This window comes from Heptranchias perlo, chromosome 10, assembly GCF_035084215.1.
Source record: "Heptranchias perlo isolate sHepPer1 chromosome 10, sHepPer1.hap1, whole genome shotgun sequence".
Classification (NCBI taxonomy): Eukaryota; Metazoa; Chordata; class Chondrichthyes; order Hexanchiformes; family Hexanchidae; genus Heptranchias; species Heptranchias perlo.
Genome location: NC_090334.1, coordinates 66075304 through 66219482, shown reverse-complemented (window position 1 = coordinate 66219482; position 144179 = coordinate 66075304). Strand labels below are relative to the sequence as shown.

Below are 144179 nucleotides of genomic sequence, written 5' to 3'. Positions count from 1 at the left end.
TCAGGAGTCTATTTGACCATGAAAGGCATCATAGTTCCCACATGACGATCACTGCAGGAGTCACTGGAGCGGGTACCCTCTCATTAGCCCAAGAATAGTGGGGCCGGTCGCAGGGGCCAGTTAGTGCTATGACTGAGGTCAGCACAAAGCTGAGATGGAATGTCAGGCCGTTCTGTCTGTGTAGCTCAGTATGACACACGACAGTGCTTAGAAACTGAAAATGAAAAGAATCACTGTATCATGGAGAATCCAGCAGCAGTCAAGCGACTCACAATACATTTACAATTGATTCGACAAGACCACATGATCCAGTCATTTCAGCGGGCCGATCATCTATATTTTCTATGGCCCTTGAAACCCTTTTCCACTGAATTTCAAAATAATTCTCAGTTCTGAGAAGAACTCTGTGTGTGTGAAGTTTGTAGAATTTGGGGAGGTTCACAATGACAGCTTAAAGTGCATTCACACCACAACTGTAGCAAGGCTGTGAAGCCATTTTGCTTGACACCTATGCTACAATTATAGTGTAAATGCAGGCTGAATCTGGTGTCAGGATCCAACGTGAAACAGGGAGTTTCACTCCATTTGCTTTGGAATCAGTCTGGCCCTCATTCTCCACAATTAGCGAAGCAGTTTTGACTTCACACTGACACTAAACCTGTGGAGTGTGAATGCACTGTTAGTTTTTAAAAAATCTTTAACTTTGCACCCAGAGCGAAGTATAGCTTTTGTGCTGGTTTTATGTGACAGAGAGGGTTGATGCAAAGGTATTTCTAATAAGATGTTTCTCATTGAGTGCTGTAGACTTTTTTCTTCCATTGCTTTCTTTAGTCTTTCTAAACTGAGGAAAACTGTCACATGCAATATTTAAAAAAAAAATGAAAAGAAAATAATTTTAAAATAAATATTACAGGTGGTATCAGTGTGGGATGGGTCTCAATGGGAATACATTTCCATCCATAACCAGAGATTATTAGAATTTCGAAGTTGCTGGGTCAAAATCCTGGAACTCCCTACTTAACAGTATTGTGGGAGCACCTTCACCGCATAGACTGCAGTGGTTCAAGAAGAAGGCCCACTGCCACCTTCTCGAGGGCAACTAGGGATGGGCAATAAACGCTGGCCTTGCTAGCGATGCCCATATCCTCGGAATGAATTAAAAATTTCCCTGGTACTGGGAATAATATGAGCAACATGCTGATGCAATTTGCATAATTCCCACTTCATTAAGAGTTTTATTATTGCAGTGACGCTGTAACTAATAAAGTTGAACGGTTGTTCAAAAAAAGGCAAGCTGTGTGCAGAGTAACTATTAAAAGTGAACTCCAAAGTCTTTTGTTTTGTAATCCTTAAAAGGCTGTGCTGCTTATACATTTCTACAATTGCCCGTGGTTGAATCCCTCATGACATCCCAGCTTCATTGCCACATCGTGAGAGTTTCAATCCAGTCTCAGTTGTATTTAAGCCAACTCAAGCCAATTGTATTCGCGCCAGACAAGTGCCAGGCAATGACTATCTCCAACAAGAGAGAATCTAACCATCTCCCTTTGACATTCAACGACATTACCATTGCGAATCCCCCACCATCAACATCCATTGATCAGAAACTTAACTGGACCAGCCACATAAATATTCTGGCTACAAGAGCAGGTCAGAGGCTGGGTATTCTGCGGTGAGTGACTCACCTCCTGACTCCCCAAAGCCTTTCCACCATCTACAAGGCACAAGTCAGGAGTGTGATGGAATACTCTCCACTTGCCTGCATGAGTGCAGCTCCAACAACACTCATGAAGCTCAACACCATCCAGGCCAAAGCAGCCCACTTGATTGGCACCCCATCCACCACCATAAACATTCGTTCCCTCTACCACCGGCGCACCGTGGCTGCAGTGCGTACCATCTACAAGATGCACTGCAGCAACTCACCAAGGCTTCTTTGACAGCAACTCCCAAACCCAAGACCTCTACCATCTAGAAGGACAAGGGCAGCAGGCGCATGGGAACACCACCACCTGCACATTCCCCTCCAAGTCACACACCATCCTGACTTGGAAATATATTGCTGTTCCTACCTAACAGCACATTGGGAGAATTTTCACCACACGGACTGCAGCGGTTCAAGAAGGTGGCTCACCACCACCTTCTCAAGGGCAATTAGGAATGGGCAAAAAATGCTGGCCTTGCCAGCGACGCCCACATCCCATGAATGAATAAAAAAAAATTGGAAATGTTGTTTACCTAATTTGTTTTTAGCCATTTATTCAATTATAATTAAATAAACTATAAATTTTGTGCTGAAACCCAAACTTAACTCCAACTTTACTATTAGGTTCAACCGTGGGAGGATTGCAACAGGTAATAGCTCTTTACTAACCTCACTTGATTGTTGTCCGTGGCTTCTGTAAACCAAGCTTCCCCTTGTAGTTGCCTTGTGCCAGGCCTTTTTATTGCCATCTGGAATCACCGCAATGACTTCTATCCAACATCTGCCCTTTGCATTCCCAATAGCCTCAGTTGGTACTTTCCCTGGAGCAGGCCTTGATGACAACTTCCCTTAAGAGGTCCCTCACCAATTTCCTCCCTATGACATTGTCAAAGTACAAGATTTCCTCCTAACAGCTTTCCTGGGACCAAGTTTCTTTTCTTGACCGCTGTTCTCCAACCAAACCTTCTTATTTAACCATGGTTTTCAATCAATACAAACCTCTTGTTAGCCAACATGAGTTCAGATTGCTTGTACTCCCTGAGCCCTGAGTAGTAAGGATATGACACAATGATTTCTTTTTTAACAATATAGCAAACATTTTCTAAAAAAATTGAAATGTCAATGACAATAATATTTCAACTGCTGTAATTTTTTTCTGGAAACTTAACTGTACTTCTAGAAACAAATGGTACAGTTCTGGCCACCAGAATCAAATTTCTGTATCTGAATTAAATCTTTTTTTTTTATTTTTCCCAATAGTAGAAAAGAACAGACAATATGAAATAGGTTTTTACATCTTGTCATAACTGATTTGTTACCAGCCATGAGATTCCTACTGAGTAGGCAATAGTACAAGTGTCAATGATCCCTGGAAGTCTTGAAATACAAGAGTCTTGGATTTTACATCATAACCAATCTTGTTACTTCATCTACAATGTGTATTGTGAAATATTACTTGTCTCATGATGGCACCTCACAACACACAAGGCAGCAATTGGAAATGACTTTGTTAGATGTTACGTTTCTGCTTTTATCAAAGGTTTAGAGTACTTGTAAAATGATTTGTTTTGTCGATCTCCCATAAATTTGTGGACATTCTTGTAAGATAGTCACTGAATCCAAGTAGTATACTTAGCGCAAAGCTCTCAAAATGTAACAATCTAGTGGTGTGAGACCACTTGGAGGGGCCCCATACTTCATTTCTGATAAAAGTCAGGGGTCAACATGATTGTATAACATCAAAGAAAATATGAAATGTAGAGCCATTTGTTCTAGGATACAAGTAGCACTGAGCTAGTAAATTGCAATCCCACTTATTAAGACATTCTTGTGTATAATCCACTCTGCACAATATTGTATGAGCTCTTCCTTTTAACTGTTGCCAATGGAAATCTTAGTGGTTTGCTCCCTGGCCTCATCTGCAGACTAAAGGCGACTTACATATTTCTCTGCGGGGCATCTGGAATTCTTAGTAGAGCTACTGAACCCTATCTTCAGAACCCTAAATTGGTCAGCCCAGTAATAACATTTCTAATTGGAACAAGGCATTGACAATTTTCAGTACAAAGAGCTGAAACATTGGAAGCAATATCTACCCACCCCTAGGAATTTAAATCTTCTGATGAGTAGCACTTTTTTCAAAAATATGTAGGGAACTAAGCAATTTTGAAAAATTACCTTAAATTACTTCTAATTTATTTTGTTTCTTTTAAAGCAAGCTCTGTTTCAAGGATTCGCTACGTATCCCACCAATTATATTTTGCTTGAGAGCAGCTTGATTGCAAAAGAGTCAAATCATTGCAGAAAATGCACATGGGGGAGCTTTTTTTGCAGTCAAGAAAACAAATATTTTTTGCACATTTAAAGACTGCAAAAAAAATCTGTCAATATATATATTCAAAATAATATTCAAATTAGATGATGCACAGCACCAGCTGTTTCTTAGACTAACACTTGCCCACAGACTTTCTATGAGCTTTTGCATGGCAAAATTACATGGTAAATTAGAGATCCAAAAAGCTCAGCGCCCTCTCCCGGGCATCTGGGACCTGTGTGAACAGGGCAAGCAGATTGAAGCATCATTAATAACAGCGCAGTCAGAACCAGGAAGTGTAAGTCGGAATAGTGAATTCAATGTCAAATCAGGTACAGCAAGCAAAATAAAGAGAGGGGAAGAAAGATTGAATTAAGAGACAGAGATAATAGAGACAGAAAGAAAAAGTAGGAAAAAAATGTATTTGCATGTTTTTTAACGCCAACAATAATTAAAATCTGAAAGAATGAAATTCCACACTTGCAAAAGTAAATTTTCAGTTCCCGAGAGGTTGTTTGGCAGTAATTAAGACTTACCGTGCTGTTAAAAGACTTAGACTTGAAATGACTTGACTTAACTTGTTTTGGCAAGTTTAGTTTGCATCTATCAGGTAAGTACAGGAACTTCACGCCATTGGGAGACAGACAGCGAGATCTCGTTTTCGCTCAGCTTTTGGAGGAGCATCGCATCTCGTACAGCAACTTCTGGATTTAACTGCCCATGTGTGGGCGCCAGAAGTTGCTGCCTGATTTGCACATGAATAACGGTGAGCACTGTTAGTCTCACCATTAAAGGCAAACCAAGCCAAGTCAACACCGCAAATTCTTCCTCAGGTATTGTTCTGTGATTTATAAATGCGAAGGGTTCGAGGATTTCATTTCCACATTCACCTGAGGAAGGAGGAAGCTTGTGAATTTCAAATAAAATTGTTGGACGATAACTTGGTGTTGTAAAATTGTTTACAACCGTGCTAAATGGGATAGATTCAGAACAGATGTCGCAGCTCAAAACTGGGCATCCATGAGGCGCTGTGGGCCATCAGCAGCAACAGAATTGTATTCCAGCACAATCTGTAACCTCATGGCCCGACATATTCCTCACTCTACCATTAACAACAAGCCAGGGGATCAACCCTGGTTCAATGAAGAGTGTAGAAGAGCATGCCAGGAGCAGCACTAGGAGTACAGAAAAATGAGGTGCCAATCTGGTGAAGCTACAACTCAGGACTACATGCATGCTAAACAGCGGAAGCTACAAGCTATAGACAGAGCTAAGGGATTCCACAACCAACGGATCAGATCAAAGCTCTGCAGTCCTGCCACATCCAGTCGTGAATGGTGGTGGACAATTAAACAACTAACGGGAGGAGGAGGCTCTGCAAACATCCCCATCCTCAATGATGGCGGAGTCCAGCACGTGAGTGCAAAAGACAAGGCTGAAGCATTTGCAACCATCTTCAGCCAGAAGTGCCGAGTGGATGATCCATCTCGGCCTCCTCACGATATCCCCACCATCACAGAAGCCAGTCTTCAGCCAATTCGATTCACTCCACGTGATATCAAGAAACGGCTAAGTGCACTGGATACAGCAAAGGCTATGGGCCCCGACAACATCCTGGCTGTAGTGCTGAAGTCTTGTGCTCCAGAACTAGCCGTGCCTCTAGCCAAGCTGTTCCAGTACAGCTACAACACTGGCATCTACCCGACAATGTGGAAAATTGCCCAGGAATGTCCTGTCCACAAAAGCAGGACAAATCCAATCCAGCCAATTACCGCCCAATCAGTCCACTCACCGGAAGGTGACGTCGACAGTGCTATCAGGCGGCACTTACTCACCAATAACCTGCTCACCGATGCTCAGTTTGGGTTCTGCCAGGACCACTCGGCTCCAGACCTCATTACAGCCTTGGTCCAAACATGGACAAAAGAGCTGAATTCAAGAGGTGAGGTGAGAGTGACTGCCCTTGACATCAACGCAGCATTTGACCAGGTGTGGTACCAAGGAGTCCTTGTTAAATTGAAGTCAATGGGAATCAGGGGGAAAACTCTCCAATGGCTGGAGTCATACCTAGCACAAAGGAAGATGGTAGTGGTTGTTGGAGGCCAATCATCTCAGCCCCAGGACATTGCTGCAGGAGTTCCTCAGGGCAGTGTCCTAGGCCCAACCATCTTCAGCTGCTTCATCAATGACCTTCCCTCCATCATAAGGTCAGAAATGGGGATGTTCACTGATGATTGCACAGTGTTCAGTTCCATTCGCAACTCCTCAGATAATGAAGCAGTCCGTGCCCACATGCAGCAAGACCTGGACAACATCCAGGCTTGGGCTCATAAGTGGCAAGTAACATTCGAGCCAGACAAGTGCCAGGCAATGACCATCTCCAACAAGAGAGTGTATAACCACGTCCCCTTGACATTCAACGGCATTACCATCACTAAATCCCCTACCATCAACATCCTGGGGGTCACCATTGACCAGAAACTTAACTGGACCAGCCATATAAATACTGTGGCTACAAGAGCAGGTCAGAGACTGGGTATTCTGTGGCGAGTGACTCACCTCCTGACTCCCCAAAGCCTTTCCACCATCTACAAGGCACAAGTCAGGAGTGTGATGGAATACTCTCCAATTGTCTGGATGAGTGCAGCTCCAACAATACTCAAGAAGCTCAACACCATCCAGGACAAAGCAGCCCGCTTGATTGGCACCCCATCCACCACCCTGAACATTCACTCCCTTCACCACCGGCACACTGTGGCTGCAGTGTGTACCATCCACAGGATGCACTGCAGCAACTCGCCAAGGCTTCTTCAACAGCACCTCCCAAACCCGCGACCTCTACCACCTAGAAGGACAAGAGCAGCAGGTACATGGGAACAACACCACCTGCACGTTCCCCTCCAAGTCACACACCATCCTGACTTGGAAATATATCGCCGTTCCTTCATCGTCGCTGGGTCAAAATCCTGGAACTCCCTACCTAACAGCACTGTGGGAGAACCTTCACCACACGGACTGCAGCGGTTCAAGGCGGCTCACCACCACCTTCTCAAGGGCAATTAGGGATGGGCAATAAATGCCGGCATCACCAGCGTCGCCCACAGCCCATGAATGAATAAAAAAAATATTTATCAGTCTTTATTTAAAGACAACTTTCCTGATATATCTATTCTAAGTTTATTTTTCACTCATTTCTATGTGTGTTTTCTGATTCTATTTTTTGGCTTACTTTGAATAATTTTCGTTTACTTTATCTATACCATTTAATATTTTATATGCTTTAAAATTCCCCTGCTTTCTTTCTATACCATGAAGCTTAATTTCTGTAATCTTTCTCAGAGCTCTTCCACTTGGGTTCAGACTTGTTGCTGTTATCTGTTCCTTTTCAGATGCAACTAAAAATAATGTTGGGATCTGAGGAGCAAAACTTAACATTGTATTCAAGATGTGGACTGGAGAGTTGATTTTCAATAAAGCCTTAGCATTAACATTTGTACACTTATATTCTACTGTTCTGATTCTAGACCCTAGCACACTATTAACGTCTTTAACTGTATTCATCTTTAAGGTGTTTTATGCCCTTCTGATATCCCTTTTAACCTGTTTTAGTAAAGGCTTATTTCCGCTCAAAGGTTTCTCTCTCAATTTTTTCGCTAGGGGATGTATTGGAACCCTTTGATGGTTGTAGTTGTGCAATCACTCACTCGATATCACATCAACCATGTTAATCACTACCCTTTTGTTGAAAATCGCTACTAATGTCTTGTGCAAGGAGCATTGTCAGGATGATAGCATATAGCTTTGCGTCTACAATTGTCCAGATGGTGAGCTTCTACTTTCAACTATGCTACTGTGGGAAATTGCCAAGTCCATAAACCAGGAACCTCCCAGGAAGAAGAGATAAAACACAATAGAACTCATAGTTCCCTTAAGTAGTCCTATTTTAATAGGGCCCTTTCATTTGACATAACTCTGCCTCTTAATGGCATTACCTTGTATGCTTTCATTGGAGAGCAAGAAAAAGAAGAACAACAACTTGCATTTATATAGTGCCTTTAATGTAATAAAACGTCCCAAGGCACTTCACAGGAGTGTTAGCAAACAAAATTTGACACCAAGCCACATAAGGAGATATTAGGACAGGTAACCAAAAGTTTGGTCAAAGAGGTAGGTTTCAAGGAGCATCTTGAAGGAGGAGAGAGAGGTAGAGAGGCGGAGAGATTTAGGGAGGGAATTTCAGAGCTTAGGGCCGAGGCAGCATAAGGCACAGCCGCCAATGGTGGAGCAATTAAAATTGGGGACGCGCAAGGAGCCAGAATTGGAGGAGCACAGAGATCTTGGAGGGTTGTAGGGCTGGAGGAGGCTACAGAGATAGAACATAAGAACATAAGAAATAGAAGCAGAAGTAGGCAATCGGCCCCTCGAGCCTGCTCCGCCATTCAATAAGATCATGGCTGATCTGATCCTAACCTCAAATCTAAAGAACACAAGAAGTAGGAGCAGGACCCGGCCACTCAGCCCCTGGGCCCTCTCCGCCACCCACAGGGCCTTGACCGATCCGAACTCAGCTGCATGTCCAATTTCCTGCTCGCTCCTCGTAACCCCTAATTCCCTTTACTTCTAGGAAACTGTCTATATCTGTTTTAAATTTATTTAATGATGTAGCTTCCACAGCTTCCTGGGGCAGCAAATTCCACAGACATACTACCCTCTGAGTGAAGAAGTTTCTCCTCATCTCAGTTTTGAAAGAGCAGCCCCTTATTCTAAGATTATGCCCCCTAGTTCTAGTTTCACCCATCCTTGGGAACATCCTTACCGCATCCACCCGATCAAGCCCCTTCACAATCTTATATGTTTCAATAAGATCGCCTCTCATTCTTCTGAACTCAAATGAGTAGAGTCCCAATCTACTCAACCTCTCCTCATATGTCCACCCCCTCATCCCCGGGATTAGCCGAGTGAACCTTCTTTGTACTGCCTCGAGAGCAGGTATGTCTTTTCTTAAGTATGGACACCAAAACTGTATGCAGTATTCCAGATGCGGTCTCACCAATACCTTATATAACTGCAGCAATACCTCCCTGTTTTTATATTCTATCCCCCTAGCAATAAAAGCCAACATTCCGTTGGCCTTCTTGATCACCTGCTGCACCTGCATACTAACTTTTTGATTTTCTTGCACTAGGACCCCCCAGATCCCTTTGTACTGCAGTACTTTCCCGTTTCTCGCCATTAAGATAATAACTTGCTCTCTGATTTTTCCTGCCAAAGTGCATAACCTCACATTTTCCAATATTGTATTGCATCTGCCAAATCTCCGCCCACTCACCCAGCCTGTCTATATCTCCTTGTAGGTTTTTTATGTCCTCCTCACTCCCTACTTTCCCTCCCATCTATGTATCATCTGCAAACTTTGATATGTTACACTCGGTCCCCTCCTCCAAATCGTTAATATAGATTGTAAAGAGTTGGGGACCCAGCACCGACCCCTGCGGAACACCACTGGCTACTGGTTGCCAGTCCGAGAATGAACCGTTTATCCCAACTCTCTGCTTCCTGTTAGATAACCAATCCTCCACCCATGCCAGAATATTACCCCCAATCCAGTGATTCTTTATCTTGAGCAATAATCTTTTATGTGGCACCTTATCGAATGCCTTCTGGAAGTCTAAATACACTACATCCACTGGTTCCCCTTTATCCACCCTGTACGTTATGTCCTCCCTATGTCCTATAGGGAGGGGCGATGCAATGGAGGGATTTGAAAACAAGGATGAGAATTTTAATACTGAGGCATTGCCGGACCCGGAGCCAATGTAGGTCTGAATCACAATCAATCAACATCCTAAAGCAGTGCATACCGTTAATTGAGGTTCAAAGTCACATGGAACAGCAAGTCTGCTGAGGACTGCAGGTGAAAAAGAGTTAAATGCAAATCACCCTCAGGCTGTATTACAAGTATCACTGACACAACTGTACCAACTTATTTCTCTCATTGTGTGAAATCCTTGTGCATCATTAATCTTAAAATTATCACAATGCCAAATACCTTTGCAGGAAACATAATGCTGAAGGAGACTGAAGGCAACTTCAATTTACCACCAGTTAGACATACCTGTGTCACACAATTTGATAAAAATTGACAATTAAAGGTCAGTGGCTCAAAGCCACCTAGTGACATAATAGTTAACCTTTTACTTGTCAAGAACTTCACTGAGGTGTTATGCACTTTCTCCATTTGTTTTCGCAGCAACTCTACTGGCAACTTCATTTTTGGATATTAACATTTTGTGCTGTTTCCATATTTAAAGCAGGTTTTCCCAGAGTAACAACATTTTGGTGTAATATTCAACTTTCCACATAGTACATTTCAGAAACAATATACTTCAATTACTATTCTGTAGAAACCAAAGTTACTTTGATTGATAAATCCAATTGCTTAGATTGGAAATGTTAAATAAAACAAAACACAAAAACAATTCTGTGAGTATAAATTTATTAACAAAACAATGAGCAAAAAGAAATTTCAATTATAGTATCATGTAGATGTAGTTATAGATAAGTGACTTTATTACCCTGTCCACAGCACTCTTGGGTACGAATTTTAAATGTAAATTACAGCTCCCAACCTTTTCTCGGAATCTGAGAACTGACAAATAAGCACTTTCCAGTTTTATCGCGCACTTGTTATCCATAAATGCATTTACTGCCTTTTTTTTGATAACACTGGAATTCTGGCAACAATTTTGGCAACAAAAGCAGTACAATTTCCATTACCACTGTCCATGGAGGCTGGCATTAAAAGGGGCATCAAACCAGCAATCAATAATGGTGACAACTTTCAGCTTTAGTACTATTCTGTCAAAACAAAATGTTATGGCAGTAATGTTAGTTGAGTCAGTTTAGTGTCCATTGTTCTCCGTTGACAGTGAGAGAGTTTGCTGATGTTCTCTGTACATCAAATTGTACTATTTCTCACTCAATTAAGTTCTCCTGTGGTGCTTACAATTCCAGGGCAGAGTTGCATTTATTTTATCACCACAGAGGATAAAATTTGACAGGGTCTCTTGCTGCAGCAAATACTGGCCTACTGCAAGACTGTAGAAAGGGAAAAAGGCTCTATGGAAGAGTAACTGCCACCCAAACAAACCACCCCTGGAGCTATATGTACAGGCCTCGGACAAGTTACTTGCCCAGACAATGGCTTCCATCTGGGCATCATTGGTGCTTTTGGAGAATTATTGTTGTGGTTTTTTTTTTTCACTAGCTAACTGACCATACACTAGAATAAATTGACCCTCTGTAACAACAGCCATGACTGCTGTAATAAAGAGAGGTTCCTTGTTAATTAAATGGCATAAAAAACTTATAGGATCCCATTCATTTATGTTTAATAATAATGAGGTGAGCCTTTTCTAGGAATACCGCATTGGCCTTGAACTTTTAAAGGGCATTTAGAAATGTTTTCCTTTTTTAAAAGCAACCAGAGTTCCTAGTCTCAACTGCTATTCCGTGACCTCTAGCCATTGGTGGGCATTAAGTGAGGACAAGACTGGGATGAGCAGTGCTGCCCTGTTGAGTGAACAGCCTGCCAACACTCACTATCTGGGCTCATACCGTGAGGAATGACCACTTAGGTAAGTGTAGAACTGTAAGTAGCCAATGCTTGCAGAAGGAGAAGAGAAAAGGCAAGGCAAAATTTGCAACAAAAAAAAATGATCAGATTAAATCACCTCCAGGTTCCCCTCCAAGTCACACACCATCCAGACATACAGCACCCTTCCTTCATCGATGCTGGGTCAAAATTCTGGAACTCCCTACTTAACAGCATTGTGGGAGTACCTTCACCATATAGACTGCAGCAGTTCAAGAAGAAGGCCCATCACCACCTTCTCAAGGGAAACTAGGTATGGGCAATAAATGCCAGCCTTGCCAGTGATGCCCACAACCCGAGTATGAATAACACATTTTCAAAAAAAAACTACTATGGCCTGACTCTAATGTAATCAGGAAACAACATAAAGCACATAAAAAAATAGCAACTCCATATAAATTATGTAACCTGTTTGTACGGCTCAGAGAAATTCCCGGTGCCTGCACTGCATATTAGTTTGCATTATGCACAATTAGCACCGGTAAAGAGAATGAGACTGAGTAAAGAGCAAAAACAATTAGAGATATCAGAATCCTCATTCGACCCTCTTGAGAGCAATTACTCCATCTTTTCCGGAGAGCGTCTGTACCGCCGAGGATAAACCGGCTGAATTGACAGATCAAAGTTATTAAATCCTCTGAACACGTTGCCAAAGGCACGGGCACCTGTAATGAACAACTCAAGGCTTTGTGGAAAAAGATTATTCTTTAGCATTTTTAAAGCGAGGTATCTACAGTACACAGGAATACAGCAGGTATACACGTTGGCCGCACGCTTACAAACCAGGCAGCAAAAATTTATAAAAGGTTTTAAACAATCTCATTGCTAGTCACTCAACAGGAGAAAACCGCAGCGGTGCTTCCAATGATTCTTTCATAGTACAGGCAGACTGGCTGTCTGCAAGATGCAGAGGAAATTTATGTATGTAGAATGATGCATAAGTCAACATACAGAACTGTAAGCAGAATGGGTTTTATGAAGGGAACAGCATCCAGAATATAAGTACGGTAAATAAACCTATTACATAACTGGGATTGAGCTGAATAATCAGTTGCCAAAACTGTCTATTTTGTTAATTTTTCTAGTTGACATAATGCTGTGAGACCTAACTCAATATTGTATTCATTAGGTAGAAATATTCAATTATGAACAAAAGAGAAAAAGAAAGAACTTGCATTTACATAGTGCCTTTCATGACCTCAGGACATCCCAAAGCACTTTACAGCCAATGAAGTGTAGTCACTGTTGTAATGTTGGAACAGCAAGTGTTAAAGGCCTTTTAGTGAATCCCATCAACATACACATTGTACTGAATAATTTGTATACATAATTTGAAAACTAGGATTTCTTGGAATGGATTGTTTTCTTGAGAATTCTGTCGTAGCCATTTGCCTTCCAAGTGTAGGGAATGATGAAGCCAAGGACAAATGCAAACAACTGAGCAGGAAGTACAGTTTGAATAACATTTTATTAACTAAACTTTGTTCTGAGCAGTCTCCCCAAAGTTAAATTCAGAGGCTTCAGTTTTGAATGTTTTTTTCCAGTTTGCAGACCCTTTCTCAGCTTACAGTTCATGACTGCCGGCCTTACACTTTGTGAGACCCAATCTGGCAGCCATCTTGGGGTGCCTCCGATGGTGATCTGTAAATTGCCAACATTTTCCGTATAACTTATTGAGCTGTAAAAGCCCAATACTGGAGGATTATTCCAAATGTTCTGCCAAAGCTTTCTGTATCAGTTATTTAGCTGTAAAATTGCTGAGAAAATACCTATTTTTTAAAAAGTCTGAAAGGTCTGCTGGCTCAATATTGCCCCATTGGGCTGGCCCTTGGTGAGACCATGCTGCATAAAAGTTGTTTGCATAGAATTTCTGTGGGGGTTCTTCTGATTTACCACCGTCACTTTGGAAGAGAGTTTCCACCGTTTCTCCATTTATGGCGGAAGATCGGGAAACCTCCCTCCACGACACTTCTACCTCCTTGTTTTAGTTCCACCCGACTGACTCCTGTGTCTAATTCAAAGAGAGAACTTGTCTCGGTAATAAGGCAAAATAATAATAAGGAAGATGCCGAATCACAACACAGTGTATTTGTGCAGAAACCAAACCATATAAGGAGATATTAGGATAGGTGACCAAAAGCTTGGTCAAAGAGGTAGGTTATAAAAAGTGTCTTAAAGGAGGAATGAGAGGTAGTGAGGTGGAGAGGTTTATGAAGGCAATTCCAGAGCTTAGGGCCAAGGCAGCTGAAGGCATGACCGCCAATGGTGGAGCGATTAAAATCGGGGATGCGCAAGAGGCAAGAATTGAAGGAGCGCAGAAATCTCGGAGGGTTGTAGGGCTGGAGGAGGTAACAGAGTTAGCGAGGGGCGAGACCATTGAGAGATTTGAAAATAAGGATGAGAATTTTAAAATCGAAGCATTCCCGGACCGGGAGCCAATGTAGGTCAGCGAGCTCAAGGGTGATGGGTGAACGGGACTTGGTGCGAGTAAGGATACAGGCAGCAGAGTTTTGGATGAGCTCAAGTTTATGGAGGGTGGAAGATGGGAGGCCAGCCAGGAGAGCATTGGAATAGTCTAGTCTAAAGTTAACAAAGGCGTGGATGAGGGTTTCAGCAGCAGATGAACTGAGGCAGGGCGGAGACAGGCGATATTATGGAAGTAGAAGACGGCGGTCTTGGTGATGGAGCGGATATATGGTTGGAAGCTCATCTCAGGGTCAAATAGGACGTCAAGGTTGCAAACAGTCTGGTTCTGCCTCAGACAGTGGCCAGGGAGGAGGCGGATGGAGTCGGTAGCTAGGGAACGGAGTTTGCGGCAGGGACCAAAGACAATGGCCTACCATCTCATTCTTAAGTCCCAGATGGACACTGATATCTTACATTGATCACTTGACTTGTCTAAATCACATTGGAGCCTCTTTGCATCCTCCTCACAGCTCACATTCCACCCCAGCTTTGAGACTGCTAACTTGGAAATGTTACATTTAGTTCCCTCATCCAAATCTTTGATATATATTGTGAATAGCTGGGGCCCAAGCACTGATCCCTGCGGTACCCCACTAGTCACTGCCCGACACCCGGAAAAAGACCCGTTTATTCCTACTCTCTGTTTCCTGTCTGTCAACCAATTCTCAATCCATGCCGGTATATTCCCCCCAATCCCATGTGCTTTAATTTTGCACACTGACCGCTTGTGTGGGACCTTATCAAAAGCCTTCTGAAAATCCAAGTACACCACATCCACTGGTTCTCCCCTATCTATTCTACTAGTTACATCCTCAAAAAACTCCAGTAGATTTGTTAAACATGATTTCCCTTTCATAAACCCATGCTGACTTTGTCCAATCCCGTTAATGCCCTCCAAGTGTTCTGTTATCACATCTTTTAAACTACACTCTAGCATTTTCCCCACTACTGATGTTAGGCTAACTGGTCTGTAATTCCCTGTTTTTTCTCTCCCTCCTTTTTTGAATAGTGGGGTTATATATGCCACCCTCCAATCTGTAGGAACTGTTCCAGAGTCTGTAGAATTTTGGAAGATGATCACCAATGCATCCACTATTTCCAGGGCCACTTCCTTTTGTACTCTGGGATGTAGATTATCAGGCCCTGGGGATTTGTCAGCCTTTAGCCCCATTAATTTCCCTAGCACTATTTTTTTACTAATACTGGTTTCCTTCAGTTCCTCCCTCTCACTAGACCCTTGGTTCCCTAACATTTTTGGGAGGTTATTTGTGTCCTCCTTTGTGAAGACAGAACCAAAGAGGGGCGGGTTAAAATTTCAAAAATTGGAAACTCAACCTGAACCTGCCTCCAACTTACGGTTTTAACAGAGGCGCGTTGGGGGGGGGGAGGGGGTTGGGCGTGAGCCGGGAGCGGGCGACTAACCTGCTGTCCAGAGGTGGGTCCGTACTTTTAATATTTTAATGAGGTGACGTGTCTCAAATTTTACCACAGTTTTAAATTTAATTACTGCGGGCCTGGTTCCCCGGGACTCAGGAAACCCAGCAGCTGAAGGGAGGTGAGAACGGCCGGATCCAGCAAGTAAATGCTTTTCCAGCACTGCTTGTGGGCTAGGAGGAGCAGGAGTGCTTCACCCCCAGCCCCTCAAACTAAACTGCTGCGATCTGCCTTCCTCCCCATGATCCGACACCCCCCACCCCCCCCGATCTTCCCCCAGAACCACGATCTCTTCCGACCTTCCATCCACTATCTCATCCCCGGACTTCCCACTCTCCCCCCCACCCCGGCTTTTCCGATCCCTCCCCCGGCCTTTCCAATCTCCCCCCGAGCTTTCTGATCTTCCCAACCTTTCCGATCTCCCACCCGACCTTTCCGATCTCACCCCAGCCTTTCCGATTTCGCCCCACCCCCCACCCCCGACGTTCTGGTCTCCCCCAGACCTTTGATCCCCCCCTGACCTTTCCGATCTATCAAAGGCTTTTCCGATCTCCCCCTGACCTCCGAACTGTCCCTGGCCTTTCTGATCTCCCCCAGCCTTTCCAATCTCCCCTGGCCTTTCCATCTCCCCCAAACCTCTGATCTCCCCTCAACATTTCCGTTCTCCCCCGACCTTTACGATCTCCCCCGGACCTTTACAATCTCCCAAAGGCTTTTCTGATCTCCCCCTGACCTTTCCAATCTTCTCCCCGGCCTTTTTGATCTCCCCCTGACCTTTGACCTCCCCTGACCTTTCCGATCTTGCCCCCGGCCTTTCCGATCTCCCCCTGGCCTTCACAATCTCCGCCTGGCCTTTATGATTTCCTCTTTGACCTCCAATCTCCCCCCACCCCAGCCTCTACAATCTCTCCCTCCCCCCCTCCCTCCTCTCCGCCCCCTGGCTGCAGCTTACCAGGCCTTCCCGCAGGGCAGCCAGCCAGCCTCTCAATCCGGCTGGCTGCCGGCCGGGAAACGAAAACAAAAAATTCAATGAGGTCCTGCCCTTAAATTCAACAGGACCTCCGGAATACCCGCATTTCCAGGTTTCTCGGCCGCTCTAATCCCTCCCCCAGTATTCTCTCCCCACCTCCCCATAAATATTGGGGCCTGTATCTCTCTTATCCTTCCTCTCCCTCTCCAGCTCAAATAAAGATATATCACAAAATGCATTTGAAATTATAAGTCTCCTAATTAAGGCATAAAATTGTTAATTACACTCTTGGATTTGGTATTAGATATGAGTTATTTTGCAGTTATTTCCATTCAAGTGAAAATTTCAGTTCAATAAATCAAAAAAAACACATTTGTAATGAGTTCATGTAAGTGAATATTTCAGTTAACTGCAGAAAAAAATCCATCTGGGAGCTGGTGCTTTTATTTAACCAAGAGAGTCATTGCTAAAGAATAAAAGAATGATTCAACATTTTCCTTGGGGGTTGGAGGGTGGGGGGTTAATGTAATACATATGACGACCATAAATGTGGCACTATTATGAGTGGTGCTTCTGCCGTGTGCCCATTCATCTCTCAGTGTCGATTCATTCCCCTTTGTGTGTTGTTTGATCAGGAGCTTAAGATGTGCCAATGCGATAGACAGTTTTTAACTTGGATCCGTTTCACATTATATTTCAGCTGGAAGATTCAAAGATGTCAGTACAGCAATCAAATGCCCATGAATCCACCATAGAAACACTGCGTTTCACAGTTATTCCGCACTACATAGGTCGATCAAAACACAGAAGAAACAACACGACCTGGCATTGATAGAAAAGGTTCAATCTTCTGTCGTTGTTACAGGGGTTAAAGGTCTATGAGACTGAAATTGCAATATGTTTTTTGCATTTCGCAACCTAAAACCCTAAGAGCCATTTAGGAAATAGTCACATTCTCGATGGAACTGCAAAGCAGCAACAACCCTGGTTGTGGATAGAAAAGAAATCAAAATATAATGTGGTGTTGTTGCAATCTTACCGTGCTGGTTTGAGGTGGATAGTTCGTAAAGTAATCATCTCCACTACTGGACTTAAAGAGAGTATTTTAGTTCTGCAATTAATAATAGACAACTATTAAACAAAATGGGGATGGAATATAATGTTGGTTTTATGTCCTATTTAAAAGTATATAGTATCTATATTGATTTTATATAATTACAATCATACTGTACTTCAGCTATCTTGGACGCTTTCGGTTGTTCTCTGTACGTATATATTGTACAAAATTCAATATATGCTACAGTGCTGACAATTTATCAAGCACGCCTCTCTCCACCACTCAAAAAAGGAGCAATAGATGTGTCATTATTGAGAGCTAATTTGTGTTCCACTACTGCATTGTCCTTGGCTGTCTATGTAGGTTGACACACTGAGGGACTGCTGCACTGTTAGAGGTATCGTTCTTTGGATAAGGCATTGGGATAGATTTTAACATGAGCCGCCCAGTGTAAATAGGATGGTAGCGGTGTTAAAATGGCTGTACTGCACTTACCACCCCATTTAAGCCAGTTCTGGCCGCTGCCATCCTGATAGAGGCTTACCTCTGGGTGGCCAGAGTGACCGCCTGTTTCAAATGTTAGGCCCTTTTAATTTGTAACCCAGGATGGTCGCGGCCTAGATTATTTTTGTGCTCCTCCGGGCCTCACAACAATAATCTGGGCGACTGCCACCCCGGACTCCCCCCTCTACCCCTTGCAATTGTGAATTCACCCCCACCCCACCCAACCAGCACTTACCTGACTGCTACCCAGGTAGCCTCTGGGCTGCCTGATATTGTGCCGGTCCAAATCTGGCGATCTGCATCGGGATACCTGTTTGGGACAGGCATTTTGCTGCGTCTACTTAAATGAGGCCTGGGTCCCGAAATGGCTCCAGCCCAGTCGTTCCTGGTTCAGATGTTAAAGCTCTTGCACCACTTTTCTCCTCCAACAACAACAACAACTTGCATTTATATAGCGCCTTTAACGTAGTAAAATGTCCCCCGGAGCTTCACGGGAGCATAATCAAACAAAATTTGACACCGAGCCACATAAGGAGATAAAAGGACAGGTGACCAAAACCTTGGTCAAAAAGGTAGGTTTTAAGGTGCTTCTTAAAGGAGGAGAGAGAGGTGGAGAGGTTCAGGGAGGGAATTCCAGAGCTTGGGGCTTAGGCAGCTGAAGGCACGGCCACCAATGGTGGAGCGATTAAAATCGGGGATGCGCAAGGGGTCAGAATTGGAGGAACGCAGAGATCTTGGAGGGTTGTAGGACTGGAGGAGGTTACAGGGATAGGGAGGGGCGAGTCCATGGAGGGATTTGGAAACAAGGATGATAATTTTAAAATTGAGGCATTCCCGGACCGGGAGCCAATGTAGGTCAGCGAGCACAGAGGTGATGGGTGAACGGGACTTGATGCGAGTTAGGATAAGGACAGCAGAGTTTTGGATGAGCTCAAGTTTATGGAGGGTGGATGATGTCTTAGCCAACATTCTTCCCTCAAGCAACAACATCAAAACGAGATCTTTTAGTCATTTACATCATTTAAAATGTGTCTTTTTTGTTCCTCTACAGCTGTACCACCAGTAAAACTGGGAAGAGCATGCACGGTGCACGGTGCACGTTCCGCCCAATTGTCTCACAATATGGCAGTCGGGGTCCTATTAAAAGGACCTACTGCCTATAGTGAGTTTGCTTGTATACATACAGCAGTGACTGACTTCAAAGTAATACTTTGCATGAGAAGTGCTTTGGGATGTTTCTGAGAAAGGTGATAAATTAAACTTCTTATCCTTATGTTGCCATGAATACTTTGTAAAGAGAACTTTTCTTTCGGTATCCAAAACACATTTAACCAAAGAAATCTCTCACCTTGACAGTGTCAGTTCCCTGTAGAATACTGGGCAGAAAATCAGACTGGAAAGAATGAATCATGACATTTCTTAGAAGCAATTTATGTAAAAACTTTGGGTTGAATTGAGCTGTTTTTTTCTGGACACATTTCAACCTTTTAAGGCTTTATTATTTGCAGACTCTGACTTTTGCTTAACCCTACATAGAGTTTCATATAGCACGATGGAACATGGATTGTAAATTAATTGATTTTGCTGCAAGTCTCAATTAATTGAAACTTAATAATTTTGAATCTATGTAATATATTTCTTACAGCATATTCATAAATTATAGCATATAATACAATAAGATATCATGATTATCATATAATTTGGTCATAATTGTTGTATCATGAAATATAATAGTTATATTAGAACCAAACTAAATTCAGACCAAGCTACATTCAGACCAAAGAACTGATCCAATCCAAATTTGACCATTTCAGTCAGTCTGGACAAAAACATGTCAAAGTGATCCCATCAAAACAAAATGGTATATCAGAAGTGTGGCAGTTTTGTCAGGGCTAAGAGACAGTCTAAGTGAAGAGTAAGTTTTCACAAAGGCCAAGCCCATTAGGAGAAAATTCATTGTTATCTATTTCTGGACCACCTATCAGCAGAAGCTGTCGTTATTTCTCAAGTCCTGACGTGTCAGTCAGAAGCATTCAGTCTTTTCTGGGACCTGAAGTGTACTTCAGATAATTTGTCAACATCTTCCAGGATCCAAAACATTTACTGGGGCATTTTCTTCCCCTCATATGGACCTATGTAAATCTGGAATAGACATAGAACACTGTGTATGAACATAGGGACAGGAATAGGCCATTCAGCCCCTCGGGCCTGCTCTGCCATTCAATTAGATCATGGCTGATCTGTACCTCAACTCCATTTACCCATCTTTGCACCATATCCCTTGATACCTTTACCTAACAAAAATCTACCTATCTCAGTCTTGAAGGCTCCAATTGTCCCAGCATCCATAGATTTTTGGGGGAGAGAGTTCCAGATTTCTACCACTCTTTGTATGAAAAAGAGATCACACAGTAAATGGAAGCTCTCAGTGAATGGACTACCTGTCAGGTTAAGATTACAATATAGATCTCAAGGCCTGATCTGTTGAACCTGGAACATCTTGCAGTAAAAGCTGAATTATTCATTTGGGAAGCCAGGAGCATTTGTCAAAGTAAGACTGGAACCTGATGCAAAGCATTATGGAAGAAGGCCAATACTGAGTGGTCTACATCTTCAGTAATGAGCTTAATGAATTCAATGTTCAGGGGAATTTGTGTTATGAAGGACGAGAGGACTGCTAGTGTTTGTAGTGTAGCTTTAAATTTTTGGCAAAAATGTGACAGCAGAAAGTAAGGCCTTGTGAACTGGAAGTGTGAGCTGAATTAAGACTTTTGATATATTATAGATGTAATCTGATATTTTCTTTTAAAATTATCTGAAGGATTCAAATGGAGTCAACCCTTTGTTACACAACCAGTCTATCTACGTATATTTGAAATAGTACAATGTGCTTAGGAGGTTGCAGTGATGTGACTAGTACATTTATTGAAGAATCGTATTTGTATTGTTTCTGAATTCTCAAATAAAAGAGATAATTAAAGTAAAAAAAAACATTTTTGCCATGGGTGTTTAGAGTCTCACTTTTAAAATCACTTCAGGTATTTCCATGTTCCATCAGCATTTAAAAAACCCATCTTAACGGGGCATTTTTAAGTAATTTTGAATAGACATCAACTAAACTTGAAGGGAACATATAACATCTGTCATGTGTGATCAGCAATTTAATTAATCTTTTCTTTACCTTTGCTTACTCAAGAATGTTTAAGGTTTCTACTATTGTATTTCAAGTTTAATATTGGCTAAGCAACTTGGTGCCACAAGTCAGGTTGTGGTGAGCTGTAAAAGTGTAAGCCATTACATACTACATTGTTCATAGAATCATAGAATCTTACAGCACAGAAGAAGGCCTTTCAGCCCATCGTGCCTGTGCTGGATCTTTGGAAGAGCTATCCAATTAGTCCCACTACCGCGCGCGTCCTTTCCCCATAGCCCTGCAAATGCTTCATTTTCAACTATATATCCAATTCCCTTTTGAAAGTCACTATCAAATCTGCTTCCACCACCCTTTCAGGCAGTGCATTCCAGATTGTAACAACTTGTTGCGTAACAAAAAATTCTCCTCATCTCACCACTGGTTCTTTTGCCAATTATCTTAAATCTGTGTCCTCTGAACCTTCTGTCATTATAAACAGTTTCTCCTTATTTACTCTATTAAAACCCCTCATAATGTTGAACACCTCTTTTAAATTTCCCCTTAATCTTCTCTGCACTGAGGAGAACAGCCCCAGCTTCTCCAGTCTCTCCACATATATGAAGTCTCTCATCTCTGGTATCATTATATTAAATCTACTCTGCATCCTCTCCAAGGCCTTGAAATCCTTTAAAGTGTGATGCCCAGAATTGGACACAATATTCCAGCTGAGGCTTTACCAATGATTTGTAAAGGTTTAGCATAACTTCCTTGTTGTTGTGGGCTATGAAATTAGATTTTAGCAATGCAGAGTTTAAGATTTCTACCTCAACATGAATAGGAAAGGGTAGACTATCAACCTTTTCTTCTTTTTTGCACATGATATAAGGAAGCATATCTCCCTTGTTTGTGAATAATTTCCACAGCCAACATACAAAAAATGATGATCTATATATTCATGCTTGTCAATTCATAAATTAGAGTTATAGAGTTATAGAGTTATACAGCACGGATAGAGGCCCTTCGGCCCATCGTGTCCGCGCCGGCCATCAGCCCTGTCTACTCTAATCCCATATTCCAGCATTTGGTCCGTAGCCTTGTATGCTATGGCATTTCAAGTGCTCATCCAAATGCTTCTTGAATGTTGTGAGGGTTCCTGCCTCCACAACCCTTTCAGACAGTGAGTTCCAGACTCCAACCACCCTCTGGGTGAAAAAGTTATTTCTCAAATCCCCTCTGAACCTCCCGCCTTTTACCTTGAATCTATGTCCCCTTGTTATAGAACCCTCAACGAAGGGAAAAAGCTCCTTAGTATCCATCCTATCTGTGCCCCTCATAATTTTGTACACCTCAATCATGTCCCCCCTCAGCCTCCTCTGCTCCAAGGAAAACAAACCCAATCTTCCCAGTCTCCAAATTGAGCTGCAATGCAACACTTTAACAAAAGATCATTGATTGTCCTGGCCAAATTTTATCTCCAATAACTAACATCCCTAAAAATCAGATTACCTGGTCATTTATTTCATTGCTGTTTGTGGAATTCTGCTGTGTGCAAATATTTTCTTTTTTTATTAATTCTCAGGATGGTATGCGACTTGAAGGAGAACTTGGAGGTGATGCTGTTTCCATACACCTGGTGCCCTTGTCCTGCTAGGTTGTGGAGGTCGCAGAATTGGGAGGTACTGCTGCGTTTCCCTACATGGCAACAGTGATTACACTTAAAAGCACTTCATTGACTGTGAAACACTTTGAGATGTCCTGAGGTTGTGAAAGATGATATCTAAAGCAAATTCTTTTTTTATTCTTTAAAGCATCTGTCAATATATAAGTGAAGTTAAATGAAGTTAAATGGAGTTAAATCCGTTGGGTAGAATGATAGGCAGACTCGGGCCTTGTTTCTTGTCTTGCCTTTATTTCATTGTTACAGTGCGATAAGTAGGATACTGTCAAGCCTAGGTACAAACTCTTCAGATAGTACCCCACTACACAGCCAAAGTGTGGTCCCTTTATGCTACCTTATCCTCATACTCTGGATACGCCTACCGAAACTTATTTAATACACACAGATTGATTCGTTTCTGCCCATTCAAACCCCAATTAAAGACAACTAGCTTTGAAACAGCCATTTCCTTACAAAGATTTGTGTCTTTGTTCACCTCAATTAGGTGTGAGTTTTCTCCTATCAAATTCGATCCCGCACAGATCACTGCGTCCTGTTTAGAGTGATGTGTGACTTTCCTGTATTTGACTGATCCTTGTTTCCTTGACTGGCTGTCTTCATTTGTTGTTCACCAATTCAAAGCTAATTATCATATGTATATTTTTCCTGTGCTTTGAGGAATATCCAATTTGCATCTGTACAGTAGGAAGTTAATTGCTAGCAAGGACATGTCTTGACTTGTCTTTAATTGGGTGGCTGTTCAACCAAATCAGTCTTCAGTTACTCTTTCCCTCATTCATGTCTCAACATACCTGTCTTTTAAAAAATTTAATTGCACCGTCTCTTTCCTGAAATACTTAATAGAACATAAGGCAACAAACAAAATCATTAAAACAATTAATACCATTATTTAAAACTCAAGAAAACGTGTGGAATTGGACGGGCAAGACCCACAACTGCTTATAAAGCTTCTGTCTGAAGGTTTCTTTTTTTTGTAACATTGTGGGATCTAACAGGCACCAATAATTTATCCCCAATTTTGGTCATCTCCGGTTGGTGTGAGGCAAAATGTCATGTTGATTGACAAACCAGCTATATGGTGTAATGCAATATCTTCCTCTCTTTAAATATGCTATGTCTGTTCTCCGAGTTCCATCGATCAACCTGTAGAGAGCAGTTAAGGGATTCTTCATCCAGGGTGAAGCCACCTGCTAGTGATGAGCTCGACAGCACATCACAGTGAAATAACCACTCCTGGAACAGCAAAAGGTATCTGGGGCTTTCTAGACTCCCTCATTCCCGCTAACCAATGTCCTTGTGTAGTTCACAAACTTGTAACATTGTATATCCTCTTCCAAGAAGTCTATCAAGTTCACTTTGAATATTTTCATCAGTCTTTCATCAACAGATAGCGATAGCATTGCTACTGTTACAGAAATCATCCTTGAAATAATATCATTCCACTTGTGTCTTCCCGGCATTACACACCTATTGGAGTCTTCGCACCTTACACCAACCATATTCCCATCTAATTCCCAAATTTATTTTAATAAAATTCGGGATCCAATTGTTTACTAATACCATTTAACTCCTTTTTGAATCGGATTTAAATAAACAGAAAACCTTCATACACAATAGCCATTGAGAATAGTTGATCCTTTCTAAAAAGCGTTTAACAATTACAGACAGCATCTGTTGGTAGAACAAAATCGTTGGGTAAATGTTTGGGTAAAACTAAATTAATTCCTGGGATGAGAGGGTTGTCCTATGAGGAGAGGTTAAGTAGAATGGGTCTATTCTCTCTGGACTTTAGAAGAATGAGAGATGATCTCATTAAAACATAATAAGATTATTAGGGGGCTTGACAGGGTAGATTCTGAGAGATTCTTTCCCCTGGCTAGAGAGTCTAGAACTAGGGGGCATAGTCGCAGGATAAGGAGTCGGCCATTTAAGACTGAGATGAGGAGGAATTTCTTCACACAGAGGGTTGTGAATCTTTGCAATTCTCTACCCCAGATGGCTGTGGATACTGAGTCATTGACTATATTCAAGGCTGAGACAGATAGATTTTTGGACTCTTGGGGAATCAAGGGATATGGAGATCGGGCAGGAAAGTGGAGTTGAGGTAGAAGATCAGCCATGATCTGATTGAATGGCACAGCAGGCTCGAGGGGCTGTATGGCCTACTCCTGCTCCTATTTCTTATGTACTTATGTTCTTATGTAAAGTTCAAGAATATAATAAATCATTATACAATATAGCACCTGACTTAATGACATCCAGTCCATTTTTACTCTCTGTTCCTGGGCAGGTCATCCCCATATCCCAGTCAGTCATATTCTGTTCAGCCTCATCTTTTTCTTTAATTGAAATTCTGAGATGTTGCACTTTTGCTGTTGTCCGACAGCCTTGTCCTTCCTCATTACGGTCCACGTTGCATTGCCAAGATGAGGATGACAACAGCCTCCATAGTGTACATGTAACAAAGAAAGACCAAATATTATATCTGTCTTTAAGCAGCAACCCCGCCCTTTTTGTAGGGCTTGCACTGGTCTCCGTGATACCAGCTGTTTCCTTCCCTCTTTTTGCATGGCCAATTTCAAATTGGTTTCTCCCAATTTATCCATAACATCACATGGACCTTCCTAATTGGCTTCCTAGCCACCCGCTTTTAAAAATAATTTCAGCATAAACTAATCCTCTGCAGAATAGCAGACCCTTCGTTCTACCTTAAAGAAAACAGTAAAATATCAAAGCAGTGTCAATTTGAACTGATAACCCTTTTTTTTAGCTTCTGGTTGTGCCCAAATTATACTATTTGCTGGTAGCCAACATAGGCATTTAGCAAAAAACTTCAAATGCAACTTGTTTGCGTTTAGGGATGTACAGATTGGCAAGCCGCCTACAATATTTTTGCCTTTCGAGAGCTGATGGATCAGGGATTTTAGTAACTGCTGCTGTTGAATTATATCCTGATTGCGATCCACTGATACTTTCTCCTTGATACCTAACTGTTTCTTCACTTCTGGAACTTTACTATTTTCTATGACATTGCCATCTCTTGCGGTTCTTGTTATTTCTTCCTGAATATTATTCAAAGATTCTTGATCCTCGTATAGATTGGAAGTTACTTCCTGTGCCTCATTCTGTTCAGTCTTCAGTTGTGTTAATGTTTCATTTAACTGAGTTTTAAGTTCTCTGACTTCAGTTACACAAGTGGCTCTCTCTGACTCCACCTTTTCCAACTCAGATGCAAGATGATTGCTCCGCTTTCTAGCTTCTGTGTTTTGACGATGAAGATCCTGCAATGTCATCATATAGCTCTCAACTGTCTGCCAGTGTAGCCTTCAAGTTATTAATTTCTTATTCTTTTGTTTCAAGTATAACTTGGAATTCTTCTTTCACATGTTTTAGTGGAAACCTGCTCAGCTTTTTGAAGCCGGACATTTTCTATTTGCTTTCATGGTCTTCTTGCAACTCCTGAATTCTTTGCTCATTGTTTTCTAATTTAAGCAACTCCTTTTCCAACTGGTCTTCAACTTCCTTGATCGTTCTATCTGTCGCAACAAGAGTTTCCTGTAGTTTTGCCACCATGGACACCAAAACAGCTTGCTTAGTGATTTCATAATGTAATTGATGAAGCTGCAATTTCAATGCTTCATTTCCCTGCAGAACATCCTGAATTCTAGTCATCTTACTGATAGCTGTTTCTGTGCTGTCTGCCAATGCAACATTCAAAGAGTTAATTTCTTGTTCTTGCATTCTAATTATTTTCCTAAGATCTTCCAGTTTTAACGTTGTGGAAACCTCTTGGGTATTTTGTACTTAGTTTCTGAGCATCTCATTTTCCTCTTGCAAAGCCTGAATTGTTTTCTCTGATTGTTAGTTTATAGAACTCTGACTCCAACCGACCTTCAGTGGAGTCGATCTTTTCATTCTTCTCATTAATGGTTTTCTGAAGTTCTGCTACCATGGATGCAGAAGAAACCTGCTCAGCCTTTTTCATTTCAATTGTAAACAATTTTACAACACCAAGTTATAGTCCAGCAATTTTATTTTAAATTCACAAGCTTTCGGAGGCTACCTCCTTCCTCAGGTGCACGATGTCGAAATGAAATCCTCGAAATGAAGTCGCATTTATAATTCACAGAACAATGCTTGGTGAGTACAGACAGTTTTTTCAACTGCCCGTTGCCAAGGCAATCAGTGTGCAGACAGACAGGTGTTACCTGCCAGGTCTCACAGAATATACAAATCACCAAAAAAACAACAAACAAAAAAAAAACAGAGATAGAGAGGTAGAAACATAGAAAAGACAGCAACTGACCCGTTATATTAAAAACAGATAACATTTGTTCGCTGGTGGGGTAACGTGTAGCGTGACATGAACCCAAGATCCCGGTTGAGGCCGTCCTCATGGGTGCGGAACTTGGCAATCAATTTCTGCTCGACGATTTTGCGTTGTCGTGTGTCTCGAAGGCCGCCTTGGAGTATGCTTACCCGAAGGTCGGTGGCTGAATGTCCTTGACTGCTGAAGTGTTCCCCGACTGGGAGGGAACCCTCCTGTTTGGCGATTGTTGCGCGGTGTCCGTTCATCCGTTGTCGCAGTGTCTGCATGGTCTCGCCAATTTACCATGCTCTGGGGCATCCTTTCCTGCAACGTATGAGGTAGACAACGTTGGCCGAGTCACAGGAGTATGAACCATGCACCTGGTGGGTGGTGTCCTCTCGTGTGATGGTGGTATCTGTGTCGATGATCTGGCATGTCTTGCAGAGGTTACCGCGGCAGGGTTGTGTGGTGTCGTGGACGCTGTTCTCTTGAAAGCTAGGTAATTTGCTGCGAACGATGGTCTGTTTGAGGTTGGGTGGCTGTTTAAAGGCGAGTAGTGGAGGTGTGGGGATGGCCATAGCGAGGTGTTCGTCGTCATTGATGACATGTTGAAGGCTGCGGAGAACATGGCGTAGTTTCTCCGCTCCGGGGAAGTACTGGACGACAAAGGGTACTCTGTTGGTTGCGTCCCGTGTTAGTCTCCTGAGGAGGTCTATGCGATTTTTTGCTGTGGCCCGTCGGAACTGTCGATCGATGAGTCGAGCGTCATATCCCGTTCTTACTAGGGCGTCTTTCAGCGTCTGTAGGTGTCCATCGCGTTCCTCCTCGTCTGAGCAGACCCTGTGTATTCGCAGGGCCTGTCCATATGGGATGGCCTCTTTGACGTGGTTAGGGTGGAAGCTGGAAAAGTGGAGCATCATGAGGTTGTCCGTGGGCTTGCGGTAGAGTGAGGTGCTGAGGTGCCCGTCTTTGATGGAGATTCGTGTGTCCAAGAAAGAAACTGATTCTGAGGAGTAGTCCATGGTGAGCTTGATGGTGGGATGGAACTTGTTGATGTTATCGTGTAGTCTCTTCAGTGATTCTTCGCCGTGGGTCCATAGAAAGAAAATGTCGTCGATGTATCTGGTGTATAGTGTTGGTTGGAGGTCTTGTGCAGTGAAGAAGTCCTGCTCGAACTTGTGCATGAAAATGTTGGCGTATTGGGGTGCGAATTTGGTCCCCATGGCTGTTCCGTGTGTTTGGGTAAAGAACTGGTTATTAAAGGTGAAGACATTGTGATCCAGGATGAAGCGGATGAGTTGTAGGATGGCGTCCGGAGATTGGCTGTTGTTGGTGTTGAGTATTGATGCTGTCGCAGCGATGCCGTCATCGTGGGGGATACTGGTGTAGAGTGCCGAGACGTCCATCGTGGTGAGAAGTGTTCCTGGTTCAACAGGTCCGTGGGTACTGAGTTTTTGTAGGAAGTCTGTAGTGTCGCGACAGAAGCTGGGGGTTCCCTGTACGATGGGTTTCAGGATGCCCTCGATGTATCCAGAGAGGTTCTCACACAGGGTTCCATTGCCTGATACGATAGGACGTCCGGGTGTGTTGGCTTTGTGTATCTTTGGGAGGCAGTAGAAGTCTCCCACGCGGGGAGTACGTGGGATGAGAGTGCTCTTGAATCTTTCGTTTTAAAGTTCTATTTTCATCACTCAAGTCCTCAATTTCTTCCCTTTTGTTTGCCACTTGAGTAAGTCTAGTTTCTAACAGCTCTTCAATAGTTTTTATTTTTCATCCCGTTCTTGAAGACCCTTTTGCATCTGTTCCATTAAACATAAAGCTGAAGCCTGCTCGGCTTCATGAAGAAGCTTGTCTTCTAAAGATTCCTCCATCAACTTTATTTGTTTCTCTTTCTCTGTGATTGTTTTCTGCAACTTGTCCATTACTCATGTTGCAGAAGCCTGTGATGCCAATCGGGCATGAAGATTTTGTATCTGAGCACTCGTGGTTTCTTTCTGTTCCAAAAGATCCTGCACTTGCAGTGGCAGAGCATCATCGCTATTAGTTCGCTTTTGTTCTGCAGTTGCCAGCTGCACAATCTTTTGTTTCTGTTGCTGTTTGTATACCATGGTATGAGTGAGTTTGCTGTGCAAGTTCTGCACCTCCTTGTTTTTAAAGCCAATTTCCTTTTCGGTAACCAGAAGTTTACTTTTGTAGTCTGAACTTCTGTTAACCTTTTCTTTTGCTCTGTAGTTATGTTCTTGAGATATTTCTGCAAACCCTCTCAACTTCCTCCTGCAGCTGAGTCTTGAGTTGTTTAACGATCTGTTCATAGGAAACCTCCAGGTTCTTTTGCCATGCCTCTTGCTGCTGAAATCGGTTTATTTCCTCTGTAAGTTCATTCATTAACCTGGCATAGTCCTGTCACAGTTTGTTCAGTTCAGTTGACTGTTTGGGTGGGGCCCTTGCTCACATCATCTCTCAGGATCCTGTTTTCTTGTTTCAATGCTTCTATTTGATCTTGACGTGGGTGAAACTGCATCTGGGTTTCATTCATGTGATCTGGTGTCATGCAGCTTGTTCTGCAGAGCTCCTAGTTCTTCATAGAATCGTAGAAAGTTATGGAATAGAAGGAGGCCATTCAGCCCATCGTGTCCATGCCGGCCGAAAAAGAGCTATCCAGCTTAATCCCACTTTCCAGCACTTGGTCCGTAGCCCTGTAGGTTACATTTCAAGTGCTCATCCAAGAACTTTTTAAATGAGTTGAGGGTTTCTGTCTCTACCACTCTTTCAGGCAGTGAGTTCCAGACCCCCACCACCCTCCGGGTGAAAAAATTTCTCCTCAGCTCCCCTCTAATCCTTCTACCAATTATTTTAAATCAATGCCCCCTGGTCACTGACCCCTCTGCTAAGGGAAATAGGTCCTCCCTATCCATTCTATCTAGTCCTGTCATAATTTTATATACCTCAATTAAATCTCCCCTCAGCCTCCTTTGTTCCAAAGAGAACAACCCCAGCCTATCCAATCTATTCTCATAGCTAAATTTCTCCAGCCCTGGTAACATCCTCATAAATCTCCACTGTACGCTTTCTAGTGCAATCGCATCTTTCCTGTAATGTGGTGACCAGAACTGTACGCAGTACTCAAGCTGTGGCCTAACCAATGCTTTATACCATTATAGCATAACCTCCCTGCTCTTATATTCTATGCTTCGGGCTAATAAAGGAAAGTATCCCGTATGCCTTCTTAACCACCTTATCTACCTGTCCTGCTACCTTCAGGGATCTGTGGACATGCACTCCAAGGTCCCTTTGTTCCTCTACACCTCTCAGTATCCTCCCATTTATTGTGTATTCCCTTGCCTTGTTTGCCCTCCCCAAATGCATTACCCCACACTTCTCTGGATTGAATTCCATTTGCCACTTTTCTGCCCACCTGACCAGTCCATTGGTATCTTCCTGCAGTCTACAGCTTTCCTCCTCACTATCAACCCACAGCCACTTTTTGTATCATCTGCAAACTTCTTGATCAAGCCCCCTACATTCAAGTCCAAATCATTAATATATATCACAAAAAGCAAGGGACTTAGTACTGAGCTTTGTGGAACCCCACTGGAAACAGCCTTCCAGTCACAAAAACACCTGTCGACCATTACCCTGTGCTTCCTGCCTCTGAGTCAATTTTGGATCCAACTAGCCACTTTCCCTTGGATCCCATGGGCTTTTACTTTTTTGACCAGTCTGCCATGTGGGACCTTGTCAAAAGCCTTGCTAAAATCCATGTGCACTATATCAAATGCATTACCTTCATCGACCCTCCTTGTTACCTGCTCAAAAAATGTAATCAAGTTAGTCAGGCACGACCTTCCCATAACAAATCCATGCTGATTGTCCTTGATTAACCTGTGCCTTTCTAAATGACGATTTATGCTGTCCCTCAGAATCAATTCCAATAATTTGCCCACCACTGATGTTAGACTAACTAGCCTATAATTATTCGGTCTATCTCTTTCTATAAACCTCTAAGCTTTCTGCAGTATTGAGCTCTTGGTGCCTGACATAAGCTTCCCTTTTTTGCCTTATCTTACCCTGTATGCTCCTTGTCATCCAAGAGGCTCTAGATTCGGCAGTCCCAGTTTCGGCAGTTTCTTTGTGGGAATATATTTACTCTGAACCCCTTGAATCTCCCCCTTGAATGCCTCCCACTGCTCTGACACTGATTTACCTTCAAGTAGCTGTTTCCAGTCCACTTTTGCTAAATCACTTCTCAGCTTAATAAAATTGGCCTTGCCCCAATTTAGAACTTTTACTCATGTTCTGTATTTGTCCTTTTCCATAACTATGCTAAATCTAACTGAATTATGATAATTACCAGCAAAATGCTCTCCCACTAATACTCCTTCCACCTGCCAAGCTTCATTCTCTAAAACTAAATCGAGAACTGACCCCCCCCCACCCCACCACCATGTTGGGCTTGCTACGTATTGGCTAAAAAAGTGCTCCTGAATGTAACTAAGAATTCTGTGCCCTTTATACCTTTTGCACTGATTGTATCCCAGTTAATATTAGGGTAGTTGAAATCCCTTACTGTTACTGCCCTATTGATTTTGCACTTCTCAGAAATTTGCCTACATATTTGCTCTTCTATCTCCCTCTGATTGTTTGGGGGTCTACAATACACTCCCAGTAGTCTTTAACTCAACTCATATGGCCTCATTTGATGATCCTTCTAACATATCATCCCTCCTCACAGCTGTAATTGTTTCTTTAACCAATATTGCCAAACCCCCCTCCTTTTTTATCCCCTTCTCTCATGTGAAAACCCTGTAACCAGGAACGTTGAGCTGCCATTCCTGCCCCTGTTTAAGCCATGTTTCTGTAATAGCTAAGATATCGTACTTCTACGTGTCCATTTATGCTCTTATCTCATCTGCCTTATTCACTATACTCCCTGCATTGAGGTATATACCATTGTATATACCATTAAGCACTGCCAAATTCCTTTGTTGTCTTGTTTCCTCTGCCTTCCAAATTTCTGCCTTCCATTTCTAGCTCTGCTCCTCTCCCTTCTGAATCTACCCTCAGGTTCCCACTCCCCTGCCGAGCTAGTTTAAACCCTCCCCAACAGCACTAGTAAACCTCCATGCGAGGATATTGGTCCCGGCCCTGTTGTCCGGCTTGCACAGGTCCCACCTCCCCAAAAACCAGTCCCAATGCCCCAGGAATCTAAAGCCCTCCCTCCTGCACCATCTCTCCAGCCACGCAATCATCTTCTCTATCCTCCTATTTCTATAATCGCTAGCGCGTGGCACTGGGAGTAATCCGGAGATTACTACTATTGAGGTGCTGCTTATTAATCTCTTTCCTAAATCCTTAAAATCTGCCTGCAGGACCTTATCCCTCTTTCTACCTATGTCGTTGGTACCAATATGGATCACGACCTCTGGCCGTTCACCCTCCCCACCCCCCACCCCCCAGAATGTTCTGCAGCCACTCAGTGACATCCTTTTTCAAATGCAAGGAATCTTACAACACCAGGTTATAGTCCAACTGTTTTATTTGAAAATCACAAGCTTTCGGAGGCTTTCTCCTTCGTACAGCTTGTGATCTTCAAATAAAACAGTTGGACTATAACCTGGTGTTGTAAGATTCCTTGCATTTGCCAACCCCAGTCCATCACCGGCATCTCCACATCATCCTTTTTCAAGGGCACTGCACTGTTCCCTTAGTTTGGTCTCAACTACATTGGCTTTCTGCTTTTTAGTCACAAACTCCTGGTTCAACTGTTTACACTAGTCATTTGAGAGAGTAAGCTCATCTTGAAAAGTTCGAAGCAACTTTTCTTTTTCTTGTAAATGCTGCTGCGACACAGGAACTGGATCACATTTCACTCCAAGGGGCCGATTTTCGGATGGCCGAGTGGGTGCGTTGGGGGCTCCTAAAATGGCGGAATTCCGGAGCGGGTTCGGAGCTCTGTACCAACCCGCTAACTTCTGGGCTCCCCAATGATGCGTTCGGATGCGCACAGAGCTCCCGAATGCGGGACTCCCACCGGCAATTAAAGCCAGCGGGATGCTGCTTTAGATAGCTAGTCAGATAGTTGAGGTACTTGACATACCTCATTGAGTGGAGATTTTGACAGGGGTGCAATTTTGAAGGATTCTAAGCGTGTTTCCCGTTCGGTGGGAAACACTCCTGTGTTTCAGCCAGCAGCCAGTGGGAGATGCAAAGGATTATTTGACAATTGCGGGGAGGTAAGCCTCATTTATTGCAGCAGGGCACTCTGTCACTTCAGACAAAGTTTTGGCTGCAACACCTTTGTCTTTCCACTCAAAATTCTTAATTTATACCCTAAACTCTGCTGTGCAAACACTTTGCGGACCCCCTCAAACTCACACCGTCAGGATGGGGGGCGCCATATCTGTATTCATCACTTCATCCGAGGAAGAGCAACGTCACCAGCCTCGCCAGGCACGCCGTCCACGTGGAGCTCCACAACACAGTGCTGCGCCACAGGCACCTGCACAAAATGGTCGTGCAATTACTCATACACCCACTGTAGGGTGACCCAATGGGTGGCATCAAGTGTGGGTGCTCATGTTGAACTTCATGAAAAGGACTTATTACACAAGCCAGTCAAGAATGGCCAAGACGTGGCAGTAGTGGTGACAATAATAATATTTAATGTGCCATTAACAAAAATCAAATATAAATAAAAAACATGACAAACCGACAAACATCCTTGTGCATCCCTTTTGTGCTCACAAAACCTTTGCCTTACGCGGATGAGTACTCCTACGTGGTGCCTCCCCTGTGGCTGCAGCATAGGTAGTGGCAGGTTGCTCTTGTTCATGCCCTGACCGATTAGATGCTTTGGGCCTACGCCCTCTGGGTTTCGGTGCCCATGAGGGCCCCTCCAAAGACTGCTCCACCTGCACCTGTGCAGGGGCAGACTCAGCCACCTGGAGAGGAGGCTGCATTGCGGGTACTGGTTGAGATGGGGGCAACGGATGAGACGTGGGGGCACTTTGAGTGGCGTCCCTATTTCCATGTCCACTTTCGCCATCATCCCTTGCCTGGGCTAGGCCCACATCACTCCTACCACCCTGCTGGACGACAGTTTGGAGGACATGTGTGAAGCCTTGTAAAGCCAGTGCCAGAGTATTTGCCTACCTGTTTAAGGTGGCAGAATGTTGCTCACCCTGAGTCCGAAGGGCCATTGTCAGGGCCTCAAAGGACTCATTGGTGAGCCATGCTTGAAGCTCCAGGGAGGCTAGCCTTCCCTCCATCGCAGACATTCCCGCACTTACCTGCAACACTATCTCAGAGATACCCTCACGTCCCTGTGACAGTATCTCAAAGATTCACTCCCGTACCTGTGCCACCATTCCACTCCTGCAGGAGTTGGCCTCCTCCAACCTCTGCATGATTATGGAGAGTGCGCAGTGGCACTTGTTCCAGCACCTCGCAAATGCGCTGCTGCCCCTCGATCATTCCCCTTTTCATGGATGGCCCCCAGGGTTCAGCATCTGTGTCCACCTGAGCAGAGCCTGGAGAGGAGTGCTCCCACTGACACGGACACTCCACAGCTGCCCCTGCCACCAGTGTCTGCTCGTGCTCACATGTGTGTGGTGACTCACCACGTGCTCACGTGTGTGTGGTGACTCACTAACTAAGTGAGGACGGGGACCACCGAGGTGTGTGTATCTGCGCTGGTGGATGGCTCGCTCAGATGTGATGATGCCCCTCAGAGGCCGGCAGGTCCTCTGAGGAATCGCCCTCCACCGTCACGGCGGTCGCTGAAGGCCCTGTAAGAGAACAGAAGGCAATATTAAGCATGATGACAGATGTTGAGGTGCTGAAGATGGCAAGGCATGTTAACATCATTCGCTATTGTGAGTGCTGAATGTTAAAGTTCTGTCGCCAGCCTTTTGTCGGGTGGCAGTCTTGGCGTCCCCAAAGGATAGGCACTCGAGGGTGCAGCTTTTTCCAGAGCCTCCTGCTCCGCATCTGTGAGGATGACCAGATGTTGGGGCCCCCCACCAGTCTTCACCCTCTCCCGTGCATTCTGCGCTCTCCTCCTATAAGGGGAGAAAGTAGAGAGGCATGAGTGAGGGATGGTGACGTGGCCAACCGCTGAATGCATTGGTTTGCTTGAGGCTGACCGTGAAAGAGATGCATCAGAGGGTGAGTATGTGACAGAGCCATGACATTGTACGAGGATTGGGTTGAGTGGTAGTGGTGGTATGTGTACTGGGGAGGTGAGTAAGTGCATGTAAGTTGAGGATGAGCTTTGAGTGGGTGTGAGGAGTGATGTGATAGAGTAGTGTTGGTAGTTCCGAAGGAGTTGTGGGGTGGGGGCGGTGATGTGGAAGACGGAGTTTAGGAGAATGAGTAAGTGTACTCACTTTGGCTGACCTACTTAGATCATTGAAGTGCTTCCTGAACTGGATCCAGGTGCGGGAGACGTTGTTGCTTCTGGTGACCTCCTCTGCCACCTCGAGCCAGGCTTTCTTGGTGGCAGAGGCAGGCCACTTCCTCCCGTCCACCGGGTAGAAAATATCCCTCCTCCTCCTAGCCCCATCCAGTAGGACCTGGAGTGAGGCATCAGTAAATCTGGGAGCAGCCTTACCCCTGGTCTGCTCCGTAGTATAATTTTCTTTGGTTGCTGCAGGAGCAGCATTGGAGGACTGCCCCTTTAAATAGGGCTCCTCCAGCTAACAGCCTGTGATGCGGGTGCGCAGTCCACCTGCTGTGCAGGTTGACGATGGGAAATCCGGAAGCCACGGTAAGTGGCTTCAGTTTACCGCGATTGTGTGGGGAATGGATGGATTTTATGGGCGGGTTACCCACGCGCCCAGTCCCCCCCCCTCCCCCCGCTGCCATCCCACCTCCCTGATAATATCAGGGACCAAGTTTCTGCTAAATATCTTGGGCCACCACAGCCTTCTCTTTCAGAATCTTAGTAACAAAGATAGTCTGCTCATCAGTGAATGACATAATTTGCAAAGAAGAGAGAACATTTTAAAATTTTATACCAGCATTGTCTTTACCATATTAATTCCTTTGTTTTGTGGCAATGGTTTTCTACGTACCAATACTGATCACTTGGCTTTTGTCATCAATCACAATATCCCACTTTTCAGCATGATCACCAGCCTCAGCATTATCCAAAGGAATGTTGACTGTGGGCTTCAGTGGGAGATTCTCCGCTGAAGCTGAAACTGGCTGTATTCTTTGCCTTTTTGGCACAGTTATTCTTTTCATAAGTCCACTTTCATGTGGTTTAGTTTCCATTGATAGAAGCACTGGTTCTTGCTTTCTGATTGCCATGGGAACTGATTCAGTGTGCTCTTTGATATGAGCACTGCGAAACCGGCATGCACCCTTATTGGTCAAGGCATGGGACCGCTGCAGTGCCCGGACCTTCCTTAGCATTTGGATGGGGTCCCCTATCCTGTCATACTGGGGTATCTGTTCTCTAAGCACACATTGCTCTGTGAGAGTCAGGTCTGTTTTCTATTGTTTTCTTGCTCGCTTTTCCTGGGCCTCCTTTCCTCCCTCAATTTGCGCATAACTGCCCTTAATTTGCACATTACTTCCCTGTCCTTTTTATCGGGGTGGGTAGCCCACAACTCTTTATCGGCTGTTTTAGTATTACCAACAACACAAACGACCCTCCTTACGAAATTACAGAAAAATGCTAGGAAAGAAATAAAACAGAAAAGCCAATCTCGTCACAATGCTTCTGAGCCCATTCCATTGCCCATAGCATCCAGCCAACACAACAATAGCCTGTTCCTTCTTGGATTTGGCTTTAGCCTGTTCCTTCTTGGGATTGGCTCATTTGGAGATGATTAGTCTCCTTTTTAATTATCCCTTACAACAACCTCCCCTTTCGGTGGTACCTATAGAGGTTGAGGTTTGTGTAACTGATACAGTGGTTTCCCAATCACTGTCACTTTATAGCACTATACAACTTTCTAAATAATAACTACTTATCCATCACTCCCAGATTATACTCACAAATGTATGTTGTTCACTGCTGTGCCTTGTTGGTCGTCTGAATGTGGGTTGGTTGATGGGTTCGAAGAAGTCTATGTCCGGAATCAATCCACGACAGCAGGCAGGTCCGCTGATTCAGGCTTCACTTCAGTCCGGTCTCAATCGTCCCCGGTTTTGTGTTTTTGGCACAACTCTTCAAATGCAGTCTGTACTGGCTCACCGATGAAATTAAATGCAGTTAAATGCAATTAAATCCATCGGGTAAAATGATATGATGTGGCGATGCCGGTGATGGACTGGGGTGGACAAATGTAAGGAATCTGACAACACCAGGTTATAGTCCAACAGTTTTATTTGAAAATCACAAGCTTTCGGAGTCTTTCTCCTTCGTCAGGTGAGTGTGGGATTCCTTGAAGGTTACCGCATATATAGTCAGAGAACAATGCCTGGTGATTACAGATAATCTTTCCAACTGCCCGTTGTCAAGGGAATCAGACAGAGAGACAGTACATACAGGACTACTGAATATACAAACGGTCCGAACCCAAAGACAGAGAGAGAGAGAGAGAAACATCTGAAAGGAAGAGAAAGAGAGAGAATGACCAGTTGTATAGGCAGACTCGGGCCTTGTTTCATGTCTTGCCTTTATTTCATTGTTATAATGGAATAAGTAGGATACAGTCAAGCCTAGGCACAAACTCTTCAGACAGTACCCCACTACACAGCCAAAGGGGGTCCCAATCAGCCATCTTTTTCTCATATCCTGGACAAGCCTACTGAAACTTATTTAATGCACATAGATTGATTCGTCTCTGCCCATTCAAACACCACTTAAAAACAACTAGCTTTGAAACAGTCATTTCCTTATAAAGATTTTGTGTCTTTGTTCACCTCAATTAGGTGTGAGTTTTCTCCCATCAATCTTGATCCCACACAGATCACTGCATCCTGTTTGGGGTGATGTGTGACTTTCTTGTCTTTGACTGATTCTTGCTTCCTAGATTGGCTGTCTCCATTTGTCATTCATCAATTCAAAGCCAATTATTTTATGTATATTTTTCCCATGCTTTGAGTAATACCCAATTTGCATCTGTACAATAGGAAGTCAATTGCTAGCAAGGACATGTCTTGACTTGTCTTTAGTTGGGTGGCTGCTCAACTCTATCAGTCTTCACTGTTTCTCTTTCCCTCATTCATGTCTCAACAATATGTACATAGGCTTAATCCTCATTGATTAAATTCTTTATTTATATGTAAAATATATCCCCATGAATCTATTAGTTTACTTACATAAACACCAAATGCTCCTAGTATTATTTAAATATACTTGTATAAAACCATTATCCTCTGAAATTTCCTCCCTTGTTCCTTCCAAGCTGCAAACACACCATGCTATTCATTGCATCCTAACCATGCTGAAATCATAACACATGGATGGTTTCCGACTCTAACTCATTCTTTCCTAGGGTATCAGAATTGTGGAAACCTCTTACTTCTGTCAGGCTTTTCTTCCTACTAAAATCTTCAGATTTTTAAATCTCAAGCAGGTGTCAACCTCTTGATTTATCCAAATTTTGTTTTCTCCTGCCTTCAACATTACAGATGTCCTGCACTATGTCTCTGCACCTTCAGTTCTCAAAAAATACTAATCTGTTACTGAAGTCAAAATCTGTGGACATGACATAAGGGACAGGGACAATACAGTGGAAGTTGTATACGAGAGAAGCAAAGCTTGTTTTGCTTCAAACAATGACATTTTTACATTATTCTTGCTCATACAAATTTCTAGCAAGGTCACAGATTGTGAATTTAAAATGGAACACTGTTACTACACTGTGAAAAGAACTCTTTTGTCTTCGGGGGAGTTGAGCAGTACACTACAATGTCTGGAGTTAGCAATTAGTTTCAAGGGAAGGTTACCCACCTCTACTGCTCGCATTGTCTATAAACAGAAACTGGTTAGATCAAGCTTATTTGTTTAATGTCTCAGGTTTTTTCAAATTGCGATGTATGTACTTTTGTCACTATGCTAAGAAATGCAACTGGTTGTCAGTGATTGCCTTAACCAATAAAGGGAGTGCCGTACCAGGTAAAAGTTCCAAAGGATTTGTTTCAGGTATAACAAAGTAAACATCTCTCCAGACAGCAATAAAGTTGCTATCCCCACCTCTATTGATTTGGGTGACAGAAATAATAAATGCTATAATTACCAGTTTGCCGAGAGAAAACTGGGATGTCTTTAAAGAAACTGAGTACGAGAGATGTCCTTTAATCAGGCTTCATTACAGATCTATGCTCGGAAGCCTTTCAGACGAGGATATATTCTTCAAGCTGTTGGCCATTATTTCTGTTCAGTTTTGGTTTTGTTGAACACATCGCTGGACTCCATGGAGAAAGCAGGAATACCACTGCTCCCATGAATAAACATTATATCAGGAAGTCTTGCAGTTTATTGGACTATGTTAAGAAACTCCTAAAAGAAATACTTTCAAATTCTTCTGGAGTGATCGTTGTTTTTTTTAAAAAAAAATATTAGTGCAGCAAGTTTCTTACTGTTTTCTTTTGATGTGTATATTCAATTGTTGTAATAAATTAAACTTGTATATTTAGCCTGAATGATATGCTCTGACACCACAGTGCTCTTCTGACCATCATAGAGGACAGGAATGTATGGTGGGAATGGCGTGCAACGTTTGGTGTAAAATATCTTGCCAAAAGAATCATTGGTATCCCTGAGGCAGGCTAAATCCATTGGGGGTAATTTTAACTTTGTGCGATAGTGTAAAACAGGCACTAGCAAATTGGCAGTCTGGTTAACATCTCTCCTGATTCTTATTTCCGTAGAAGTCAGTGGAAATAAAAATCAGGAGCGAAGTACAATGAGCTGCCCATTCGTTATCGCCCATTTTACACTATCGCACAAAATCAAAATTATCCCCATTCACTCCATACATAAGGTTATACGTTTCAGATAAAGTTACATCTAGACGTTTAATAGTGTTAAATGAATGTTTAATAAAGTCTGGTGTACTTTCTGCAATTTCTGGTCACATTCATTGTTCCAGTTGTTTTCAGCTCTCTCCTACCTTATAGACAGAAAAAAGGTCCTGTTCTTTGTTTCACGGTCAACTGCTGTTTGACATTTCATTGTTCAAGCACAGGGACCCAAGTTTAAGGTTGTAGAAATTTGGGGCTCGATTTTACCAGGCCTGCGGGTTTCCGGCGGGTTGGGTTTCGGGAGCGTGGTCAACACGCTCGGCGAAATTAGTGGGTTGCCCGCGCGATCGTAGCAGGCAACACACTAATAGGAATCAATTACCTGCTCCTCCGGGGTCCGCGGCGCTGGCCTGCGCGTCGGGCGGGCCGCGCATGTGCAGTACGATCTGTCAGCTGGAGGCTCTCTAGTTAAAGGGGCAGTCCTCCACTGACAGATGCTGCAACCAATGGAACAAATTGCAGCATGGAGCAGCCCAGGGGGAAGGCTGCTCCCAGTTTAATGATGCCTCACCCCAGGTATCATCAGATGGGGTGAGGAGGAGGGGGAGGACACAGATCTTCCCCCCGGCGGGCGGGAGGAAGCGGCCTGCCTCTGCCACCAAGAAGGCCTGGCTCGAGGTGGCAGAGGGGGTCACCTGCGCCACCAACATATCGCCCACCTGCATACAGTGCAGGAGGCGCTGCAATGACCGCAGTAGGTCAGCCACAGTGAGAACACGAAGTCTTTCCCCTACACTCCGTCTGCCACAACACTGCCCCCACCCCACATCTCCTTCGGCACCGCCAACACCACTCTGTCACATCACCCTTCATACCCACTCAAACCCCATCGTCATCTTACCTCCACCTACTCACCTCGCCAGTACTCATCCTGCCACTAACACGCAACCCAATCCTCATACAATCTCATTGCTCCATCCCATACTCACCCTCTCGTGCATCTCCCTCATGGCCAGCCTCACTCAACCTGCCACCACCTGTGCTGCAGCCACAGGGCATGCATCACATATGTGCAGTAGGCAGCGTAAGGCAAACGTGTCGTGAGCATGAAGGGGGTGCACAAGGGTGTCTGAGGGTTTGTCCTGGGTGTTACCTATATTGAATTTCAGAGCAACAAACAGCACACATTATATTGACAACACCACTGCCATGTCTCCGCGAATCCTGTCCGTTGTGTCCAATAATGCCCGCTCCTGGGTATCACTATGAGGACCCACCACTGTTGCCACCCATCGTGTTACTGCAGAGTAGGTGCAGGTGTATTTGCAGGGCTCTTCCGCGCAGACGACTGAGAGACATCGGCGGTGTAGCCGGCTGCACCCTGGAAGGATGCGGAGGAGAAGTTGTGGAGGGCAGTGGTGACTTTGACAGCGACAGGTAAGCAGTTGGTGCTGGGGCCAGCCAGGAGCAGCTCGGCATGAAAGAGCCTGCAGATCTCCACGACTACATGTCGAGCGAATCTGCGCCTCCCTGTGCACTGCTGCTCGGAGAGGTCCGGGGAGCTGCGCCTCGGTCTGTGGACCATGTGGCGAGGGTAGTGCCCTCTGTGATGCGTCTCTCCCTGCGGTAGCCCTCCCTCCTGCTGTGCAGGTGGATGTGCAACAACACCGTGTTGGGGGGCTCCACGTCTCTGCGGCGGACGGCGTGGACTGCAAGGCTGCTGGGGCTGGTCATGCTGTTCGTCCTCCGAGGGTGTCCACGCACCACCCATCTGGCAGGTGTTGGTCTGAGGGGTTGTGCAGGGTAGGTGGGTGGTTCCTCGGACTGGGGCTGCGATTTCGTGTCGGTCTGTCCTCTGGCTTGGCGGGGGGTGGTGGAGGGCAGGGGTTGCCCTATGTGACGCGGTGGCCTCCTGCGTGGGTGAGGGCTCTCCCCCGTGGAGCGCACCTTGGCACCTGCCACAGGCTGCTGGCTGCAACACGCCTGGTTGGAGAGAGACTGTTTCCCCCAGTGTGTGAAACTCACTGCCTTGAACCTAAAATCCCACACTTCCTCTTTTGACAGCTGCTTCAGCTCATTAAATGACCTCAACAAGCAAGGTAAGTACACTCAAGTGGAACCCCGCTGGCTTTAATTGCCTGCGGGATTCCCACCAGCGGGGCTTGCGCGCGCAGCCCCGCACGTCAGCGCGGTACCCGGAAGTGGCCGAGATTTCGGCGCCATCCGGTCACGTGACCGGATATCGGGATTTTCGGGGGCCCCCCCGCTGGAAACCCGCAGGAAACCCGACGCGAAAATCGAGCCCTTGAAATCAACAGGTTATTATAAAATCCTAATGTTCTGTAGACTGTCGGATCCAGCAAAATGGCACCTGAGCAAAAAAGTTGACTGACCAGGAAGGATCTTGCGGAGATGTGATTCTTCTAGTTTCAGCAATCTCCAAAACATTATTCTTTTATTTAATTGTAACCTGCTGATTTTAAATTTCTATAAACTTAAACCTGCATCTCAATAACAACTGTAACTCAGCTTTTGTGGAATGTGGTGGGAGTTGGAGTCAGGAGCTGTTGGTTGAGATCCTCAACAAAGCAGCTGCTCAGCCAGTCCCATAGGTATCCATAATAAATCGGCCAAAATGATGTAATTCTGTATGACCCACAAATTGATTAAACCTGGTATCACGTTAATGATTTGGGTATATTGATCCCCTAAGTTTTCTACATCTCTTAAATTGTATTTGTTATTTATTCAGTAGGAGCAATTGATGAATGTATAACTAGTTATAGATTGTATTGAATTTGCAGCATTACACTCCTAACTGTACTTGAATTCCCAGACATGAATATTTAGACTTCCGCTACAAATGTGCCAACCATTACAATGGGTAATATTGTTGATTGGCATAACCTCCGAGAAAGAAACTGGAATCTTAGTAGATTTGTGGAGAAGAGAAGGGATTGTTCGATACAGTGAGATGTTGATGGGTAGATGGGATTAATCTATGAAAAAGTACAGGCTTGTTAGGCATAATGGCCTTTTCCTGCTCCTAACTTGTGAAGTACTTTAATAAGATAAAGGTATAATTATGTTAAGTAGTTTTATCAGTTCAGTCTGTGCATCCTTTTAAAAGGCTGCTTAGATGCAGCAAAGACATTTTTGTTGATCCACAAACAGCAGAAAAAGTTAATTATTCAGCACCATATTCTTCAATAATAACAATAATGGCCACATTTGGAGGGAGAAGAATATTTTTTTAATGTATTTCCATGCATACTTGAAGTATAAAGTGACTCTGAGGAGCAGCCTTGGTCCGATAAAATACTGGTTGTTTTATTCTGTCTCCTCTGAAGGAACTGACCTTAAACAAAGCTGTATTGAAATATTCTGTCCCTGAGCCAAAGAGATTGATGGCTATGGTGGTTGCTTCTGAATCTTATCATCAGCAGTGTATCATGTATTTTAGCGGCACAACAGGTTTCATTTGCACACTGGCGACTTCAATATTCGCCAAACTCAGTGTAGCTGCAATCTGACAGGGTATGACATGGTAACATCAGGCAAGCATGACCTACTTCATGAGAGGGCAATAGGAAAGGGAACAGCGGTTTAACAGGCTTTGAAGTAGACGCGCGTGCTTCGATGCCTATGCAGGCAATGCTCACTTTTAACATCCTTGGAGAATTAATGCAAAACACTTCAAAATGTGAACTGACAACTAGCATTCGTTGATTTGAACTCAAAGCCCAATGAAGCTCTTTTTCTATTAGGCACAACTAGGTTTCTATTTCTGAGAATTTACATTCAGTTTGAACATGTAATCATTTTACAAACGAAGTGCGTTCTTAGCTGGTCAGAATTAGGAGCTGCGGATCCACCTTTATGATAGAGTACAGCTGCTAATCAATCGTAGCTTTCTTTTGAAGTTACAGTGTGCGTACAGAAACAATATGACATATTTCAATTTATTGCGGAGTCCAGAGTGAAGCGCTCTTGACATTGGCTGATCTCACAGGGTTTGCCATAGTCACTGATTAAATTCATGCAGTTGAGCTCCTAATCAATAATCAACTGCCAGATTGCCAAAGCAATGATGGACCGAAGCCATTGTTTTTGGGCCACAAGCTCCATACCCTCGCCACGGACTCCATTCACCCCTTCCTGGCCACTATCTCAGATTGAACCTATTTGTAACCTCAGTGTCCTATTCAGCACTGTGCTGAGTTTCCAAACTCATATACTTTCCACCACAAAGTCCATTTAATTCCACCTTTACATCATCACCTGCCTCTGATCCTGCCTTAGCTCATCGGCTGCTGAAACCCTCATCCATGTGTATGTCACCTCCATTTCTATTCTAGTACTCTCCTGACCGACATTCCATCCTCCACCCTCCATAAACTTCAGCTCATCCAAAACTCTGTTGTCCATTTCCTATACTGCACCAAATCCCGCTCACGCTTAATGCTAAAGAGATCAAGGGATATGGGGAAAAAGCGGGAACAGGGTACTGAGTTCGACGATCAGCCATGATCATTTTGAATGGCGGAGCAGGCCCGAAGGGCCGAATGGCCTACTCTTGCTCCTATTTTCTATGATTCTATGATCACCCATCACTCCTGTCCTGGCTGACCTACATTGGCTCTCGGTCTTCCAATGCCTCCAATTTAAAATTCTAATGTCTATGTTTAAATCCCTTCATTACCTTGTCCCTACTATCTCTGTAACCTCATTCAGACCTACAACCCCCCCTCAAAATTCTGTTCCTCCGACTCTGGCGTTTATGTATCCTCCCTCCCTTCACTCTACCATTGACATCTGAGCCTTCAGTCCTCCAGGCCCCATGTTCTGGAATTACCTCCCTAAACCTCTCTGCCTCCCCAGCTCTCTCGCCTCCCTTAAGACCCTCCTTAAAACCACCTCTTTGACCAAGAGCTTGATCACACCTCCTACTATCTCCCTCTTTGACTTGGTGTCCATTTTTGTCTGATTGTGCCTCTGTGAAGCACCTTGGGATGTATTTCTACGTTAAAGGTGCTATATAAATGCAATTGGTGTTGTTTTCAGCCTTTTATGCTGATTCTCTGGGGTTATTGCTGGCTCTCTCTGCCTTCCGGATGTTTCTGCCTCTCTCTGTGTTTTTTTTTTCTCTGTTTTTTTTCCCTGTTTGTTTTTTTGTTGAATGTGTATTCGGGGGTTCTGCAGGTGACACCTCTCTGTCTGAACACGGTGATTGCCTTGGCAACGGGCAGTTGCAGGGGCAGTCTGTAAACACCATGTATTGTTCAATATGTATAAATGCGTAGGCTTCAAGGAGCTCTTGAAACATTTGCCTGAGGAAGGAGAAAATCTCCGAAAGCTTGTGAATTTAAAATAAAATTGCTGGACTATAACTTGGTGTTGTAAAATTGTTTACAATTGTCAACCCCAGTCCATCACCGGCATCTCCACATCATAATGGATGATGGCAGTCTTCCTCTGGTATTTAAAAAGAAACAATGCAGTCTTATAAAATTGAGATTTCCACCTGCTTCTTGTGCACTGAAGTTACCCTGGGTGGGACCTCTGTCTAAATTATAGGAACACGACCTGGCCTGCTAAAGGTTCTAATATCAATGCTCTATGCATATTTATTTAGACTCCTGCTCAAAATGAATGGGCATGAATTACATGGAAGTACAGCCTAAATGGAATCCTAGTCAGGATATGTTTACAGGGGGGACCGAGTATAGGTTCTGGAACCCCAATTTCCTGGTCCCTGTTCACCCAAATTCCACCGGTGGTACTGATCCGCTGGTTATAAAATCCCTTTCAGGCAGAGAGTTCCAGACCTCCCACCACCCTCTGGGTGAAAACATTTCTCCTCAACTCGCCTCTGGTCCTTCTACAAATTACTTTAAATCTATGCCCCCTGGTTATTGACCTCTCTGCCAAGGGAAACAGATCCTTCCTATCCACTCTCTCTACGCCCCTCAAAATTTTATACACCTCAATTAAATCTCCCCCCAGCCTCCTCTGTTCCAATGAGAACAACCCCAGCCTATCCAACCTTTCCTCATAGCTAAAATTCTCCAGTCCTGGCAACATCCTCATAAATCTCCTTTGCAATCACATCTTTCCTGTAATGTGGTGACCAGATCTGTACGCAATATTCTAGCTGTGGCCTAACCAGTGTTTTATACAGTTCCAAGCCAATTTTTGTATCATCTGCAAACTTCTTAATCATGCCCCCTACATTTAAGTCTAAATCATTAATATGTACCACAAAAAACAAGAAACCTCGTACTGATCCCTGCAGAACCCCACTGGAAACAGTCTTCTACTGAGCCAATTTTGGATCCAACTTGCCATTTTCCCTTGGATTCCATGGACTTTTACTTTTCTGACCAGTCTGCCGTGTGGGACCTTGTCAAAAGTCTTGCTAAAATCCATGTAGACAACATCAAACGCGCTACCCTCATTGATCTTCCTTGTTACCACCTCAAAAAATTCAATTAAGTTTGTCAGACACGACCTTGCCTTAACAAATCCTTGCTGACTGTCCCTGATTAATCTGTGCCTTTCTAAGTGACAATTAATACTGTCCCTCAGAATTTTTTCTAATAATTTGCCCACCACCAAGGTTAGGCTGACAGGCCTGTAATTATTCAGTCTTTTCCTTTCTCCCTTTTCAAACAACAGTACAATGTTAGCAGTTCTCCAGTCTTCCAGCACCACGCCTGTAGCCAGAGATGATTGGAAAATGATGGCCAGAACCTCCGTTATTTCCTCCCTTGCTCCTCTTAACAGCCTGGGATACATTTCATCCAGGCCTGGCGAGTTATCTACTTTCAAAGATGCTAATCCTCTTAATATTTCCTCTCTCACTTTGTTTATCCCATCCAATATTTCACTCTCCTCCTCCTTAACTACAATGTCTGCATCGTCCCCCTCTTTTGTGAAGACAGACGCAAAATATTCATTAAGAACCGTACCCACATCTTCCGCCTCCACACACAGGTTACCTTTTTGGACTCTAATAAGCCCTACTCTTTCCTTAGTTATCCTCTTGCTCTTTATGTATTTATAAAACATTTTTGTGTTTTCCTTGATTTTACTTGCCAATATTTTTTCATGACCTCTCTCTGCTTTCCTAATTTCCTTTTTAATTTCACCCCTGCACTTTCTATACTCCTCTAGGCTTTCTGCAGTATTGAGCTCTCGGTATCAGATATAAGCTTCCCATTTTTGCCCTATCCTACCTTGTATGCTCCCGGACATCCAGAGGGCTCTAGATTTGGGAGTCCCACCCTTTTTCTTTGTGGCAACATTTGCTCTGAACCCTCAATATCTCGTTCTTGAATGCCTCCCACTGCTCTGACGCTGATTTACCTTCAAGTAGCTGTTTCCAGTCCACTTTTGCTAAATCACATCTCAGCTTAGTAAAATTTCCCCAGTTGAGAACTTTTACTCTTGGTCTATCTTTGACCTTTAAAGGAAAAAAAGAACGACTTCCATTTATATAATGCTTTTCACGATCTCAATGTCCCAAAGCGCTTTACAGCCAATTAAGTTTTTTTTGAAGTGTAGTCACTGTTGTAATGAAGGAAACTTTTCCATTACTGCACTAAACCTAACTGAATTATGATCAATACCATCACAATGCTCTCCCACTGATACTCCTTCCACCTGACAGCTTCATTCCCTAAAACTAAGTCCAGAACTGCCCCCTCTCTTGTTGGGCTTGCTACGTACTGGCTAAAAAAATTCTCCTGAATGCAATTTAAGAGTTTTGTGCCCTCTATACCTTGGATGGCGGGATTGTCGTATGAGGACAGATTGAGTAGACTAGGCCTGTATTCTCTAGAGTTTAGAAGAATGAGAGGTGATCTCATTGAAACATATAAAATTCTTACAGGGCTCGACAGGGTAGATGCAGGGAGGATGTTTCCCCTGGCTGGGGAATCTAGAACTAGGGGTCACAGTCTCAGAATAAGGGGTAGGCCATTTAGCACCTGAGATAAGGAGAAACTTCTTCACTCAGAGGGTGGTGAATCTTTGGAATTCTCTATCCAAGAGGGCTGTGGCGGCTCAGTTATTGAGTACAATCAAAACAGAGATCGATAGATTGCTAGATATTAAAGGCATCAAGGTATATGGGGATAGTGCAGGAAAATGGCGTTGAGGTAGAAGATCAGCCGTGATCTTGTTGAATGGCGGAGCAGGCTCGAGGGGCCAGATGGCCTACTCCTGCTCCTATTTCTTATGTTCTTATGTTCTTTTACATTGATTCTATCCCAGTTAATATTAGGGTAGTTGAAATCCCCTACTATTACTGCCCTATTGTTGTTGCACTTCTCAGAAATTTGCCTATATATTTGTTCTTCTATCTCCCTCTGACTGTTTTGGGGTCTATAGTACATTCCCAGCAGTGTGATAACCCCTTTTTTTTGTCCCTCTTCCTAATTCAAGGGTGCTGAGACCGGGGCGGGGAAGACCATAACTAAGGGCCATAAATATAAGTTAGCTACTAATACATCCAATAGGGAATTCAGGAGAAACTTCTTTACCCAGAGAGTGGTTGGAATGTGGTTAGAATTGCTACCATCCGGAGTTGTTTATGCGACTAGCATAGATGCATTTAAGGGGATGCTAGATAAACACATTAGGGAGAAAGGAATGGAAGGATATGCTGATATGGTGAGATGAAGCAGGGTGGGAGGAGGCTTGTGTGGAACATTAACACCAGCATAGACCAGTTGGGCCAAATGGCCTGTTTCTGTGCTGTACATTCTATGTAATGTAATTCCATGTAATTGTATCGGCACCGTTACCAAAGTAACAGTGCCTTGTGATTGTAATTGTGGCCATTTTAAGTTGCTTTAATGTCATTTTTGTCTGATTAGAATCCACAAATTTCAAACATCTACTATCAACTGGAGAATTTGTCTGTGCAGATAAACACATTAAAATGGACAGCTTCGCATTTCCCACGATAGACTTGTATTTCACAGTTGAGTGCTGCCTAAAGCTTACTGTCTCCATTTGATGTCATTGCTGAGAGAATTCTGCAGAAGGCTGCCTCTGACTACAGTTTTAAAGGATAACATACAAAGGATAACAGAAGGGTAGTGATTGAGAAATACCAGTTTGTGAACAGATATAGTGAGATTCATTTACAAGATTTAGGATTGTGTGACAATTGAGGTGATTATTATTTGCTGTTACAAACCTGATTTCTGGGTAAAATTTCTATTCTTCTACAAAGACTCAAATGTTTTTGATAGTTGCATTATAAGCATAACATTTTTACACATTTTGTCACATGATTTATCATTTATTTTATGCTGTCATGTCTAAATTACATTATACATCCACGCAACTCAACATGGCAACTGAGGCGGTCAAATGTGGGTGTCTGATCCCAGCCATGAGACTAAAATTTACTGAAGAAGTTTCTTCATACTAATGGCTTCTAAACTGCTTCTTCAGTTTCTCACAGCAGTCTTGTCAGAAATGTTTAATCAAAAAGGAGCAGACTATATTTTGCTCTTGTGAGGAATGTGTGGGACAGCACGTGGATTAACAAAATCTAGGCTGACACTTCAGTGCTGTACTGAGGGAGCACTGCACTGTTGGAGGTGCCATTTTTTTGAATGAGACGTTAAACCAAGGCCCTGTCTGCCTCTCAGTTGGACGTAAAAGATCCCACAGCACGATTTTGAACAAAAGCAGGGGAGCTATCCCCTGTGTCCTGGTTAATGTTTATCCATCAACCAACATCACTGAAAAACAGATTATCTTGTCATTATCTCATTGCTGTTTGTGGGACCTTGCTGTGTGCAAATTGGCTGCCACATTTCCTACATTACAACAGTGATTACACTTCAAAAAATAACTTAGTTGTCTATAAAGTGCTTTTGGACATCCTGAGGTTGTGAAAGGTGCTATACAAATGCAAGTCTTTCTTTCTTTTGACCACGGAACCTCCAATACTTGCCCCTTGTGCATCCCCGATAAAATTGAAGTCAATGGGAATCAGGGGGAAAACTCTCCAGTGGCTGGAGTCATACCTAGCACAAAGGAAGATGGTAGTGGTTGTTCGAGGCCAATCATCTCAGCCCCAGGACATTGCTGCAGGAGTTCCTCAGGGCAGTGTCTTAGGCCCAACCATCTTCAGCTGTTTCATCAATGACCTTCCCTCCATCATAAGGTCAGAAATGGAGATGTTCGCTGATGACTGCACAGTGTTCAGTTCCATTCGCAACCCCTCAAATAATGAAGCAGTCCGAGCCCGCATGCAGCAAGACCTGGACAACATCCAGGCTTGGGCTGAAAAGTGGCAAGTAACATTCGTGCCAGATAAGTGCCAGGCAATGACCATCTCCAACAAGAGAGAGTCTAACCATCTCCCCTTGACATTCAACGGCATTACCATCGCCAAATCCCCCACCATCAACATCCTGGGGGTCACCATTGACCAGAAACTTAACTGGACCAGCCATATAAATACTGTGGCTACAAGAGCAGGTCAGAGGCTGGGTATTCTGCGGCAAGTGACTCACCTCCTGACTCCCCCAATCCTTTCCACCATCTGCAAGGCACAAGTCAGGAGTGTGATGGAATACTCTCCACTTGCTTGGATGAGTGCAGCTCTAACAACACTCAAGAAGCTCGACACCATCCAAGATAAAGCAGCCCGCTTGATTGGCACCCCATCCACCACCCTAAACATTCACTCCCTTCACCACTGGTGCACTGTGGCTGCAGTGTGTACCATCCACAGGATGCACTGCAGCAACTCACCAAGGCTTCTTCGACAGCACCTCCCAAACCCGCGACCATCTAGAAGGACAAGAGCAGCAGGCACATGGGAACAACACCACCTGCACGTTCCCCTCCAAGTTACACACCATCCCGACTTGGAAATATATCGTCATTCCTTCATTGTCGCTGGGTCAAAATCCTGGAACTCCCTTCCTAACAGCACTGTGGGAGAACCGTCACCACACGGACTGCAGCGGTTCAAGAAGGCAGCTCACCACCACCTTCTCGAGGGCAATTAGGGATGGGCAATAAATGCTGGCCTTGCCAGCGCCGCCCACATCCCGCAAACGAATTTAAAAAAAATCACTCCACTTTTGGCGTCCGTGCCTTCAGCTGCCTAGGCCCTAAGTTTTGGAATTCCCTCCCTAAACCTCTCTGCCTCTCTACCTCTTTCTCCTCCTTTAAGACGCTCCTTTAAACCTACCTCTTTGACCAAGCTTTTGGTCACCTCTCCTAATATCTCCTTATGTGGCTCAGTGTCAAATTTTGTTTGCAAATTGCTCCTGTGAAGTGCATTGGGACGTTTTACTACATTAAAGGTGCCATATATGTACAGGTTGTTGTCGTTGAACTTTGTGAGACTCGGGAAACTCAGTTATGTTGCTTTCATAAGGTTTTTAACCTGGTGTTTTATTTGATCCTCATGAAGAAGCTGGAAGCACAGGATTACACAGCAGAATCTTGGATTTTATACAGATTGTGCACTTCACTCCAAGCTCCATTTAGGTGCTGATAGAAGACTCATTGAGTCCATCTCTCTCAAGTAAAGGATGAGGCAAGATTGTCCATTGTCATCCATCCTGTTCAATGTCTTTGTCTGTTCCTGACATTTCTGAAAGGACTGTGGTACTTTTCTCAGATGATGTTTTATTGACAGATTCACCTGGGGAACTGCAGTCACTATCTTGAAAAATGGGCAAGCCCAAATCGAGTAGTGTGACTCAAGTGAGCATCTTAATGCTATTGATTGAAAGATACAAGTAACATCTGTCTCTATTGTTGATTCATATCAGAACCTGGGGAATGTCAAATTTAGCTTGAAAGCAATTCTTTAGGATCGCGATGAGAATGGATGAAATGAACTCTGGTCTTTTTTGTCTCATGCCAATAGCAGGACAGTCCCAGGATAAGTATATGCTTGAGCATATTAGATGCTTGTCCATACAGTTCTTCATGGTTCAATGTTCTTAGACATGCAATAGAAAGGCTTCTTTTGTCCTATCTGTGATATACAAGTTCAAGTTGTGTCCAAACAGTGAAACAATTGGAAAGAGGGATGATCTCTCATCAACAATGATGGTTTCAAAGGTGTATTTTTCAGGCGTGTGAAAAACCAAATCTCACACATCAGTGCTTTTCATAAATTAAAAAAATCAAAAGAAACATTCTGTTAGTAGTAATTTTTATGTTTTGAGATGAGAAATTTAGAAGTCCTGATACTAGGGAGAAAGTATACTGCTGTAATCAAATCCTTCTGTTACCTATTGGTTGGTTGAGGGCTGGGTTCAGGATTCAACGGGCCAATATCATCACATGCATTTTTTGGGGAGGAAGAGGATATTGGGCGAAAGAACAGAATGCAGACCGAGGTAACTATAACAAGGACAGATAACTCAAAGAGCTGAGAGAGCTCGAAAAGACTGACCCTGGTGGTTGTTGGAACACAGAAAATCTTGAAGAATTTGCTCTAGAGTCCCACTGGTGGGGGTAGGTTTTTAACTTGCCGCCCGGGTGTAAAACTGGTGATGTGGATTGACCACCCATTGTAGAAGCTGCCTGATTTTCATTTCTACTGGAAATAACTGTATTTCTGGACTTCTACTCCAGAATGAGATGCGTCTTTGTACTGGTTCCTTATGTTGTCTCAGGATACACTTGACGTATAGACCAAAAGCAAACGATTCATCAAAGTCAGATGCAGGAGATATCCTGTACTGTGCTGAATGTGAAAGAATATATGTATCCATCCAAAGGCTGGCTATTTTCATGTGCAACTGGCTGTGATTTATGTGCCACAGCACCACGAGGGTTGGTACTTTCACCATAGGGACTCAAAATTTTGTGTAGAGTTGCTCACAGGCATTTGTACAGGTTAAGACGCTGGTATCAAGTTCCACTGACCTCACTATTGCTTGAAAGCTTTTATGCTTCTCTATGCATGCTCTTGCTGGAGACCATAACCTCACGCTATTCTGTGTCCCACTGCGAACTACTCCGTTCAGTGCGCTCCCTTGAAAAAAAGTAAGCAAGATATTTTTGGCACCGAAGCGCACTAATTCATTTGCCAATTATTTTTAATGTACATGACTTATAAATCATTTCTGCACAATCAGAGTGTGTGGAGCGCCTGCTGCAACATATGGTACACCGGACAGAATGTATTTATCATATGGCAGTCTGTCATGATTCACAACACCTCTGGAGAAATGCCTTCCAGGGGTTTATGTCAATTTTAAAAAAATATTTGTTCCTGAGATGTGGGTGACACTGACAAAGCCGCCTTTATTGCCGATTCCTTGTTGTGCTAAGAAGATGGCGGTGGAACTTCCCCTTGAAACTTGTGCTGACGGTGTTCCCACATTGGTGTTACGGAGCGAGTTCTAGGATCTTGACTCAGTGAAATTGAAGGATATTCAGGTCAGAATGGTGTGTGAGTTGGAGGAGAACTTGCAGGTGATAGTGTACTCTTGACATTGCTGGTTCTTGTCCTTCTTAATGTTAGAGGTCACGGGACTAGGAGGTATCGCTGAGATATGCTTGCCAAGTTGCAGCAGGGCATCCTGTGAATTATAGAAACGGCAGCCGCAGTGTGCCAGAGGTGGGGGAGGGGGTGTGGATAGTGTTCTGAATTGGTTCAAGCTTCTTGAGTTTTGTTGAGGCTGCACCCATCCAGGTGATTAGTGAGTATTCCCACACAGTCGTGGCATAAGTCTTGTAGATAATGGAGAGCTATAGAGGAATCAGGAGGTGAGCCACTTGTTACAGAGTACCTAGCCTCCATCTTGCTCTTGTAACCACAGTGTTGATATGACTGGCCTAGTTAAGCTTCTGGTCAATGGTGACCCTCAGGATGTTGATTCTGGGGGATTCAGTAATTGTAGTGCTGTTTAAGGTCGGGAGGGTGGTTGGATCTGTCTTGTTGTCATTGCCTGGGATTTAAGTGGTGTGAGTGTTACCTGCCAATTGTCAACTTAAAAACAGGTTCCTTTAGATTGGAAAATTGCACGTGACTCCGCTATTTAAGAAAGGTGAGAGAGGGAAACCAGGGAATTATAGTCCAGTTGGCCTAACATCTGTTGTCGGGAAATTATTAGAATCTATAATTAAGGATAGTGTGACTGAACACCTTGGAAATTTTCAGCTGATCATAGAGAGCCAGCATGGATTTCTAAAGTGTAGGTCATGCCTGATGAACCTGATTGAAATTTTTGAAGAGGTGACTAAAGTAGTGGACAGGGGAATGTCTATGGATGTTGCTTATATGGACGCTAGAAGGCATTTGATAATTTTTTTTTTATATTCGTTCATGGGATGTGGGCGTCGCTGGCAAGGCCAGCATTTATTGCCCATCCCGAATTGCCCTCGAGAAGGTGGTGGTGAGCCGCCTTCTTGAACCGCTGCAGTCCGTGTGGTGAAGGTTCTCCCACAGTGCTATTAGGAAGGGAGTTCCAGGATTTTGACCCAGTGACGATGAAGGAACGGCGATATATTTCTCCAAGTCGGGATGGTGTGTGACTTGGAGGGGAACGTGCATGTGGTGTTGTTCCCATGTACCTGCTGCTCTTGCCCTTCTAAGTGCTGGAGGTCGAGGGTTTGGGAGGTGCTGTCGAAAAAGCCTTGGCGAGTTGCTGCGGTGCATCCTGTGGATGGTACACACTGCAGCCACGGTGCACCGGTGGTGGAGGGAGTGAATGTTTAGGGTGGTGGATGGGGTGCCAATCAAGCGGGCTGCTTTGTCCTGGATGGTGTCGAGCTTCTTGAGTGTTGTTGGAGCTGCACTCATCCAGGCATGTGGAGAGTATTCCATCACACTCCTGACTTGTGCCTTGTAGATGGTGGAAAGGCTTTGGGGAGTCAGGAGGTGAGTCACTCACCACAGAATACCCAGCCTCTGACCTGCTCTTGTAGCCACAGTATTTATATGGCTGGTCCAGTTAAGTTTCTAGTCAATGGTGACCCCCAGGATGTTGATAGTGGGGGATTCGGCGATGGTAATGCCGTTGAATGTCAAGGGGAGGTGGTTAGACTCTCTCTTGTTGGAGATGGTAATTGTCTGGCACTTGTCTGGCGCGAATGTTACTTGCCACTTATCAGCCCAAGCCTGGATGTTATCCAGGTCTTGCTGCATGCGGGCTCGGACTGCTTCATTATTTGAGAGGTTGCGAATGGAACTGAACACTGTGCAATCATCAGCGAGTATCCCCATTTCTGACCTTATGGTGGAGGGAAGGTCATTGATGAAACAGCTGAAGATGGTTGGGCCTACGACACTGCCCTGAGGAACTCCTGCAGCAATGCCCTGGGGCTAAGATGATTGGCCTCCAACAACCACTACCATCTTCCTTTGTGCTAGGTATGACTCCAGTCACTGGAGAGTTTTCCCCCTGATTCCCATTGACTTCCCTCATAAGAGACTGTTAGCTCAAGTTGAAGCTCATAGAATTGAGGGCAAATTATTGACCTGGTTAGGAAATTGGCTGAGCGGCAAGAGACAGAGAGTAGGGATAATGGGCAGGCACTCAAATTAGCAGGATGTGACTAGTGGCGTACCATAGGGATCTGTGTTGGAGCCTCAACTATTTACTGTATTTAATAACGTAGATGACGTTAGATGATGGGATAGAGAGCCACATATCCAAGTTTGCTGATAACACAAAGATGGATGACATTGTAAGCAGTGTAGATGGAAGCATAGAATTAGAGAGAGATATTAATAGATTAAGTGAATGGGCAAAACTTTGGCAAATGGATTTCAATGTGGGCAAGTGTGAGGTCATCCGCTTTGGACCTAAAAAGGATAGATCACAGTACTTTCTAAATGGTGAACAGCTCAAAACAGTGGAGGTCCAAAGAGACTTAGAGATCCATGCACGTAGATCATTAAAATGTCATGGACAGGTACAGAAAATAATCAAAAAGGCTAACGGAATGCTGGCCATTATATCTAGAGAATTACAATACAAGGTGGTAGAAGTCATGCTACAGCTATACAAAGCCCTGGTTAGACCACACCTGGAGTACTGTGTTCAGTTCTGGACACTGCACCATAGGAAGGATATATTGGCCTTGGAGGGAGTGCAGCATAGATTTACCAGAATGATACCTGGACTCCAAAGGTTAAATTACAAGGAGAGATTACACAAACTGGGGTTGTATTCCCTGGAATTTAGAAGATTACGGAGTGATTTGATCGAAGTTTTCAAGATATTAAAGGGAACTGATAGGATAGCTAGAAAGAAACTATTTTCTCTGGCTGGGGAGTCTAGGACTGGGGGACATAACCTAAAAATTAGAGCAAAGACTTTCAGTGCAAGGTGCATGTTTGTCTACATTACATTTTGCTGAAGATAATATGACATAACTTCCTTCCTGAGATTCCCCCACATAGATTTCCTGATGTGATGCTGAGTACAAACCAGGACTCGGAAAATTACTATCCATCTGCACTACTCTTGTATATCTACTAGTATTAGGGTATACAAAGAGTAGATTGGGTGAAATGATTAAGATCAATGGTACTATTACAAACAATGACTCCTTAATTTCATTCACATCTTGGGTTGGAGGCAGGGCTGAAGACTTTAGAAAGAAGCTAGATCCTGGGTGAAGAGCTGATCAATAAGAAGACTGAAAGTTATAACGAGAAGTATGGCATAGATGATCAAATACTTTATGGAACATTGTCCTGACAGGGCAAGAGAATTTCATACGTAGGACACAACTGGTCTGGGTTAACAAATGGCATACGTTGAAATGATGCATCTCTTGGCACATAATTTTAAATAATGAGGCTTTGTCAAATAGATAAAACAACATTTCTTTGAAAGCTGTAGGAAATACCTCAATTATGTCCGGATATGATACATGCACCTGGAGCAAAATGCATCATTTTAAAATTTTACTGGCAATGCAATCTCAAAATGGATATTTAAAATACCAATAATACCAAAGATTACAAAAGATTAAAAGGGTCCCCGAATAAAATAATCACCTGGAAAAACAGACTGAAATTAAGTTTAAACCGGAGAGTACAGATACAAGTTCAAGTTTGCTAGCCTCTACAATGATAATTAAAAATAATAGTCTTAGCCCATGCTTTTTATTTTTTATTTTTCTATTGCATAAACTGTAGCCACAAAAAACAGTGTGGTCCTCGTCCCCTTCCAATTTTCTTCCATCTTCTCGTGAAAAGGCTGGCTTTCTGTGGGGAATGCTTCCACTGTGCTTGTTGATCTCTTGTACATTTTCCAATTAGATCCCAGACAGTGAGGGCGAAACACCAATGGAGTCCTGCATGGGCCTGGCAGCTTATCCTAAAATCGTGGGCGCTTTGGCATTAATGTCGATGGACTCTCACTAATTGTGGGCAAGGCACCTGCGACTTTCTGATGAGTCACCTGCAGTGTGCAAGACCCCATCAGTGGCACGGGGACCCGCCATGTCAGCACTGGTATTCAACAGTGAGGGCATCACTAACAAATCTGTTCGAACGTATCTACTTTCCTTCGAGATAGTGATCTGCAGCAGGAACTCTGCCTGATTTTTCCCTCTGCATTCAACCAGAGATGCTGGAGCCAATCGTAGCAACCCAGCTGAGACCAGCTGACTCAACGTGGATTGTGCAACCACCTTGGCATATTCCTGGTCTGTGTGGCTCATTCCCAGCAGGGAGTTTACCAAATGAGCCATCGGGGAAGGGCTGAATGAACTAAGATGCGGTAAGATGGCCTGAATGGCCAACCTCGTTTGTAGAAACATAGGAACAGGAGAAGGCCATTCAGTCCCTCGAGCCTGTTCCGCCATTCAATTAGTTCACGGCTGATCTGGTTCTTAAACAGGAGCTTTTTTTTTGAGACTCTGTCATCTCAAACATCAAATTTTATTTTATCAAAATCAGCATGCAGCAAACAAACCAAAAAGGATTCTGTTTGACATTTTAAAAGGATTAAGAGGCTGAAGGTTATCCTGAAAAATTTGACCTGCTGTGAGTTTTCTCCCACTACAACAAGCTAATTCTAGCGGAAAATACTAATTAGTTGTTCAATTATTTTTCTTTGTAGAAACTGCCATCGTTAAAGCTGAAATAATAATTACAGTAAAATTTTAGGACAAAAGGAAATCTACATCATTTAGATAGGAATTAATTACTTCAAAGTCCAGAACCATGGTACTTAATCCCTATCATTCGTTGGGGGGAGGGGCGGCACGCACAGCCCCAGTTAAATTTTTAACTTCCCTTTATAATGTTTTGGACTCTAAGTTTTATGTCGTTGGGTGAGGCTTCACCCACAACATGAACTTCACCCATAAAACCTGGGGTCATGGGAGGTGGGATCTGGCCAGTTGAATCAGACTGCTTAAAGGGAGATAGTGCATTGTTGAGGAATTATTTTCTGGTTTTATTTTTTCTGTTTTCCTGTACTCTTGGCTTGCATTTTGCTCTATGCATTAGCTGGGTAGTCCTTTATTTCTGCATTTTGCGTTCCTCACCTCAGTCAATCCTTTGCTTCATTTTATCTTGGATTCTGCGGACTTTGATGTTGCATCACATAAAGGGGTGAGGATGACCGTTCCTTCGGGCTGTTTTCTTACGTTAAAGGAATGCAAGTTTTTGTTGTTGCTGTACTGAATGCATTGCATAAGTGAGATGAGGAAGAGACGTTTGTAATCGTACCTCCCAGAAAGAATGAATTCCCAGCTTAGGTTTGTGCTATGTTTGAAGGACCCTACAAGAAATGTGTGCTAAGATGAGGACCACACTCAACTTCACCTTACTCCTGATATCAGCGCAAGGGACCTGGGTGACTGAACTGACTTGACCAGTGACCTCCCTCCATGCAGCTGGCATGTGCCATTATGCTGCTGGATAGCCGTTGGCTCCAAATAAGTCCACCCTCCTATCGTGCACCTGCAGCAGCACCTCCAACTGTACAGCGTCAAAGGAAATAGTATTGCCCATATGCCTCCACCGTGCCATTGTGTCTATGGGTTTAAAATTAAATAAGGCCCGAATCTGGGCGCGGGCATCGCGTTGCACGATTAACCCGTGCCCGATGGTTCCGATGTAGGCAGCGTACTGGTACGGTAGCATAGTAGTTATGTTACTGGACTAGTAATCCAGAGGACCGGACGAATAACCTAGAGTCATGAGTTCAAATCTCGCCACGGCAGCTGGGGAATTTACATTCAATTAATTAAATAAAATCTGGAATTAAAATACAAGTATCAGTAATGGTGGCCATAAAACTACCGGATTGTGGCAAAAACCCATCTGGTTCACTAATGCCCTTTAGGGTAGGAAACCTGCTATCCTTACCTGGTCTGGCCTATATGTGACTCCAGACCCACAGCAATGTGGTTGATACTTAATTGCCCTCTGAAATGGTCTTAGCAAGCCACTCAGTTGTACAATCTCGCTTAAAAAAAGTCATAATAAGAATAAAACCGGATGGACCACTAGGCACCGGACATGACAAAGGCAAACCAAGCCCAGTTGACACTGCAAAGTCCTCCTCACTAACATCTGGGGACTTATGCCAAAATTGGGAGAGCTGTCCCACAGACCAGTCAAGCAACAGCCTGACATAGCCATACTCACAGGATCATATCTTTTAGCCAACGTCCCAGAATCTTCCATCACCATCCCTGGGTACGTCCTGTCCCACCAGCAGGACAGACCGACCAGAGGTGGCGGTACAGTGATATACAGTGAGCAGGGAGTGGCCCTGGGAATCCTCAACATTGACTCTGGACCCCATGAAATCTCATGGCATCAGGTCAAACATGGGCAAGGAAACCTCCTGCTGATTACCACCTACCGCCCTCGCTAAGCTGATGAATCAGTCCTCCTGCATGTGGAACACCACTTGGAGGAAGCACTGATGGTAGCAAGGGCACAGAATGTGCTCTGGGTAGGGGACTTCAATGTCCATCACCATGAGTGGCTCGGTAGCACCACTACTGACCGAGCTCGCCGAGTCCTGAAGGACATAACGGTCAGACTGGGCCTGCGGCAGGTGGTGAGCGAACCATCACGAGGGAAAATCTTACTTGACCTCATCCTCATTAATCTACCTGTCGCAAATGCATCTGTCCATGACAGTATTGGGAGGAATGACCACTGCACAGTGCTCGTGGAGACGAAGTCTCGTCTTCGCACTGAGGACACCGTCCAACGTGTTGTGTGGCACTATCACCGTGCTAAATGGGATAGATTCAGAACAGATCTAGCAGCTCAAAACTGGGCATCCGTGAGGCACTGTGGGCCATCAGCAGCAGCAGAATTGTATTCCAGCACAATCTGTAACCTCATAGTCTGGGATATTCCTCACTCTACCATTACCAACAAGCCAGGGGATCAACCCTGGTTCAATGAGGAGTGTAGAAGAGCATGCTAGGAGTAACACCAGGCATACCTAAAAATTAGGTGGCAATCTGGTGAAGCTACAACACAGGACTACATGCATGCTAAACAGCGGAAGCAACATGCTATAGACAGAGCTAAGCGATTCCACAACCAACGGATCAGAACAAAGCTCTGCAGTACTGCCACATCCAATCGTGAATGGTGGTGGACAATAAAACAACTAACGGAAGGCGGAGGCTCTGTAAACATCCCTATCCTCAATGATGGCGGAATCCAGCACATCAGTGTAAAAGACAAGGCTGAAGCATTTGCAACCATCTTCAGCCAGAAGTGCCGAGTGGATGATCCATCTTGGTCTCCTTCCGATATCCCCACCATCACAGAAGCCAGTCTTCAGCCAATTCGATTCACTCCACAGGATATTAAGAAAAGGCTCAGTGCTCTGGACACAGCAAAGGCTATGGGCCCCGACAACATCCCGGCTGTAGCGCTGAAGACTTGTGCTCCAGAACTAGCTGTGCCTCTAGCCAAGCTGTTCCAGTACAGCTACAACACCGGCATCTACCCGACAATGTGGAAAATTGCCCAGGTATACAAAAAAAAACTCGCCAGTGGCTGGAGTCATACCTAGCACAAAGGAAGATGGTAGTGGTTGTTGGAGGCCAATCATCTCAGTCCCAGGACTTTGCTGCAGGAGTTCCTCAGGACAGTGTCCTAGGCCCAACCATCTTCAGCTGCTTCATCAATGACCTTCCCTCCATCATAAGATCAGAAATGGGGATGTTCGCTAATAATTGCACAGTGTTCAACATTCGCAACCCCTCAGATAATGAAGCAGTCCATGCCCGCATGCAGCAAGACCTGGACAACATCCAGGCTTGGGCTCATAAGTGGCAAGTAACATTCGCACCAGACAAGTGCCAGGCAATGACCATCTCCAACAAGAGAGAGTCTAACCACCTCTCCTTGACATTCAACGGCATTACCATCGCCAAATCCTCCACGCTTAACATCCTGGCGGTCACCTTTGACCAGAAACTTAACTGGACTAGCCACATAAATACTGTGGCTACAAGAGCAGGTCAGAGGCTGGGTATTCTGCGACGAATGACTCACCTCCTGACTCCCCAAAGCCTTTCCACCATCTACAAGGCACAAGTCAGGAGTGTGATGGAATACTCTCCACTTGCTTGGATGAGTGCAGCTCCAACAACACGCAAGAAGCTCGACACCATCCAGGACAAAGCAGCCCACTTGATTGGCACCCCATCCACCACCCTAAACATTCACTCCCTTCACCACCGGCGCACTGTGGCTGCAGTGTGCACCATCCACAGGATGCACTGCAGCAACTTGCCAAGGCTTGTTCGACAGCACCTCCCAAACCCGCGACCTCTACCACCTAGAAGGACAAGAGCAGCAGGCACATGGGAACAACACCACCTGCACGTTCCCCTCTAAGTCACACACCATCCCGACTTGGAAATATATCACCATTCCTTCATCGTCGCTGGGTCAAAATCCTGGAACTCCCTTCCTAACAGCACTGTGGGAGAACCTTCACCACACGGACTGCAGTAGTTCAAGAAGGCTGCTCACCACCACCTTCCCAAGGGCAATTAGGGATGGGCAATAAATGCTGGCCTCACCAGCGACGCCCAAATCCCACGAAAGAATTTTTAAAAAATCATGAGACTTTCATGCTGTCTGGTCACTTACCTCATCGAAGCACAGCATGAAGGCTTAGCCATGATGTTTGCACCAGGTTTGCACTTCTCACCATCAGGGGGGGGCCCAAATATCGTGTGATTTGCTCGCACCTCTTAAAGGCAGCCTGCACCTCTTATTTGCAAAAAATAAGATATGGAACAGAATTGGAATTCAGACATCGCCCACGTAAAACATAGATGCAGATCCCGTCCCTCTGTTTACAAACTGTTGAGTTATGTTAAAATATTGAATAAAGGTTGCATATTACTAAATCCCACATCCTCCAATCTGCATGCCAGATCTCACCAATCTGAGTTTGTACCAGGCCTGTGCGAATGCGTGCACTAAGGTTCTCAGCTGATGCACTAGAGGCGTTGATGCAAGAGGTGGACAGAAGGAGGGGCATCCTATATCCACAGGGGGTGCAAAAGACCCTCCAGACATATGCTTAAGAGGCAGTGGGAGGTAGTAGGGGACAAAGACAATGCCAGGTGCATAGTACCACGAACATGGATGCAGTGCAGGAAGAAGTTCAATGCTTTGACACAAGTGGTCAAGGTGAGTGAGGTCGACTGTCAAATGGCATCACCTACCATCTGCACCATTAGCTGCATCCACTGCTCCACGCATTACAACCCCCATCACCCACATACCAACAAACTCTTTCAATCAGTACTCAACTCTTCCGTTCAAATGCTTCCTCTCACCTTCACTCTGGTACCACAGTTGCAAGCCGCACACCGACAACTCAGAGGTCACACACACTGGCAGCTATTCAACCATGACAGGCACATCACCCAGACATCCTGCAGGACACTCATGGGCACACTTCTCGGTTTCTCGCAGGAGAAGGTGGTGCATAACAGGAGGCAGCAAGCGGCAGTGGCCTTTAGCCCCTCAAGCCTGTTCCGCCATTCAATGAGATCATGGTTGATCTGTGACCAAATTCCATATATCCGCCTTGGCCCCGTAATCCTTAATACCGTTGGTTCACAGAAAACTATCAATCTCAGATTTAAAATTAACAATTGAGCTAGCATCAATTGCCATTTGCAGAAGAGAGTTCCAAACTTCGACCACCCTTTGCGTGTAGAAGCATTTCCTAACTTCACTCCTGCAAGTCCTGGCTCTAATTTGTAGGCTATGTCCCCGCGTCCTAATATTCAAGTACAGGAGACCTCCAAAAACAGGTACGAATGCATCAGCAGCCAAAAGCAATAACCTATCACTAACCTGTAAATCCTGCATGGTCCCTTTAAATAGAGCTGGTGGGGGGGTCCTTCAGGCTGTCCAAGACATGTTCAGATGCTTGTGGTTAATACTTTGGGCCTGATTTTAGCAGGCCTGCGGGTTTCCGGCGGGTTGGGTTTCGGGTGCGTGGCCTCCGCGCCCGGTGAAATTAGTGGGTTGCACGCGCGATCGTAGCAGGCAATCCACTAATTGGAATCATTTACCTGCTCCTCCGGGGTCCGCGCTGCTGGTCTGCGCGTCGGGCGGGCTGCGCATGCGCAGTACGATCTGTCAGCTGGAGGCTCTCTAGTTAAAGGGGCAGTCCTCCACTGACAGATGCTGCAACCAATGGAACAAATTACAGCATGGAGCAGCCCAGGGGGAAGGCTGCTCCCAGTTTAATGATGCCTCATCCCAGGTATCATCAGATGGGGTGAGGAGGAGAGGGAGGACAGAGATCTTCCACCCGGCGGGCGGGAGGAAGCGGCCTGCCTCTGCCACCAAGAAGGCCTGGCTCGAGGTGGCAGAGGGGGTCACCTGCACCACCAACATATCGCCCACCTGCATACAGTGCAGGAGGCGCTCCAATGACCGCAGTAGGTCAGCCACAGTGAGAACACTTACTCTTTCCCCGACACTGCGTCTGCCACATCACTGCCCCCACCCCACATCTCCTTCGGCACCGCCAACACTACTCTGTCACATCACCCCTTATACCCACTCAAACCCCATCCTCGTCTTACCTGGACCTACTCACCTCGCCAGTACTCACCCCGCCACTAACACGCAACCCAATCCTCATACAATCTCATGGCTCTATCCCATACTCACCCTCTCGTGCATCTCCCTCACGGCCAGCCTCACTCAACCTGCCACCACCTGTGCTGCAGCCACAGGGCATGCATCACATATGTGCAGTAGGCAGCGTAAGGCAAACGTGTCGTGAACATGAAGGGGATGCACAAGGGTGTCTGAGGGTTTGCCATGGGTGTTACCTATATTGAATTTCAGAGCAACAAACATCACACATTAGATTGGCACCACCACTGCCATGTCTCCGCGAATCCTGTCCGGTTTGTGCAATAATGCCCGCTCCTGGGTATCACTATGAGGACCCACCACTGATGCCACCCATTGTGTTACTGCAGAGTAGGTGCAGGTGTATTTGCAGGGCTCTTCCGCGCAGACAACTGAGAGACATCGGCGGTGTACCCGGCTGCACCCTGGAAGGATGCGGTGGAGAAGTTGTGGAGGGCAGTGGTGACTTTGGCAGCGACAGGTAAGCAGATGGTGCTGGGGCCAGCCAGGAGCAGCTCGGCATGAAAGAGCCTGCAGATCTCCACGACTACATGTCGGGTGACTCTGAGCCTCCGTGTGCACTGCTGCTCGGAGAGGTCCGGGGAGCTGCGCCTCGGTCTGTGGACCCTGTGGCGAGGGTAGTGCCCTCTGCGACGCGTCTCTCTCTGCGGTAGCCCTCCCTCCTGCTGTACAGGTGGATGTGTCACAGCACTCTGTTGTGGAGCTCCACGTGTCAGAGGTGGACGGCGTGGATGGCGAGGCTGGTGATGCTGTTCGCCCTCCGAGGAGGTCATGCCTGCAGCTACGGCGGCCCCCATCCGCAATATGTACATCTGAGGGGGTCCGCAAGGTAGGCACATGTCTCCGGACCCCGGGGTGAGTGTGCAGGTTGGTGACTTTGACCGTCCGGAGCGGGGTGGTGGAGGCCACACTTTGTCCTAAGTGACAGAGCGGCCTCCTGCAATGGGTGAGGGTCTCCCCCCCGCCACCTGTCAAATGGACCTTTGCAGCTGCCACAGGCTGACGGCTGCAACACGTCCAGTTCAACTGGGACTGTTTCCCCCAGTGTGTGAAACAGTCCCATGTTTCCCCAAAATCACACAAAGTCCCTTAATCAGGTCAGTTAATGACCTGAACAAGCAAAATAAATACACTCAAGTGGCATCCCGCTGGCTTTAATTGCCTGCGGGATTCCCACCAGCGGGGGCCACGCACGCAGCCCCGCACATCATCGGGGAACCCGGAAGTGGGCGGGATCGTGGCGCGATCCGGTCACGTGACTGGATATCGGGATTTTCGGGGCCCCCCCGCTGGAAACCCACAGGAAACCCGACGGTAAAATCGAGCCCAATGTGTTGAGTGGAGCGTTAAGTGCCAAAGGACTTTATCACTTTAAATCAGCGTTGCACACTGATCGAACGTATATTCTCCCTATATTACATGCTGCCGGCATTCATTATCTGTGCGTGCGCGATATCCTTTACCAAGGTGGCGTCCAGCACACGTAATGTTAGAAGTCAATGGGGATCAGGGGGAAAACTCTCCAGTGGCTGGAGTCATACTTAGCACAAAGGAAGCTGGTAGTGGTTGTTGGAGGCCAATCATCTCAGCCCCAGGGCATTGCTGCAGGAGTTCCTCAGGGCAGTGTCCTAGGCCTAACCATCTTCAGCTGCTTCATCAATGACCTTCCTTCCATCATAAGGTCAGAAATAGGGATGTTCGCTGATGATTGCACAGTGTTCAGTTCCATTCGCAACCCCTCAGATGATGAAGCAGTCCGAGCCCGCATGCAGCAAGACCTGGACAACATCCAGGCTTGGGCTCATAAGTGGCAAGTAACATTCGTGCCAGAGAAGTGCCAGGCAATGACCATCTCCAACAAGAGAGAGTCTAACCACCTCCCCATGACATTCAACGGCATTACCATCGCTGAATTCCCCACCATCAACATCCTGGGGGTCACCATTGACCAGAAACTGAACTGGACCAGCCATATAAATACTGTGGCTACAAGAGCAGGTCAGAGGCTGGGTATTCTGCGGCGAGTGACTCACCTCCTGACTCCCCAAAGCCTTTCCACCATCTACAAGGCACAAGTCAGGAGTGTGATGGAATGCTCTCCATTTGCCTGGATGAGTGCAGCTCCAACAACACTCAAGAAGCTCGACACCATCCAGGGCAAAGCAGCCCGCTTGATTGGCACCCCATCCACCACCCTAAACATTCACTCCCTTCACCACCGGTGCACAGTGGCTGCAGTGTGTACCATCCACAGGATGCACTGCAGCAACTCGCCAAGGCTTCTTCGACAGCACCTCCCAAACCCGCGACCTCTACCACCTAGAAGGACAAGGGCAGCAGGCACATGGGAACAACACCACCGGCACGTTCCCCTCCAAGTCACACACCATCCTGACTTGGAAATATATCGCCGTTCCTTCATCGTCGCTTGGTCAAAATCCTGGAACTCCCTTCCTAACAGCACTGTGGGACAACCTTCACCACACGGACTGCAGCGGCTCAAGAAGGCGGCTCACCACCACCTTCTCAAGGGCAATTAGGGATGGGCAATAAAAATGCCGGCCTCGCCTGCAACGCCCACATCCCATGAACCAACAAAAAAAAGCGTGCGCGAGCATCCTAGACGCCATTTTGGAACTTCGGGAGGTCTCGTAGCGTCAAAGCAACAGACGCTGAATTTCTAGTCCTATATTTCTATCACTACCACAATTTGTCCTTTTATGGGAATTTTTATGGCATAGGCAAGCAATAAATGTGGAAAAGGCTGACTGGCAATATTTTATGGAATCCACATGTTACATAGCACTGTTGGGTAGACTTACCTTAAAGTGTGCTGTCTTCTCCCCTAATCGTTCTTGGGTCCTGCAGGTATTGTACATTACAGGATCAAGGCCAGTGCCTCCTCCCAGGCTAATGAACTATTTTCTTGTGTAAAGGGTGGCTCAAAGGACAATCTTCCTCACATCTAACACCTCCAGCATCACATTCATTTTGCCAGCCAATAAACAGAGTGTCAGATGCTACGACACTTACAGACTCTGCTTTGCGCTGTTACATTGGGGTCTGTCAATTCTTCCCCCTCCCTGTACAGCCTTGGAAAGGCTGATAAATATTTATTTTGAGCCTTTCTAAATGCTCAGTGAATTTTTACAACCGTTAAATTTTCCCAACAGTCCTTGGCACTAGTGATGTTGTATCAGATGTTCCGCCACAGAACACCCCCCATCGGCCCCCCATCTGCGTATTCCCTGAAGCTCTGCCAATGTACATAGAGGGCTTCATCTAGTCATTTATATGAAATGACTTTACAAATTCAGATGGGGTTAGGTTACTACAGCACCAGCATTCTGTGTGTACAAAGAGCAGAGATCCCATCAGCACTGCGATGGGATTGTACATTCGCCTCCACGAGTAAATGCTAATCTTCGAGCTTTGTATATTTGAATCCAATAAACTAATAATGCTTTGATGTGTAGCTTCAGAGTTTTACCATGTGAATTGTCCAAGCTACTGCACCAATTAATCACTATGTTTGGAATTAACCACACAGTCCCCCCAGAATGTTTAACAAACTATATTTATTCCTTCTAATGCAACCCTGGTAGCTTGTGCTGGGCATTAATCCTCCAATCAGATGAATGGACTATGCATGACACTTCCTTGGTCTCTCCAGGGGCATGGTGAGCACTCCCTTAAGACTGCAATAATGAAGCAGCACATTGTCTCAATGTCGTCATTCTGTTTGCAGGTTAATATTGATGCCATATTTCTTGTTTAATATTCTGAAAATTGTATTCTGCACAAGAGTTGTTATCTATTTTCTATGTATTAACATGACTGGTGCTAATAGGATCCCTCCACCCTGCCTTTTCCTGATGACATTTTTCAAATAATGCAGAGAGATTTAGTCAGAAGAATACATTACTTATCTCCACCTACAACTAGTTCTTTGACTGCCTATTGCACTGTGGTTGAAAGCAAGCCTCAAGGTTCTCCTCCAGATAAGAGGCATTGGGAGAGAAATTTGACTTGAGCCCAAGAAGGCTGCAAAGTTGGCAGAGTGACTGCTCTGCGTGCCGGTCCGTGCCAAGTTTGCCTTTGGGCCTCAGTTAAATGCCGCCAGAAGCTGCAGGCACCAAATGGGCACCATGCTGTAGCTCGCCAGTCAGAGAGGGTGGGAAATTGGCTTGCTTCTACACTGAGCAGGCCGGAAGGTTGGGTCTGGGAGAGGGCAGAGGGTGGGGGTGGAGGCAATCCCTCGAACAGTCCCAGTGGTCGGCCGGAGATTTTTTCTGGTCTCAAGTGGTGCACTCCTGAAAATTTCCTGGGCCTTTTATGCGCGGCCTCCAGCAATCCCTTTAAGGACTCTTTACACCTCTGAAGTACCAGGAGTACAGCAATCACCTCTCAATGGGAACTTTGATAATAAGGTTGCTCATTTACTCTGGTTTATTAAAAGTTATTAGCATTATTTACTCATAAAAGCACAATTTTTTCCCTTATCAAAGAAATCACAAATATTTTAAAATTTTCACTTAGGATCTAATAATATTAGGTTCCAAATGGTAAACGCATCGGCCTAGAATTTCCTGGAAACTTGCACCACAGTAATGGTGGACACTGCAGATTATTTCCTGGAACTTCTATGCTGCAATAATGGTGTAGACTATTGTATAATGCTGTGAGTGAGTTATACCATTGTTTACGCTGCACCATCATTTCCTGGAACTTTTGTGTCGAGATACCCTCTCCGCAACCGAGAAAAGTTCATTATCATAGGTCCACACACCATTGCAGTTTATGGCGATCGCAAATTTTCTGGATTTACGCCCATTTTCTCACTGCAGCCACTTAGGCTGAAAAATAATGCCGCAGGTGACCTGGTATTGACTTGATTTATGGTTAACACATGACTCTCTGCCTGGGAGGCCAACAAAGGAACCATTAAAGCTGTGGAACCTCATCCCTGCAGTCTGAAAATTGTTCTCAGATTTTCTTTTCTAATTCTCTCAGTTTTGGCAGTCTTGCTAGTTTTGCCATCCCAAGACCCGTGAGTGTCTGAAGGCATTATTTTTAGGCGCTCCACCTCTTTCTATGAATGTGCCCCTTCACCTGTTAAATAAGTGAAAGGATTGCAATGGCCTGTTCTTGATTATCGTGGATGACCTGGAGAGGAGCAGACACATTACATGAGGCACCATGGCCAGAGACTGAACTGAAGTATCTGATTGTCAAAAAAGTGGGAGTGAAGGCAAGGTTCCTTCAGAATTCAGAGATAATGTCAAGAAACGGCAGGAGAATTACAACCATACCAACTAATGGACTGTACTATTAGTGAAAAAATAACAAGTTGTCCAGCAACAGGATCAATTATCTGACCAGTGAGTCTAACCATTTAGTAATTATCCATCATAAGTATTGAAAGTACCCATAAAAAATGCTGCAATATAATTTACTGGCTATCGAGTATATCTAAATCTCTATACCCCGTGTCTACATTTCCCGTTGTCATGTGAATATCATGTTACAATGACAGACTCTGACCATTAAGTGCTCCCAGATAAAATTTCTGAACTGTTTCTTGCAACTCCATCTCCATCTTGTTTTCTGTGCAGGTAAGTTTTATACTTTTCTTTCATTGTATATTTTGATTTTGTATTTTTATATTATTTTGTGTTTTTAATATTACTTTAATTTCACACATTTATTTGCTCTGCACCTTTTCTCCACTTGCCTCTGGCTCCACCACTATCTTCTTCCTTCCACGCCAACCTATCAATTCTCCAGTGCTCTCCACTTGTGGTAACCTGCTTTACCCTCATCATCCTCCGAGCTGCCCTGAGACCTTAACACGTCTCACATGGGCAACTTTCAACTTCAATCGCGTTTCATATTAACAGGTGCGGGGGCACATATCAGAGACGAAGAGGGAGAGGAATGTTAGGGAGCGAGGGGAATGGACATGTTAAGAAATCAATACAAACAGGAACATCAGTGCTACAACCACAAAAATCAAACACAGCAAAAACACCCACACAAATTTGTTAAAACAATAATTGCGCATGTTACACATCTCAGTATAGAAAACAATTAACAGTGAGCAATGCCATGGAATATCTACTAGCCATTCATAAAAATGAATAACTATGATTCCTTCCAGATTCCAGGGATGTGTCTGTTTCTTTTCAGACCCTTGAGTGTTTTCTCTTCAACCACCTGTGCTTTGCAGTTTGTTCCACATGTTGATCACATTTTTGCTAAAGAAATGTCTAAATTGCCTATTTACTTCAGTTTTCATTATCTTGAATCTCTGTCTTTTGGTTCCAGAATTCTGCATACAACCTATTGAACTCCTTCATAATCTAAAAACATCCATCAAATCTTCCCTAAGTCTTCCCTTCTCAAGAGAGAAAAGCCCCCCTCTGCATAATTGCAGCTCTTGGCTCAGTCTTCTACATTCCGGTAAATCTATTAGTCCTTCACTGAACCCTGTCCAGTTATTTATTTCTGAAGTAGGGGATCAAATCTGGACACAGTATCTCAGATGTGGTCTCACCAAAGCCACGTACAATTTTAAAATCTCCTCTTTCAATTTCTATACTATCCATTTTTTTTAAGGAATCCAACATTTTTAACAATCTAAACGCTGGCGGTGTTAATAACCTGCTCATATTCTCCCTCCTGCTTGCACTAAGAATACATTATATGATACCTTTTCTTCTGCCAAATCTCGTCATTTTACACTTGGTTTAAAGTTGCCTAGGCCCCAAGCTCTGGAATTCCCAAAAACCTCTCTGCCTCTCTACCTCTCTCTCCTCCTTTAAGATGCTCCTTAAAATCTACCTCTTCGACCAAACTTTTGGTCACCTGTCATAATATCTCCTAATGTGGCTCAGTGTCAAATTTTGATTGATAACGCTCCTGTGAAACACCTTGGGACATTTTACTAAAGGCGCTATATAAATGCAAGTTCTTCTGGTTGTTATGTTGTTGCACCTATCACGTTTCGGCCCACAAACTCAACATCTCCAATTATTTCTGAATTCGTGCACATTGGATCTCATCATTTGCCAATGTTATATCATGTTTAAGTTTAGACACCTGTGATGTGAATTGAGTTCAGTCTCTAAATCATTTAATATGGCAATGGTACAGCTGTATATTAAGCCTACCAATTTGATAGATCACTAAAAGATTTTTAAGGAGCTATATTATCTTGCCAAAAACATCACCCTAGGTCAAAGCTTTTTATGAAATAATTAATGCAACATGTTGGCAATTATGGAGTTCAATGAACATAGGGAACAATAGTGATTTAAAACAATTATCTAAGTGATTTGCTCATTACAAATACAACAGTGGGCTTTGTGATTTCCACTATGCTGGATATTACTAAAATTGGACTAATTCACTTTCTATCTTCTACATTTTTTATAATATAATCGTATTAATAAGAAAGAGCTTGCATTTATATAATGCTTTTCACATTCTGAGGATGCTCAAAGCTCTTCACAACCAAAATGCACGTATCCAAATTAAATAGCAACATTTCAACAGAATTGGATTTAGTTAGGCATCAATTAGGCATTACCTTGTTAACGGACATCTCTGACAGCCATAATCTGGAGACGGGTTGCACAATGATATGATTTATTTAATTACAGGTACTGCAAACTACAGCACTTAGAATTATGGTTAAGTGTGATCCGAGAAGTTACAAAAAGCATATTTTCCCATGGTTAAGCAGAGAAGCAAAAGTGCAATTTCAAAATTTGTTGCCGACGCCAAATTAGATGGATTATTTAATACTGAGGAGGACTGCGACAAAATATAGGAAGACATTAATAAACTTGCAGAATGGGTGTATAATTGGCAAATGAATTTCAATATAGACAAATGTGAGTTGATACATTTCGGTCGGAAGAATAAGGAGGCCACATACGGCTTGGATAATGAGAGTCTAAATGGGGTAGAGGAGCAGAGGGATTTGGGGGTACAGATACACAAATCACTAAAAGTAGCGACGCAGGTTAATAAGGCCATAAAAAAAAGCACTGGGGTTCATTTCTAGAAGGATAGAATTGAAAAGCAGAGAAGTTATGTTAAACTTGTACAGAAAAGTTATGTTAAACTTGTATAGAACCTTGGTCAGACCACACTTGGAGTACTGTGACCAGCTCTGGTCTCTATATTATAAAAAGGATATAGCGACACTGGAGAAGGTGCAAAGAAGATTTACTAAGATGATACCAGAACTGAGATGTTATACCTATCAGGAAAGATTGAACAGGCTGGGACTCTTTTCTCTAGAAAAGAGAAGACTGAGGGGTGACCTGATAGAGGTCTTTAAGATTATGAAAGTGTTTGACAGCGTAGACGTAAAGAAGATGTTTCCACTTGCGGGGGAGACCAGAACTAAGGGCCATAAATGTAAGATAGTCACTAATAAATTCAGGAGAACCTTCTTTACCCAGAAAGTGGTTAGAATGTGGAACTTGCTACCACAAGGAATAGTTGAGGCATAGATGCATTTAAGGGGAAGCTAGATAAACACATGAGGGAGAAAGGAATAGATGAATATGTTGCTAGATTTAGATGACGTGGGGAGGGAGGAGTGGAGTATAAACACAGGTATGTTTGGCCGAATGGCCTGTTTCTGTGTTGTACATTGAATGTAAATCTAAGTAATTCTATGTAAATGTTTGAAGAGACAAAAAATGCATTTAGCTCCAGTCATGCACCAACTTTCGCCACAAAACGTTGACAGGAAAATCCTAACTACTGCCAAATGCTCACACTCATCAAACTAGAGGCAGCAGCAGCAAGTATGTCCTGATGTATAAAACTGATTAAGGTAATTGACAAAAGGCCCAGAGGTGAGATGAGGAGAATTTTGTTTACACAGTGAGTTATTTGTGATCTGGAATGCGCTGGCTGAAAGTGTGGAATGGTCGCAGATTCAATACTAACTTTCAAAAGGGAATTGGATAAATACTTGATGGGGAGAAAATTGCAGGGCTATGGGGAAAGAGCAGGGGCATGGGACTAATTGGATAGGTCTTTCAAAGAGCCGGCACAGGCATGATGGGCTAAATGGCCTCCTTCTGTCCTGTCCTTCTGGTGGCATTGTAAGCAGTGTAGATGAAAACATAAAATTACAAAGCGATATTGATAGATTAGGTGAATGGGCAAAACTGTGGCAAATGGAATTCAATGTAAACAAATGTGAGGTCAAAAAAGGATAGAACAGGGTACTTTCTAAATGGTAAAAAGTTAAAATCAGTGGATGTCCAAAGGGACTTAGGGGTTCAGATACATAGATCATTGAAGTGTCATGAACAGATGCAGAAAATAATCAATAAGGCAAATGGAATGTTGGCCTTTATATCTAGAGGACTAGAGTACAAGGGGGCAGAAGTTATGCTGCAGCTATACAAAACCCTGGTTAGACCGCACCTGGAGTACTGTGAGCAGTTCTGGGCACCGCACCTACGGAAGGACATATTGGCCTTGGAGGGAGTGCAGCATAGGTTTACTAGAATGATACCCGGACTTCAAGGGTTAAGTTACGAGGAGAGATTACAGAAATTGGGGTTGTATTCTCTAGAGTTTCAAAGGTTAAGGGTTGATCTGATCGAAGTTTATAAGATATTAAGGGGAACAGATAGGGTGGATAGAGAGAAACTATTTCCGCTGGTTGGGGATTTTAGGAGTAGGGGGCACAGTCTAAAAATTAGAGCCAGACCTTTCAGAAGCGAGATTAGAAAACATTTCTACACACAAAGGGTTGTAGAAGTTTGGAACTCTCTTCCGCAAACGGCAATTGATACTAGCTCAATTGCTAAATTTAAATCTGAGATAGATAGCTTTTTGGCAACCAAAGGTATTAAGGGATATGGGCCAAAGGCAGGTATATGGGGCCCGATTTTACCAGGGGTGCGGGTTCCCGGCGGGTAGGCCTGCGGGCACGTACCAAACGCACCCGGTGAAATTAGTGGGTTGCCCGCGCTGCTGATCTGCGCGTCGGGCGGGCTGCGCATGCGCAGTAAGATCTGTCAGCTGGAGGCGATCTATTTAAAGGGGCAGTCCTCCACTGACAGATGCTGCCACAAAAAGTAAAAATTACAGCATGGAGCAGCCCAGGAGGAAGGCTGCTCCCAGTTTAATGATGCCTCACCCCAGGTATCATTAGATGGGGTGAGGAGGAGGGGGAGGACAGAGATCTTCCCCCCAGCGGCCAGGAGGAAGCGGCCTGCCTCTGCCACCAAGAAGGCCTGGCCCGAGGTGGCAGAGGGGGTCAGCTACGCCACCAACATATCGCCCACCTGCATACAGTGCAGGTGGCGCACCAATGACCTCAGTAGGTCAGCCACAGTGAGAACACGTAGTCTTTCCCCTACACTCCGCCTGCCACAACACTGCCCCCACCCCACATCTCCTTCGGCACTGCCAACACTACTCTGTCACATCACCCCTCATACCCACTCAAACCTCATCCTCATCCTACCTGCACCTACTCACCTCGCCAGTACTCACCCCGCCACTACCACGCAACCCAATCCTCATACAATGTCACCCTCTCGTGCATCTCTCTCACGGCCAGCCTCACTCAACCTGCCACCACCTGTGCTGCAGTCACAGGGCATGCATCACATATGTGCAGTAGGCAGCGTAAGGCAAACGTGCCGTGAGCATGAAGGGGGTGCACAAGGGTGTTTGAGGGTCTGTCATGGTTCGTACTGCTATTGAATTAAATAACAACTCACATCACACATTATATTGGCTCCACTAGTGCCATGTCTTCGCGAATCCTGTCCGGTTTGTGCAATAAAGCCCGCTCCTGGGTATCCCTATGAGGACCTACCACTGATGCCACCCAGTGTGTCACTGCAGAGTTGGTGTAGATGTATTTGCAGGGCTCATCTGCGCAGACGACTGAGAGACACCGGGGATGTCCCCGGTTGCAGCCTGGAAGGCTGTGGAGGTGCCCTCACGGGCACCGAAACACAGGGGGTGTCGGCCCAAAGCATCTACCAGGTCAGGGCATGAACAGGAGCAACCTGCCACCACCTCTGCTGGAGCCACAGGGGTAGCACCACGTCGGGGTACAAGGAAACGAGAACCCAAACTTCCGTGAGCACACAGGGATTGCACCAGGGTGTTTGTCTATTTGTTATCTTTTTATTTCCAGTCTTTGAATGGCAACACGAAATAAAGTCACTTTTTCGCACCAATGCTGCCACCTCTTGCCCATAATTCTGCGGCTTGTGCAATATGTCCCTTCCGTGCGCCTTATCATCACGACGACCACCCCGTCCCACCCATTGGGCATAATACAGTGGGTGCAGGTGTACAGGCACCACTCTTCTGTGGAGGGAGCCTGTATGGACCCTCGTCTGTGCACATTATGACATGTGAACGCCTCACACAGTGTGATGTTAGAACCGTTGGCATATGAGTGCCTCCCTGGCCTGACGAGCACGCAGGTGAGCCGGTGTTCAGGCCATGGGTCGTTCCTCCTCCTCTCGCTCGTACCCCTCCTCTTCCTCCTCCTCCTCCTCCTCATTGTCGTCCTCAATGTGGGTGGCGGGTATGCATGGGGCCTCCTCCAGTGGCACCCCTCTCTGTAGTGTCATGTTGTGCAGGGCACAGCAGACAACTATAATTCGTCCCACTCTGAATGGCGTGTATTGGAGCGCTCCCCCGGAACGATCAAGGCACCTGAAGCGGATCTTGAGCAGCCCTATGGCCTGCTCAATTGTAGACCTGGTAGCAATGTGGCTGTCATTATATCGACGATGCGGCTCGGTAATGGGGTTCCTCAGAGGTGTCATAAGCCACGCGTGCAGGGGATATCCCTTGTCGCCGAGGAGCCAGCCGTTGCCGGTGTTGGGTGCGTGGAAGAGGGGCGGGACGGTGGACTCCCTGAGGACGAAGGCATCGTGGCAGCTGCCAGGGTATCTGGCGCACACGTGTAGGAATCTCTGGCGGTGGCCACAAATGCGCTGGGCGTTCATGGAGTGATACCCTTTCCTGTTGATGAACAGCCCTGGCTCATGTGGAGGTGCCCGTATTGCTATGTAGGTGCAATCGATTACAACCTGTACCCGTGGGAAGCCAGCCACAGCATGGAATCCAACCGCCCTCTCCGTCTGGCTGCGCTCATCCATGGCGAAGTTGATGTAGGTCGAGGCCCTGCGGAACAGCCCATCGGTGACCTGCCTTATGCACTTGTGTGCAGACGACTGAGAGACCCCGGTGATGTCCCCCGTGGCACCCTGGAAGGATCCGGAGGCGAAGAAGTTGAGGGCAGTGGTGACTTTGACAGCGACGGGTAAGAAGATGCTGCTTGGTCCATCCGGGAGCAGCTCGTCGTTAAGGAGGCTGCAGATGTCGGCGACTACCTGGCAATTGACTCTGAGCCGCCGTATGCACTGCTCCTCGGAGAGGTCCATGAAGCTGAGCCTCGGTCTGTAGACCCTGTGCGGAGGGAGGCTAGTGCCTCCTGCGATGCATCTCTCTCTGCGGTTGCCCTCCCTCCTGCTTTGCAGGTGGGTGTGCCGCAGCACCGTGTTGGGGGGCCCCACCTCTCCGAGGCAGACGGCGTGGACTGCGAGGCTGCTGGGGCTGGTCATGCTGTTCGTCCTCCGAGGATGTCAACGCACCACCCATCTGGCAGGTGTTGGTCTGAGGGGTTGTGCAGGGTAGGTAGGTGTTTCCTCGCACTGGGGCTGCGATTTCACGTCGGGGTTCCCTCTGGCTTGGAGGGGGGTGGTGGAGGGCAGGCGTTGCCCTATGTGATGGAGTGGCCTCCTGCGTGGGTGAGGGGTCTCCCCCCCACTGTGGAGTGCACCTTGGCAACTGCCACAGGCTGCTGGCTGCAACAGGCTGCTGGCTGCAACACGTCCGGTTGGAGTGAGACTGTTTCCCCCAGTGTGTGAAACAGTCTGAGTTGAAGGTAAAATCCCACACTTCCTATTACGACAGCTGAATCAGGTCATTTAATGACCTCAACGAGCAAGGTAAATACACTCATGTGGCATTCCGCTGGCTTTAATTGCCTGCGGGATTCCCACCAGCGAGGCCTGCGCACGCAGCCTCGCACGTCAGCGTGGAACCCTGAAGTGGCCGGGATCGAGGCGCGATCCAGTGACGCACCTGGATATCACGATTTTCGACGCCCCCCCACCGGGAACGCACCCGGAACCCGCTGGTAAAATCGAGCCCATGGAGTTAGATCACAGATCAGCCATGATCTTATCAAATGGTGGAGGAGGCACGAGGGGCTGAATGGCCTACTCCTGTTCCTATGTTCCTATGTAAGATTCTCTGATTCTAAAGCATCATTTACCAGTACGGTCTTGTGCAACTCACTTGCTAGTAATGTTCAAACTGCTCTATCTGGACAACAATTAAATGAATGGTCCTACAACATTTGGAAGTTACAGAAGCACTAATAATTTTTGCAAGCTACCAATCTTGATTAATTCCTGTGGTAAGTGTAACTGCATTTATTATTTGCTGCCTGTGAAGGGCTCGTAACCCACTTTGCACTGGAACCTATTTTATATCCCACTTTCTCAGACCTACATTTGGGACTCAATGATTTTTGATCTATCTGCAGAAGCATGTAGAATGGATTGTACCATAGTGACATGACTTCCTTGTGTCTGCATTCCTTGGAGAGAAATGACACAGATGAAAGATGGGCTGTGTCATGCTTGGCTCCAGTTCATATTTCATTAACACCTGTGTGATACCAGTGTAAAAGTCTGAGCATGAAAGGCCTTTTAATTTGCCAGTATGTGTGGTTTATCATACAAATGTACTTTTGCACTGAATCTACACCCTCTTAACTCCTTAATAGACCCTATGTCGATGGGTTTCCATTTCCTCTTGACTGTATAGGGTAGAAATTGTTGTTGTCAATATTATTGTCCAAATCTATACATACAAAGTTTCTCTCTCTGCTATTTTAATGGAGACATTCACTTATTTCAAATAAATAGGTTATCGCCTCTGTTAAAATAGCAGAGAGGAATTTGATTCGACTGTGTTAACCATTTGCAAGATAACATCGTACGTCATAATTTCTACCCTTGTATTTTTTACAACGCAAAATTTTTTGTAACTAAAGTTCTATGTTACTTTTTCTTCAGAATTAAGGAAAGTGCAATATTGAAATGATTGAGTTCATTCATGATATGCTCCTCCTGCGCTATGTGCGAAGTCATGGACACTACCGGTGTCCCTGGCGATCATGTGTGCAGGAAGTATGTCCAGCTGCAGCTATTGGCTAACCACATTTCGGAGCTGGAGCTGTGGGTGGATTCACTGTGGAGCATCCGCGATGCTGAGTCTATCGTGGATAGCACATTCAGTGAGGTGGTCACACCGCAGGTAACGATTACGCAGGCAGAAAGGAAATGGGTGACCACCAGGCAGAGTAAAAGGAGTGGGCGGGTAGAGCAGGAGTCCCCTGGGGCCATCTCCCTCCCAAATAGATATTCCACTTTGGATATTGTTGGGGGAGATGGCTTATCAGGGGAATGCAGCAACAGCCAAGGCCGTGGCACCATGAGTGACTCAGCTGCACAGGAGGGGAGGAAAAAGACTGGGAGAGCAATAGTGATAGGGGATTCCATCGTAAGGGGAACATATAGGCGCTTCTGCGGCTGCAGACGTGACTCCAGGATGGTATGTTGCCTCCCTGGTGCTAGGGTCAAGGATGTCATGGAGCGGCTGCAGGACATTCTTAAGGGGGAGGGTGAACAGCCAGAGGTTGTGGTCCATATCGGTACCAACGACATTGGTAAAAAAAAGGGATGAGGTCCTGCAAGCAGAAAATAGGAAGTTAGGAAATAAATTAAAAAGCAGGACCTCTAAGGTAGTAATCTCAGGATTACTCCCAGTGCCACGTGCTAGCGAGAGCAGAAATAGGAGAACTGACCAGATGAATGGCATGAGAGATGATGTAGGATGGAGGAGTTTAAATTCCTGAGGCATTAGGACCGATTCTGGGAAAGGCGGGAACTGTACAAGCTGGACGAGTTGCACCCAAGCAGAACCGGTACCAATATCCCTGCAGGGGCATTTGCTAGTTCTGTTGGGGAGGGTTTAAACTAGTATGGCAGGGGGATGGGAACCAAAGGGCAGGTACAGATAGAACAAATTCAGACCAGGAAACGGGAAGTAGAAAAACAGTTAGCGACTCAGAAAGGCAAAAGAAGCAAAGGTTAAATAGTGTTCAGCACAGGAATTTGACGGGGTTAAAGGGTATATACTTCAATACAAGGAGTATTACAAACAAAGCAGATGAGCTAAGGGCACAGATAGACACATGGCAGCATGATATCATTGCTATAACGGAAACCTGGCTTACAGAGGGGGATAATTGGCAGCTCAATATCCCTAGATATAGAGCTTTCAGGCAGGATAGAGTGGGTGATAAAAACGAAGGGGGTAGCATTATTGGTTAAAGAATCAATTACAGTTGTGAAAAGGGATGATATGCTAAATGGATCATCAATCGAGGCCATATGGGTTGAGCTAAGAAATAAAAAAGGGCCAGTCACACTATTAGGAGCGTACTATAGACCCCCGAATAACGAAAGGGAGATAGAAGAACAAATATGTAGGCAAATTTCTGAGTGCAAAAATAAGAGGGCAATAATTGTAGGGGACTTCAACTACCCTAACATCAACTGGGATTCAAACAGTGTGAAGGGCACAGAGGGCGCAAAATTCTTGATCGGTGTCCAGGAGAACTTTTTTAGCCAGTACGTGACATGCCCAACAAGAGGGGATGCAATTCTAGATTTAGTCCTGGGAAATGAAGATGGGCAAGTGGGTGAAGTGACAGTGGGTGACCATTTTGGGGATAGTGACCACAATTCAGATAGTTTTAGCATTATTATGGAAAAGGACAGAGTTAAATCAGGAGTAAACATTTTAAATTGGGGGAAGGCAAATTTTTAAGAACTAAGAGGTGATTTGGCAGAAGTGGACTGGACACAACTACTTGAAGAGAAGTCAGTGGCAAGCCAGTGGGAGGCACTAAAAAGTGAAATTCTACGGGTACAATGCAGACACGTCCCCTCAAAGAAAAAGGGTGGCACTGCCAAATTTAGAGCTCCCTGGTTGTCTAGAAGTATACGGGGCAAGATAAAGCAGAAAAAGAAAGCTTATGACTGTCACAGAAAACTAAATACTGGAGAAAGCCTAGAGGAGTATAGAAAGTACAGGGATGATGTAAAAAAGGAAATAAGGAAGGCAAAGAGAGGGCATGAAAAAATATTAGCGAGTAAGATTAAAGAAAACCCAGAGATGTTTTATCAGTAGATTAAGAACAAGAGGATATCTAAGGAAAAGGTGGGACCTATCAGGGATGATAAAGGTAACTTGTGTGCAGAAGCAGAGGATGTGGGTAGGGTTTTAAATGAATATTTTGTCTCCATATTCACAAAAGAAAGGGATGATCCGGACGTAGTAGTTAAAGAGGAGAGGTGTGAAATATTGGATAAGGTAAACATAATGAGACGGGAAGTACTAGAGGGACTGGAATCCTTGAAAGTTGATAAGTCAACAGGGCCGAATGGATTGTTTCCTATCGAAGGAAGCCAGGGAGGAAATAGCGGATGCTCTGAGGATCATTTTCCAATTCTCACTAGATACAGGGGAGGTACCGGAGGACTGGAAGACTGCAAACGTAGTACCATTGTTTAAAAAGGGTACGAGGGAAAGGCCAAACAATTATAGGCTGGTCAGTCTTACCTCGGTTGTGAGCAAACTATTAGAATCAATACTGAGAGATAGGATAAACTGTCACTTGGAAAGGCATGGTTTAATCAGGGATAGTCAGCATGGATTTGTTCAGGGAAGGTCATGCCTCACAAATCTGATTGAATTCTTTGAGGAAGTGATAAGGAGGGTTGATGAAGGTAGTGCAGTGGACGTTGCCTACATGGATTTTAGTAAGGCATTTGACAAGGTCCCACATGGCAGACTGGTCAGAAAGGTAAAAGCCCATTGGATACAGGGAAATGTGGCGAATTGGATCCAAAATTGGCTCATTATCAGGAAACAAAAGGTAAAAGTCGATGGATGTCTTTGCAAATGGAAATCCGTTTCCAGTGGTGTGCCACAGGGCTCAGTGTTGGGTCCCTTGCTGTTTGTGGTATATATAAATGTCTTGGACTTGAATATAGGGGGCGTGATTGGCAAATTTGCTGACGACACAAAAATTGGCCGTGTAGTTGATAGTGAAGAGGATACCTGTAGACTCCAAGAAGATATCAATAGGTTGGTAGAGTGGGCGGAAAAGTGGCAAATGGAGTTCAACCCGGAGAAGTGTGAGGTAATGCACTTAGGGAGGGCAAACAGTAAAAGGGAATACGCAGTAAACGGGAATATATTGAGAGGGGTAGAGGAAGTGAGAGGCCTTGGAGTGCATGTGCACAGGTCCCTGAAAGTGGCAGAACAGGTAGATAAGGTTGTGAAAAAGGCATACGGAATGCTCTCCATTATTAGCCGAGGTATAGAATACAAAAGCAGAGATGTAATGATGGAACTGTATAAAACGCTGGTAAGGCCACAGCTGGAGTATTGTGCGCAGTTCTAGTCACCACATTACAGGAAGGACGTAATTGCTCTGGAGAGGGTGCAGTGAAGATTTAGAAGAATGTTGCCAGGGCTTGAAAATTGCAGCTACGAGGAGAGATTTGATAGGCAGGGGTTGTTTTCCTTGGAGCAGAGGAGGCTGAGGGGAGACTTGATTGAGGTGTACAAAATTATGAGGGTCCCAGATAGAGTAGACAGGAAGTACCTGTTTCCCCTAGCGGAGAGTTCAAGAACTAGAGGACATAGATTTAAGCTGATTGGAGGAAGAATTAGAGGGGTCATTAGGAAAAACCTTTTTACCCAGAGGATGGTGGGTGTATGGAATCACTGCCCGAATTGATGGTAGAGGCACTGGACCTGCTCCTAGAGTGCTGTAAGCTGAATGGCTACGGACCGGGTGCTGGAAGGTGAGATTAGAATGGGCACCTGGTTGTTCTCCGAGCCGGCGCGGACACAATGGGCCAAATGGCCCCCTTCTGTACTGTTTCTTTTCTATGGTTCTATGGTTCTATTCAAAGGATATCTGGCATGAGTACAAAACTGACTTAACCATTAATTGTTGGTAGAAGAATGTATTTTATATTTTTTGAGGTCAGATACTTGATTATTTTCTCTTCTTCCCCTTAGTTGATTGCATGAGAGAATAGTAAATTAAGTCTTTTCCTTTCACAGACTACATACTCTCCTCTCTATAATGCAGTATAGCAAATCAAGTCTTCTCCTTCCACAGACCACAAACTCTCCCTGGTATTGTGGAGTATGGTAAATCAAGTCATCTCCTTCCAGATGTACACTCTATCACAGATTCTACTAAATCCATTTTATCTGCTCTAGAAATGATCTGTACATGTTCTCCCTGCTTTTTCCTTCCTAAGGTAAATTGAATAAAACTTACAGTCAATGTTATACTTCTGAAACTAGTTGGCTTCTGAAGGGGTTAAAACCCTAAGCATTGTAAAATAACAGTATGTGCAGAAATCTCTGGACAAGCGCAAAAGACAGAAATAGAGTCCAGACAACTGATAAGTTTCAAATGAGTCAGACACCTCATGATAAAACAATATGGTTGAAAACTGTTGAAGCAGTCGGTAACCGTTGAAAGAAACAGGACATGTCCGTACAAAAGTGAGGAAGACGGTTAGGGGCTGCACCTGGCTTAACGCAATCTCAGGACGCACGAACAGTCAACCAAAATGGAACCACCCCTAACTTTTACTCACGCCCCATCGGCAAGAACAACATAAAAAGAAGACATCCTGGCAAGATCTTTTACTGCAGTAGGCAACGCGACCAGAAGCTCGTCTAAAGGGAGAGATTCCAAGAAGACTTCAAGCCACAGACCTGATCACTCCACATGCCTTGAAGTAGATCCTCGGTAAAAAGGTATTATTTAGATTCTTAGGGCTCGATTTTAGGGTCGGGTTACCTGCGGGTTTCCAGCGGGGGGGCCCCGAAAATCCCGATCTCCGATCACGTGACCGGAATCGGACGAAATCCCGGCCACTTCCGGGTACCGCGCTGACGTGCGGGGCTGCGCGCGCAAGCCCCGCTGGTGGGAATCCCGCAGGCAATTAAAGCCAGCGGGGTTCCACTTGAGAGCACTTAACTTGCTCGTTGTGGTCAGTTAATGAGCTGAAGCAGCTGTCAAAAGAGGAAGTGTGGGATTTTACGGTCAAAGCAGTCAGTTTCCCACACTGGGGGAAACAGGACCCTTCAAACCAGGCGTGTTGCAGCCAGCAGCCTGTGCCAGGTGCCAAGGTGCGCTCCACGGGGGAGCGCCCTCACCCACGCAGGAGGCCACCGCGTCACATAGGGCAACCCCTGCCCTCCACCAACCCCCGCCAAGCCAGAGGACAGACCGACACGAAACCGCAGCCCCAGTCCGAGGACCCACCCACCTACCCTGCACAACCCCTCACACCAACACCTGCCAGATGGGTGGTGCGTTGACATCGTCGGAGGACGAACAGGATGACCAGCCCCAGCAGCCTCGCAGTCCACGCCGTCCGCCTCGGAGAGGTGGGGCCCCCCAACACGGTGCTGCGGCACACCCACCTGCACAGCAGGAGGGAGGGCAACCGCAGAGAGAGATGCGTCGCAGGAGGCACTACCCTCCGCACAGGGTGTACAGAGCGAGGCTCAGCTTCATGGACCTCTCCGAGGAGCAGTGCATACGGAGGCTCAGAGTCAATCGCCAGGTAGTCGCCGACATCTGCAGCCTCCTTAACGACGAGCTGCTCCCTGATGGACCAAGCAGCATCTTCTTACCTGTCGCCGTCAAAGTCACCACTGCCCTCAACTTCTTCGCATCCGGTTCCTTCCAGGGTGCCACCGGGGACATCACCGGGGTCTGTCAGTCCTCTGCACACAAGTGCATAAGGCAGGTCACCGATGGGTTGTTCCGCAGGGCCTCCCACTACATCAACTTCGCCATGGACGAGCGCAGCCAGATGGAGAGGGCGGTTGGATTCCATGCCATGGCCGGCTTCCCACGGGTGCAGGGTGTAATCGACTGCACCCACATCGCAATACGGGCACCTCCGCATGAGCCAGGGCTGTTCATCAACAGGAAGGGGTATCACTCCATGAACGCCCAGCTCATCTGTGACCACCGCCAGAGATTCCTACACGTGTGCGCCAGATACCCCGGCAGCTGCCACGATGCCTTCGTCCTCAGGGAGTCCGCCGTCCCGCCCATCCTGCAGGCACCCAACGCCGGCAACGGCTGGCTCCTCGGCGACAAGGGGTATCCCCTCCACACGTGGCTCATGACACCTCTGAGGAACCCCATCACCGAGCCGGAGCGTCGGTACAATGACAGCCACACTGCTACCAGGTCTACAATTGAGCAGACCATAGGGCTTCTCAAGATGCGCTTCAGGTGCCTTGATCGTTCTGGGGGAGCGCTCCAATACACACCATTCAGAGTGGGACGAATCATAGTTGTCTGCTGTGCCCTGCACAACATGGCCCAACAGAGAGGGGTGCCGCTGGAGGAGGCCCCATCCACACCCGCCACCCACATTGAGGAAGGCGAGGGCGAGGAGGAGGAGGAGGAGGAGGAGGAGGAGGCGGAGGCGGAGGAGGAGGAGGAGGACGCGCCCGAGGATGTTGGACGACCCATGCGCCGAGCCGCGACTCACCGGGATGGTCGCCGGGCCAGGGACGCACTCATACGTCAACGGTTCTCCTAGAGTCAGACACTGCGAGGCGCTCGCATCTCCTCACCTGCACATGCGAGCGGCCATACCAGCCCCCTCCACTGAAGAGTGCTGCCAGTAATCCTGCACCCACAGCAGTGTGCCCAATGGGTGGCAGCAGGTGTTCGCCGTCATGATGGCCTCCACGGAACGCAACTACTGCACAAGCCGCGGAAGAATGGACGAGAGGTGGCAGGAGTGGTGAGAATAGACTATTTAATATGTGGAATGTGACATCATTTAAGAAACAAAGTACAAAATAATAAACACCCTGGTGTATTCCCTTTGTGATTATAAGGCCTTTGGAATTCTTCTCCGGGAACCCCTACGTGGTGCTACCCCTGTGGCTCCAGCAGAGGTAGTGGCAGGTTGCTCGTCTTCTTGCCTTGACCGGGTAGATGCTTTTGGCGGACGGCCCCTGGGTTTCGGTGCCCGTGAGGGCACCTCCACAGACTGCTCCTCCTGCACCGGGGCAGGGGCAGACTCGGCCACCTGGAGAGGAGGCACCATTGCGGGTGCTGGTTGAGAGGTGGGCGACGGGTGGGACGTGGGGACGCCTTGAGAGGCGTCCCCGCTTCCATGTCCCCGGTCACCATCATCCCTCTCTTGGCCTCGGCCCACATCACCCCTTCCACCCTGCTGGACGGCAGTTTGGATGGCATGTGTGAGGCCTTGCAAGGCCACCCCTAGTGTATCCCTCAGCCTGTTGGTGGCGTCGGAATGTTGCTCACCCTGAATCCGTACAGACGTTGTGAGGGCCTGCAAGGACTCGAAGTGGAGCTGTGCGTGACGCTCGAGGGAGGCCAGCCTGTCCTCCACCGCAGACAGTCCCGCACCTACCTGCGACACTGTGTCGTCGGTACCCTCCTGTGCCTGCGCCACCAATGCCCACATGCAGGAGGTGGACTCCTCCATCGCCTGCGCTATTGTGGACAATGCGCGCGGCACCTCTGCCAGCACCTCAGCAATTAGCTGGTGGCCCTCGACGACTCTCCTTTTCTCTGGTGGCCCCCTGGGTTCAGCATCTGGGTCCGGCTGAGCAGAGCCTGGAGATGAGTGCTCCCTCCGTCGCGGACCCTCCGCGGCTGCCCCTGCCACCAGGGTCTGCTCATGCTCACTCGTGCGCAGTGACTCACCAAGTGCTACCCCAACTAGTTGGCGAGGGGGACCCACCGAGGTGCGTGTCTCTGCGCTGGTGGATGGTTGGCTCTGATGTGACGATGCACCCTCAGAGACCGCCATGTCCTCTGAGGAATCGCCCTCCATGCTCGCTTGATCCAAAGACGCACCTGCAAGAGAACAGAGGGCACTTTGAGGCATGTGGACCAACTTGACAGTGCGCCTGATGGCAGGTGATGATACGGTCACTCGCGATCATGGGTGTTGAGTGTCAGCTTTCCCTTACCGCCCATTTCGGCAGCGACACACTCGCCATCGGCCACCGACAGGCAATGTCGCGTGCGGGCGAGGTCGAGCGCCTCCACCTCTGCGTCGGTGAGCTCCACCACTTGCGGCGGCCCACCTCCGGTGCGTGCCCTTTCGCGGTTGTTCTTGCTCCTCTTCTCCTGTGAAGGCAAAACACAGATGTGTGAGTGGGTGCGTCTTGCATCGTGAGACGCATCGAGCATCGGTGTGGTTGGGTTGAGCGTGGCGCGGAACGGATGGGAGGAAGTGTGGGCCACGTGCCCATCCCATTGCATGGGGATTGGGGTGTGTGGTAGTGTTCGGGTGGGGTCAGGGACGGTGGGTACTTGCGTGCACGGCGAGGATGGTGAATGAGTGGCTGTGAGGATTGCTGATGGAGCGCAGTGGTGGCTGTGCAGGAGGGGGTTGTGATCTGCTTGGCGTGATGGTGGGGACGGGATGTGGGAGGGTGCGTTGGTGTACTCACCTTGCCAGACCTAGTCAGGTCATTGAAGCGCTTGCGGCACTGCTCCCAAGTCCTTGGGGTGTTGCCCCTGCTGCTCACCTCCGCCGCCACCTCTGCCCATGCCTTCCTGGTTGCGGCGGCAGGGAACTTGCGCCCATCCTCAGGGAAGAGTGTTTCCCTCCTCCTCCTCACGCCCTCCAGCATCAGCTGCAGTGCCAGATCTGAAAAACGGGGCGCAGCCTTTCCCCTTGGTTGAGCCATTCTCCCAGACCTCTTGCTTGCAGCAGGAGGGGCTTTGGGAGACTGCCCCTTTAACTGGAGCTCCTACATCGCGTCGACGGTACTGCGCATGCGCAGCCGGCCGGCACGCAGCTGGGGAGCGCAGAACCCGGAAGCAGGCCTTAATGGGTCCAATTATCCCGCGATCGCGTGGGGGACGCGAACAATTACCCGTCCGCGTTTTCGACGCTCCCGGAGGACCACCCGCTGGGAACCCGCAGGCCTGCTAAATTCGAGCCCTTAATGTCTGCTTGTCATTATTGAATCATTAAAATGGCATTTTTTGATTAAGATAGCAACTGAGTATCATGAGCTTCTTTGACTGTCTACCGTCCAGGTCCACAAATCCCTGGAAAATCTGGTTTCCTTACACTTCTTCTTTACGAGATTTCTATAGTCCCTCGTGTCCTGCGAATAAGCAACCTATTTCTAGGTTTCTGTCAACATTGTTGTATAACCAGCTGCCAAAAGGTAAGTGAGTATGGCTTGCAGTGACTTTCCTGCTACTTGTACTCTACATTCCCTATTGGGAAATACATACCAGACTTGATACCTCCACACAACAATGCAACCGAGATGATGAACTGACTTGATGGGGGAATGATGGGATCCAAACCATGTTCTAACACTTTTTTAAGACCTGTGCATTGTTTCACTGTTGTGTACAATATTCTCAGTTTATTGTAGAGTTTAATTTAGATAAATGTGAGGTGATGCATTTTGGTAGATCGAATCGGGCCAGGACCTACTCCGTTAATGGTAGGGCGTTGGGGAGAGTTATAGAACAAAGAGATCTAGGAGTACAGATTCATAGCTCCTTGAAAGTGGAGTCACAGGTGGATAGGGTGGTGAAGAAGGCATTCAGCATGCTTGGTTTCATTGGTCAGAACATTGAATGCAGGAGTTGGGATGTCTTGTTGAAGTTGTACAGGGCATTGGTGAGGCCACACTTGGAGTACTGTGTACAGTTCTGGTCACCCTATTATAGAAAGGATATTATTAAACTAGAAAGAGTGCAGAAAAGATTTACTAGGATGCTACCGGGACTTGATGGTTTGACTTACAGGGAGAGGTTAGACAGACTGGGACTTTATTCCCTGGAGAGTAGGAGGTTAAGGGGTGATCTTATAGAAGTCTATAAAATAATGAGGGGCATAGATAAGGTCGATAGTCAAAATCTTTTCCCAAAGGTAGGGGAGTCTATAACGAGGGGGCACAGATTTAAGGTGAGAGGGGAGAGATACAAAAGGATCCAGAGGGGCAATTTTTTCACTCAAAGGGTGGTGAGTGTCTGGAACGAGCTGCCAGAGGCAGTAGTAGAGGCGGGTACAATTTTGTCTTTTAAAAAGCATTTGGACAGTTACATGGGGAAGATGGGTATCGAGGGATATGGGCCAAGTGCAGGCAATTGGGACTAGCTTAGTGGTATAAACTGGGCGACATGGACATGTTGGGCCGAAGGGCCTGTTTCCATGTTGTAACTTCTATGATTCTATGATATTACCACTTTGAAATCTGCTCTTTACAGCATATTTTTAGTAACTATGTTAGTTGATGAATAAAGCCATGCATAATCTGCAAACTCCAAAGGAAATTCAGTCCACAAAGGATGACTGAACTCAAACATACATCCAACTAGGTTCAGTTGGGTATCAGTCTAATCAAACTACACTTGATACATTTTTCTAAAAACAAAACAGTAAATTCAATACTCCATAGGTTACAATATCCTAGCTTCAGCTTAAACTATGTGTACAGATTTAGATTAAATATAAGCAATTAGACAGTCTCATTTGGGGTTAAGAGGTCATTCAGTCAATCAAGCCTGTTCTGCCATTCAATTAGATCCTGGCTGATCTGTACCTCAACTCCATTTACCTGCCTTTTTACCATATCCCTTGATACCCTTACCTAATAAAAATCTATCAATCTCTGTCTTGAAAATTTAAATTGACACAGGATTCACAGCCTTTTGATGGAGAGAGCTCCAGATTTCCACTACCCTTTGTGTGAAAAAGCACTTCCTGGTCTAAATGGCCTAGCTCTAATTTTAAGATTATGCCCCCTCGTTCTGGAATCCCCCACCAGAGGATATACGTGCTCCGAATCTACCCTATTGAATCCCTTTTTCTTTTTTAACACCTCGATTAGGTCACCCCTCAACCTTCTAAATTCAAGGGAATACAAACCAAGTTTATGCAACCTGTCCTCATAATTTAACCCTTTAAGCCCTGGTATCATTCTGGTGAATAGGCATGAAATATTTGATTAGATTCTCAGATCATAAGTATTATCAATAATGGGATTCTCTCATAAACAAATCTACACTGGGATTCTATAACAAATCAATAAAAGACTACCTGTGCTCCCTTGTAAATCACATACTTTCAGAGGATTTCCTTATTATCATTGCTGTACTCCAATATATAATCTGTGATTCTGTTTATTTGACACATGTGACAAGCTCATATCATTATCTACTTAAACTGTGACCTCAAAGACACCATTTGGGGTGGAACAAGGCACAATTCATATTTGTGTAAAAGTCAATAGAATGCTTTACAGATAGTAAATCTCTATCTCCAAAAGTCCATTATCATATTTCACATTTATAGAGAGAGAGATATAATTTGAACCAACACTGTCCATTTAACTCCTTTCAATCACACCCCATTGTTTTGGTTTGTTTGGAATGGGCAAGGGGAGATTGGAATAAACAGTGGTGTGTTATAGCAAGATGGTTATGAAATGCTTTAAAAGAATTACATCTTCTTGAAGTGTCTAGAGGAGTGACGAATAAAATTTAAGAAGAATGAAGAAACCAAAGATTAAAGGATATTTTCCCCCTAGATTAACGGATACATGGAAATCATTCCTAGGAAAATTGTTTAATTCTGTATTGGTTAACTCCTTGAAAAAGATTCAGACATGGTTAGGAAAGGAATTGATGGTTGTGGGGATTAGTATAGCCAGAGATAATAAAACAGTTCATGGAACACAATGGGGTAGATCTTGACTTTGTGTAAAATGGGTGATCGTGATTCGGCAGCCTGTTTTACATCTCTGCTGATTTTTATTTCCATTGCTGCCGACTCACTATCACCCATTTTATACTATTGCACTAGGTTAAGATCGACCCCAACCATTCCTGTTTTACTCGCACCATGGTAATGTCATCTGTAAAATGCAATTAGCTAAGTATAAATGATGCATATGTGGGTTCAGAGGGATTTTGATGCAATTTCGTTCAACTACCTTTGGGATTCAGGAAGAATTTCTTGCAGAACTTTCTCTCAAGTGAGCCCCAGATACTTTGATTGGTTGAGGGCTGGATTGGTGGTCTAATTCAAATGCTGCCAGGGTTCACTCAGTTTTTCTTATTTCGGAATGGATAAAACACGAACCACGTCTTAGAAAGTGGGGGGAAAGCAGGAGACTGAAGGCCACACTGTTACAAGTAGTGTCTTCAGACATTCCTGGTTGGCAGCCACAGAAATAGAGATCAGCATCGTCTCAGTTTACCATGTGGAGAGAAGATTTCTTCTGTAATCTAGATGCAGGGAAATCATAAAGTAGTTTATATGGTTTTATGATCTTCCTATTCACAGAGGAAATTTTCAGCCCAGCTGGCAATAAGTCTCTCCCTCAGCTGATTAAATAAATGAGATAGGATCAATATTGAAACAGATTGTACATCTGTGGAAAGAGTATGATTGATAGGGCAGATGGCCCTTTTTCTCCATTTAATTATTTCTTAAATCGTGAGCATGGACAATTTGGCCACATCATTTCTTCCCATTAAATATTAAATATTACACATTGAAAATGTAAAGCTGCATCTGATGGTTATCTGAAAATATGATGAATGTTTTCGAGCCATTGACTTCCATGACTGAGCTTAACTGAAACATCTTGGTGATGATTTTAAAACTGAGCCGGGAAGGGGGTTGGGATGATCAAATTGAGGTCAGGAAACCCAGCCAGGGAGAGCACGTCTTTAGGTAAGTCTGCAGGTAGGTCATTGTTGGTATGTATGTGGGATGGGGGGGCACAGGGGGCATGGGTGGGCACGTGGGCGTGGGTTGTCATAATTGGGCACGGGTGGGCATAGGATGGCATGGGTCACGAGTTATGGGGGATGGGATCAGGGTTCAGTCACGGGGGGATGTCAGGATTGGGGGTCAACGCGGGTGTCGGCGGTTGTTGAGAGAGAGGGTCGGGGGTGGGAGGATCAGAATGGGGCGGACGATTGGGGTCAGGGAATTGGGGGTTGGGGTCAGGGAGGATCGGGGTTTGGGGGTCTGCGATCGGTGGGGTCAGTGCAGGTAGGCTTGTTGGGCCTAGGGGAAGCACTCCTGCTCCTCCGGGCCCACAAACTGTGCCTTTCTAGACACCTACCTGTTCGTCTCGGGCCTTCTCGCCTCTTTTCATGAGGTATAAAACAGAAGTCCCGGGATCCCAGCCCCCCATGGTTGAAATCGAGAATCGGTGAAAAAGGTAGGCCTGAAGCCTCCTTGATAAGTTTTAAGGCCTGACGCGCCTCCTGGGAGCGGGTTGGTCGCCCACCCCTCGTCCCACCCCGTGAAAACCGGAAATGGAGGTGGGTTGGGGACGGGTCTGAAATTGGTGACAATTTTCAATGCCCCCCCCCACCCCACCCGTTTTTTAAATTTGAAAATTGAGCCCCTTGACCCTAATGCTGTCCTGCCCTCGATTCTACAAAATCTACTTTTCAGTTTACAAAAGGGACATCATCTACTTAATTAACATCAAACAACTACTTTTCGCATCATGTTCAATGAACAACATATTCAATACGAGGTTATGTCAATCAACAAAACCACTTCAGCCTACTGACTCACTACAGTATCCACATTGCATTATTCTATGGACTATCACAAAGTAGTGAGAATTTGAGAGGCTCATTCATTGCTTTGCATGGAACACTTAATCCAGTCAATTTCAGTGTGTCAATAACACATCAGGGCAAGGCCAGCACTGTTTGTTATATTTCAATTGTAAACAATTTTACAACACCAAGTTATAGTCCAGAAATTTTATTTGAAATTCACAAGCTTTCGGAGGCTTCCTCCTTCCTCAGGTGAATGTGGAAAATTCCACATTCACCTGAGGAAGGAGGAAGCCTCCGAAAGCTTGTGAATTTCAAATAAAATTGCTGGACTATAACTTGGTGTTGTAAAATTGTTTACAATTGTCAACCCCAGTCCATCACCGGCATCTCCACATCATGTTATATTTCAGTCAGAGCTTAAAAAGATCTCAGATATTAAATATCTTTAACCTCTATCTTACATGCACTTTTCGATTAATATTTTTACATTCTACCCACCAAATGCCCCTATACTAACAGTGTTTTGAATAGAAGCAAGTTTTTTTAAGGGCAGTGGAGTAAGACTAGACGGCAGATCAGAAGGTAATTATGGAGTGACTCATACAAGTGCTGTAAAGAATTGTGTAAATGGTTTTTAAAATGATGAAGCTGCACGAGTGCGACAGACATGCAGCCGCTTTCAGCATTTTGCTTAGGCTTCCATACCATAGTGGTAAATGGTAAGTGAATTACTGCTATTTATGGCTACAAAGGCAAGGCAATGGTGGTCATTTTGCTGTGGTCTGGTGGGAAGTATGTTGCATATAATCCTTCAAACAATGGTGCCTTTTTCCAGTTCCTCATCATTTAACAAGGAGGTTGCCTCATAATAGCAGTGCATTTGTCAAGTGCCTGATACTTTAATCAGAAGTATAGTAATCAGCCTTATGTTTGTTTTCTATCTACCTAATCAACTCGAAATGGCAGCTGTTTTTATATTAAGGAGTAACTCCATAGTGGGGAGAGGGGATTTCTCTGTGGGTTACATTTTATACACATGCAAAGTCATGGCATGCATAACTTTAACCAGGGAATAAATGTAATGCAGACTGATTTTTTTTTCCTATGGGTAGGGTGTTCCTGATCGTGTGAGGGTCGTTCAGCCTTGCTGGTCAAAACCAAACTCATTTATTTACAGTCGAAGGTCTGGGCTTATCCTTATAGGAACATAGGAACAGGAGTAGGCCATTCAGCCCCTCGTGCCTGCTCCACCATTTGTTTACAATTGTCAACCCCAGTCCATCACCGGCATCTCCACATCATGACCATTTGATAAGATCATGGCTGATCTGTGATCTAACTCCATATACCTGCCTTTGGCCCATATCCCTTAATACCTTTGGGTGCCAAAAAGCTATCTATCTCAGATTTAAATTTAGCAATTGAGCTAGTATCAATTGCCGTTTGCAGATGAGAGTTCCAAACTTCTACCACCCTTTGTGTGTAGAAATGTTTTCTAATCTCGCTCCTGAAAGGTCTGGCTCTAATTTTTAGACTGTTCCCCCTACTCCTAAAATCCCCAACTAGCGGAAATAGTTTCTCTCTATCCACCCTATCTGTTTCCCTTAATATCTTATAAACTTCGATCAGATCACCCCTTAACCTTTGAAACTCTAGAGAATACAACCCCAATTTCTGTAATCTCTCCTCGTAACTTAACCCTTGAAGTCCGGGTATCATTCTAGTAAACCTACGCTGCACTCCCTCCAAGGCCAATATGTCCTTCCGAAGGTGCGGTGCCCAGAACTGCTCACAGTACTCCAGGTGCGGTCTAACCAGGGTTTTGTATAGCTGCAGCATAACTTCTGCCCCCTTGTACTCTAGTCCTCTAGATATGAATCACACTGAAGGATGATGAATAACGCAATCGACACAGGTGTCAGATTTTGAATAGTAAAAGTATGTTTAATGTGTACAGCAAATCTCAATATGACAAAACCGATGCTAACGTTCCTATATGACTACGAACAAATAGATTACTTCCCCTTGGACTTCATAAACTAAGCCCCTCCGTGTTCCCTTACTCACGGCTGTTAACTCCCAACACTACACTGCTAAGGTTTGGTCGAGACATGCAGAGGTAACTCTCCACATGGCTGTGAGTTGAGTATTCTGCAGGCTGCGGTTGAAATGCTCACCCTGCTGACTTTGGCTTCCGGGTTGTGTCTTCTACGATCGAAGTCCTTGGGGCCGTACCCGTTCCTTGGGGCATGGGACTTCCTTCGGTCCGGGTTGTAGAGAGAGCAGCCTGCTCTGATCTTCTGATGTTGTAGAGCTCTGTCGCTGGTGTCCGTTTGACATCCACTGTTCAACCCCCTCCTTCCTGAGGCTGTGTTCTGGCTGATCTAGTCAGACGGTGCAAAATGCTACGATTGGTCCCTGGAGAGAAAGCTTTGTTTGAATGTGTATTATTTTCCCCCCTCTCATCTAGCTGGTTTTCGGGGACAATGGGAACTGCTGATCTTGCGAACTATATGAGGTGTGAACTGTTTTCAGGTGGGTTCTATTGTCCCGACCGACTGACTTAATTATATCAACCGATGGATTTCATTGTCTCCTTAGCCAGTTTGGAGCCGGTGATGATGTAAGACAATGTCTTTGTTGGGTGGGGTGGGTTTTAGCTCAAAAGCTTGTCCTTTCTGGTCTGGGAACTGTGTTTTAAACAGGGTCCTTTTCACAACCATTTTCCCAAAACTGGGGTTTTCCCCTGGCAAATAAAATCTTGGATTAAAATGATAATCCTACAGTCGCCCCTGACTACCGTGACTGAGACCCCTCACACAACTATCTTCCTTCATCGTCTTCTTGCCATGTGTGAGCACCCCTCATCTCCAGATCAAACTGTATCCTCCCCCGTTAAACTAAAACTCTGGGGAAACCCTCCCTCCCGCTTTAAACAAACTTACTATTGCTAAAACAGAAAGGAAAACTATATACATACAAACAAGACACTACATTCCTCTTGCCAAAACATAAAGCCATGGGAAAAACTCTCCTCTCTTATACAACACAGAAAACTTCACTTTACAGTATACAGAAAAGAGAAAAACGTTTGTACGTACAAGTTCTGGTTTTATACAATCTGCAAAAACAGCTCTTCCCTCCCGACCCAAAGCCTTAAAATCAGGATTTTCTCTCCGTGAGAGCAATCCATTGGCGTCAGAGGGCTTTCTTGCGTTTCCTCCAGGTGATAAAAACACTACTCTAGATCATACCACTACCAGGAGGTGAGACGTCAATCGGATCCATGGCGGGATCTCTACATTTAAACCAAAATCCCACCATGGAGGGGACGTTATGTCTTTTATTTTTTCCCCCGTCTCCCTTTTGCGTTGCTCTAATGTGTAAAAATGTTTTTGGGACACCTCCACTTGTTTTAGGAGTTTTGTGAGATGTCCGGGCAGGGGTGGTATCTCATACCCGAACATGGTGATGTAACTCTGTAGATTGTCGACGGAGTTGTTAATGTCGAGGTGAACTGTGGTCTCGATTATGGGGAGAATTCTCACATTCGCCACCTGAACCTCTGTGCGGGGTTTAAAGCAGAAGGGCCGCTCGGTCACAGGACACCGGGTGTCGTTCCGAACCATGTATTGGTCGTCGCCAGTCATCGCGCAGTACGTTCCCCTGCTGGAATATGCTACCTGAGGTGACACGTGGGCCTGGGCAATCACCACCATGGTGCAATTCACTGGCTCTGCGCCTTTGGATTTAAACCCACACACAGGCCTATCTAAAGCGTACAGGTGCTGAGAACACAAAACTACCCCTTACCTGGCAGCCTTTGAGGTCACTGCCGGTCATGGCGTGCTCCCACTTAACCACGTACGGTGGGACCTCACAATGGCGCACGTATACCCCACCTCGGATGACTCCGATGTTCTCCACGCTGTACACGGGCGCAGGCTTTTGGGCCTTGCTCAGTACCGGCATCCGCAACACTATCCCCATAATGGTATGGTTTGACGGACCACAGTCCACGGGAACCGGGTAGGCTTCTGAAGCCAGCTGGAGCTGACACGGGCTCAAACGGTTGCTGTAAGGACTGAGCGCAGTGAGGTGCCTGTTACTAACCCAAGAAGGAACGCGATCTTCCCTCAGGTCCTCCAGATTACTGCTTCCTTCATTTAGCAACCAGGCTCCATAAAATACACACGCGTCACTCCTTGCAGCCTGAGCTGAGGCATTCCTGTCCTCCTTGATTAACTCGTTAATGGAGTGTGCATGAGACTCCAACTGCGCTATGACCTCCCTTAAATGGATAGTCATAGCCTGGTCTTCATGCGATTCCCCTGCCTCTACCGCATTCCCCTCTCCCAAGACCTTTCGTAACTGGTCTCTGAGGGTATTGACTTGAATCTGCAATTTAGCATCATCTAGACTGTTGATGGCCGACGTTCCTGTGCCGAACGCAGTCGCGGCAGCATTTATCAATCCCCGTTTGTACCATATAGAGCCAACGCTGCTCTCCTTATCCTGTGCATACAATACATTTAATGGTACATCCCCGTAACTTGACTCGTAAAATTGATGGTACATTTCCCGGAGCAGGGTTTCAGACAAACGTTCCGTTTCAGCCGGACAGCATCCTGGCAGCTGCACACGAGTCAGGTTTGAAACGACTGAAACGACCTGATAGTGCACCTCATGGTACAGTACATTTCCTGTGGGGACTAAAACCAAGCCATTCCCTGGGCCCGGTATGATGGCAGGGCAACTGATCTCTGTTCCCCTTACCGGAGGGGCTGTGGGCAGAGGCTTTCTTTCTTGGGCAAGAAGTTCTGTGGCATTTATTGTGTTGGGAGGTCTCAGGGTTACACAGGAGGCCATACTCCTGCACCAACCCACCCCTGCCCCAGAATCATGCCATTGCCTGCTGAACACAATCGACATTCCTATAGGGCAGGCCCTCAATGACCCCCCACATGTAAATGCCCTGTTCCTCCTTCCACCATTTGTTCCAGCACACCTCTACACCCCCTTTCTGCCCCGTGATCGTCCGGTATGTGTCGTTCCCCAGTCGTTCCCAGTCCGTGGTCTGGTTCCCTTTTACTGGGTCTAACTTTCTCAACCACCACCAAAGTCCCAGGATAATGTTCCCCTTGCATCTGAGACAGACGCTCTTCCCTTCAGTCATCCTAACCCTCGTGGCAGTAACCTTTATTTTTACACACGGCACAGAAGCCTCCCCGAAAGTGTAGCCAGAGTGGATCATGTACCTGGTCGAGTTCGATCCTCCCCACCCTGGCCACCTTCCCTTGTGGAAATAGGCCCTCAGTCCGTCCTTACTCGAGGCACCCACGGCTAGATGGTACCCAGATGGGGCCTCTTGGGGTTCAGCACTTGCTCGTAGGGAGGCGACCACAGCACTCTTGGGCCTTGGGGTCCTGTTGCTCCTCCTTACAGTCTCGGATACTGGGTCCTCATCGTAGTCCCAGATGAACGGCGACAGGCCTGTATCCACCAGACGCATGACTGGGCCTGGGCTCCTTTTGTTCTTTACCTCCCCTTCCTCAGGAGTAAACAGTTTACACTGGTTGATGTGAAACCATTTTGTCCTCCTGGGAAGCTTCACTGCATAGACCATGGGGCTTGCCTTGTCAACGATGTTATACGGCCCCATGGACAGCGGTTTGAATGCCCCTACGCGGGCGTAATTCCGTACCATCACCATGTCTTCTATCTTCCATTCCTGGCAGCACTGTGGTTCTTGCAGCAACTGGTTCTGGCGGTGCTGCTTCCCCAGATTGCTGGCGGCTTGCCAGTGAATGCTCCGGAGTGTCTCGTACAGATTCTGCACGAAACGATCCCGGGTGACATCCCTCACCTGTAGCTCTGATAGCCCTGGAGTCTGGGAGTTTTCATTACTCTCCCCGTCATGACCTCATGCAGGGAGTACCCTGTGCTTTTAGAAGGACTGGCTCAAACTCCCATTAGAATCAACAGAAGGACTTCATCCCACCGCTGTGGGAACGACCCTATCTCCTTCCTCAGCCTTTCTTTTAAAGTTCGGTTCATGCACTCCACAATCCCTGAAGACTGGGGATTTTGAGACACATGTCACCTTCCGTGTATTCCCAAGAGTCCGAGGGTACCCCTCATGGCCTGGCCCGTGAAATGACTCCCCGGGTCGGACTCCACCACGTGCGGCAATCCCCACCGGGAGAACACTTCCCTCATCAGCAACCTTGTGGTTGCTAGTGCGGTGGCTGATCTACAAGGAAAGGCCTCAACCCACTTGGAGAATACATCGACCAGGACCGAGCAGCACTTGTTCCCAGCCTTTGTCCTTGGTAGGGGTCTGATAAAGTCGATCTGCAAAGACCGTCATGGCCCCTCTACCCTTCTCATGTGTCCTAAGGATGCGTTTCTTTTCTGAGGATCAGGGTTGTTCGCTACGCACACCAAAAAGTTCGCACAGAACTCCCGAACTTCTTCCCTGAGCTGGGGCCACCACCCTACCTCCTCTACCCTCTACCAGGTAGTTTCTGGCCCTGGCTGCCCTGCCCCCAAGACCCGCTTGGGCCAACTGAAGAAATTCTTCCGGGTGCTGTTCGGGAACCACCCACCGATCCCCCTTAAAGAGCCTACCCTCTTTCACAACCACGTCCGCTGTCCCGAGTGGACCCTCAACCTTTTCTCCCCTAACCAGCTTTCCTAGGACTGCTCTGATAGCCGGGTCCTCTGCCTGGACCTTGGTTAGGTCTGGGGCTAACACTGCCCACTGGGTCCCTCCTTTGTCCCGGATTGCTGCGACCGGCCCTGCCTGACAGGGATCTCAGAATTCTCCCTCTCTTGCTCCCTGTTTTGCCAGCTCGTTGGCCTTAAAGTTTCTCTGCCACCTCGGCTCTAACCTGGAGTGGGCTTTCACTTTGTGGATGTATAAACCCTCTCCACTGCCTACGGCTGCAAGGATCGTTTTCAACAAAGGAGCTGTTGTAAGGGGTTCCCTGTCCACCACTTTAAAGCCACGACGGTTCCAAATCGCCAGTTATTCGGTACACGAGTTGCAGGTGAACATCGAGTCCGAACAAATGGTGTAAGGAGTGGGGAATTCCTCGGGGTGCGTGACCACATACACCACCACCGAGAGTTCTGCGTATTGGGCACTCACGGTGTCGGGGAGTTTATTTGCCTTGGCCACCTCGGCCTCAGGGTCATAAATCCCACACCCCGTGAGTCGCGTCCCGTTTACGACAGAACTTGAACCATCAACATAGATGTCCCTGCCGATAGGAAGGACCCCGGCCTTGAACCGTGGTCCCAAACCCCTTCAACCATGCACCTATGAGCTTCCCATGCATATATGAGGTTCATTGCGAGTTTGGGCTCCGTGAACCCCTGCCCTTTCAAATTCAGCTGAGACAGTAGTAAAGTCCAGTGCGCAATTCGAGCACTGCTCACCGTGCCGCCCTTTATCCTACGGTCCAGCAGCATTTGAGTGGGGGAATGGTGGGTTAACAATGTGATGGGTGAACACCCCATGAAAAGCTGAGAGCGTTTAACGGCCCAATGCGTAGCTGAAAGATGCCTTTCGCAATTGGAGTACCTTAGCTCCATATCTGTGAGGACCTTTGAGGAGTACACCACTCCTGGAGCAACACTGCACCTAAGCTATCCCTGCTGGCGGCTACTTCCAAGCAGAAATCCTCACCCCCATTATTCACCCCTAGAGCTGGTGCCATTTGGAGTTCTTCCTTGAGGCGCACAAACGCTGCCTGGCAGTTCTCATCCCACTCCCGTCCGACTCCCTTTCGGAGGAGTCAGAGCAGAGGGGCTGCTGTGGCGGCGTAGCCCTCAATGAAGTCATGGCAATACCCTGTGAGCCCCAGGAAAGGCCTTACGCCGGTAACGTCTTTTGGCACTGGCAACTCCTGTACTGCCTTCCTCCTTGCCTCATCTATGCAGCGCTCTCCTGCCCGGATGGTCAAACCCAGAAATTTTACTTCGGGCTGACCAATCTGGGCTTTCTTAGTATTCACCTTGAATCCCAACTCCTTCAGTAGCCCCAGCAACTGTGCTAACAATGGGCCATGTTCCTCTCCCGCTCTGAGAAGAGCAACAAATCGTCCACGTATTGGACTTGCTGGTGTGGCCGGCTGAACGCTTTGAGTGCATCAGCCATGCTCTGGTGGAAGATAGACGGGCTGTTGAGAAAGCCCTGGGGAAAACACGTCCAAGTATACTGTTGGCCTTTAAAAGTGAAAGCGAACTTATGCTGGTCCTCCCGTTTTAAGGGGATTGACCAGAATCCATTTGAAATATCCAGCACTGAAAACGTGGTTGCAGTGGCTGGAATGCTCCCTATGAGGTTGGCTACTGCTGCCACTGTAGGAGCACATGTTGGAATGTTTTCATTAAGGACTCGATAGTCCACGGTAGCTCTCCACGAATTGTCTAGTTTCCTGACCGGCCAAAGTGGCGAGTTCACGTGGGTTGCTATCGCCCTCAATACCCCTTGCTGCACAAGGGATCCCAATGCCATCTCGAGGACAGCCTCGGCCTCCTTGGGAAAACTGTACTGCCGCTGTGGCCGTGACATCGGGTCTCCTAGGACTCTAACCTCCACCCCGGTCACCCTATCACACTCGTGTTTGTGGGTGGCAAATGCTGCGAGATTGGCTCGCACGTGGGCCTGGTACTGTGCTGGGGTGTTCCCGACTAGTGCTTCCAAGTCGTAACCCCGCCTTGGACTCATTGTACAGATGTTTCCCCTCTTATCTCTATCCTTAGGGATAACTATCACTTCCTCCACTTCCTCGGATCCCCCTGCTCCCCATAAGCAGTGGTTTCTGAGATCCACAATCACTTGGTTTGCTAACATAGGGCTCGATGTTACCAGGGGTGCGGGTTCTTGGCGGGGGGACAATCGGGCGCGTAGGTAACGCGTCCGGCGAAATCAGTCAACCACCCGCGCGATCGTAGCCCAATTGGATCCACTTACCTGCTCCTCCGGGTTCCCCACTGCTGATCTGCGCGTCGGGCGGGCTGCGCATGCGCAGTAAGATCTGTCAGCTGGAGGAGCTCTATTTAAAGGGGCAGTCCTCCACTGACAGATGCTGCAACAAATAGAAAAAATTACAGCATGGAGCAGCCCAGGGGGAAGGCTGCTCCCAGTTTAATGATGCCTCACTCCAGGTATCAATACATGGGGTGAGGAGGAGGGGGAGGACAGAGATCTTCCTCCCGGCGGGCCGGAGGAAGCGGCCTGCCTCTGCCACCAGGAAGGCCTGGCTCGAGGTGGCAGAGGAGGTCAGCTGCACCACCAACATATCGCCCACCTGCATGCAGTGCAGGAGGCGCTCCAATGACCTCAGTAGGTCAGCCAAAGTGAGAACACTTACTCTTTTCCCTACACTCCGTCTGCCACATCACCGCTCCCACCCCACATCTCCTTCTGCACAGCCAACACTACTCTGTCACATCACCCCTCACACCCACTCAAACCTCATCCTCATCTTACCTGCACTTACTCACCTCGCCAGTACTCATCCCGCCACTACCACTCAACCCAATCCTCATACAATCTCATGGCTCTATCTCATACTCACCCTTTCGTGCGTCTCTTTCACGGTCAGCCTCACTCAACCTGCCACTACCTGTGCTGCAGCCACAGGGCATGCATCACATATGTGCAGTAGGCAGCATAAGGCAAACGTGTTGTGAACATGAAGGGAATGCACAAGGGTGTTTGAGGGTTTGTCATGGTTGTTACTTATATTTAATTTCTGAGCAACTCACATAACATATTGTATTGGCACCACTACTGCCACGTCTTCGCGAATCTTTTCTGGTTTGTGCAATAATGCCCTTTCCTGAGGATCACGATGAAGACCCACAACTGATGACACCCATTGTGTCACTGCAGAGTGGGTGTAGGTGTATTTGCAGGGCTCTTTTGTGCAGACGGCTGAGAGACGTCGGCGATGTCCCCGGTGGCACCCTGGAAGGATGCGGAGGAGAAGTTGTTGAGGGTAGTGGTGACTTTGACAGCGACAGGTAAGAAGATGGTGCTCGGGCCAGCCGGAAGCAGCTTGGCATGAAGGAGGCTGCAGATGTCCACGACTACATGTCGAGTGACTCTGAGCCTCCGTGTGCACTGCTGCTCAGAGAGGTCCAGGAAGCTGAGCCTTGGTCTGCGGACCCTGTGGTGAGGGTAGTGCCCTCTGCCTCGCATCTCTCTCTGCGGTAGCCCTCCCTCCTGCTGTACAGGTGGATGTGTCACAGCACTGTGTTGTGGAGCTCCATGTGTCAGAGGTGGACGGCGTGGATGTCGAGGCTGGTGATGCTGTTCGCCAGACTGAAGGGGACCCCGCTAGACCAGGGTGAAGTGGTCGGGTTATTTGCGTGGACTACCGTGCTAGAAGACCCAGTATCCACCAAATATTCCCCCTTAACCTTCTCCACCCCTATCTTCACACAGGGTCTGCCCCACTCGTCATAGGTGAGCGGACACAAGTACTCAGGCTGTGCGTGCTCTAGTCAGGGTTGTGGGGGGTATACAGGAGCTATGGGAACTGTACTGGACACTGCAGCATCCAGCTTTCCCCTGCTCCTGGTAAGAGCCTCCTCGAACGCAGTCATGAAGTGTATGAACTCGGAGTCCTCGGCTTCCTTTGCGCGGGGCTTCTGCCCTGGAGGAGATTTCTGGACTGGTTTCCCCCCTTTGGAGCAGTCCTTCCTCCAGTGGCCTGCCTTCCCACACCCGTAGCAAGTCCCTGGCTTGCTAGTGTCAACCCCTTCCTGACGCCATTCTTTCTTAGGCTCACTGGCTCGAGCCTCATGGAGCTTGACCTTTGGTTTGACCTCCCCTCAGGACTCGGCTTTAAAAGCCAGGCTGAGCTTCCTCAGCGCGCCTGCCTCCGTGTTCGTGAGGTCCTCGGGGTCAAACCATTTCTTGGCCCTGCTCCTGACCCTGGGCAAACTGTTTGCCATGAGGTGCCTGAGCCAGTAATCCCTGGGCGCCCCTATCAACTGTGCCCGTATGACCACCCGCGCAGCTGCCTTCGCATAGACCGGCCATAGCCGATCCGCAAACGCATCTGGGGACTCTCCGGGTAACTGTCTGGTCTTTTCAACCAATAAGAATGGACTCCCCTGGTTATGCCCCATGACTACCAGGATCTCATCCTTCAGGGCCTCTGTGGTGCCTCCCCCCATCTTGGTATCTGTGGGGAGACTCTGATACAGCCTCTCGTCTAGGGAGAACAGCATCAGCCTGTTCATCTCGCCCTTACTGTACCCGTTGATCCCCCCAATCTGCTCCATTTCTATGAAGTGAACTGAGGGGTCCCCGTCCCGTCTTAACTTGGACGTTCCTGCAAGCATGGCTTGCAGTTGTGAGTTGGTGTAAGGCACCACGTAGTCGCTCTGCAACGGCCCTTGGTCCCCATTTGCTGCTGGTGGACCAAACTTTTGCTGTTGCAGAGGACACATGGGATTCCCTAGCATCTGTTGCTCTTCCTGGGATCCCATAGCCTGAGCCCTACTGGCGGACTTTGCGGTAACCCTACTGGCGGGCTCCGCATCCTGGACCCTACTGGCGGGACCTACACTCTGAATCCTACTGTCGGATTCTACAGTAACCCTACTGGCGGGCTCACCCTGACCTTCCTCGTCCCTGACTAGCTCGGCTGCCCCCGGAGCTAACAGGCTAGCCATCCCTCTGGCCTTCGACAAGGCTTTGGTCAGCTTTCGGATCTCCTCCCTACAAGACCCGTGATCCACATCCTCGTACCCCCACCCCTGCACAACCTTGTACGCTACCCTCATGTCGCTGAGGCGCCCCTTGCCTGTACCAGCCCTGGCTTGTAGCCTTTGATTGTCCTCTCGGAGACCCTGAACTTGCACTTGAGCTTCAGTTACCCGCCTCTCGAGCCCCGCACTCCTTCCTTGCGGAGTGATTAGCCTGTTAGCTCCGGGGGGATCGTGTGAGGGTCGTTCAGCCTTGCTGGTCACAACCAAACTCATTTATTTATGGACGTTATGGGAGGTTAGGGAGGAAATTGCGGGTCCCCTAGCAGAGATATTTGAATCATCGACAGCTACAGGTGAGGTGCCTGAAGATTGGAGGGTAGCAAATGTTGTGCCTTTGTTTAAGAAGGGCGGCAGGGAAAAGCCTGGGAACTACAGACTGGTGAGCCTGACATCTGTAGTGGGTAAGTTGTTAGAGGGTATTCTGAGGGACAGGATCTACAGGCATTTGGGGAGGCAGGGACTGATTAGGAACAGTCAGCATGGTTTTGTGAGAGGAAAATCATGTCTCACGAATTTGATTGAGTTTTTTGAAGGGGTAACCAAGAAGATAGATGAGGGCTGTGCAGTAGACGTGGTCTACATGGACTTTAGCAAAGCCTTTGACAAGGTACCGCATGGTAGGTTGTTACATAAGGCTAAATCTCACGGGATCCAAGGTGAGGTAGCCAATTGGATACAAAATTGGATTGACGACAGAAGACAGAGGGTGGTTGTAGAGGGTTGTTTTTCAAACTGGATGCCTGTGACCAGCGGTGTGCCTCAGGGATCGGTGCTGGGTCCGCTGTTATTTGTTCTTTATATTAATGATTTGGATGAGAATATAGGAGGCATGGTTAGTAAGTTTGCAGATGACACCAAGATTGGTGGCACTGTGGACAGTGAAGAAGGTTATCTAGGATTGCAACGGGATCTTGATAAATTGGGCCAGTGGGCCGATGAATGGCAGATGGAGTTTAATTTAGATAAATGTGAGGTGATGCATTTTGGTAGATCGAATCGGGCCAGGACCTACTCCGTTAATGGTAGGGCGTTGGGGAGAGTTATAGAACAAAGAGATCTAGGAGTACAGGTTCATAGCTCCTTGAAAGTGGAGTCACAGGTGGATAGGGTGGTGAAGAAGGCATTCTGCATGCTTGGTTTCATTGGTCAGAACATTGAATACAGGAGTTGGGATGTCTTGTTGAAGTTGTACAAGACATTAGTAAGGCCACACTTGGAATACTGTGTACAGTTCTGGTCACCCTATTATAGAAAGGATATTATTAAACTAGAAAGAGTGCAGAAAAGATTTACTAGGATGCTACCGGGACTTGATAGTTCGACTTATAGGGAGAGGTTGGATAGACTGAGACTTTTTTCCCTGGAGAGTAGGAGGTTTCGGGGTGATCTTATAGAAGTCTATAAAATAATGAGGGGCATAGATAAGATAGATAGTCAAAATCTTTTCCCAAAGGTAGGGGAGTCTATAACGAGGGGGAATAGATTTAAGGTGAGAGGGGAGAGATACAAAAGGGTCCAGAGGAGCAATTTTTTCACTCAAAGGGTGGTGAGTGTCTGGAACGAGCTGCCAGAGGCAGTAGTCGAGGCGGGTACAATTTTGTCTTTTAAAAAGCATTTGGACAGTTACATGGGTAAGATGGGTATAGAGGGATATGGGCCAAGTGCAGGCAATTGGGACTAGCTTAGTGGTATAAACTGGGAGACATGGACATGTTGGGCCAAAGGGCCTGTTTCCATGTTGTAAACTTCTATGATTCTATGACTACATTAATCTGAAAATTTTTATCTTGGCTTTCAAAATGTTATTTTTGTAGCTAAATGGCGCTCAAAATGATGAACTTTTCACCTTGCAATACAACAGATCAGATGATTTATATTTGTTACCACCTATTAATTATATTCATTGGAAACTCAGTAAAGGTTGAAGTCAACTGCAAAGTCAGAAATTGACAAGGTGAATGACATAAAATACAAATTGTAATGTAATAAAATAACAGAGAAGGTCAAATTTATATAAACATTCTCACTCTAACCTTCTCATTGACACAAACCATATAGGTTTCAACAAAATGCACTCTGACCCCAAGTAAATTGAAATGGCAGTTACATACCATATCCGTATAATATATCTCCCCATCTCAATAGCACTAGCAAAAACCTATCCAGCCAGTGAATAAATTAACTAATGTAATAAAAAAGTGAATTCACAAGCATCCTGTTATTCATTGAATTGATACATTTATAGAATAACTGCTGTCTGGGACTGATTACAAGGGTGTAATATAATTGACAACTTCAGATGATGTCACACAAAGTTTAAGTAATTTTTAAGTGTTATTTGAGTGCCAAAATCTTAAATAAACTGATATTTCCATGTTTGAGGAAGACATATAAACAATAGAATTTTGTTCCCCTAAACCTTGTGTTATAACTTAGAACTGACCCTAATGGAAGGTCTGTTTAGTTAGTCCAGACCTCAGTAAGATGAAGCCCTGATAAAACATGCTTTCTTAATCCTCACAAGTTTATAATAATGAGGGTTGACTGTAATTTCTCATTTGTTCACTTACTTGTGAGGGACCAGAGGCTAAATTTTGTTTGGTTGTCACGCTTGTCCTGGCCAGACTATCTTAAAATGTTCAGATCCTGAGACAAAAGGATTTATTTCAAACAACATACTCTTTTTGGGACAAGAAAAGATTGTGGCATACACACTATTTTGAAATTTATCTATTGACTTCCTTCTGCTCCCATATTCATTTCAAGCTAAAGGCTTGGCTAAATCAATTAGTTTTGATCTTCCATCTTATGTCATTGTCACAATAGCAATTTCAGTCTTGGCTCAGTGGTAACACTGTTGACTCTGAAATCATGAAGGTTGTGGGTTCCAGCCCCCCTCCAGAAACTTAAACATATAATCTATGCTGACCTATCAGTGTAGTACTGAGGGAGTACTGCATTGAAAGAGGTGCTATCTTTCACATAGGATGTTAGAACCAAGGCCCGAGCTGCTCTCTGGGGTGGATGTAATAAATCTCAAGACCCTTTTTAAAGAAGAGCAGGGGAGTTTTCTTGTTGTCATGGCCAATATTTATCCTTCAACTAATATCAATAAAAAAAAGATTATCTGGTCATTATTACATTGCTGTTTGTGAAACCTTGCTGTGCATAAATTAGCTACCATGTTTCCTTACATTACAATAGTGATACATTTCAAAAATACTTAATTGGCTAGAAAGCATTTTGGAACATCCTGGACATTGTAAAAGCCACTCTATGGCTTTTACAACCATATCATAACCATAAAGCAAGTTATTTCTTTCTTTGCCCAGAAATGGTACAAGAAAGGAAAATCCTTTAAAAAATAAATGAATATCTCAACATTGTGAGTTCCTGATCTTGGTCCTGTCATTGGTGAAGCAGGGCCCAGATGCATCTCTATTGGGAAAAGGGAAAATCAGCAAATGTGTTACCCCAAGCCCTACTCATACAACTGTAAGCAACCAACCCAAAAGTGGCATTGGCATAGATATGAGAACAAACAACCGTCCACTCTCTCAGCTGGTAGTGATGGGCCCAGGTACAATTAATAAGAAAGCAAAGTAGAGAACAAGAAAGGTAGAATTCCTGCTCTTGACAGCTTTCCAATGATCCCTGCCAGAAAGATCATACGAACATACAAATTAAGAGCAGGAGTAGGCCAGTCAGCCCCTCGAGCCTGCTGTGCCATTTGATAAGATCATGGCTGATCTGATTGTGACCTCAACCCTATTTTTCTATCTACCTACTATAACCTTTGACTCCCTTGTTAATCAGGAATCTATCTAACTCTGCCTTCACTGCTCTCTGGGGAAGGGAGTTCCACAAACTGACAACCCTCTGAGAGAAAAAAATTCTCCTCATCTCTGTCTTAAATGGGAGACCCCTTATTTTTAAACTGTGGCCCCTAGTTCTAGTCTCTCCCACAAGGGGAAACATCCTCTCAGCATCTAACCCTTCTAGTCCCCTCAGGATCTTATATATTTCAGTAAGATCACCTCTCATTCTTCTAAACTCCAGTGTATCCAGGCCCAACTTGTCCGACCTTCCCTTATAAGATAACCCCCTCATCCCAGGAATCAGTCGAGTGAACCTTCTCTGAACCGCTTCCAAAGCAATTATGTCCTTTCTTAAATAAGGAGACCAAAACTGGACACAGAGGAGACCAGATGTGGTCTCACCAATGCCCTGTACAACTGTAGCAAAACATCTCTACTTTTATATTCCATTCCCCTTGCAATAAATGACAACATTTCATTTGCCTTCCGAATCACTTGCTGTACCTGCATACTAACTTTTTGTGATTCATGCACTAGGACACCCAGATCCCTCTGTACCTCAGAGTTCTGCAATCTCTCTCCATTTAATTAAATACTGCTTTTCTATTCCTCATGCCAAAGTGGACAAGTTCACATTTTCCCACATTATACTCCATCTTCCAAATATTTGCCCACTTACTCACCCTTTCTATGTCCCTTTGCAGACTCCTTATGCCCTCTTCACAACTTACTTTCCTACCTACCTTTGTGTCATCAACAAATTTAGCAACCATACATTTGGTCCCTTCATCCAAGTCATTGATATAGATTGTAAATAGTTGAAGCCTAAGCACTGATCCCTGTGGCACTCCACTCGTTACATCTTGCCAACCTGAAAATGACCCATTTATGCCTACTCTCTGTTTCCTTTATCCATGCTAATATGTTACCCCCTACACCATGAGCTCTTATTTTGTGTAGTAGCCTTTGATGTGGCACCTTGTCAAAGGCCTTCTGGAAATCCAAGTACACCACATCCACAGGATTCCCTTTATTGTGCTTGTTATTTCCTCAAAGTGCTCTAATAAATTAGTCAAACACGATTTCCCTTTCACAAATCCGTGTTGACTCTGCCTGATTGCACTGAGATTTTCTAAGTACCCTGCTATAACCTCCTTAATAATAGATTCTTGTAGATCCATGTGTGGATATTGGGTTAGTGTTAGATCAGGCTTGGCTGTGGTGGCCTCGCTGGCTACGATGTACCTCTTATCATAAACAGAGATGTCAAACTCGGATTAAAACTTTCATTTGCCTCCTCAAACAAACTTTGCATTTTCATCAATGGGAATAAAAATCTATTCTCATACACCCCAGTAATCGAAATCCTGTGTGCCCGCTGTCTGCCAAATCTAAGACTTTGTAGGAGCCCGATTGACTGCAGACTGTTACACATGCCTGGAGCAGGGAGGTAAGACAATGGAACATCTTATGAAAAACAAACTTCTTAAATTAATTAATATGTGAAATATGTAAAAATTAAATCATTTCCTGTATACTGCAAGATCTTATTCATATTTGCATCAACGGACTGTTCTGGAAGCTAATTCTGGCTATCTTCAGCAAATAGTATTTTTTTCATTTTGGATTAAATATCTATTGGCAACACTACTTTGAAATTCAAAATTATAAACGGAGTAGATACCATATATGGTTTTATTCTCGCTTGACTGTTGTGCAGCTAGAAGATTAGTCTTTAGAGAAGGATTAATAAACAAAATTGTTCTTGGACGGTAATGCAAAAGGGCTGATTGTGAATCAACAGTCTGTTGCATACTCCCCTCGACTTTCTTCAATTGAAAAACAATCAGACGGGGCGTAAAGCTGGCTGCCAATGCACTATTACCTGTTTAGCGTTACCGTCCAAGAACAATTTCATCCCTTATGTGACATGATTACCAACTTAATAAGTAACTTCTGTCAGGGGTGAATATTTATGCACTAAACAACATCATCAGATGATCATTTTTGATACTTTATAACTGACCTTGACGACCAAAAATTTCACGAGTGAGCCTCGGGTGAATCACAAGACACAAATGAAAAGGATCAAGTGGACGTGACAGAAGGGGAAAAGGGGAAGAAGAAATGAGCCTACACTGTATCTTAACAGTACGGGTAAGGGATTGGTGTCCTACTGATAGGTGTTGGTGCAGGAGCTTCATCCTTTGTGCCCACCATGAGCAACCTGCAGCAGCTGATGGAATGTGTGCAGCACTGCTCCTCCAACATCAAGGCACCAGTGCTAAAAGGGTTAAATTACGAGGCCAGGCTTCATAGACTAGGCTTGTATTTCCTTGAGTAAGGAAGATAAAGGGGTGATATACTTGAGGTGTTTAAGCTGATTGAATGATTTGATAGGGTAAATAGAGAGAAACTATTTCCTCTGGTTCAGAACAAGGGAGTACAACCTTAAAATTAGAGCTAGGCCATTCAGGGGTGATGTCAGAGAGCATTTCTTCACACAAAGGGTAGTGGAAATCTGGAACTGTCTCCCTTAAAAGGCTGTGGATTCTAGGTCAATTGAAATTGTCAAAACTGAGATTGATAGATTTTTGTTCGTAGAAGCATAGAAACATAGAAAATAGGAGCAAGAGTAGGCCAATGGGCCCTTTGGGCCTGCGCTGCCATTCAAAATCATCATGGCTGATTGTCTACCTCAGTACCCTGTTCCCGCTTTTTCCCCATATCCCTTGATTCTTTCACCATTAAGAAATATATCTATCTCCTTCTTGAATACAACTAATGACTTGGCCTCCACTGCCTTCTGTGGTAGAGAATTCAAAAGGTTCACCACCCTCTGAGTGAAGAAATTTCTCCTCATCTCGGTTCAAAATGGCATACCCCATATCCTGAGACTGTGGCCCCTGGTTCTGGACTCCCCATCCATCGGGAACGTCCTCCCTGCATCTAGTCTGTCTAGTCCTTTTAGAATTTTATATGTTTCGATGAGATCAACTCTCATTCTTCTAAACTCTAGTGAACACAGGGCTAGTCGACCCAATCTCTCCTCATACGTCAGTCCTGCCATCCCAGGAATCAGTCTGGTAAACCTTCATTGCACTCCCTCCATGGCAAGGACAACGTTCCTCAGATAAGGAGACCAAAACTGCACACAATACTCCAGATGTGGTCTCACCAAGGCCCTGTATAACTGCAGTAAGACATCCCTGCTCCTGTACTCAAGTCCTCTTGCAATGAAGGCCAACATATCATTTGCCTTCCTAACTGCTTGCTGCACCTGAATGCTCGCTTTCAGCGACTGGTGTACAAGGACACCCAGGTCTCGTTGCACTTCCCCTTTTCCCAATCTATCACCATTCAGATAAAAATCTGCCTTTCTGTTTTTACAACCAAAGTGGATAACCTCACATTTATCCACATTATACTGCATCTGCCATGTTCTTGCCCACTCACCCAACTCTAAATCACATTGGAGCCTCTTTGCATCCTCCTCACAGCTCACATTCCACCCCAGCTTTGTGTCGTCTGCAAACTTGGAAATGTTACATTTAGTTCCCTCATCCAAATCATTGATATATATTGTGAATAGCTGGGGCCTAAGCACTGATCCCTGCGGTACCCCACTAGTCACTGCCTGCCACCTGGAAAAAGACCTGTTTATTCCTACTCTCTGTTTCCTGTCTATCAACCAATTCTCAATCCATGCCAGTATATTCCGCCCAATCCCATGCGCTTTAATTTTGCACACTAACCTCTTGTGTGGGACCTTATCAAAAGCCTTCTGAAAATCCAAATGCACCACATCCACTGGTGCTCCCCTATCTATTCTACTAGTCACCTCCTCAAAAAACTCCAGTAGATTTGTTAAGCATGAATTCCCTTTCATAAACCCATGCTGACTTTGTCCAATCCCATGAATGCCTTCCAAGTGTTCTGTTATCACATCTTTTATAATAGACTCTAGCATTTTCCCCACTACTGATGTTAGGCTAACTGGTCTGTAATTCCCTGTTTTTTCTCTCCCTCCTTTTTTGAATAGTGGGGTTACATATGCCACCCTCCAATCTGTAGGAACTGTTCCAGAGTCTGTAGAATTTTGGAAGATGATCACCAATGCATCCACTATTTCCAGGGCCACTTCCTTTAGTACTCTGGGATGTAGATTATCAGGCCCTGGGGATTTGTTAGCCTTTAGCCCCATTAATTTCCCTAGCACTATTTTTTTACTAATACTGGTTTCCTTCAGTTCCTCCCTCTCACTAGACCCTTGGTTCCCTAACGTTTCTGGGAGGTTATTTGTGTCCTCCTTTGTGAAGACAGAACCAAAGTATGTGTTTAATTGTTCTGTCATTTCTTTGTTCCCCATTATAATTTCCCCATTTCTGACTGTAAGGGACCTACATTTGTCTTCACTAATCTTTTTCTCTTGACATATTTATAGAAGCTAGTTTACTCTCATACTCTATTTTTCCCCTCTTAATCCATCTCTTTGTCCTCATTTGCTGAATTCTGAACTGCTCCCACTCCTCAGACTTGCTGCTTTTTCTGTCAATTTTATATGTCTCCTCTTTGGATCTAATACTATCCCTAGTTTCTTTTGTAAACCATGGTTGAGCCCCCTTTCCTGTTTTGTTTTTGCGCCAGACAGGAATGAATAATTGTTGTAATTCCTGCACGCGTTCTTTAAATATTAGCCATTGCCTATCCACCGTCATCCCTTTTAGTAAAGTTCCCCAATCTATCCTAGCCAACTCGCACCTCATACTTTTGTAATTTCCTTTATTTAGATTCAGGACCCTAGTTTCAGATTCAACTACTTCACTCTCCATCTTAATGAGGAATTCTATCATGTTATGGTCACTCTTCCCTAAGGCCCCCCCCACAACATGATTGTTAATTAATCCTTTCTCATTACACAATACCCAATCTAGAATCGCCTGTTCTGTAGTTGGTTCCTCAACGTATTGGTCTAGAAAACCATCACGTACACACTCCAGGAATTCATCCCCCACAGTATTATTGCTAATTTGGTTTGACCAATCAATATGTGGATTAAAGTCACCCATGATTATAGTTGTACCCTTCTTGCATGCATCTCTAATTTCCTGTTTAATGCCCTCGCCTACATCTCCACTATTGTTTGGGGGCCTATAAACAACCCCCACCAACTCTTTCTGCCCCTTGGTGTTTGGCAAGGATATTAAGGGAATGGAACCAAGGTAGGTAAATAGAGTTAAGATGCAGATCAGCCACGATCTAATTGAATGGCGGAACAGGCTCGAGAGGCTGAATGGCCTACTCCTTTTCCTATGTTCCAGTGATGTGGGATGGATTGATGATAATGCAGAACACTATTGGGTGAGTGGCATCTTCATGGCCTTCTGCATGAAAGAAAACTTTCTTTCATGAACACTGTGACTCGCTGTCATGCAGGCCGATGATCCTCCATCTGGGTTGCCTGGCACCGGAAGCCTGGCAGGTGAAGGATCCAAAAAGACAACTTCTTCTCAACGTCACCACACATCCTGCCACTCAAGTGAAGCCCCTCAAAAGATTATTGAACATATCTCCTCTTAGGGAGCAGTTAGCCTTAGACTAAGAAGTAGGACAAGCACACCATATCGGGTCACCAAGAGAAAACATAGGTATAAGACCTGGAGCACATGATACTTTTAAATAGCACGGAACAAACAGTGAGCATTTTTAGGCTGACTCCCTAATTGGGCATCCATAAAAATTGGGACAAACAGAGGAAGGGTAGAGTGCATTCTCCTACGAACCACCCCACCCAATTCTCAGATTTCACTATTTGTAGCACATCATTTAGTATTAACGCAAATAAAAAGGATTGCTCTTTCATGTCTTCACAACCACCAAGACCAATAACCTAGAGCAACAAATGGTGCGTTCACAATGTAAGTTTAGTGCAGTGTCGGCCGGATTCAACATTGCACCGATGCTAATCTTGTGAAGTGTAAATCGGGTGTGAGGTCCCAAGCGGATTCTGTAGTTAAGTAAAGTGAGTCTACCCTCCTCCAAGGAATCTCACTCCACTTCACTCTGTTCTGACTCTGAATTCAGGCAGCACTATAACTGCTTTGCACCGATGCTCCAGTTGTAATGTAAATCCACCCGAAGTATCGAAGTTCAAAAACATTAAGAATAATGGCATACCTGAAAAATTATCAGATTATGCAACCTACAGAAGCATGTGTTACAAAATATTAATATTTTTTGATCTTCAGATGAAGTCAGAAATTATAAACAAAGCTATGGTGGTTTATTGTGGAACATAATTCTTGCTATGTTGCTTTTTTTTAAAAATTCTCCCAATTTTGCACAGTCTGTAACACAAAGATTGTAGCTCAGTTTAAATGGGCATTGGGTTCCCAGATTAAATAACGGGAATCAAATTGAAGTGATGTTCACTTCTGCTGCACCATGTGACCCATTTGACATTGAAACCATTAAATATAGTTTGTAGCATTGGGGAACAGCTTGCCTTTTACATATTATTCAGTACATTTGACTGGGGTTGACGATTAATTTGAAATGGCAATAAAGCTTTGATCAAGTCAGACTCATGGTCAAGTATTGGTGAAAAATTTAGGATTGGCAGCAGATACCTGAAGCAGAAGTAAATATAAAAGATTATTTTTTTCACCATAAGATACTTGTTAAATAAGGACATTTCCCCTGGTCAGAAGTCTCAGGAATAGGATATTTTCAATGACTTTGCATTTTCTGACAAGATTACAGATGGAACAGTCAAAATATTTATTTTTATCAAAGAAGTCAGTATTTATATTGTGTCTTTAATTAAATTCCTCCCACATGTCTTGTGCAAAAGATGGTTTGAAGAAGTTTGATATTCTGAACAACCTTTGAAAGAATTAAACATTCTAGATTTTTTTAATAAAACCCCTAGCTGAGACCTGTAGACTGTCCAGTGTACCCAATGAGCAGATCAGGGGCAACAGGAGCTGACAAATGTTAAGCAGCAGTAGAACTGTAGATATTAAAAAAGAGAGAGATCAACCACATTTGGTAGATCCATAAGGAAGTATGGTGCTGGGCCTTAAAAATAGTCATGTATAGGTGTTAAATACATTAAAAAAGCCATCAAACCTTTGTAAAGGCATGTTGCTCAGTCCAAATATCTGATATTAAATGTACAATATTGCACCTGTGGTAGCCCATTACCAGGTTTAATTAATAAATGTGAAGAGGGAAAGAATACACAAGCAACCAGAGGGGTGGAACGTGCTGCTTTCATATTAGTGATCTGAAGCTAATAACAATCCTTGGTTGTTTTGAGCTAGCTGATGAGAATGGGAACAGGGCCCAGCACAGATTTATGATTGCAGGTTTGATGGAAGAGAGACAGACAGGCAGATTGGACAAGGAAGGTACAGATACACAGATCAGGCTGGAGTGGGACAGACAGGAAGGTTGGATAGGGGAAGGACAGAGAGACAGACCAGGTTGCAGTGTGACAGACAGGCAGATCAGACCAGCAGATTGGATGCATAATTTTTATTTCCATTGCTGCATTTGGGCATTTACAGGAAAATATTCAGCAAATCAAGTACAAAGCAGAAACTGTCATCTACAGGAAAAGTCTGATCAGGAGATGGAAGCTCTAGTTTTGCAGCAAAAATAGGTATGTGTTCCATTTCATAACAGTAGATGTATTGCACTACAATGCAAACTTAAAGATCTCAGCCTGTAACTTCTGCGGGGGGTTTCACCCACCTCCCACCTTAACTTGAGCAGAAGGCCATTTACACTATTTCCCCAGGGTTTCTGTCAAAGTTACAGTGGGAGATCATGGAACCCATGCAGAAATTCTACCCCTAAAGGGTAATCCTCTGACTATAGATGTTTACGCCATTTCGCCAGGGTTGCCGTCGATCTTCTGCTGAAGTTATGGTGGGAGATCGGGGAAACCCCCGCCCCCGCAGAAGTCACAGGTTGAGATCTTTAGATTTACATTGTAGTGGAATACATTTAAAGTCATGAAATGGAAAGCCTTGAGCACTGAGTGCGCATAATGGAAATTCTGGCCATGTGCTGTACATGATTCCTTTCTGCCATTAATGGCCAGAAATATGTGAACAGCACGTAGCCAAATTTCCGATAGGCGCTTCTGATAGGGAAGCTCCCCACTGGAAACATGTCGTCAGAAAATTGTCACTATAATTCTTTCCTTCACCTCTTTAAAAACGTTTCAGTGGAGTGATGAGCATTTACACAGAATCACAGAGTGATGTTTCTTGGTAGTGAACAAAATAAGCAAAACAATGCGTGCAGAGCACTTTAAGGCATATAAGACTCCTTTAAGACTCCCCAAAGCCTTTCCACCATCTACAAGGCACAAGTCAGGAGTGTGATGGAATACTCTCCACTTGCCTGGATGAGTGCAGCTCCAACAACACTCAAGAAGCGCGACACCATCCAGGACAAAGCAGCCCACTTGATTGGCACCCCATCCACCACCCTAAACATTCACTCCCTTCACCACTGACGCACCTGGCTGCAGTGTGTACCATCCACAGGATGCACTGCCGCAACTCGCCAAGGCTTCTTCGACAGCACCTCCCAAACCCGTGACCTCTACCACCTAGAAGGACAAGGGCAGCAGCCACATGGGAATAACACCACCTGCACATTACCCTTCAAGTCACACACCATCCCGACTTGGAAATATATCGCCGTTCCTTCATCGTCACTGGGTCAAAATCCTGGAACTCCCTACCGAACAGCACTGTGGGAGAACCGTCACCACACGGACTGCAGTGGTTCAAGAAGGCGGCTCACCACTACCCTCTCAAAGACAATTAGGGATGGGCAATAAATGCTGGCCTTGCCAGCGACGCCCACATCCCATGTACGAATATAAAAAAAATATATATATAAAGTAAAATACACCCCTACATTGCTTTTATAATCACATTTCTGATAATCACCCATGTAGCAAATAAAAGTCATTGGAAAAATCTGTACTTAACTCATTACCCTGAATACATCTGAGCTAAGTGTGCATGCTAATGTATTTTTTTTAATACTGTAATTAAATATGTACAGCACTAAATAATTCATACTCCCATTTCAGAACCATACTAATGGGCACCAGTTAGGAAACAATATTGGCTCTTAATCTTTTGTATCCAAGCATACAATCATCAGGCCATTGTGTACACATAAGGGAATACAATTTTTTTTAAGCAGTGATTTTATTTTCTTAAGACCTTGGTCTCTGTTTACATATCCTGGACTGCTAACAATTCTAGACTATGGAGTTAAAGGTTTTTCCCATGAGGGCCTACTACTTAGAATCAAGAATCATCAGGGAAGCATTTCATTTTGCGCTTGGGCATAAAGCATCACCTGAGCTAAACAGATTGAGGAAAATTGGGCAGGAAAGGATCAGATACCCAGGAGCCCACTTGATTAGATTAATTTAAATGGACAGGAAATTGGACAGCCTTTGTAATGGGTGCGTGATCCTTCCTGTCTGATTTTCCTCAACGCACTTTGCCCAGGTGATGCTTTAACATCCAAGTGCTTAAAAGGAAATTTACACCATCAACTATTACAGCACAGCAACAAGCCATTCGGCCCATCAAATCTGTGCCAGTATTTTTCAACATCCCACTGTCAACTGAAGCAGTCTATCATTAGTTGCCTTATCATAACCCTTCATAATCTTGAGCACCTCTATCGGATCACCCATTTGACTTCTCAGCTTCAGTGGAAAAGCTCTAACTTTTCTAGGCTTTATAACTGTAACCCTTCATCCCTGGTAACACCCTAGTGAATCTATTCTGGACCTTTTCCATTGCTTTTATTTTCTCCCTTTAACAGAATGGCCAAAACTATACACAAAGCTCCACTGTGGCTTAACTATACTTTTGTCGAAGTTCAACATTATCTGCTTGCTTTTTTCGATTTGTTCTCAGGATGTCGGCGAGGCCGTATTTGTTATCTATCCCTAATTTAACTAAGAAAGTGGTGGTGGGTTTTCTATATCTTTTATATCCGATACCTTTAAGTACAAAACCACAGATTCCATTTGTCTTTTTTATGGCCTTATCGACTCATTCAGTCACATCTAATAACCTGTATATCTGCACATAGAATTATAGAATCATACAGCACAAAAGGAGGCCATTCGGCCCATCATGCCTGTGCCGGCTCTTTGAAAGAGCTATTCAATTAGTCCCTCTCCCCTGCTCTTTCCCCATAGCCCTGCAAATTTTTCCTTTTCAAGTATATATCCAACTCCCTTTTGAAAGTTACTATTGAATCTGCACTCCAGGCAGTGCACTCCAGATTATAACAATTTGCTGCCTAAAAAAAAATCATGAGCAGCAGGATAAGAATTATAATGGCATATTTGAAATAAGAAAAAAAGGAGACTCGTTATAGATGTGTAGCTTCATGTAAGGTAATGGCCTTAAAATCAGCTATATCGGAGACACAGAAGCCACTGGGAATAATACGTTGGTTCAAGATTCAGGATGTGTCTGCACTGCTGCACCCCAGAGTTTATATCACCGATGAGGCATTTTTCATGCTGTTTTGAATGTGGAGCTTGCATTGTGGGGGGTGTTGGATTCTAGCAGATGGCAGACTCATTCAGGCATCTTACTGACAGTGCAAACAGGGTAATAGACTAAACCCAGTGCCAGCCTAATCCCAGTGGGCATCAAAAAAGACAGCTGTTTTATTTGTAATGAGAGTTGAATAATAAAGTATTCTTCTGCAAGATTACATTCTGAACCCAATATCATTTGAAACAAAATAGATTTCAACAGGTTACCACTACAATAGAAGGACTTGTTAATTGTGCCTTTGTTCAGAACTGAAGTGTTCCAAGTTTTCTCACATTCCACTGATAATGTGACATCCTCAAGACTCCAGAGTCATCAAGCAAATCATTAAGTACTGTCCTGTGTGGAAGTGGCTGACAACTTGACAAAGAAAAATTTGTCACTGCTTTCTTGGGAATTAATGAAGTTTTCAAATTTTAATGAATTACTTGCAACATCAGTGCAATCTTCCCTTAAACTGTGGCATTGATTGATACCTCATTTTAAAATGTCTGTGAGCTTCTTTATATATCAACCTCTTTATATTAGTTGAAGTAGATAAGTAATCTGTAGAACTTTTTCTTTTAGAAAAATGGTAGAAGACATTCAGTAGCAGAGATTAAAATAAAATAAACTGCTAGAAATCAAAGATAAAAACAGAAAATGCTGAAAATACATGGCAGGCCTGTCTGCTTCTGAAAGGGAAAGATAAGCTGACATTTCAGATGTGATCCTTTATTATGAAGTCCAGGATGAAGGGCCCCATCCCAAAATTTGAAACTGTGTATTTATGGCACGTCTTTTTTTAATTATAGAAGATATGCATTTTTCATTGAACAAAAAATGGTCAGACTCCCAGTTAAATACCAGTAAAAATTTCGGAAAATCTCATAACTCTACGCAACAAAGAACATTCACTTATTCAGTCATCAGAAACCAATGGGCATGATCATAAATTGATGGAATTGCAGGACCTGATCCTCAAAACATTGGTAAGAATCCCATGTAACAAAACTTGGCCCTGGTGCAGAGCTTTACATTTCGGGAGTGCAGATCACAAATTTGGACACAGAGGTCGGCAAATCTCCGCAGGGTTTTTCAATAATTAGAATGGATGAACTACACAGACTACTATACTCATACTATACTACTATATCCCTGCCCGGAGTGCAGGTTTATGAAATCTAGCCCCATGTTACAGTGATTTCAATAGATTTTATATAAATGCACTGACTCCATATAAAAAAATGTACAGGTATACAGGTTGCAGTGGTTAGAATGTGGAACTTGCTACCATGTGGAGTAGTTGAGAAGAATAGCATAGATGCATTTAAGGAGAAGCTAGATAAGTACATTAGGGAGAAAGGAATAGAAGGATGTCCAGGTACGATTAGATGAAGTAAGGTGGGAGGATGCTCGTGTGGAGCATAAATACTGGCATGGACCATTTGGGCCGAAATTGCCTATTTCTGTGCTGGAATTTCTATGTAATTCTATGTAGTGTATCAGGACATTGGCCTTTCATCAATGAGATACGAGTTTGAATGCAGTCCTGACAGATGGGTTGCACGTCTACTCTCTGATAACAGCTTAGGGTTCTCAACGCAATGGCATTGATCAGCCTCAATCCAGTTCTCAGTGCGCATCGCGATAACACACAACTGCCACATAGAATTCACAGGCAACAAGGTAAAAAGGAGGTAGTGCAAAACAGTGTCATTAGCTGAAAATAAACCTCCTTCAGCAATCACTCATGGCGCCTTTTCCATTTGCGTATCCTAGTTACCACCTGCATCATTCTGTACAGCTGGGTTAATGGCTCTATCTAGAAACTCGGTGAAACAAGCAAATGCAACATGAATGATGCCAAATGACTTTTCAGTAGGACAAGAGTCCATTTATAAAAAAAAAAGAAGGCTCAAAAGGAATCAATAAAGTTTCATCGCAATTCTAGTTAAAACTAGATGGAATTGTTCAATATCTTTCTGGTTTGCTGCAACTTTGCCATTTTGCTGAGGTTTCTCATAGAGCCCTAAATGGTACAAATAGGGTAACTCTGCACTGCTTCAGGGCAAGTCAAGCTATTGGAATAAGGGGGCATAAGCTAAAACTGGTGAAAGGACAATTTAGGACAAGTATCAGGAAGAATTTCTTTACCCAAAAGTGATCCATATTTGGAGTGATGTCCCAGGTACTGTAATTGAGACCAGAAACCTTAGAGTCATTCAGGATCAAGTTAGATGATGTGTTGGGGGAGGGCAACTGTGCTGTTTTTATTTTGAATACATGTGTTAAGAGGGGCTGAATGTTCTCTTATACCTGTATTTATCTCTAGATCTTGTGTCTGCTACCAACGAGATATGTACCACATTCTAACAATTAAAAGAGTATTTCTGTGTAAAGGATTGGTGCACTATTGCTAGTTCAGTGAGGAACTACTGTCAGGCCAAGTATAAAAGTCACATATCTATTTCACAGTTTACTTTTTGCTGAAACCCTTGTAAGTTGTACCTGTCTCTGAGATAAGTCTTATCATGTACAACATTGCACTTGCCTCACATTTCATGGCACAGATGCATTTTATAGGATGCAAGTAGTTGTTATTACACAGCCCCTCTATTTTTTTTTATTCGTTCACGGGATGTGGGCGTCGCTGGCGAGGCCAGCATTTATTGCCCATCCCTAATTGCCCTCGAGAAGGTGGTGGTGAGCCGCCTTCTTGAACCGCTGCAGTCCGTGTGGTGACGGTGCTCCCACAGTGCTGTTAGGAAGGGAGTTCCAGGATTTTGACCCAGCGACAATGAAGGAACGGCGATATATTTCCAAGTTGGGATGGTGTGTGACTTGGAGGGGAATGTGCAGGTGGTGTTGTTCCCATGTGCCTGCTGCTCTTGTCCTTCTAGGTGGTAGAGGTCGCGGGTTTGGGAGGTGCTGTCGAAGAAGCCTTGGCGAGTTGCTGCAGTGCATCCTGTGGATGGTACACACTGCAGCCACAGTGCGCCGGTGGTGAAGGGAGTGAATGTTTAGGGTGGTGGATGGTGTACCAATCAAGCGGGCTGCTTTATCTTGGAAGGTGTCGAGCTTCTTGAGTGTTGTTGGAGCTGCACTCATCCAAGCAAGTGGAGAGTATTCCATCACACTCCTGACTTGTGCCTTGTAGATGGTGGAAAGGCTTTGGGGAGCCAGGAGGTGAGTCACTTGCCGCAGAATACCCAGCCTCTGACCTGCTCACAGTATTTGCCACAGTATCTGTCTTTGTGGTATGCAAAGGAGGGAGAAAGGATCCCTAACTTAAGGTTTAGTTCCACAATCTCCTGCAACATTTCAAACACAAACCTGCATATCCCAGTATACTGTAGGAATTGAGGTATCGAAAATTCATTTAAAAAGAAAATATGGAACAGTGAAAAGTCATTCAGCCTTTCAATCCTTTTCCTTCTATAGAACATGTATCAACTCCCTTCATTTCCTCACCCCTTCCTTTCTCTGTAATCTCCTCCAGCCTCTGAGATCTCTGCGCTCCTCCAATTCTGGCCTTTGGGACATCCCCAATTTTCATCACTCCAACATTGGTGGCCAGGCCTTTAACTGCCTAGGCCCTAAGCTCTGCAATTCCCTGCCTAAACCTCTCCGCCACTCTACCTCTCTCTCCTCCTTTAAGACGCCCATTTAAACCTACCTCTTTGACCAAGCTTTTGGTCACCGATCCTAATATCTCCTTATGTGGCTCAGTAATAAATTTTGTTTGGTAACATTCCTGTGGGACGTTTTACTGCATTAAAAGCACTACATAAATGCAAGTTGTTGTTGTATAATCTGCTCCGTCATGAATTCCATCCAAACCATTCCAAGATTGTGCCAAGTGTGATATCAATACAAAAAAAGGCTGGCAGAAAATAAGCATTTTACTATTGGATCAAGGCTGTGATGAGACTTACTTTCTTCAAAGCTTTTTTGTCACATCAACTACAGAAAAACATTTATTTAAACTTTCAGAGCTTTGTGATTGTCTCGCGAAACTCACATCTTTCAATATTCCAGCAAAACTCAGGCCATCATTCTCATATTATGGAGCACTAGCTGTCAGTGTGAAGGGTTTCTTTGAGTTGAAAATAATAGTGTTGATGCAAGTTCAAATTAAGAAAAAGGAGAGCAAACAACATAGGAGGGAAGTAAATGACTGAGTTATTTGAAGATTTTTCTGGAGAGGACTGAAAGCCTTAACTTTAGTTTTATTCATTCTCAGGATGTCGGCATCACTGGCAAGACTGACATTTGCCTTTGAGAAGGTGGCAATGGGCCTTCTTCTTGAACCACTGCAGTCCGTATGGTGAAGGTACTCCCATAGGGCTGTTAGGTAGGGAGTTCCTGGATTTTGACCCAGTGATGATGAAGGAACAGCGATATATGTCCAAGTTGTGATGGTGTACGACTTGGGGGGAGGGAACTTAGAGGTGATAGTGATCCCTTACACCTGCTGCTGTTGTCCTTCTAGATGTTGGAGGTCACGGGCTTGGGAGGTGCTGCCAAGGAACCCTTGGTGAATTGCTGCAGTGCATCCTGTAGACAGTATACACTGCAGACACGGTACGCAGGTAGTGGAGGGGATGGATATATAACAAAAGTATAACCAGACTATATAACCTTACTTTGAATTTATACTCTGGTTATACTCTCATTAAAATGTAAGCTTTATCAGAAATTGTGTAAGTCCCATGCATTACGTGCGACCCATTTGTTGTAAAACTAAATAACATGCTCAGATCTGAATTTTAATTATATGGAATTACAAAGATTACATAGAATGTACAGCACAGAAACAGGCCATTCTGCCCACAGGTACATGCCAGTGTTTATGATCCATACGAGCCTCTTCCCACCCTACTTCATCTCACCCTATCAGCATATCCTTCTATTCCTTTCTCCGTCATGTGCTATCAAGTTTCCCCTTAACTGCATCTATGCAAGTCACCTCAACTGTTCCTGTGATAATGAGTTCCATTCTAACCACTCTCTGGGTAAAGAAGCTTCTCTTGAATTCCCTATTGGATTTATTAGTGACTGTCTTATATTTATGGCCCCTTCGGATATGTAACACACTTATGTTACTGGGACCCCAAATGAACCCCAAAGACTGACGACCCAATGACTGAACCCCCCCCCCATGACCTCCGATGGCTGATCCCCCCGATAACCCCTGAAGACTGACCCCCAATGACTGACCCCCCATGATGACTGACCCCCACGATGACTGACCCCCCCCGATGACATAGCACCTCAATGACTGACCTCCCTGAAGATCCCCGATGACTGACCCCCCGATGTCTGATCTCCCGATGACCGACCCCCCCAATGACCCACCGCAGATGACTGACCCCCCGATGAATGACGCCCAGTGACCCCAGATGACTGACCCCCGATGACCTACCCCCAGATGATTGACCCGCCTGATGAATGACCCCCCTGATGAATGACCCTCCCGATGACCCCAGATGACTGACCCCCTCCCAATGACTGACGCTCTGATGACTGACCCCCCGATGACCCCCGAAGACTGAGCTCCTGATGACCCCCGATAACTGACCGCCCGATGACTGAGCCCCCCGATGACCAACCCCCAGATGACTTATCCTCCCGATGAATGACCCTCCTGATGACCCCAATGACTGACCCCCCCGATGACTGACCTCCCGATGACCCCAGATGACTGACCACCCCCTGATGACTGACCCCCTACCGATGACTGACTCCCCCCCAGTGAATGAAAGACTCCCCCCAATGAATGAGCAAGCCCCCCCCAGCTGACTGATTCCCCCCCACAGTGACTGAGGCTCCCCCCCAAGACCCTCAACCTGCCCTGTGACCCCCGATGACTGAGCCCTCCCAAATGACCCCTCCCCACCTCGATGACCCCCTCCCCCCCATATAACAATTACCTGATCACGTCCTCTTCCTTCCTCATCTCCAATCCAAATGAGACCTGCCTGTCAATCAGGCCGATCAGTTGGGCGGAAAACTATAAAAAAAATAAAAGATATCCTTACATCAAAATCGTAGTTCCAGGTTTCCCGTGAGGAATTCCACACCCCCTTCCCCCTCCCCACCCCCTCAATAAAACCATGTCCCAAATGTCTTAAACACTAGTGCAGGGTATAAACTAGTCTAAACAAAAAGAGATACAGAACTATAAAATGGGTTAGTTTGTGTCATGGTGAAAGAGGGAGATGCTGTTAAAGAAACCATTGGTATAAATACTTCCAAATATTCACTGGCACTCATGTGTAAGTAGATGCACAGCACCACAGAAGGATCTTTAATCTAAGCTCCAATTGGTTCAGACTAGTCCTTAACAATCATAACCGCAGTTAGGCTAATCATCAATAAAACATTTATCTACTTCTATATATATAGATACGGCTGCTGAGAACTGCAAACCAAATCTCTGTTGTATATTGATCAGTATAGGACAGCAAAGGAATAGTGGCCTAGAGTTTCTACTACATTGTGCTGGTTTTATCAGCGTAATAAGCCCGAACCAGCACAGAAGATGATGGAAAATCAAACGTAAGTTACGTCAAGCTTAAATCGAGTTTCCGTGATCTTTAGCGTTGGTTCAAAAATCATTGCACCCGAAGCCGGCCCCACCCACAAAAGTGGCCACGCCCCCAGATCGAAATAATGAGGGTGGCGAGTTTTCACCGATTGCGCCCGTTTGTGACCGTTCAAGGAAGGTCTTCAAATTAAACTAATTTTCTTAGGTGCGCAGGCACTAGTAGGCATGTTTTAAACATTCTGCATATTAAAAAATATTTAATTTACTAAGAAACTGACTACTGTACACCAATGAAATTAATAAATGATTCAGTATAGCTTTTCTAAGTCATTTTCAGTGATTTAAAATCAGGTTACTCACAGTTGGAGGACTGGACACTCATTAAAAATGCTTACTTTTTCTGATAAACCCATTTTCAGCTTTATTAACAAAACTGCACCAGATTACCACTCTTAAATCCATCTTAAATACATCAATGAATATTTTATAATGCAAAGAGAAAAAAACGATTACATTCTATTACTCTGACCGATTGTACTGGTTCATGGAAGAGTTTATGTTTGTGATTATGCAAATACATTTTAACGGAAACTTGAACTCTAACCTAACCAGTGAACTTTCAAGCGCAATTTGCGCCCAATTTGCCAATTGCACCCAAAGTGAAAACTCTACCCCAGTGTATTTACGTCCAATATATACAAAAGACATGAAGAAGGAATGTAGCAGGATTATCAGACTAGAACAGCGTGTATATTAAAATACAATGGAAAAGCCATTAATATTGATCAGTCTACCAAATAATACAGCTGACCCACATTTATAGTAAATGGCAGAAAGGAAAAATAAAATTAGTTGTTTTGCATTTCACCAAGCTCCAGGTGTCTTTCTTCTGTCAACTTCTCCTGTTTTGAATTAGAGACAGAAAGGTTTCTGAGATTTCTTATTATCGAACACTCGCCTGAAAGCTCAACACAAAGCCTACTGTTTGCTAAATCCTTTGTAAAGCATCGTAGATGGTATGCTAGATTTCACACACATGTAGTATGCAGAGTATTGCAAACACAAATTTAATGCTGCCATATAGTGTTCCCATGCACATCAGCTGAGTGGCTGCAGAACTTACAGAACAGCCAAGAAATCTATTAAATTGTCAGGGGATAATTTATTCTTGTAATATTAATTTAGGAATACATGATTTCTAATATGTGTTTAATATTTAGAACAGGCACCTTGTTATATTAAATAGTCAGTGGGGCTGATTCGAACTGCCAGCAAAGAATGGGCCGGCGGTGAATGGAGCACGCCCGCTCATTTTTGCTGGCGGGAAGCCTGGGCCATTTTGAAGCCTGGGCCTCATTTACATTACGCCAGCGAGCAGAGGGCACAAAAGGTGGCCCTGCTGCAGCTTACCGATTCTGGGAGGGCGGTAAATTGGTCGGTTCCCATGCAAGTGGCCTGGGGGAGGGTTGATCCCAGGGGTGGGGAGGTGTTGGAGTTGGTACTTAGACAGCTCCTCCTAGCCCCACCAAAAAATATCTTGGTCAATATTGTACCTTGAAATTGCAATTGGAATCCAATATATGTCAAAGGACCCCAATTGGCATATTTTAATGTGGCTTCTGCCCGCTTCAGGCAGGCAGCTGGGCGGCCCTTGTAAAGGCCCTGAGCTAAATGGCGGTGGATGGGATTGGAGTGGGAATGAGGCAGTAAGTGCAGCACTCTGATTTTAGGGCCCCCTCTGCCTTGTTTCCGCTGGGCGGACCAAGTTAAAATTGGCCTGAGCGTTTGTGGATCCAACCTATGGTTTGACAGCTCCTCTGAGTAATGTATATCACAAAATGAGATTTTAAGTTTATAAAACAGAGGTATGGTGCTGTTTATTTTTGCCAGTTTGCAAACATTATCGTTTTTACAAGCTGGATCTGTTTGACTTGTCTTTCAACCCCCAAAGTGCAAAAAAAGGAATATGTTTTTTGTTGCTTATGTGTGGTGTAGGTGAAGTGATCACAGTTCAGTCAGATGGAGACAGCATTACTTCTGCTGATAACCTGCCAAGAGGAAGGAACAAGATATGGAAAGTGAAAGACGAGGCGAGAGACAGATTTCTTTCATTACTTCTGTAAAGTGAGTAATATGAACGGGGTCACTGGCATTGTGATAATGTGGTTTGTAATGGTACAGTGTACCAAACACACAGGCTGCTGATGTTATTCATTTAAAACTAAACAGGAGCAGCTGCTAGCAACTTTCTCTACCAGGATTGCAGTGATAAGGTTTTATTATTCAACTAAAGAACAAATGTCAGAAATTGGAATTGTAATTATTTACCTACAGTAAGGAATCTGCAGAACAGAAAGATGTTTTCAAAAGATTTTTTGTCAATATTTCTTTCAAAACTGTGTTGATTGGTTGAGGAGAATTAAAATGAAATCAAATAAAATGTGCTGTTATTTTCCTCTATTATGAGCAGGCCCAAACTAACCAGTTGGTGATGAATATCCAGAATCTTAACAGTACAGAATAAATTAACAGGCAAGTTATCCGATCAGTTGAGTTTGGACAGTATGAATGTAGGAAACTAGAACCTGAGACTATGAGAACTTTGCAGTAAGTGATTGATTTTAATGTGTTGTTCACCCCTTACCAAACATTAGAACATAAGAACTTAAGGATTAGGAGCAGGAGTAGGCCAGATGGCCCCTCGAGCTTGCTCCGCCATTCAATAAGATCATAGCTGATCTTCGACCTCAACTCCACTTTCCTGCCCTATCCCCATAGCCCTTGATTCCCTTAGTGTCCAAAAATCAATCAATCTCAGTCTTGAATATGCTCAATGACTGAGCATTCACATCTCTAGGGTAGAGAATTCCAAAGATTCACAACCCTCTGAGTGAAGAAATATTTCCTCATCTTGGTCCTAAATGGCCGACCCCTTATCTTGAGACTATGACCTCTAGTTCTAGACTCTCCAGCCAGAGGAAACAACTTCTCAGCATCTATCCTGTCAAGCCCTCTAAGAATTTTATACATTTTCATGAGATCACCTCTCATTCATCTAAACTCCAGAGAATATAGGCCCATTCTACTTAATCGCTCCTCATAGGACAACTCTCTTATCCCCGGAATTAATCTAGTGAACCTTCGTTGCACCCTCTCTAAGGCAAGTATATCCTTCCTTAGGTAAGGAGACCAAAACTGTACATAGTACACCAGGTGTGGTCTCACCAGAGCTCCATATAATTGCAGCAAAACCTTCTTACTCTGATACTCCAACCCCCTTGCAATAAAGGCTAACATACCATTTGCTTTCCTAATTGCTTGCTGTACTTAAATATTTTTAAATCATATTTTATAATTTTATTTCTAATGTATTTTTCTTTTTGATTGTGAGCTCTACCACATGTAATGCCTACTCAAATCTATCAGTGACTAAGTTTTTCTATTCACGACCCATTCAATAGGTTCCTTACTGTTCGATGTTTGGTCATTCCTGCTTATACTTTCAGAAAAAACAGACAAGCTGAAATACCGTGGGACAGGTTGGGTCGCCTGTGTGCAGCGCCTGAAGGAAAATCGAGCATGGTGTGGCTGTAACAGAATCTCTCCAACTTTCTGTCCACTGATGTAAGTGAATGGAAAATCGAACAGGCTGTATTACTGATCAGTGATCCTCCTCATCCGATTTTCCTCAATGTGCTGCGCCCAGGCGATTCAATAAGCCCAAGCTCGATAACAAGAAAACCTGTCCTGCTTCCCCCCCCCCCCCACCCCCGTGTCTCAGGACTGGTTCTATCCAGTTATGTAATTAACAGAACATGTGGCTTAAATTCCAGCTACATAACGCTACATGATGATCCTCAAGTGACTACCTGCTAATTAGATCAACGTCATTATATTGATCACCTCAAAGTACTCAGCAAGGATTGGGGTGGCACAGCTAGGAACCACTTGGTATTTTGAAATGAATACCACACGTAAGGTTTGTCTTCATGACTGACTGAATTAGCTTTGTGCAAGAAGCTACGGTTTCTAACTGGCAACCCATCCCAAGCTAAACTGTAAGTCTGGGCTCAGACCCAACAGAACAGGCTAGTGCTGCAGAAAATCGCATCTCATCTGAGCATCTACACACTCAATATTGACCAGCAGATCTAGTTTAATTAAAAGCACGCTTCAATATTGGTCAAAAATTTGGAATAACTTTTGTGGATGACAAAGACTGAACAACCAAGAGCATGGGGAAGTTTGCCTCCATGCTTAAAATCTGGCAAAATAGCAAGAGTTCTCAAACAAGAAAGGGTGGCCCTTACATTTCACAGTCAGAAAAAAAAAAGCACTCCATTAGGCCACTGATGGAATATTGGAGTTTGTTTTGCAGGCTGCAGGAAAAAGCCATTTCTTGCCCCTGGATTCAGTCCAAAGTTATTAAGATCATTATTTGGATCAGGTTGGCCAATTTAATACTGGAGTCCATTTTCTGCAACATCGCAAAGATGTAAGCAGTCTGTTGGTTATCTCTTTAGTCAAGACAAGAACACAAGAGCTATGCAGCTGGATCTCAATTTTCTGAATCAATCCAGAAAGTCTCCATAGAATGCCAAGGGTGGAGCTCATACATTCCTTGTCCTACTTGATTAAGTCTCTCCCAGCCAGTGTGATCATTGAGAATTATATCCATTGCACTCAGAAGTTGAAATGTAGAGTAAACCATCATCTGCTTGATCATGGTTTTTGAAGCCTATATTTGGCTCTGGGAAGGCCCTGGATTTGTCCATTTACCATGCTGTCAACAACTATCGGGGTCATATAGCATTTTTCCTGATTATAGCTGACTCCAAAGCATCCTATTGACTAGCTACCTGGCAGATGGAAAAACCCTAATTGTTTCAAAGATACTGGCCCCAATGATCCACAGAGCAGTGCATCTTTTTGTAAGTGCCAAGATGTGCCCATTCTGGACACTGCCGCTGACCCCACAAAAGCTCATAGGGTCAGGGGGAAGTCCTGCGAATTGCATAACTTTGGCATGCTGGCTGATCTGAGCCTTCCATCCCCTTCAAAGAGGCTGGAAAGTTTGGGTGAAGAGTCGTGGGCCAGGTTCTCCAGTAAACAACATTTAGGTTCCCCTCTGTGGCCACCTTACAAAGCAGCCAACTTAAACGTTTTGAAAAAAAAATCCTTGACAGACCTTCAGGGGTCCAGGCCACGATCCAGGTCAGAACTTTTAGGTGGTCTTTAGGTGGTCCTCACATCCACCCTTTGGTCAGCCGAACCAGACGTATCTGCGCCAAGTATATGATGGGATCCTGAAAAAAGCCCAGGGCACAGGAAGTTTGACGTTCAGAATTCCTGAAACCGGCCCACGCCTCCCCATCCTGGAAACATATCGAGATCCCCACCTAGTTTTCACCCATTCTTGTAGACTCCTGCTGAAATTACACAGGAAGCTTGACAGATGACTGCGGATTTTCAGGGCCACAATATAATCTCAGAATAGAAGATCCTATAGGATCCTATGGGAGCGGTCCTGCTTACTTTCCATGCTAATGGCCCCTATAAACAAAGGCAATCTGCCAAAATTCAAAGCAACATTAAATGTTATTGCACACCTGTTGTAATGCACAAAATAGTCTAAGTGTAATAAATGACAATCAAATTGCAGTCACCACTTTATTTGAAGATCACTGCATAACAATATTTTGTACTTTTCGAACTTAAGAAGGTGCAACTATTTTATCAACGCCCGCTGTGTAAACTTGATGTTTGATGTTGCTGAAATGCAGCCTAAGTGTTAGCTGACACAAAGGGACACTTTTATTGAACAGGAAATGAAAATCTGATTTATGTAATTCTGTTCTGAAGAAGCATGATCCATGTAATATTTGGTGGTGGTATTTGCACCACTGATTGAATCAGTATGGTAACAAGAAGCCTGTAATACTGTCAGAGTATCATTTCACTTTCTCATAACTTCACATGTTCATTGTTAATACACTGCAGAGATCAAACTGCAGCTGTACACTGTCAAAATTGATTAACTTCAAACAAGCTTATTGTTTAGCGAAGGTGTAAAATATATATTTTGACGGTAAAATAATAGTGAAAGAAGAAACTGGAAAATAATGGGATAGATTTTTGTCATCACCATCTGAGCATTAAGTATCATTTGGCGGGGGAAGCACAGGAATGAAAATTAGGCTAGGCGGGTTGCATTCCTGTAACGGAGCCTTTCCAATTTTCCTTTCATTTAAATTAATGGAAGAAAATCAGGTGGGCTCCTTTATGGGCGTGTGATCCCTCCACCTGATTTCCCTCTCTGTGTTCCTCCCAGGCCATGCTTAACGCTCAGGTGGTAAAAAATCTACCCCGATGTCTTTTGTGTCAATTTGACTTATGCTCAACACTGCTGCGTTGTCAAATGTTCTATGCGTTGGATGAGACATTAAAAACTGAGGCCCCATGTGTCTGGATATTAAAAACACCTATTCAAAGAAAATCAGGGCGTTCTCCTGGTGTCCTGCTCAACACACACAACAAAATTAATTGCTGTAATGTTTACCAATGTAATGACAGTCACTACACTTCAAAGTAATTCATTGTTGAAGGTCTGACAGCTGTGACGAGGCAATGTATAAATGTAAGATTTTCTTTTATATTGAGAAAAATATGCTTATAGTTCAGTGCATGATAAGGATGACTAGGAAAGCAATAGCAAGCATAGGAACAGGAGTAGGCCATTCATCCCCTCGAGCCTGCCCCACCATTCAATTATATCATGGCTGGTCTGTACCTCAACTTCATTTACCCACCTTTGATCCATATCCCTTGTTAACCTTACCTAACAGAAATCTAGTGATTTCAGTCTTGAAAACTTCAATTGCCCCATTATCCACAGCCTTTTGGGGAAGAGAATTCCAGATTTCTACTATCCTTTGTGTGAAAAAATGCTTCCTTATTTCACTTCTGAATGGCCTAGCTCTAATTTTAAGATTATGTCCCTTCATTCCCCCACCAGAGGTAACAGTTTCTCTACATCTAGACGAAAGGCACAGATTGATCATTCCAACATTCTACAATGAAGTAATTTTTATTCTCAGTTACAAAATTCGGTAGGTGCAATGAGCACACTGCAGAACTACTAAAGAAATTAACATTTTTATTCTTTGCTTCTCTACAATTAAATGGACATTTAAAGATTTCTTTTATTATTTTTGAGAAAAAATACTTTTGAAATTAAGTATACATGCTTCATTTTAAATTGTTCATTGACATAAACACCATTTTTACTGAGATCCCCCGATGGACAGAGATTCCCCCTTTGAAGCTTTTATTCTTTTATGAACATGTCACAATGTGCGAAGTTTAAACTCAGACCAGCTGTGTTTCCATGATCCACACATTACACTAAACAGATGTTCCTTCAGCAACCATGTTGCCATCAACGAGCACATTAATGACCCAAAATCTAATCTAATCAATAAAAAAATAGTTGACACAAGCACAGGCAAAAGGATATTGAAATCAGGAAAAACATAGGATTTTAATTCCATTTTTCCAGTGTGTAAATTGTCACACTGCCTGCAATGCTTCACAATGACTCTGTATGTTTTCTATTTTAGAGAGTGTTTCAATCACCCCCCTCACCTCCTGCACTCTCTGCCTTAGGACCCCGCTGGAAATTTAATTAAGCTTCTACCTCTGACACACTCTCTTGTCTCCCACGTTCTTATGCTGAAAGACAAGGAAAGCCATCAGTATTTACAATAATTCTAAATTTCCCCAATGAATATGGAAATATGAATGCAACGTGTTGTTGTTATTGATGATACAGTGTCTTACGATGTCATGACATCAGCACTGTGCTTTCAGTTACCACTTTAATGGTTAATTCAGGTTTTGTGTTTTTAGTGTGGTCATTGGTGATAATGCAGTTGCTAAGAAAGACTCGCATTTATAAAGCGCCTTTCATGACCTCAGGACATCCCAAAGCATTTTACAGCCAATTAAGTACTTTTCTGAAGCGCAGTCACTGTTGTAATTTAGGAAATGTGGCAGCCAATTTCCGCACAGCAAGATCCCACGAACAGCAATGTTAAAGTAGCCAGATTATATGTTTTTTTAGATGTTGGTTGAGGGATAAATATTTTCCAGGACACCTTGGAGAACTCCCCTGCTCTTCTTCAAAATACTGAGAAGGTAGACAGGGCCTCAGCTTAATGTCTCATCCAAAAGACTTTTCAGGTTTTCATGCTGAAAATCTAGCCTTTAATGTATCTAATCAGTTAAAACTCATATGTCACATGTTTTCTTGCTTGCAAGCAAGACAAAAAATGTTGACTGAATAGTTTAGCATGATGATATTATCATCTTACCAGCTTCAGCCGATGTGCATCACTGAGGAAAGACGTCATCTCAGCACGTGCTCAGCTGTACATTAATATCACTCATAGTGCTAATTAAGAAATTATTGCTACTTCAACAATTCTATCTGTTCCAGGCGGAACTGGGCTGTGCCAGCTTTCATGTATCAGACCAAAATAACCAGTGGAATTTGAGTCTTTGAACAAGCCAAACAAGGGCACAAGAAAAAAAAGTGATTTGTTTTCTGATTAAGTTGATGAGGTAATTGTGAATTCATGAAATTTCATATGTCAAATTCAGGTTTGAATATATTGGTGGAAATGAATCTGAACTTCAAAATGTGCTCACCAATACTGGATTTTGTTTCTGATTCTTTTTGCCATTCTAAATTTTCCAAAAAGTAGCTCCCGTTTATTAATCCTGAAACTGCACTGACCGCAACTCAGGAAGCACATCTGGATCTGAACCGATGAATTCCAAAACCTTTCAAATACATCTGAATGAGGCCAATCTGGGAATATGCAGAATAGATTGGAATATGGTCAATCTGGAAATATCCTGAATAATTCTGAATTGAGTAAACATCCTGAGAAAAGTGAAGACTGCAAATCTGGAAACAGCACCATTAAATCCAAGTAGGTTAATCTACAAAACATTCTGAATTATTTCAGAATGGGATAAATCTGGGAAACATTCTGGATCGATATGGATGGGTGAGTCGAGGAAACACTCTGAACTGTTACATGTGGGAAACATTTTGAATGGGATAGGTTAGTTGAGACATTCTGCATTGATATGAATGAATTAATCTGGCTTCAACCAACACCACCAAAAACAGATCATCAGGTCATCCTTTTGCTGTTTGTGGAACCTTGCTTTATGTAAATTTGGCTGTTGTATTTGCCCAGATAACAAGAGCCACAACACTTCAAAAGTAAATTTATTGGGTCAGTGGTGAATGGTGCACCTTGTTTGGATGGGGAAAGCTTTATGCCATGATTAAAATGGTCTTTTCACATCATTCTTCTTGTATGTTCATATGTTGTGCTTTGGGATGTTCTAAAGAAGATGTTGTGCTATGTAAAACGCAAGTTTTTTCTATTTATCGATCTGAATGGGATAAACCTAGGAATCATCACTCAATAATTGGAATGGGTGAATTTAGAAACAGAGACTAATTCACAATAAGCCCTGCAATGATATTTAATAGCTATTAAACTCAGTGAGCCTCCAGTCAGTCTTCCAATAATTTTAGTAATTCTTATCCATAGCTCCTCTAATTAAATCTTCTGCTAAGCATAACGGCTACTGGAGAAAGAATTAAGCCAATTTAAATTTGCTAATTTGAATTAAATTTATAGCAGTAAATTTAAGAGTTGTGTACACTGCCGTTGGTTTGAATTACTTTGTGCCTCACATGGGAAGATTTAAAAAAAACATTTGAAACTTTGTCACTGTTGGTTTTGTCTGCTTTTGCAGTCATAGAAAAGAATGATTACATATTGCAGACTAACGTTTAAGCTTCTATTTTATTATTCTGTGCTTTACCTCAGCTCAACTGTATCTTCAGTACCTCCTCGAGATCCTGAACCTGAAGCCGCATGTCTGTAAAAGCTCATCCGTTTTTATGTAAAGTATTTAGTAAAGATGGCGGTCACTATAACGAATCAGCCCCAATTACCCTTTACAGGATATGACATAATAACAAATGGCAGACAGAATTCTGAACTAACAATAACCCATTTTAGCCCAGGTGCATAAATTATCCAAATGTCCAAATTTAGTCCGATGGCCTTTCCCTTTAAAATAATTGGCAGCACCCTTGCACAGAGATATATTTTTTCTCCCTGGTTGTGCACACTCGGATGTTCCCTGGTCTGTGTCTATATGTTTCCCCGTCCTTCTTATATCCTGGCCTCACTACAGCATAAGCTTTGGCTGTTCTAAGCTATTACTATCACAGTGCAATGAACCAAGAAATGATACCGTGTTGTTTACTCAGTGATTCAGAACCCCTATTATTAGACAAACATGAATGTCCCTCTCCATTCAGTCAGCTGCCAACTATAGGATTAAAAAAGTAGAAAAGATAGGCTATTGTATTGCTATGGCAATTCAAGAGTCCATAATCCAAAATGGCAGATGGCAAAAATATGCTGATCTTTAATTTCGTCTTTCTATAAGAACTATTGCAGATTCTTCATCCAGAGTCTGGAGATCAAACCCACATACTTTTTATGTGATTTTAATCATGTCGTAAAGCCTCTCTACATTGCAATTGTTTTGTTGATTAGGGAAGCAAATAAGAAACAAACATGCATAAATTATAGCACAAAGGAAAGCCACTGATGTATTTGTGAGGATGATCTCATGCTGCTGTGCTGTCACACGGCCATTTTGGTGTCAGGTTTAAATTAGTATTAGGGCAAATCTAGCATCAAATTTGTTGCTTGGCAGAAGGGCAGATTGGACAATCAGGCATTGATGTTAGTGTTCTCAATTTGTGACCCTCCCATTTTCCTGGTTATTAAGTTTAATTGGAGGATTTTTAGGATAGGGTATTGACATGCTATGGCAACTGGATGATTGAAATCCAAATCCCCAAAACAGCAGATAACGCAGATAGGCTGGTCTATGGGTTTGATTTTCTATAAGAGCTATTGTAGGTTCTTCATCCAGAATCTGGAGATCATGGGATAGAATTTCCAGAGAGATTAACCGATCCCCTACTATAACTTTGGTAGAAGATCAGAGGGAAACTCTGGAGAAGCAGCATAAATGGCTGGTATCTCAGTCTTGAATATTTTTCTTATTCGTTCATGGGATGTGGGCGTCACTGGCAAGGCCAGCATTTATTGCCCATCCCTAATTGCCCTTGAGAAGGTGGTGGTGAGCCACCTTCTTGAACTGCTGCAGTCCGTGCGGTGAAGGTTCTCCCACAGTGCTGTTAGGAAGGGAGTTCCAGGATTTTGACCCAGCGACGATGAAGGAACGGCGTTATATTTCCAAGTCGGGATGGTGTGTGACTTCGAGGGAAACGTGCAGGTGGTGTTGTTCCCATGTGCCTGCTGCCCTTGTCCTTCTAGGTGGTAGAGGTGCTGTCAAAGAAGCCTTGGCGAGTACACACTGCAGCCACGGTGCACCGGTGGTGAAGGAAGTCAATGTTTAGGGTGGTGGATGGGGTGCCAATCAAGCGGGCTGCTTTGTCCTGGATGGTGTCGAGCTCCTTGAGTGTTGTTGGAGCTGCACTCATCCAGGCAAGTGGAGAGTATTCCATCACACTCCTGACTTGTGCCTTGTAGATGGCTTTGGGGAGTCAGGAGGTGAGTCACTCGCCGCAGAATACCCAGCCTCTGACCTGCTCTTGTAGCCACAGTATTTAAGTGGCTGGTCCAGTTAAGTTTCTGGTCAATGGTGACCCCCAGGAGGTTAATGGTGGGGGATTCAGTGATGGTAATGCCGTTGAATGTCAAGGGGAGGTGGTTAGACTCTCTCTTGTTGGATATTGTCATTGCCTGGCACTTGTCTGGCGCGATATCCAATGACTGAGCATCCATAGCCCTCTAGGGTAGAGAATTCCAAAGATTCACAACCCTCTGAGTGAAGAAATTTCTCCTCATCTCAGTCCCAAATGGCTAACCCCTTATTCTGAGACTATGCCCCCTAATTCCAGACTATCCAGCTTGGGGAAACAGCCTCTCAGCAACTACGCCTTCAAGCACTCTCAGAATCTTATATGTTTAAATGATATCACCTCCCATTCTTCTAAACTCCAGAGAGTTTAAGCTCATTCTATTCAATCTCTCCTCATAGGAATCAATCTAGTGAACCTTTGTTGCACTGCCCCTATGGAAAGTATATCCTTCTTTAGGTAAGGAGACCCAAACTGTACACTGTACTTCACGTGTGGTCTCACCAAAGCCCTATACAATTGTAGCAAAACTCCCTTACTCTGATACTCCAGCCCCCCTGCGATAAAGGCCAAAGTACCATTTGCCTTCCTAATTGCTTGCTGTATCTGCATGTTAACTGTCTGTGTTTCTTGCACAAAGACACCCAAATCCCTCTGAACATCAACATTTAATAATTTCTCACCAATTGAAAAATATACTGTTTTTCTATTCTTCCTACCAAAGTGAATAACGCCACATTTCCCAACATTATACTCCATCTGCCACCTTCTTGCCCACTCACTTAACCTGTCTATATCCTTTTGCAAACTCTTTGGGCCCGATTTTAGCACCTGGTCTCGGGTGCATTCTCAGCGGGGGGGGGCATCTAAAATCCCGAAATCGAGGCGCGGGACCTCGATCCCGCCCACTTCCGGGTTCCGCGCTGACGTGCGGGGGTGCGTGCGTAGCCCCCGCTGATGGGAATCCCGCAGGCAATTAAAGCCAGCGGGGTTCCACTTGAGTGTATTCATCTAGGTATTTCAGGTCATTAAATGACCTGATTGAGCTGTTTATTTAACAAGTGTGGGATTTTACGGTGAAATGAGACTGTTTCCCATACTGGGGGAAACACTCACACTCCCAACGGACGTGTTGCAGCCAGCAGCCTGTGGCAGCTGCCAAGGTGCATTCCACAGGTGGGGGGGGAGAGCCTTCACCAACGCAAGAGGACACTCCGTAACATTGGGCAACGCCTGCCCTCCACCACCCTCCTCCAAGCAAGAAGATTCACCGGCGTGGAAGTGCAACCCCTGTGCGAGGACACACTTTTCTAGCGTGCACAACCCCGCAGACCTACACCTGCCAGATGGGTGCTGCATTGGCATCCTCGGAGGACGAACAGCATGACCAGCCTTAGCAGCCTCGCAGTCCATGCCGTCCACCTCAGAGACGTGCATCCCCACAACACGGTGCTGTGGCACATCCACCTGCACAGCAGGAGGGAGGGCAACCGCAGAGAGAGATGCATCGCAGGAGGCACTACCCTCCGCACAGGGTCTATAGACCGAGGCTCAGCTTCATGGACCTCTCTGAGGAGCAGTGCATACGGAGGCTCAGAGTCACTCGCCAGGTAGTCGCCGACATCTGCAGCCTCCTGAACGACGAGCTGCTCCCGGATGGACCAAGCATCATCTTCTTACCCGTCGCCATCAAAGTCACCACTGCCCTCAACTTCTTCACCTCCGGATCCTTCCAGGGTGCCACGGGGGACATCACCGGGGTCTGTCAGTCGTCTGCACACAAGTGCATAAGGCAGGTCACCGATGGGTTGTTCCACAGGGCCTCGACCTACATCAACTTCGCAATGGATGACCGCAGCCAGATGGAGAGGGCGGTGGGATCCCATGATGTGGCTGGCTTCCCACGGGTGCAGGGTGTAATTGATTGCACCCACATAGCGATACGGGCACCTCCACATGAGCCAGGACTGTTCATCAACAGGAAAGGGTATCACTCCATGAACGCCCAGCTCATTTGTGACCACCGCCAGAGATTCCTACACGTGTGCGCCAGATACCCTGGCAGCTGCCACGATGCCTTCGTCCTCAGGGAGTCCACCGTCCCGCCCCTCTTCCACGCACCCAACACCGGCAACGGCTGGCTCCTCGGCGACAAGGGATATCCCTTGCACAAGTAGCTTATGACACCTCTGAGGAACCCCATCACCGAGCCGCAGCGTCGATATAATGACAGCCACATTGCTACCAGGTCTACAATTGAGCAGGCTATAGGGGTGCTCAAGATGCGCTTCAGGTGCCTTGATCGTTCCGGGGGAGTGCTCCAATACACGCCACTCCGAGTGGGACGAATTATAGTTGTCTGCTGTGCCCTGCATAACATGGCACTACAGAGAGGGGTGCCGCTGGAGGAGGCCCCATGCACACCCGCCACCCACATTGAGGACGACAATGAGGAGGAGGAGGAGGAGGAGGAGGTGGAGGAAGAGGGAGAGGAGGAGGAACGACCCATGGGCCGAACACCGGCTCACCTGCGTGCTCGTCAGGCCAGGGAGGCACTCATATGCCAACGGTTCTCCTAACATCACACTGTGTGAGGCGTTCACACGTCATAACGTGCACAGACGAGGGTCCATACAGGCTCCCTCCACAGAAGAGTGGTGCCTGTACACCTGCATCCACTGTATTATGCCCAATGGGTGGGACGAGGTGGTCGTTTGTCATGATGAGGCGCACAGAAGGGACATATTGCACAAGCCGCAGAATTATGGACAAGAGGTGGCTGCATTGGTGAGAAAAATTGAGTTTATTTTGTGTTGACATTCAAATAGTGGAAATAAAAAAAAAACTAGACAAACACCCTGGTGCAATCCCTGTGTGCTCACGGAACTTTAGGCTTTCGTTTCCGGGCACCCCTACGTGGTGCTACCCCTGTGGCTCCAGCAGAGGTGGTGGCAGGTTGCTCCTGTTCGTGCCCTGACCTGGTAGATGCTTTGGGCCGACGCCCCCTGGGTTTCGGTGCCCGTGAGGGCACCTCCACAGACTGCTCCTCCTGCACCTGTGCAGGGGCAGACTCGGCCACCTGGAGAGGATGGACTATTGCGGGCACTGGTTGAGAGGGGGGCAACGGGTGAGACGTGGGGGTGCCTTGAGTAGCGTCCACACTTCCATTGCCCCGTTCACCATCTTCCCTCTCATGGCCAAGGCCCACATCACCCCTTCCACCCTGCTGGACGGCAGTTTGGATGACGTGGGTGAGACCTTGCAAGGCCACCTCCAATGTATGTGTCAACCTGTTGATGGCAGCAGAATGTTGCTCACCCTGAATCCGAACAGCCGTTGTGAGGGCCTGGATGGACTCATTGGTGAGCTGTGCGTGATGCTCGAGGGAGGCTAGCCTGTCCTCCACCGCAGACGTTCCCACACCTACCCGCGACACTATCTCAGAGATGCCTTCACTTCCCTGCGACACTATCTTGGTGATACCCTCCTGCACCTGTGCCACCATTCCCCTCATGCAGGAGTTGGACTCCTCCATCCTCCGTGCGATTGTGGAGAGTGCGCATGGCACCTCTCCCAGTACCTCAGCAATGTGCTGGTGCCCCTCGACGACTCTCCTTTTGACTGGTGACCCCCTGGGTTCAGCATCTGGGTCCGGCTGAGTAGAGCCTGGAGAAGAGTGCTCCCACCAACGCGGACCCTCCGATGCTGACCCTGCCACCAGGGTCTGCTCATGCTCACGTGTGCGCGGTGACTCACCATGTGCAATCCCAACTAACTGAGGGGGGGACCCACCGAGGTGTGTGTATCTGCGCTGGTGGATGCAAGGCTCATGTGTGACGATGCACCCTCAGAGACGGGCATGTCCTCTGAGGAATCGCCCTCAACCGAAACGTCGATCGCAGACGGCCCTGCAAGAGAACAGAGGGCAATATCAGGCATGTGACCAAATGTGGCGGTGCGGCATTTGCCATGTGATGCTAAGATCATTCGCGCTCATGAGTGATGAGTGCCAGCTTTCCCTTACCGGCCGTTTCGCCAGAACCAGACTCGCCATCCGCCACCAACAGGCAATGCAGCGTGCGGCTGATCTCCAGTGTCTCAACCTCGGCGTCTGTCAGAGCCACCTCGTGTGGCGGGCCCCCACCGGTGTGTGCCCTATCGCGTGCGTTCCTGCACCTCTTCTCCTGTGAGGGCAAAACACAAAAACGTTATTGAGTGATGATTACAATGTGAGACGCTTCAAGCATTGGTGTGAGTGGGTTGAGCGTGTGGCAGATGGATGGGAGGATGCGTGTGCCACATGGCCATCCCATTGTATGGGCATTGGGGTGTGTGGTAGTGGTCGAGTGGGGACAGGGACGGTGGGTACGTGCAGGCACGGTGAGGATGATAGTTGGGTGGCTGTGAGGATTGGTGCGGGAGCACAGTGCTGTCAGTGGAGATGGGGTTGTGAGGTGGTTGAGGTGATGTGGAAGACGGAGTGAGGCAGAGTGTGTTAATGTACTCACTTTCCCGGACCTGGTGAGGTCATTGAATCTCTTGCGGCACTGAATCCAAGTGCGGGTGGTGTTGCCCCTGCTTGTGACCTCCGCGGCCACCTCCTCCCATGCCCTCTTGGTGGCGCTGCCAGGGCACCTCCTTCCATCCGTGGGGAACAGCGTCTCCCTCCTCATGCGGACCCCGTCCAGCAGCACCTGGAGGGCGAGGTCCGTGAATCGGGGAGCAGCCTTACCCCTGCGCTCCTACATCCTTCATGGACTGTCGGTTGAGGCTGGAGGAGCTTTGGTGGACTGCCTCTCTAAATAGAGCTCCAACATAGCTCAATCGTCAATGCGCATGCGCAGGCCGCCGGCACGCAGCTGAGAAGCGCGGAACCCGTAACTGCCGGCTAATTACATCAATCATCCCGCGATCGCGCGTGCAATGCACTCAATTCGGACGGCGCGTTTTCCTCGAGCCCGACTGACCACCCGCTGCCAACCCGCACCCCTGGTAAAATCGGGCCTCTTGTGTCCTCCTCACAGCTTACTTTCACACCTAGCTATGTATCGTCAGCAAACTTGGATACATTACCTCGGTACCTTCATCTAAGTCATTAATATAGATTGTAAATAGCTGAGGTCCAAGCACTGATCCTTGTGGCACCCCATTAGTAACAGCCTGTCAACCCTCCTGCTGATTACCATCTACCGTCCTTCCTCCTTGGAGGAAGCACTGAGGGTTGCACGGGCACAGAATGTACTCTGGGTGGGGGACTTCAATGTCCATCACCAAGATGTGGCTCGGTAGCAACTCTACTAATCGAGCTGGCCGAGTCCTGAAGGACATAGCTGCCAGACTGGGCCTGCGGCAGGTGGTGAGCGAACCAACATGAGGGAAAAACCTACTTGACCTTGTCGTCACCAATCTACCTTTCGCAGATGCATCTGCCCATGACAGTATTGGTAGGAGTGACCACCGCACAGTCCTCGTGGAGATGAAGTCCTATCTTCGCACTGAGGACACCAACGTGTTGTGTGGCACTACCACCGTGCTAAATGGGATAGATTCAGAACAGATCTAGCAGCTCAAAACTGGGCATCCATGAGGCGCTGTGGGCCATCAGCAGCAGCAAGATTGTATTCCAGCACAATCTGTAACCTCATGGCCCGGCATATTCCTCACTCTACCATTACCAACATGCCAGGGGATCAACCCTGGTTCAATGAGGAGTGTAGAAGAGCATGCCAGGAGCAGCACCAGGCGTACCGAAAAATGAGGTGCCAACCTGGTGAAACTACAACTCAGGACTACATGCATGCTAAACAGCGGAAGCAACATGCTATAGACAGAGCTAAGCGATTCCACAACCAACGGATCAGATCAAAGCTCTGCAGTCCTGCCACATCCAGTCGTGAATGGTGGTGGACAATTAAACAACTAATGGGAGGAGGAGGTTCTGTAAACATCCCCATCCTCAATGATGGCAGAGTTCAGCACGTGAGTGCAAAAGACAAGGCTGAAGTGTTTGCAACCATCTTCAGCCAGAAGTGCCGAGTGGATGATTCATCTCGGCCTCCTCCCGATATCCCCACCATCACAGAAGCCAGTGTTCAGCCAATTCGATTCACTCCACGTGATATCAAGAAACGGCTGAGTGCACTGGATACAGCAAAGGCTATGGGCCCCGATAGCATCTCGGCTGTAGTGCTGAAGTCTTGTGCTCCAGAACTAGCTGCACCTCTAGCCAAACTGTTCCAGTACAGCTACAATACTGGCATCTACCCGACAATGTGGAAAATTGCCCAGGTATGTCCTGTTCACAAAAAGCAGGACAAATCCAATCCGGCCAATTACCGCCCCATCAGCCTACTCTCAATCATCAGCAAAGTGATGGAAGTTGTCGTCGACAGTGCTATCAAGCGGCACTTACTCACCAATAACCTTCTCACCGATGCTCAGTTTTGGTTCTACCAGGACTACTCGGCCCCAGACCTTATTACAGCCTTGATCCAAACATGGACAAAAGAGCTGAATTCCAGAGGTGAGGTGAGAGTGACTGCCCTTGACATCAAGGCAGCATTTGACCGAGTGTGGCACCAAGGAGCCCTCGTAAAATTGAAGTCAATGGGAATCAGGGGGAAAACTCTCCAGTGGCTGGAGTCATACCCAGCAAAAAGGAAGATAGTAGTGGTTGTTGGAGGACAATCATCTCAGTCCCAGGACATTGCTGCAGGAGTTCCTTAGGGTAGTGTCCTAGGCCCAACCATCTTCAGCTACTTCCTCAATGACCTTCCCTCCATCATAAGGTCAGAAATGGGGATGTTCGCTGATGATTGCACAGTGTTCAGTTGCATTCGCTACCCCTCAGAGAATGAAGCAGTCCGTGCCCGCATGCAGCAAGACCTAGACAAAATCCAGGCCTGGGCTGATAAGTGGCAAGTAACATTTGCGCCAGACATGTGCCAGGCAATGACCATCTCCAACAAGAGAGAGTCTAACCACCTCCCCTTGACATTCAATTGTAAGGAATCTTACAACACCAGGTTATAGTCCATCTGTTTTATTTGAAAATCACAAGCTTTTGGAGGCTTTCTCCTTCGTCAGGTGAGTGTGGGATCAACCCCAGTCAACCCCAGTCCATCACCGGCATCTCCACATCTTGACATTCAATGGCATTACCATCGCCGAATCCCCCACAATCAACATCCTGGGAGTCACCATTGACCAGAAACTTAGCTGGACCAGCCACATAAATACTATGGCTACAAGAGCAGATCAGAGGCTGGGTATTCTGCAGCGAGTGACTCACCTCCTGACTCTCCAAAGCCTTTCCACCATCTACAAGGCACAAGTCAGGAGTGTGATGGAATACTCTCCACTTGCCTGGATGAGTGCAGCTCCAACAACACTCAAGAAGCTCGACATCATCCAGGACAAAGCAGCCCGCTTGATTGGCACCCCATCCACCACCCTAAACATTCGCTCCCTTCACCACCGGCGCACTGTAGCTGCAGTGTGTATCATCCACAGGATGCACTGCAGCAAC

General features: G+C 45.4%; 1 pseudogene; it reads right to left on the bottom strand.

Annotated features, from left to right (window-relative positions):
- Positions 1–26218: 26218 nt before the first annotated feature.
- On the bottom strand, positions 26219–86684 carry LOC137326783 (kinectin-like; annotated as a pseudogene).
- Between the last annotated feature and the right edge of the window lie 57495 nt (positions 86685–144179).